General features: G+C 45.4%; 8 protein-coding genes and 2 long non-coding RNA genes across 12 annotated transcripts; 5 read left to right on the top strand and 5 right to left on the bottom strand.

Annotated features, from left to right (window-relative positions):
• The first annotated feature begins 34427 nt into the window (after positions 1–34427).
• LOC133906558 (protein GL2-INTERACTING REPRESSOR 1-like) lies at positions 34428–35655 on the top strand. The gene is made up of 2 exons (XM_062348499.1): positions 34428–34912; positions 35024–35655. The coding sequence occupies exon 2, from the start codon at positions 35044–35046 to the stop codon at positions 35401–35403; it is 360 nt and encodes a 119-aa protein (XP_062204483.1). The 5' UTR covers positions 34428–34912; positions 35024–35043; the 3' UTR covers positions 35404–35655.
• A 4790-nt stretch (positions 35656–40445) lies between these two features.
• LOC133906477 (transcription repressor OFP13-like) lies at positions 40446–41928 on the top strand. The gene has a single exon (XM_062348400.1). The coding sequence runs from the start codon at positions 40560–40562 to the stop codon at positions 41565–41567; it is 1008 nt and encodes a 335-aa protein (XP_062204384.1). The 5' UTR covers positions 40446–40559; the 3' UTR covers positions 41568–41928.
• Positions 41929–45094: 3166 nt separating this feature from the next.
• Positions 45095–46264, bottom strand: LOC133906604 (transcription repressor OFP8-like). The gene has a single exon (XM_062348556.1). The coding sequence runs from the start codon at positions 46261–46263 to the stop codon at positions 45562–45564; it is 702 nt and encodes a 233-aa protein (XP_062204540.1). The 5' UTR covers position 46264; the 3' UTR covers positions 45095–45561.
• Positions 46265–61773: 15509 nt separating this feature from the next.
• On the top strand, positions 61774–62391 carry LOC133906392 (uncharacterized). Its single transcript, XR_009907768.1, has 3 exons — positions 61774–61924; positions 62013–62229; positions 62319–62391. It is a non-coding gene; the product is annotated as an uncharacterized LOC133906392 (long non-coding RNA).
• Positions 62392–68631: 6240 nt separating this feature from the next.
• Positions 68632–74452, top strand: LOC133906141 (putative HVA22-like protein g). Of its 2 annotated transcripts, none has more exons than XM_062347935.1 (6): positions 68632–68822; positions 68941–69039; positions 72296–72340; positions 72432–72495; positions 72592–72798; positions 74076–74452. In XM_062347935.1, the coding sequence occupies exons 1-6, from the start codon at positions 68791–68793 to the stop codon at positions 74244–74246; spliced, it is 618 nt and encodes a 205-aa protein (XP_062203919.1). In that variant the 5' UTR covers positions 68632–68790; the 3' UTR covers positions 74247–74452. The 2 variants fall into 2 exon arrangements, with proteins under 2 accessions (XP_062203919.1, XP_062203920.1); XM_062347936.1 differs by having other exon boundaries at positions 68637–68822; positions 74079–74452.
• On the bottom strand, positions 73165–75386 carry LOC133906142 (uncharacterized). Its single transcript, XM_062347937.1, has one exon. The coding sequence runs from the start codon at positions 75218–75220 to the stop codon at positions 74738–74740; it is 483 nt and encodes a 160-aa protein (XP_062203921.1). The 5' UTR covers positions 75221–75386; the 3' UTR covers positions 73165–74737.
• A 4909-nt stretch (positions 75387–80295) lies between these two features.
• LOC133906746 (transcription factor E2FA-like) lies at positions 80296–84977 on the bottom strand. Of its 2 annotated transcripts, none has more exons than XM_062348732.1 (14): positions 84654–84977; positions 83290–83479; positions 83152–83208; positions 82915–83000; positions 82746–82834; positions 82617–82671; positions 82430–82482; positions 82305–82358; positions 82140–82188; positions 81986–82051; positions 81818–81894; positions 81487–81706; positions 80903–80969; positions 80296–80789 (listed from the first exon to the last, which is right to left on the bottom strand). In XM_062348732.1, exons 1-14 carry the CDS (start codon positions 84810–84812, stop codon positions 80671–80673), a joined length of 1341 nt encoding a protein of 446 aa, XP_062204716.1. In that variant the 5' UTR covers positions 84813–84977; the 3' UTR covers positions 80296–80670. The 2 variants fall into 2 exon arrangements, with proteins under 2 accessions (XP_062204716.1, XP_062204717.1); XM_062348733.1 differs by having other exon boundaries at positions 82305–82355; positions 84654–84976.
• Positions 84978–99191: 14214 nt separating this feature from the next.
• LOC133906287 (NDR1/HIN1-like protein 2) lies at positions 99192–100149 on the bottom strand. Its single transcript, XM_062348150.1, has one exon. The coding sequence runs from the start codon at positions 99989–99991 to the stop codon at positions 99389–99391; it is 603 nt and encodes a 200-aa protein (XP_062204134.1). The 5' UTR covers positions 99992–100149; the 3' UTR covers positions 99192–99388.
• Positions 100150–106492: 6343 nt separating this feature from the next.
• LOC133906764 (NDR1/HIN1-like protein 1) lies at positions 106493–107785 on the bottom strand. Its single transcript, XM_062348763.1, has one exon. It carries the CDS (start codon positions 107407–107409, stop codon positions 106783–106785), a length of 627 nt encoding a protein of 208 aa, XP_062204747.1. The 5' UTR covers positions 107410–107785; the 3' UTR covers positions 106493–106782.
• Positions 107786–128997: 21212 nt separating this feature from the next.
• Positions 128998–130678, top strand: LOC133906615 (uncharacterized). The gene is made up of 3 exons (XR_009907823.1): positions 128998–130359; positions 130434–130563; positions 130638–130678. It is a non-coding gene; the product is annotated as an uncharacterized LOC133906615 (long non-coding RNA).
• The last annotated feature ends 7995 nt before the right edge of the window (positions 130679–138673 follow it).

Raw genomic sequence — 138673 nt, 5'->3', positions numbered from 1 at the left:
GGAGTACACATGAGGAGGAGGGCCTGGTGCACTTGATCTTGAGGAGAGAGAGGGAGAGGTGTACAGTATTATTTTAACCTAGGTAGACAGGAAGAATCAAAGTGAAGGAGGAAGGGCTTGAAAGGTGCTGAGGTTAGAATATGTAGCTCCAGTGTAGCCGATGAGGAATGATCAGGTCGTGGTACTTAAAAGTTGGCGCCTGGCCATTGTGGCCTAATCACAGCCATCCAGGGGGCCGGGACAAGGGCAGGGCCCTACCATTGCTTTCCATGTGCGAGGGGTGGTTGGGGCCTATGCATGACCACTGTCCTTAAAACTCTGCATTTTATTTTATTTTACTCTTTGCTTGTACTAGTAGAGAAGAGGTCCAGGTTCCTGGTGTTGCAGGCCATTTGATTTCCATTTGGCTTTGGGAAGGTGCATGAAAGCTTGTCCTGGTTAGCAACTCAATTTCCCATAAGGCTCTGTCTGTTCTTCTCTGCATGTTGGAAGCTCAACGTTTGCGAGCTGTGGACCTGTTGTGGAGACAATGGAGTTACTGGTTCCTTAGATATGGGTTAACTTGAAGTGATAGATTGACAGATTGCTACTTCTACTACTGCTACTACCAGGCACCATCAGCTCAGTTCAGTTCATACCTGTGGTCCATTTGGAAAGAATAGCTGGTAGGAAATAACCTGTTCAGGGCAGATGTGACATCTGAGGTGTATGCATTGCATGGGCTGTGTGAGCTCTAACTATCATGTACTGGAACCAGCCATTCTTTTTCTTCTCATATTCAACACAATCAAGGGCTTTGCCAGGCCTGTCTTATTGAATGCATGGCTGACCACCTCTTGCAGGACAAGACTTCCAAGTAAGAGAAGAGCTGGTTTTGGTTGGATTCTTACACAATGAATTGAATTGGCTGTAGGATCGATACTGCATTATTCCCATTCAAACCATTGCAGCTGGACAAGCTGCCCCTGGCCAGGACGCTGGAGTGTTGAATATTGTGAGCGAGCTTGCGTGGGGGCAAAGCGATTGGCCATCACTCTGCTCCTTGAGTTAGATGAACTCTTCAGATTAGTGGTTCTTTAACATGCATCAGGCATTTGGGAGGCACCTCCTCTTGTTGGAAGATTGTCTTACAGAACATCAGATGATCTGTCCCTTGTATTTTTAATGGCAGATCTGTATCAGATTCTGCAAACTATCGAGGATAAAATCAGCAATGTCGCTTTGCTTGCTTCTTTGGAGACAGTTATTCCATCACATGGTGCTGAACTGAGTGGTACATGGTTAGATACATTGTTCTCACACTGATTCGTGTTTATGTTTGAGTATTATTCAGTTTGTCAACCTTTGGAGAAACCGGAGGGGCCAAGAGGGGTTGCTGCTATTATATCAGCAGGGACTGTACTGTCCAGAATCCAATCATAACGGTGAGTTAACGGATCTCGAAAACTAATCACTTTGTTCACCTCATGGCATTACATGTTCTCTAGAATTAGGTCACTTAATCAGATACTGGTAACTAAATCACAGTCATATTTTCTTCTGCTGATTAGCACCTGCAGGAAGATGGGAGATGTGTGATTTACTATCTCACGTGGCCTTGACATTACTTGTGTCCTGCCTTGCTGGCGCTGGGGCTCCAAGTTCCCAAGCGCCAAAGTTTTCTTTTACAATGAAATGGGAAACGGGATCAAGATTGGACCTGCGCCAGAGATCCTCCCCCATCTCCAATTTCCAACAAGTTAACGAACCAGGAGATACAGATTTTTGTCCCCAATTCATTCCACAGGTTACTGCGTGTGCAACCCCTGGTCCTCATGGTTCTTCCACCTATTCCCTATAAATTATCTTCTGGTCTTCTTTCCTGTGTGCATGCACATAGAGATACGCAATAATGAAGCTTGATGCTCCCTTGCTCAGCCACTAGCTAGATATATTGTTGCTAATTAGTATGCTTGCGTATTAATTAATTTCATACATATGCTTCGATTAAGTTATATAGCATCTCTTGCAGAATCATGCATGCACGATTAAGTTCACGTTGGCCGTTTCGTCATGGAATATTGTCAAGAAAAGTCATCAAGGTTACTCGATTACAACTCCACCTAAATGGTAGGGAGTCCTAATTTGGAAAAGTCGAATACTAGGCACTTGAGACAAAAATGGAAAAGCCTCTGTTGTAACTTAATTTCTATCGCATTATATATTCAAAATCTTCTTTTGTTGCGAGGAATTTCTTTATACAGACTTAATGGAAGAACCCTATCAAAAACATAAACACAATGTATATATGTAAGTTTAGTAGAAGAGAAACAGTAGGAGGGACTTATTTATCACTGACAGTTGCACTTGCATGCTTAAACTTTGACCAAGATTCAAGATCCACTCTAGTATACTTTAATTACCTGATTTCATTTTTGCATATATGTACTCATCTGATTGTAAACTGTGCCCAAGTGTATCATATCATATCGTATCATATTTAAGCGTGATCAGGCCACGCAGCGGCAGGCAGGTTCTTTTTTCTCCCAGCTCAATTATGCAGCTCACCTGCCCAACAATCTCTTTTGATAACACGTGGGTTGGGTTGGTTTCCTCCATGCACATGAGCAATCTGGTTTCTTCCATGAATTGAATACCGAGATGAGCTCGAGATAAGGGGACACATGCTAATGCCCCTGGTTATGATATTCCTGCGGCTCCGCTCCTTTCCATGAGAGGCCACGTATGTCTTGCCTGGTTCATGCAGATGATTATGATTCATCTTGAAAATGATCCTCTGGTTCATCAGGTTCATTTGTGAAATCGTTTGGCTAGCTGAATTGATTGACCATTGTACCATTGTCTGTATGTGCTGACTTGAATATGAGAACTTGTATCTGAGACATATTTCACTTGTATTTTTTGCACTATAAAATAAGAAATCGTATTGCAAGAAATATCCAATAATGAGCTAACATTACATATACGAAATCCATGTGTTTGAACATCCCAAATAAGAGTGCTAACAAAAATATAATCATCCAATCACCCCCTTAAATTCAAGTGTTACAAAAGTGGTGACAAAAGACATCAAATTTTTCAAAGCATGATAAGCTATCCTCTGGATTGTGATATAGCCATTACTAGATCATCACAGAATCTATCCGCACTACTAAAGAAAAAGTCATCACTGCCAGTTAAATTGATTTTTTTTTCACTCGACGAATGAACCACCCCCGGTGACTTCTGAATTTATGTGCCCGTGCAGTTTGTTAGAGTCAAAACTACAACATCACCCTCGCTCGAAGCTTTATTACCATCTCACTTCACAGTCTTACCTGATGGCTATAGAAAAATTTATTCTTTTGACCTTTCCTGCTCAAATATTTGAACGATTATTTGGGTATCTAGATTGCTTCAAATGAAAATGTTGTCAACTAAAAAGTTGTACATCTCATCGAGATCTATAATTTTTATATAAAGTTTATCTCCATTCGGTTCGGTATGAAAAAGTTTGTCTCTAATTTGTGCACCGTTCGGTAAAATAGCCATAACTTTTGCATACGGAGTCCGATTTCGACGTTCGACCTCTACTTTCGGAACTAATGAGGAGGCACATCTGAAAAAAATATATATGTGTTCACACCTGTACCTTTATTTACCTAAAAAAAGACTCAGAAGACCCTTGACAAGACCTCTAAAGTTTTTGTTCAAAAATTGACCTTCTCTAATTTTTTTGAAAATTTTTAGAGACATAGTGCTACATCCAAAAGTTATTGTTGCGTAGACATTTTATCAATTCGAGTTAGCAAACTCACAATAAAAATATTTGAATCTACAGTTCTCAACTTTATGGCCCTGTGTGTGGTTCTTTTAATCATTCCTACTAGTCTTACACCAGATCCGGCAATTTATTTAGTGGTCCAGTGCGTGGTTTTCCTTTGACAGTTTTAGATGCTTATTTAGGCATCTATACGGCTTCAAATAAAAAAGTTATCAACTACAAGGTTGTAATCTCATCGAGAGCTATAATTTTCATATAAAGTTTGTCTACATTCGACTCCATATGAAAAAGTTATGAATTTTCGAAGATAGACTGCATTTTATTGTCACTACCGGTTAATATAACGAACCGGCAGTGATAATGCCTCCATTATAACTATCGATTTATGGCTAGAACCAACAGTGATAATCAAGTATATTTTTGATTTTTGACGGATGAGATTTTACTGTCGGTTTTTTTAAGAACCGGTAGTGATATTTATCATTGTCGGTTACTTTCGTACTGGCAATGAAAAGGGGGCAAGTATGATCTTTTCTGTGGTAGTGCCATACCCTTATCATTTGCATCGTGACATTGATGCATCAGACGCATTTCGAGATGGTGCACATCTCTTACATATACGAGGTATCATTGGCATATAATTTGGATCCCGATCACACCTACGAAAATGCTTATAAAGTGCATGATTCTCACAGATGAAGTTATGGGAACACATGGTAGCCGCCACAATCATTTTTTGCTTCTCCATTGGATAGCTCGGCATCTTGTTAAGAATTCGTCACTTCATCTTCTATACAACAAAGTAGCGCTCAACGACATTATGAACACTTGAGTGCAAATAGTTGAATAGCTCTTGCTCACCGTTAGGAGCAACACTTCTCCACCAATCAGGAACATGATATCTTTGGCCCTTGTATGGAGCTAAGTAACCTGATCTATTAGGGTAACCAGCATCTATAAGATAATATTTTTCTACAACATACAAGTCAAAAGTTAATTTAGAACCTTCTATGATGGTAAGGGAAACAACAATTTGCTACCTAGCGATGGATGTGGAAAGGTTCTTACATCATAATGGTAGATCACATAAATGTCATGTATGGATCTTGACTGACTAAAAGATGCACATAGATGTAACACGTATTAAAATCAACAACCGCCATCATATTTTGGGTTGGACTTCCACATATGCCAATATATCTAACATAATCTTTAGAAGGTGATGTTGCTAAGATACAATTACTGTCAATGGCTCCGATACAATCCTTAAAATATTACCACATCCTTTTATCACCTCTTATCTTAGTCTACACAGTAGAGAAATTCCGATCCTTAAGTGGTATATATTCCCTAGCCATCTTAACTAGGCAATGCAAGAATTCATCAAATTTACTACTAATTATTCCTGAATGTATCCTCAAATATCCTATATATACACAAACGCACACACAGGGACTAAACTCCTACTAGGTGTGTGTGCTTCTTCTTGTCTTGTCTTGTTTTAGTGGAAACTTTGTTTCTAGATCCTATTGCGTTAAGTGCCATGATTAAGAATGTCTTCTAGATGTAGGCTTCTGGTTCTAGGCTTAGCAGGGGGTGGCAGTTGGGTCCATGTGTAGGGAGTAGCACAGTAGTTATCGTTTTGTGCCTAGATTTCTGTACCAGGTGCAACTAAATTTTGTGATCTTTTGGGCAGATCTTTGTGTGCTGCTACTGTGGGAATGCGTAAAGGAGAAGTGCCGACGATATGTACAGGATTGGAGCTTTTTCTCTCTTGCGCACTGGACAACACTGTGACGTGATAGAGAAGGGCAGGTCCAGGACGGAGGAGATGATGGGGAGAGAAGAATTGGCATGTTTTCTGAGGCCTTTCTACCCACGCAGGACCTGCATGCTGTCACGCCGGTAGGTCAGCTACCCGCTTTCTGTCAGCGTAAAAGGACTCTTTACTCTTTAGTGACGGGAGACAAAAGGGTCTGATTACCACGAGTGAGATATTTGACCCTCTTTTTACTCTGATCCAATTTGTCATCTGTTAAACTATCTCTAAATATATTCCTTTCGTTTCGCTTACTTTTTTTATTTACTTACGGATTTATGAAAGAAAACAAAAGATAATATTATTTTGAAGAAATAACCTTAAAAATCTTTTTATAATAGAAATTATAAAATAAAACCGTAAGAACGTAGAGATCGCGCAGACACGTTGCGTGTTCCTTTCTAGGCGCAAACAATGATCGCCACCGCCTCACTCGCAGGAACAGGGTCAGAAGGTAGCCAGCACAGTAACTGACGGCCGAGCGTAACGTGAGGCGGGCGCCATGGCAGCTCAGTGCAGGCAGGCATGCTCTGCCGGGACGCGACGCATGGTGGCCAGCTGGTCCTTGCAAACTCCGGCGGCCTCTTCTTCTTGCCCCTGCGACGCCGACGCGACGCGACGCGAACAGTTTGGCACGCAGGAGCTAGCTAGCTTTTGTCCCCCACGCGCGGTCGCGGCGTTGTTAGGCGCGTCGCGTGCCGCGGTACCTGCCGCCGCCGGGGCCCGCGCGCCGGCCGGCCGCTGCGGCGCCCACGCTTCGCAGGGTCCCAACCAGCCTCCAGAGCGAGCAAGCAGGCCCACGTACGCGCGCATTATCGATCGTCGCACGTCGGCGAGGTCCCGATCGAGCCTCTGAACAGTCTACACTGATAGCGTGGACCTGGTTGGCCGATAGCCCCGGGACAGTCAGATTCAGCTAGCTGGGGAAAACGCCAGGAAGGTTCTCGGGTGCCATCAGGTAATCAACAGTGACACACTGAGCGATCAGTATCATGGTCCATTGGACCTCGGTACGAAACTGGAAATAATGGGAGTGCCGAGATTTATACTACTCCAGATCTGCCTAACTGACATGCATGCAGATCAGGAGCCACGGTTCAGTGAGACACTAAGTGGCAAGTGTTATATTCTCAATTGCCCCGGATCTCCGTTGCTGCTTGAGCATAGGATCTTAAACTTTATTCCGCATCGAATAGCCGTGGATTGATCCATTGCTCGGTCCTCCTTGCATTTCGGGGGCGGAGTTAGGGGGTAGCTCGAGATTTTTACCACAGCTCCTTTACTGCTGGACGTGCGTCTCGCTCCGGTTCACAACCCTCACAGTGCCATCCACGCGTTCCTTAGTGATTGGAGAGGAGGAAAATATCCCACCTAACCCGAGCGCTCTCTCTCCCCACTCCGTCTTTTGCCTGGTTTCCTTCCATTGGCAGCCATCGCCTCCCATAGCCTCCATGCCATCGCATTTGCGTTGCCCCGCAACCCCTCCGCCTCTGCACTGCCCCACCACACCCTCGCCACCAGTCAACAACAAGAGTAGCTGCTGTCGCTAGGGTTCCCTCCTCATGTTGCCTCGACATCCCCTTGTCGTCGGGGTTCCCGCTCCACTACTACCATCAACAGGCCGGGGAAACCAGTGGGAGCGGTGTCGGTGTAGATGAGGGTGGCAGCGGTGTACAACAGCCGGAGCAACTATGATGGGTACAAGGACGGCCTCGCAGCAGCATTTGATGGGGATCCAAATCAGCCATAAGAAGAAAGCAATAGAACCTCAAATCAGCTGGGTGATATCCATTTGCTTCCCTAAATTAGCCATAAAAAAAGTGTCACCGTCTCCCAAGAAAGCAATCAAACCTGGAATTAGTTGGTTGATTTCCATCTACTTTCCTAAATAGGCAATCGAAGAAGAAAAAAAAAAGGCTGAGCAACCAGATTTGGTTTTTGAGGTCATGAATCCATCTGAGGTAGGTACTCTTTTGCTCGATTTGGGATTCGCCTATAGGGTGAAGATGCAAAGGGCACTAAATTAATCGGCGGAGGAGAGACTTGACTGCATCAGCGGTGTTGATGCATGCTTAGAGGTGAGGACGCATAACACAATTTTGCATTACAAGTCAATCATCGTTCTTAGCAAGGCATAGCAGACGTGGATTAACTCCTGCATAATATTTATGTGCAAATAATCTCCTTCTCTCATGCTTCCAGGCTATCGCTTGTGCCTCATGATTAGAAGCATCCACTTTCTTAATGTTGTGCTTAGTACGATAGAAGCAATACCTAGATCTCAACTGCAAAAAAATCCTCATCTATGGGCAAAGTTTGTAGCTTGTTCAACTATTGTAGAATGTCATAAGCAATGATCTTTGACTTTGATATCTTGTTTTTGAAATATGCGACTTCTATGCTACGAAATACTAATTCTATATGGTGTGTGCAAACTCTAGTTCAGCTATTGTAGAATGTCCTCCCTTCAAAATACACATACTGTTTTTCTCCATCTATGGAGAATCAATTGAAACCACTGTCATAAGCGCCTATGAAATACACGTGTTATTTTCCGCATATGTAATTATCCTATATTATTGTTTCAGTTCGCATAATTTGTCAGTGTGCTCTGTTTTGCGTTCTGGTAGCTTTCCAAAACACTTGTGTAGATTGGAAAAATATTACTTGCAATTGTCTTTCTTCTAAGTCAAAGAGTAACATGATCATTGTGTGTCCCATGTCTTCCTTTATAAATTGTTATTGCTTTTTGGAACCCTGGAGCATGATATGTATTGCTGTTTACATCCCTTGAACATGATTATGCCTATAATATGACCATGTAATTTCAATTACTGTAATATAAATATGTCATTGCTGTTTATCTTGCTCCTATCACTATGTCTGCCTAGTGTTATGAAAGTGTTGTTGTCACAACACTGATGTCTCTAGGGATGTCAATGCTGCAATTTTTGCTCATTTCTCAGTCTCTTTATATGTTTAAAGACCTAATGTTGTATGACATTCAATATTTATACAATTTTTTGTATTCTCCTTGCGTTGTCATGATGTAGTGTTTGTCGTTTCAATTTTTGCATTTAGACTAGGTCCTATACCAGTTCCTAAACCAGTTTTGACCAATCTAGACTAGTTTCGACCAATCCAGACCAATTCCAACCAGCCAAGCTCTGTTCCAAGACTAGTTCACTAGCTTCCCAAGTAGCTCATAGATTGTCCTGACACTCCGCCACGAACACTATATCACAAATCATCACTCATAACAGACTAGTTTAGACTATGTCCTAGACCAATCTAGACTAGATCAGACTAGACTGGTTTAGACCAGGTCCTAGACCAGTTAGACCAATTCCTAAACCAGTTAAACTAGTTTCTAGACCAGTTCCGACTAGCCAAAACATGTTTCAAGACCAGTTCACTAGCTTCCCAAGTAGCTCCCAGACTATCCTGACACTTTGCCCACAAACACAATATCACAAATTATCGCTGTCGGTGACATGGGAACCAGGGGTCCCCGAGTCCCGAGGCCAGGACAGCAGAATACCATGTGACGCCTTCCCTCGAGGATCGTCTCCCCGAGGCCCGAGAAGACCCAGTTCCAGGAGGGGTGCTCGGGGCCATGAACAGTGGCCCCTGAGTACCCGAGTTCCCTGAGGACCCGAAAAGCGCAAGTTCCGGGAGAGGGTGCTCAGGGCCATGAACAGTGGCCCCCGTGTACCTGAGTTCCCCGAGGACCCGAGAAGACACAGTTCCGAGAGAGGGCGCTCGGGGCCATGAACAGTGGTCTCTGAGCACCCACAATTCCCTGAGGATCTAAGAAGCCCCTTGCCGGTGGACCCCACAAGGGCTCAACGGCGAGATGTCAATCGGTGGAAGGCCTGATGCTGCATTTAAGAGGGAGTGTGTCCTGTCACTTCCAACCACTCCCCCCACACCTGTCGTACTGAGTACGCCAGCCCCTGTCATCGTCTGGCAGGGGCATGGAGTCATTTAATGCGACGGGTCCCATCGCACGTCACTCTGCGGGGCCCATGAAGGAAACGGCTAGGAGATATTGTTGCTGGGCTCGAGGCATATCGCCTGCCCCCCTGCTGTGTTAGATCAGCTCTAACCGAGCGGGCACGCGGGGTTGTTCGGCAGCTGCCCGGTGCCCCCCCCCCCACTCCACCGGTTGAAAGTAGGCGTAATGGGTGACAAGACCGGCCGAGGGCAGATTTTCAACCCCTGTAACATCAAGCTGCAGCCCCATGATGGTTACTTTCCATTTATGACTCATGGGAACTCATGCGCTCCTTTCTGGGCACGCCAAGCCTCCCCGGCAGTATAAGAGGGGAGGTGCACCCCGGAAGCAAACAAGGTCCAACAGGTTGAAGAAGCATACGGTGCACAACTCTGAGAAGCACAAAGAGATCGGCAGGTGAAGAAGAAGCTCTAGACTTAGACTAAAAACTTGTAATACAGGAGATCCATAGAGAGGCATTTCCAGAGCAATAATAGCACACACATGAGTAGAGTATTACACTCCGTGTGGCCTGAACCTATCTAAAATCCCTCGAGCATTTACTCCCATTAGCAGTCAATCATCCGTCCCGCCTACATCTCATATACTCGCATTTAGTTCACGTACGAGGTAGATTCAGAATCATCCCCCCGGCTGAATCTCAAAAGGGGCCCCCCAGGATCCCCGCTTAAGGAGTTCATCCTCCGACAATCACTCATAGCAAACTAGTTTAGATAAGGTCTTAGACCAGTCTAGATCAATGTAGACCAGGTCCTAGACTAGTTAGACCAATTTCAAGATCAGTTTCAACCAGCCAAGACCTGTTCTAAGACCAGCTCACTAGCTTTCCGAGTAGCTCTCAGACTACCATGACACCACCCACAAACACTATATCACAAATCAACACTCATAGCAGACAGATTTAGGCCATGTCCTAGACTAGTCTAGACTAGACCAGTCTAAACCAGTTTAGACCAGATCCTAGACTAGTTAGACCAATTTCTATACCAATTTCGACAGTTTTAGATTAGTTCCGACCAACTAAGATCTGTTCTAAGACCAGTTCATTAGCTTCCCGAGTAGCTCCCAGACTACCCTGACACTTCACCCACAAACACTATATCACATATCCTCACTCATAGCAACATTTAGTCAATTTTTCATCACTCACACATACTGATCGTGCACATGATCATGTATTTTATCATTAATATAAATATAGCATTACAAAGGAACTCACTTTTTTACCATATAAATTTGGACTGAAAATAATTTTAGAAATTAGTTCATCACATTATTAGTGATTTTTTTCTAGATTTTTGAGATTTTATTTGAGGCCATAACAATTATTAGAAGTTATAAAAGTAACCTTTTTGGAGAATTTTAATTTAAATTTTACATAGACTTTTTGAGTGAATCTAATTAAAATAGATTGCACATGGATTATAGAACACATATAAAAAAAATTAGGATTTTTAGAATAACAGAAGACCACTGATTTTTTTTAAGAAACAGAAAACTACTGTGCTCATGAACATCACCTAAACCTTGCTTTTTACTAGCACCATTCTCTACTTGCAGCACACGTGGGCGCACCAGTCATCACTAGTATGTATATCTATGCACATGATCATAATCATATGTACAAGCCAAAATTCCATACTTTAGCCTGTTGTGTTTTTGCACAGGCTTTCTCGTCATCTCGCTCGGGGCGACATGGGGGCTGTGATAGTCCAAAATTTTTAAACATTAAGAATTCATGAGCATTATTAGCATCAGAGTTAAGGTTTTGACCAAGAAATTGAGTGCATATAAATTTCAACAAGAATTGTTAAATTTAATTTTAAGTAGTGTATTGTGTTAATGTATTGTAAAGGAACTCACAAATATGCTATGCAACATATGGTTGGGAATAATTTTAGAAATTATTTCATGACATGGGAAGAATATTAGATATTTTTTCTAAATTTTTGAGAATTAAATTGGAGCCTTAAAAATCCGTGCAAGTTGCAAAAGGTTGCAACTTTGGAGATTTTTGGTTCAAATTTGGCTTAGGATTTTTAGGTCCAACCAGTTAAAATGGGTTGCAAAGGGATTATAGATTCCAACAAAATTTGTTCCACAATTTTTGAAACAAAGGAAGATCAGTTTTTGAAGTAGAGAAGGAGGGAGTTCTTTTCATAGCTCGGCCATTGTTCATCTGGCCCCACCCGTCATCCCCTCTCTCCTCTGGCTCGGCCGAGTGACTTCAAGAGGGTGGCCACCTCTTTTCGTTGATGTTGGAGGCTGGTTAACGCCACGTCATTGGCAATTGGGCCATGTCTCTGCGTTTCAGATGCATCGACTGCCGCCCTTGTCCCTCCCACGGCCCTCTCTCTCTCTCTCTCTCTCTCTCTCTCTCTCTCTCTCTCACGGTCAAGCATAGAGCATAGAGAAGCACCGCCACTATCCCAAATCCAGCGTGTCACCAATGAGATTCCTTGAGCCCGAGCCAAGTGAAGCCCAGAGTGGAGTCGTGCAGCCTTCCCCCGAGCTCCCCTCACCGGATTCCCTCGAGCCCTGGTCGGATTTGGTGCGTAGGTCTTGTCTTCCTTAGCTCTGGCATCCTCCCTCTGCCCCTCACCGACCCAACACTGGTCCGAGGCTCCTCTGCCCCCAACTAACTACACAGTGAGCTTCACCTCACTCACCTCTACCTTTTGTGTGTGCTCCTTTTCCTTTAACCCGACACTGGTGCGGCTCTCCACTGGAGCCAAGCCATTGCCATCCTCATGTGCTCACCGTCAGCAGAGCCGCAGCCATGCTCATTAGCCAACAGCCACACTGTAGAGTTCACTTGCATGTGTGGTAGCTCTAGGCGTCCTTGTTCGGCCTGTTTGCGCCATCGTTCGTTGTCGGCGTGTTAAGCCCAAGCTGCCGAAGTCCGGCCACCATCTTTTGCTGCCGCTGAACACCTTCCGATCACTGCCAGCATCCACATATGCCGCCCACCATGCTCGTGTGCATGCGCTGCACCTCATGCTGCCATTCACTGTCCATGGCACGCCGCCGGCGAAGCCAACCATGTCTCTGTGAAGCCCGACCTCCCAGCCATTTTTGACTGGAGTCAAGCTAGCTAGCCCCACGGTCATGAGTGTGACTAATCGACCACTGGTACAAAAAGAATTAGGCTCATTTAATAATCCAATTTTTTAGAAAATGGCGAAATCTATTTATTGTTGCATTGCAAATATGGCTGAAAACTTGAAAAATGCATAAAAAATTAAATATAGATCCAAAAATTGTGAGACCAATATTTTTTAGCTTTGTATTATCATAATATACATATTAAAAATTCTAGGAGATATGAAATATGTACTGAAATTTCTTTAATTAATGAAATGTACTTAAGTTTCATTAATTCATGATTAATTAATGGTAACTCCAAAATTGATGAAAACAACATTGTTAATCTTGGTGTATGATGCCTTGTTCATTAAAAATACTCACCCTCATGTTAAGTATAATTAACTTTCTAATTTGAATAAATCTTTGTTTAAGCTTAATTAAATCCATAAATTATTATATATTTAATAATAATTTAAATTAAGGAAATCCTTAATAATTTAAACTCACATCATGAAGCATTGCATCTACACTGTGGCCATACATTGTGGAGCCTCCATTTCATGTCATCATGATCATTGCAACGCACTGTCATATTTATTTAGAAACCAACGCTCCGGAGTGTCGCGTGGTTGAAACCATAAGCGAACAAGCAGAGTTCTATGAGTGTTGCGTAGGAAGCATCAAGGAAGTAGTAGGAAAGCATCTATCATATCTCTCCTATATTTTGATGAATAGTTGGTCAATCTGTTAGATTTTATTATATGTCGTAAATGCCTATGATAAGGAGTCGATGTCAGAAATCGGGTAGATCATATTTGTTGCATCATATCTACCTTGACAAAGTTGTTAATTCTTATCCTTCTAACCTGGGTATTTTCATGACATAGTCTAACTTAAAAGTGATACGGTAATTGCTTAGCCTTGCATAGATCCTCATCAGAAGTCAAGCGATGGATGTCACAGTCGTTCGTGAGCTACAGGAATTTCAACTACAGTTACAAAGGAATGATAAGTTGTGATGGTAGTTGGAAAAAATGAGACTAGATGTGAGCGGGTGCTACATGCAGTTTGGGAGATGAGAATCGGGTGCCATAGACCGCTTGCATCGTTTAAGCACCGATCGTTGGTATCGTTGGCTAAAGCAAGATAAGCCGATCATCGTATGCCGTGCTGACGCTTGCTTTGTGGCCCTATGATGCGTAAGAAAAAAGGATGAGGACATGCAAGGTGGCGGGGAGCTAGAGGTGTCTGGAACACGCTCGCGGTAACCCTGGTACCCTAAGAACACATGCAAGTGGGTAATTCTGGGTATGAGAAAAGTTGTCTCGGGGGCCAAGATGATAGACCCGAGTTGTATGGGTAAAGATGTACCCCCCTTCATGGTGTAAGATCAATTCGAATTGAAGTGCTCTCGGTCATGAGCATACTTAAGTTTTATTAGACATCAATCATAGAGTTTCATTCAGTTTGGGAAAAAGGAAGGGAAAATATGTGGGCTTCTGGGAGAAACATGTGATTATACTTATTTAAGTTGAGCAAGTTTACTTTATTGAAATTTATGTTTATTATCAGTCAATGCTAGCAGTTCATGTATTTATATCAGTTAAAGTACTTTCTGTGAGTCAACTTAACTTTGTGGCTATTCCTTACTATTCAACTTAATGTATTATCCTTGCAGTAGGGATATTATATACTCATATTGTGTAAGTATTGTGAGTATCTTCGTACTCATGGTGCTTCTCTTAAGTTGATGCAGGTAATGACGAACTCGTATACGGGTACTTTTATCCCGCTGATGCTGGAGATGGTCAGGTGTAGAGATCGAATGTCTGAGCTAGTTTCAATGGTGTTTTATGGGCAATGGTGCCACTGGTCTTTTGTTTTATCAATATCTTTCCTCTACTTATGAAAACTCCGATCTAAGTAGAAATTGGAACTTGGAACAAGGATTGTAATAAAAGTTAAAACTTTTGTATTCTATTTATATCTTTTGTTGAAACTATATTGTAAACGGTATATGTTGTGATCTTGGATTTTATTGAGAATATATCGGGACTGCTGGAATTACTTCCATTTTAATCGACTTAAGCCAGGTGTAATTTGGTCGAGTCTGACAAGGGCGACCAGACTTTGGCCAACCCTACCCCACCATCGAGACCTGCGTAGCTGCCGTTAGTGACGGATCCAGAGCCAAGAAGTAAGGATCTCCCTCTTATTCTTCATCTTCTTCCTCATTCCTCTCCTCTTTTTTCTCTTATTCGTCCTCCTCCTCCTATTCTCTTCTTCTTCCTTTTCCATGCCCAAAAATTATAGGGAGAGGGGAAGATGGGGTTCTCAAGTGTGCCCGTGGGAGGCGGCTCAAACTCCCTGCCCCCCCCCCCCCAGTGGATTCATCGCTAGCCACCACCATCACCACCAACTGGTGGTGGTGGCAGTGACCAGCAGTGGCACCAAGCTGCATCCGCGCGTTGTCTCCTCTCCTTCCCTCCCTCTCCTTCCCTCCCACTCCTCTTCCATCATGTGGTGGTTGTGCTATGGATGGCGGTGCCATGATGGTGATGTAGGAAACGACACGGAGTGCGGTCAAATCCACGCAACAACAATCGGATCTACTTGGTAGCAGCAGGATCCATTTGGTGGTGGCCAATTTTGCTTGGTGGCAGGCACATCCATACGACGGCGGGTGGTTTTGGTTAATGGTAGCAAATGCTGCATGTCAAAGCATCGGGCCATAAGAGGCCGCTGGGGTAAACCACCATTCATCGTGGGGGTCGTCATTGCTGCCAATGGAGAAAGCTTCTCATTGCGGCGACTATCGTTGTCTTCTTGCGCTGCCAAATGGCGGCCTCGTCATCAGGCTACAATGGGCGCTTGAGAATGTCGTGAAGGCGGTGCTCCTCACCAAGTAGGCGTGCCCCTTCATGATCACCTCCTACCGCCGTCAATCCTGGCACGGTTGGTCATGGGGTCACTGTGGAGGCTGCCATGGTGGGCCTTGCTGCGAGGGTCATCGTCATCGCTTTGATCTAGGTGGCCGGCGGGTGTACAAGGTGGCGGTGGTTGCAGGGTGCATACAACATGTGCGATGGGGTGGTGCGGGGGCTCTGGGCGAAAGTCCTACTCGACGTTCTTCTTGTGCCAACATTGATGGCATCCTTGGCTGTTGTTCCCCTCCTTGGAGACATTTCCGAGGTGCCCCTGCTTCCTCCAACTGCAACTGTCGGCACATTCTCCAGGTGAAAACTCAGATGTGGCTTGTCGGATCAGGCAACGACAATGATTTCGATGTCGCGTCCTCCTTAGAGGCGTTGCCTTGGAGTTTATTGCCGCGTGTTGGATATCTACTAGCGTTGGTCAGATTGGCAGCAACGATGCCACCATCCAGTGAATATTGGAGCTTTCGTCTAGAAGTGTTACTAGATCGATGACTTTGGGTATGTAGACCTCGCAGCGATGAGCTACATGGGGGCATGTGTTGGAACTAGTGGTGAGCTCCTTCTCTTGGTTGTTTAGGACCTGGTTACCACTTGGCATTGGTCTGAAAGGGAGGAATTGACAAGGTTTTATCTGTTGAAAGCTGTACTCTATAACGGTTCATGGTGGACAGTCGAGTTAAGGTGAAGTCAGAGCTATTATATCAGATATGTGACTAAACTTAACGATGGTACGTATCGGGTTCGTTGTATCCATCTATTGGCGTTGCAGTTCTTTTCTAATAGTGGCACAATAGTATCATGCATCACGCAACCTGCACGCCGGCCGGTGAGAGAAATCGGCGCGTGATCACGCTACAGGGGAGAGAAGTCGGCTGCGTGATGCATGATACTGCTGTGCCACTATTTGGATGTGTCAGCTGGGGCACAGGCACTGCGCTGCGCGTGTACGTGATCAGCTACCGGCCGGCACTGGCTCGCCTTTTCTTGGAGCCATGCGGTGAGCAAGTGACGTAGTGGACGGGGAACCCTAAGGGGTGGTACTAATAACTAGGCAGATGACCAAATACAACACGTCCGTTTTTATTAAAAAAATGATAAAAGAAGATTAAAAAATTAGGTCCATCAATTTTAAACATCTTAATATTTATTTATAAATTTATCAATATTTAACCATTCATTTAATTATAGAAAAATAATGGTACTTTTATATATACACATAATTTTAACATGTAGATGACAATAATAAGAACCTAGCTAAATCTTTTTCATATTTTTTTTAGTTTTAGATATTTTACTATGCATTTTAGATTATTTCAGCAGATTTATCAATATTACTATTATTCCCTGTGCTATTTTTCTAAAATTTTGCAAAAAAAAAAAATATGTGTATGTATATCTGGATGTGTATACATGGGCTAAAATTCAAAATTAGATAATATACGTGACCGTAATTTACCAAAATAGATAACATATCATCGTATTTATAATTTTAGCATCCGTATTCGGCACCTCATTTACTAAAAACTGACTTTCGGTATACCATACGTCAAAAAAATATGAGTCCGACCTTATTCGGCACATGAGGTGCTGAATATGGTACTGTAGCCCATATTCGGCACCTCATATACCAAAAATTAGGTGTATCTGGCACATGAGGTGCCAAATATTCGGCACCTACAGCCTGTAACGGCTGCCATGTGGTCACGTCCTGCTTTTGTCGCGTCATCGTCGCTTTTGTGCTTTGCTTTCTGCGCGAATGGCCGGCATGCATGCATGTTGCTTTCTTTTGCGCATCGGTGCATCGTTTTGTTGATGTTGGCTCTTTCGATGCGTCGCCTGCAACCAGCTACAAAATGAGGAGTGAGGAAGAGCAGCAGAGACGAGCAGTGGAACGCGAGGCGAGGAGCAGCATCGCAAGTAAAGGAGTAGCACCAGCGCGATGAGAGAAGGAGCAACAGCATGAGATCAGTTATAGTAAGTACTTAGATTATATAGGTAATTAATATAGATTAGTAATAATAATTAGAGTAAGTAGATTGTTTAAGTCATTCAATTAGATTTGATAAATTATATTAAGTTGATAAATTAGAGTACATAGATTATGTATGTAATTAATACTTAGATTAGTAATAGTAATTAGAGTAAGTAGATTGTTTAATCAGTTAAATTATATTGAGTTGATCAATTAGAATATTTAGATTATTTGAATAGTTTGATTATATGAATTTAATTAGTCAGCGTAATTATATTATTGACTTAGTTTAATCAGTGTAATTAGATTATTCCCTTAGTATAATTGTATGCATGTTATTAACCAGTATAATTAGAGTATTTACGTGATTTAATCAAAGTTATTAGAGTTATATAATTAATTAGAGTAATTAGTTTAACGGAACTAATTTGATTAATTAGCTTAATCACTTAGGCTGATGTATTCATTATTTATCGAGGGGCGTAATTAGTTGTGTATCGTACATATATCTAAGTAGTTATTTTATTACATGTACGTTTGTTTAGCAGATACGTTATGACTATCCATATTTATTATGGAGAACGTCCCGTTATTTTGCACGAGAGGCTCGTATCAATTCAGAGCTTCCAGCACATAGAGAGTACGGTTGAGGTAACTACTGATCTAGATGGCCTGAAATCACATGTTATGAACCTTTTACGTGTGAACCAACAGTCTTATAATGTTCTCCTAGAGGGTGTGTGGCCACGGCTTGTTCCAAACAGCTCGGTCGTTGTCTATATGTTGTTCGAGATGAGAAGGAACAACGCATGCGCTTTGTATTCACATAAAACATTGGAGGAGAACTTTGAAATAGGGGTGTATGTAAACATAGTATCATGACTGGTGCAATGTGATACAGTGACTAGTGTGGAAGGTTCAGGCCCGCATGTGATGCATGAAGAGAAGGGAGGGCAGTTTCGGTACAGAGGGAGTTAGAGTGGACCCTTCTGAGACAAATGCAGGATGCATGGATGATGAAGCCAGTGGTAGCGAGGATGAAGAAGCTGCTAACAATGATGACCCGGTGTCGATGATCCAGTACTTTCGTGGTACTGGGTTGCTGGATTGTGTCGTCGTTGAGTATAACACCCTATCTAACTAGAGATAGCAGAATAGCAACATCTAGGTCGGACAACGGCTTCGTAACACGGAGGAGGTCATCCACTTTATTAACAACTATGATGTAATCCCAAGAAGGGACCACAAGTGCGCCCGATCTAACCCTATAGAGTATGAGGTTAGGTGTATCAAGCACCCGAATTGTTCTTACTTAGTACAAGCACATAAGCCAAAATATGAGAACTATTTTGTGCTCAGTAGACATACCCTGCATATATGCAACAAAGAGGCTATTAGGACTGTGAGTCACACCATTGATGCGAGGTTCATAGCCCAACTACTCATCACCCTTGTTGACACGAACATATGTTTTTCGCCAAAATCCATTATGGAGGAGGTGCAGACTAAGACGGGTATGCTAATCAATTACCACACCGCATGGTAAGCGAAGCAGAAGGTGTTGAAGATGCTGCTTGGAAGCTTTGAAGAGTCTTATAACTACGCTCCAAGATTGTTGCAAAAGATTGCCATGATGAATCCAGGGACTCAGTGGGTCATGGCGGATGAGCCGATAAAACTAGAGGATGAGTCATATAGCACCATTGTCCAATACCTCATTAGGTTTTTTTGTCCTTTGGACAATGCATTGAAGCTTCCAGACATTGTAAGCCGATTATATGCTTGGATGCCATATTTCTACATGCGTTGGATGTGCTACATGATAGCACAAACTACTCCATTGCGTGGTCTGATATGGAGAGAAGGTGGTGCATGCGACACTTGGGCGCGGACTTATACACAAGGTACCACAACAAGGCTCTTGTAAAGGGGTTCAATGGGTTGTGTCTTTAGAACCAGCATACAAAGTTTAACGAGATATGGAGAGAGTTAAATGAGACCACTCGCAAGATGATGGTAGAACAGAAAGCACATGAGGATCATCTACGGACGTAAATGTTGGGGGGCCAAACTATCGTTAGCCATTCACGTGCTACGTTTAGCCACTAGATAGCGAGAAAGCCGGTAGAGCGTTGGGTCCTAATCCATGACACTCACGGTTCCAGGTTAGCACATAGCATTTTAATGATCATATTTTATCCTTTCTTATGCAAATATCCCTTCTAAAATTATTGTCTCCCATGTTAGGTATACCATCATGATAACGAATATAGCGAAAGCATTCAATAATATCCTAAAGGATGTACGAGACCTCTCGTTGTGTGCCATCATTGAGCTCACATTCTATGGAATGACGAACTACTTTCGAGATCGTGGTATAGCTGCTTTGGAGTGCAGCACGTAGTTCCACCTAAGGTAGTGGAAATCATATCTAGAAGGAGGAACAAGGCACACTTTCGTCAGACCAGTATCTATGACCTGGTCAACAATAAATTCGAGACCATGTGCTGTCGCAGATATGCTTCAGGGTATCGCGTGGGGGACATCGTGCAACAATGTCAAATTGGGCCTCACGTGGTGAAGTACACATGCAATAAGCCAAAACTGCATCATATCCCATACTCCCATGTCTTCGCCGGTTACAGGGACATGAGCGGCAACGACAAATCACAGTACGTATCATCATACTTCACGATCGATGCAGTAAGGAGCGCATAGCTTCCAAAGATGCGTTCCTTCAATATCGGAAGCAACTACAAAGCGATCGAGAGTCCTAAGTGGGTACCTTATCCCCAAGCATGACACACGAATCCTGGAAGGCGTAGAGCCACAAGGCTACAAGGTGACATGGTTGTAGCAGATACTGTTGACGGTCTACACAAGTGCAAAATTTGCAAACAAACTGGCCATGACAGGAGGACTTGCCTGATCCAGTAGTAAACTATCAGGCCATGATCGAATTATATTGTATTAGAGTTGTTGCAATTTAGTTTGTTTGATGAAGTTAATCGCAGACATGGTGGCAGGACACCTCTCCTGCCTAATGAGGCATCACTTCTCATATCTCTTGTGGACCGTTGGCATCTTTGGACGCGCACGTTCCACTTTCCTTTTGGCGAGATGGCTGTAACATTAAGGGATGTGGCCATGCTGACCGGACTGCCGATCAGGGGCGCCTCATTAGTAGTTTCGTGACCAACAAAGAAGCAGAGGAAGAGTTACGTTCAGGGCAGGTAATTGTTTGTTATGTAATGCACTTCATATGTTCTGGTGCTATTCATGCTTCACTAACCCTCTGCATTTTGTAGATTTGGTGTGCAATATGATATGAAGGATGTTGGCCTCTCCATGTCCTGGATTCATGGTCTGCCACAGTTCAGCTCATACCCACCGGAGGCGGACGGGGCTACAATTATGCAGTATTATGAGGTGTACTTGTACATCCTGCCGGGAAACATCATGTTCTGCAACACAGCAGGCGATTATGTCCCCCTCATATTGTATGGTTAGCACGTCGGCTCGTGTTACGTCCTTATGAGCCGATATCTTACAGTTGGTGATCAACTGTGCTAGCTGCTACGTACAAAGGATTGTGTGCCGTAACTCAGCAGTCAAAGAAGAAGGGATCTGTTTCAGACTACTTATACCTGTTACAGCTATGGAGGTAGGGGTACCTTCCAGTTCATCGACCTTGGGTGAGCAAAAGATACTATCCACCCCACACCTACAATGGAGATGCAGATGACATGAGACCTACGATGGGGTATCGGTGGATTCATGCCAGGTTGAGATGGAGTCAGCAGTAAGACCATGTTAACTACCCCAGGTGATCAGTGATCTGGACATCCTCATCGCCAATATCGTAGAGTGGGATCCATGGCATATGACACGAGTGGCTGAAATTGTGGCTAAAGGCCTCATCGCATCCTCTTGTTTGCGTGACTCACACTTATGTGTGACCAGATGCTTCTTGTTGTACATGAACAACGTGGAAGTATATTCTCCTGAGCGTGTATAAAGGCAATTTGGGTACCGACAGTTGGTTCCAGTACCTCCCTCACGAGACGCTGAACAGGCGCACGAATAAGTGTGTTATTGTACGTACCATTATTACCTTAGGTGATCTATGTTAAGAAATTATAATTGTTTATGTCACGTACAGGAGGAGCACACCAGGGACCGCAAACATGCAGGACTGGTCATCCACTAATGCCAAGCACATAAATAGGTGGACAGAGTCAGTCGCGGTGGATGTCAATATTCATGCTGGACAATACGACGACGGCATGTACTGGGGGAGTACCTTTCGTGGTACCGTTTGCGCACGGGTGCCACCTTAATCGGTGGACTTGTAGAGCCACCCCTCAGACCCTTCCCCGAGGATCGTGCCCGCCTTCTTCATGTTGTGTTAAGTGATGCGATACTTCTAACGAGTTTCATTAGTTAAACCTATATATTATTGACATGGCCCTCATCTTATACAGACCGAAGCGGCGTATAAAATGCATACGCAGACGGAACAAGCTTGTGGGAAAGCAAGCGAGTCATCAACATGAAGGGATTGGAACCCTCTCTGGGACTACATGAGGATGAGAGGGTCTCACTTGCTGTCCATGTTACGTGGTCTAGCTGGTTGTGCCCCGCGTTCGAGGGGATATGACCTACCAGCCATGGACCTGTCTTGTGCCTCCCACAGCAGGCGCTCGTCCAGTGCACGTGAGGAACCCATTCGGGCATAGTCGCGAGAGGCACATTCGGCTACGGAGCATCATGTATCACGTTCTGGTGCTAAAGTCGAGGAGTGCACGGAGGCTCCTGAGCCCGAGCAGTGTACACTGGGTTCGTAGCCCCCGCAGTGGACACAACCTCCTCAGACTACGATGACACCTCCGCCTATAGTATCAGCTCATCACGAGATATCATTGACTCCATGCAGCAGCCGCCTAACTGGAGCAGCCCACATGATTTTGACTGGGCTTCTGCAATGCAGGCTGGTATCTTTGCCGAGCTTCCAAGCAGCCAATACCCTCAATATCCCGATGCACCTGGGGTTCACAGTGGTATCAGTATGGTGAGACTTCGCAACACCGGACTCCATTGGAGCACATACTACAGGCGTCCATACTTCTGTATGAGGATCCTTCATCATGGTACATGTAGGACCGAGTTAGCGGGTCTAAATACATGTTCGTTGGGGGTCCAATAGGACACGATGATGACGATGACAAGTAAGGGCACATGTGGCAGGGGCCAGCGTAAGCAGCTAGGATGAGGGCCACATACATGCTAGACGTTTACACTCCTGGGGATTGTGAGTCATCGTTGAGTAGACAGTGCACTTGTACTTATTCATGACACATGTATTATTCATTTTATTTTCGTAGTCATCTCTATTATGTTTTATTCACTGTATTATTAATGTAATTATTTTTAATTTATTTAATATTTATCAAATAATTATGGTACATAAATTTATTTATTACTTATTTATTAAGTATTTTACATATTAATTATGATATTTAATAATTATTTAATGTTTCTTAAATAATGAGGGATTCGTGCTTTGGTGCAGAACCAGAATGTTGTAATCAAGGAGCAATAAATCTATGACAAGATCTTCTAGTACAGGCTTTTTATAGACACCTACAACGATCGATATAGCATTAAATGTCTCATTGTAGGTTGTGTATGGAGGGAAGGATGATCTTTTAAAGGAGAACAACCTAATCTAAGCTATGTCCAAATTGCATGCAAGACTCTTCTATTCCACATTAACCGCTCCGCTCCAATATGTAACCACTAACGACCTTATGGCCCTCTTGCATGAGCAACGTCAAATATATCTCAGGATGTACGAACTAGCTGACCAACCTTCTATACTAGGTTTCTCTATGAGGCAAAAAAGAATGACGATGTTGCTCGACCAGTATGCATCCCACATCGAGGTTCATCATTTTCTATTTGGCCATCCTGCTTATCTTTTTTCCATTGATTCGAAGCATTCTCGAAAGATGCTGAGTTGATCAACAAAGAAATCCTAAAATTTTTAGCGATGTATATGCTCTTCGGCAGGGGTGTGATGCCCGGTTCACGTAGAAGATCAGCGAACCTAATGGGTACAAGAGCGCCTTCTACTATTAAACCAAAAAATAATGAGGTCGATGAGGATGATGATTTCGTGCCACAAATGTCTCGATGTTCCAGCAACAATACAAGAGAAGGTTCAAAGAACACTTCAAGAGGATGTTCATACACCACCTCAACATGGCGTATGACCAACAATAAAATATGACATGTTCCTACCGTGACAGCTCAAGATGACGACGAGAACAGCGATTTCATACCACAACAACCCCTCCCTTCGAGGCCTCCATCTCCAGAGGACTAAGGACTCTAAAGATTATGGTGGATTTGCTTCTACCCATCCTCACAACTTTCAATCATCACCTCGGCGACGATAACAATCTTACCCTGATAGCATGGACTGGCACAACTAGCATTCTTTCACTAGTTTACATTACTACTTTCCACTGTCATCTTAAGATGATCTAGGTAATCAACAGCTATGCACTATACATCTTGAGATCAATAATACAAGGGGGAATATTGCCACTACTATATTTTAAATTGTGCATCTTCAAACATGGATAAGTGTTAAGGCTGCTCATAGCCTTTGAGACTACATGGTGAATTAGGAATTTTGAAATGTACATTTAAATTAGAAAATAATTTATAATTTTGTCAATAGTTGGTAATCGCTAACATTAATGTGCTTAGGTTCAAACCATGACATATGTTCATACCTATGTTTTAACTCAGCCTTTAGACAAGAAGTGACCCGAACTTTAAGCATAAAATGATAACATTTCTATCCTGACTCTATCTTTAGACACGAAGTAACCACATGACAGAACTTTAAACATGAAATGACAACACGCCTCTTTCTATCTCTATCGACGGATGTTACGTGACGCAGCCGATTCCGGTATAAAATAACAAACACGAAGTGTTATGTTACGCATCACTTCTAGATATAAAATGACAGCATCAAAGTGCTCGTAGCCGGTACAGGCCATATTCGGTACACGAGATACCGAATACGCTATATTTGGCACCTCATGTGCCGAATACACCTGATTTTCGGCATATGAGGTACCAAATATGAGCTACAGTGCCATATTCAACACCTCGTGTGTCGAATATGGTCGGACCCGTGTTTTTTCAACGTACAGTATCAGTTTTCGGTAAAATAAGATACCGAATACGGATGCTAAAATTATAAATACAATAAGGTTATCTATTTCGATAAATACGGTCGCATATATTATCTAATTTTAAATTTTGGCCGTATACATATATGTATGTATACGTACACGTATAGATAAATGTACATACTCATACGTGAGACTCACTTAAACTATAGCTACAGTAATTTGCCGTTTAGAATTGCTCCAATATTATGTAATAGATTCGCGCCAACTCGATCGCAGCAGGGGCCTCCAATCAGGTGATATGCATGCACCTGAACATCGTGTGCCAACTCAACTGCATGCAGAGTGGTAAGATGACGTTGCCAGATTGCCCGGGTGGGCCTCTCCCTCTCTCTCTCCCTCTGGCTCTGAAAGCTGCTGGTACAGATTGGTTTTGCATTGTCAGGCCCGCATGCCGTGGGCCCTGCCGCTATGGCAGCACCATGCTGTCCTTCGCCTTCTCGGACGGACACTTGTGTGGTTTTTTAATAATATTGTTTTGTACGGCAATTTCAGAAATATTACACAATTCAAAAAATATAAAAATAACCCACTGTTGCTCATCCAAAGAGCAAAATCTAACTTTCACTGTTCAGAGAAAAAATTATATTTTCACTCATCGTAACAATGAAAAATTAATTCTGGTTTTCGCTATTTGGATGAGCGAAAGCGAATATAGCTTTTTTTATGTGTGTGGGTCATAGTGAGAAAACAAATTTACGGTAGACCGTTGTGTGAAACTCCAAGTTGTCGCTCTTTGGGAGAGTGAAAATTACCCACTGCTGACTCATGCGCGCGCTCCTCGCCTTTAATTCGGCTGTCGATCGTGCCCGCCCGCCACCAATACGCATTCAACCGACTTGGAGAGCAAAAGAAGAAGAGGAAAGAAGAGGGAAGAAGAATAGAAGGAAGAAGGAGGAGGATAGGAAAGAGAAGGAGGGAGGGAGAAGGGAAAAGCAAACAAAGGAGATGGAAGGAGGAGGAAATAAAAAAAAAATTAGCATGTTTTTGTTTGTTTAGTTTTTTTAGTTATGTAATTTTAATTAGATATTCATTACTTTGGTTAGTATCTGGATCCTTTTCCTAGCTTCTTCTCGATCCATTTCGAAGTGGCTAATATGCAAAGCGCCTTTTCGTCACAATAATTTCACATGCATTACATCTTGTTTACAGATGATAAAGGAAGCCTTGATATTTTGTCTTCCTGGTCGGTGGACCCTCCCCATGCATGACAAAATTCATAGCTTTCCTTCGGTTAGATGAGGAGCTTGCATGGTTCATAGCAGGAAGCATTTCCTTTACTTTTCTCATGTTCCCGGATGAAACATACGTGATCACACAGCTAAAAAATCCCTATATATATCATCTTATCGCTGTCATTTTCTTATGAGCCGACAGTAATAGAGTATTACTGTTGGTTTGTATCAAAGACCGATACTAAAAATCTATTTAGAAAGAACCGACAGTGATAATTGATTATCACTACCGATTATTCTTATGAAACGACAGTGATACTATTATTGTCTATCTTCTTATGAACCGGCAGTAAAACTTAATTATCACTGTCGACTCTAACCACGAACTAATAATGATACTATCACTATCAACCTTTCTTATGAACCGACAGTGAAACTTGACTATCACTATCGGCTCTAGCAACAAAACGGCAGTGATAGTTCGTCAAGTATCACTGTCGATTAGTTTTACAAACCAGTAATAATAATGGATGATAGTTTATCTTAAGAAATCATAATTTTTTTTACATGAAGTTGGATGAGAACAGACTTTATATAAAAATTATAGCTATCGATGAGATCTACAACTTTGTAGTTATTTTTTTAATTTGAGATCATTTAAATGCTAATATAAGCATAACAAAGCTTCAAGAAACAAGTATCAAAAGGAAAACATATCCGATTATCATCACTGGTACCTGGTGGGATGGTAATGACGATCGCTCTCTGAGAGATCCCAGGTCTGAGTGCCACTAACTGTATGTGCACGTATTTCGCGTGAAAATCATGTGACTTACGACGACGTGTGCAGGGGTGGTCAGGTGTAAAAAATAGTTTTTTTGGAAAAAATATCGATTCGGAGACTAACTATCACTACGGGTTTAAGGTTTCATCCGATAGTGATAATCACTTTCACTGATAGCTCTCAGGTCGATAGTACTATTACTATTTATTACCTGCTGCTAGCTAGAAAACTAACAGTGAAGTTGATTTACCAACTGACAGTAAAAAGAATTTCTGTAGTAGTATATATGTGAACGGGCAAGCTTACAGAGTCCATCAATTATATATTCAGACATCAAAAAAATTGGGCTATTTTGTTGCTAGACTGATCTCGATGATAATCTTTCTTGGTAAAGAAAAAATTACTGATTTGTCACTCTTAATAAATACTAATTAGCTGCTGAGGCTGACATCTAGGCCGGTCTAAATCTATGCAACTAGGTTTAAATGGTAAATTTACTGTCACTCCATCTTTAAGAATGGCAAATCTGTAAATCTCTCCTTGGTAAAGTGGTAACATCACATGCGACACAGACACGTCTTTGTTGCTAGCTAGCTATACGGAATACAGTATGTATTTCGTCTTCTCTCGGTTGAACATATGACGAGGAGGGAGCATCTAATACTTGTGTGTTACCTGGAGACCATGACGAAGCGTGAGTGCGGATTGCGGCGGCTCCGGCGCTGTCGACGTCGGCGGCGAGCGCGAGCGCACACTGCTCAGGCTCAGCAACTGCCAATTGGCGATTGGCGATTTCTTTTTCTCGTTTTCCATATATAATAATATCCTGAACATGGGACGCGATCGCTTCGGACTGTGCTAATCTGCTCGCGCTAGGAGGGCAGCTTGCCAACCTCTTCGATAGTCTAAAACTTTAGAAACTTTTTCCCTTCATAACTTTTCACTTTTAGAACAAAGTTTCGAGAAAAAAAACCAAGAAAAAGTTTTTTAAAAAAAATATCGAGAAAAAGTTTTATGTGAGCCGCGAGCTGGAGTGTTATATGAACCATGCGTAGTGCGCTAGTTGATAGCTCGCGGACGCGCGCTAATCAGGATTTTCGGTTTTGGCTTCGCTTCATGGGCTCTTCGTGTTCGCCTTTCACCTTTCAAAAGTGGAGGCCCAGGTGTTGGGCAACCCAGCCCAAATAGTTACAAGGGCCTCTTCTTGGGCCGGAACGGCGACCACGGTGTTGGACGACCCAGGTAAACAGACTCGTGTTGTGCTTTTGCCAGTTGCGGCTATGGCATCCAGGGATGTCTGCCGGGAGGAGAGCAGAAGACGACGGCGTTGCCTGACGCCTTCGTTTGTGCACCTCTGGTCCAGCATATATCTCCAGCGGTTCCATGGTCTTCTTCCACTGTACCTTTCTGACCTCTTCGTTCATGCCGGAGTCCAGGTACAAGCAAACTCAAATCTCTCTGTAATCTTGTGCACTGCTGTTGATTGCCACTATGTTGAGCTCTTTCATGCTGCAAATAATCTATCTCTATTTGCACTACTAGATTTCTTGCATTGGGTTCGAGATATTAGTTTCTGACCATTTCTGTGGGTTTGTATGCAGTATGCCATGTGTTCATACATACTCATCTTGTCCAAGTTCAGCTACCTGTGGTACATTTATCACAAGAGTAATTTTGACAAGAAATAAAGTACTTGAATTCCCTTCCCTTTTATTATGCTGCAGTGCATATTTTAATAGGCCTCATTTCCATCTTGTATTAATTATTTCCATAGACAGTACTCCTTATTTTCTTGAGTTCTTTGTATTTGTGTTGGAGAGATGATATCGATGCGATTTGATCACCCGCGATAGTACTGGTTGCTGGGTTAATTCAAGCTTTCCTGGTCAAAGATTTACAGCTTCTTCTTCGTTTTATATACATACGGTCTTTACAGCTCTGGCCTCATAAAGGCCGTTGCCCATTTTGAGGAAAGATGCCAACTTAAGTGCTAGCGTCGGACTATCCATGACTGACGGTGGGATGGCAGAGATGCACAGAGCTTATAAATATTGAAGTGATTCGTAGTTCAGTGGAGACTTACAAATTGTTGAATTTTTAAGTGATGCAAATATACCGATTAGGGTACCACAAAATGTAAAACAAAAGGTATTCCTAAGACACAACGAACTACACAGAATCGATACACTATCATAAGTTTCCAAAATATAGGAAAAGGTTTCCATCTCCATGCCAGATATATAGGAAAAGGAAGAACTGGGTCCCCGCTCTAAGGTCAACGGCCGTGCACTGACCTCACAGCAGGATAAGGAGGCGGCCATGTCGAGTTTCTTCTCTAAGTTGTTCGGATCGCCTCATCTTCGGCAATCCACCCTGTGCCTACAAGCATTCCACCACGCTGGCTTTGACCTAGCAGAGCTTGAGGTGCTGTTTCTTGAGTCCGAGGTGTGGGAAGCTATAAAACTCTTGCCGTCGGACAAAGCACCGGGACCGGATGGGTTCACGGGTCGTTTCTATAAGGTGTGTTGGCCGGTTATTAAAGATGCCATCATGGAGGCTTTACAAGCGGTGCATGGCGGGGACGGTAGGAATCTCAACCTACTGAACTCGGCTCTACTTGTTCTCATCCCCAAAGCTCTGGATGCCAACCACCCGAGGGACTTCAGACCAATTAGCTTGGTCCACAGCTTCGTGAAGCTTGCTACTAAGATATTGGCCAACCGGCTGGCGCCCCGGTTGCTGGCCATGGTGTCGGTGAATCAGAGTGCGTTTGTCAAGGGTCGTTGTATTCATGACAACTTTCTTATGGTTCAACATATGGCGAAATACTTCCACAAGCAAAAGTTGCCTCGGATCCTCCTAAAGTTGGATATTACAAAGGCCTTCGATTTGGTTTCTTGGTCATTTCTTTTGGAGGTACTTTTGCATTTGGGATTTGGCTCTCGATGGATGAACATCTTATGTTTGCTACTTTCATCCTCCTCAACCCGTGTTCTCCTGAATGGGTGCTCGGGGATGGTCATCGTACATCGTCGAGGCCTCCATCAAGGCTACCCATTATCGCCGATGCTCTTCATCCTGGTGATGGATGTGCTAAATTCCCTCTTCCTCAAAGCTGCAGAGGAAGGTCTTCTGTCACCTTTGGCAGCGAGGGGATTCGGTCACCACCTATCCTTGTACGCGGATGACGTCGCTCTGTTCCTGCAACCAAGCGCCCGGGATCTCTCTTTGTCCAAGGCTATTCTGAGTTTCTTTGGACATGCTTCTGGGTTGCATACAAACATGCTAAAGAGCTATTTTGTTCCCATTGGTTGCAGCGAGTCGAATTTGGAGCTGGTCGCCTCAGTCCTACCATGCCCGGTTGTAACCTACCATGTAGGTACCTGGGCCTACCTCTCTCTGTTCGCAAGTTGCGAAAGACGGACCTACAGCCACTCATTGACAGATTTGATGACTTGCTGCCTGGCTGGAAGGCCGGCTTGTTGACCAGCATTGGTCGCTTGGTCCTGGTGTGCGCGGTGCTCACTGCCATACCGATATACATGCTTCTCGCTCTGGATATCCCGAAATGGGTGATCAAAGCTCTTGATAAGAGGCGGAGAGCATTTCTTTGGAAAGGGCAAAAGGAAATTCAGGGTGGTCATTGTGCAGTTGCCTGGACTCATGTCTGTCGGCCGATGAAGCTTGGAGGGCTTGGTATCCACAATCTTGATATCTTGGGATGGTCCCTCCGGATGAGATGTCTCTGTTTGCAAAAATCGCTACCAAATAGGCCCTGGTCGATGCTCAACCTGGACATACCCACCAAAGTGCAAGCGGTGTTTGCGGCGTCCATGATATCCGAGGTTGGAGACAGAAACTCGACTCTCTTTTGGTCGTATAGATGGCTGTTTGGTCACTCTCTGAAAAATTTGGCGCCGGACTTACTTCCTTTTGTTGCGAAAAGGGCGGTCGGCAAAAGGACGATTTATGCGGCCTTGCAGAACCAGGCTTGGCTTAGAGACATTGGTGCAGCTCTGAATGGGCTGGCGACCTTGCAATTCCTGTAGGTGTGGGATGTTGTTGCGGGCTTTCAGTTACATGAGGGGATTCTGGACCAGCACCGCTGGACCCCGATGGCTTCCGGCACGTTCTAGACGCGTTCGGCCTACTGTCGTTTCTTCACGGGTGCTCTTACCTTCGAACCTTACAGGAGGATTTGGAAGATGTGGGCTCCGCTGCGAGCCAAGTTCTTTGTCTGGTTGGTGACTCTGAATAAATGTTGGACAGCGGATAGGCTCGAGCGGTGCGGCTTGCAGCACCCACCGAGCTGCCCGCTTTGTGATTAGGTGGAGGAAACGGTGCAACACCTGTTGACTGATTGCATTTTTGCTAGAGAGATCTGGTTCAAAATGCTACAACGGGTGCACCTGGGGTATTTGACACCAACGCATGACATCACAAACTTTCAAGCTTGGTGGCGTCGCGCGATGGAACAAGCTCCCAAGGAGGTCCGCAAGGGTTTCAACTCGCTAGTGATTTTGGTGGCATGGTTTATTTGGAAGCTGCGGAATCGATGTGTGTTTGATGGAGCTCATCCCTCAATTGATGGTCTTCTAGTAGACATTCGTGAGGAGGCTTGGTTGTGGTGTCTAGGTGGAGCATCTCAGTTGCGTGTCTTGCTAGGTTGACCTACACTTCTTGGTCGTACTGAGTTTATGACGCGCTGTTTCACCTCTAACTAACCCGGCCGTTGGAACGGCATTGTATTTAAACTCATCATCGAGTTCTCCTTGTTCTTAATATATTGACACGTAGCTCTCCTGCGTCGTTCGCGAAAAAAAAGTTTCCAAAATATTGATACACTACACTGTTGTTTGTACCATGGCTCAAATTCTCAGTTAATATGTTGATGTCATGGTTGAAACAATCTTGCATTATTACTACTTTACCTGATGAGTCAAAAACCTCACTACTAGAAGTGGGAACAATTGTTGAACTAATCTTGTTAAATTGGGGGATAGACCTAGTACTTTGTGTCTTTGTTGAGTGAAACTGCATATCTAATTTTGAAATATGTTAGTTGTTTTGAATCTTGATCAAGTGCGATCTCTTCTACAGCCACCAAACAGATCCTAGCTGGGTTTTTTTTTTTTTGGAAAATATATCTTAGCTGAATAGCTGTAAATATTTCATCTTTCTGGTGTTTTATATGTAACAGATCTTTTCACTATATATTTTTAGAGAAAAGATCAATTTCGTGATAGTCATCAAAGAGTGTGGCAGTTCCCTAACCCTCGTCAGTTAAACTGCCAAATTCTCCTGCACAAAAAAAAGATAAAATTGTAAGCCCCTCAGAGATGTGAACTCTATGCTGTTCTGTTAGCATGTGAAGAACTGCACTTGTTTTTGCTATATGTATGCATATATATTAATTTTTGTAACTAGGATATTCATAACCATGGTTCAGACAACTCTGGTGAAATTGAAATGTAATTCAAAGCTATCAAGAGAGAACATTAAAGTGCTCTGCTTCAACTGTAGCTGATTTTACTGCATAAGAATTCAAGATCTGACTGTCCTTTACTTGGTTTACAATATTTGAACTTAAAGGCAAACAGATGAGACGTCTCGATGGCAAAATCATTCTCAGGGAATGCCACATGGCATATATCCACATATGACTATCAGGTCAGAAGTGAGTATCACCTTGTGTGGGTCCATTTGTGGGTCAGTCTTCGCTATTGCTAACTTGACTTGGTCCTGACTGAAGTACAGTAAGATTGTGAGACAACTCTTTCAGTTTCTGCTGGATCCATCCAATCCAGTGGGTAGGATCCCTTCTAGAAACTAATCAGGTGAGCGTTTTGTTCTTGCCATTGCAAACTATTCTAGGGAGAAAAAGTAAGAAACCTTGAATAGCCGTATTGCATAACGCTCTTTCGTCTCTAAAATATGTTGCATTATGATCCCTCAATCATGCAACCGTATTCCTTGATCTATTTTCCTTCAGCAAAATGTCATGGTCCAATAATTGATGATGGAAATGGAAAGGATAGATCATGTATAATAATTAATTGAAGGTTTTGACGTCCCCCCCCCCCCCCCCCTTATGTTATTAACGTAGAAAATATCCGGAGTCAGCTTGAGAGCTATTGACAATTTATGAACCGCTAATCTAACGAACTTGTTAAAGATGTATATGATGCTTCAAATAGACAAATCACAGGAAAACACACGAGATTTTTTATACAGGTTCGGACCTCTTTAAGGATAATAAACTTATATTATGTTTATCTTGTATTGATTTGACGACTCTCTTACTCGATTTCGGATGTCTTTTGGCTTTTAGAAAGGCTTGTGTGACTTATTCGATCTCTCCTCCGCAGGGTCCTCATGCTCCATATATATAGCGAGATGTCGTACGTCCTCTATAGTCTTTCTTTCCACTTTTGAAGATAAACTTCTCTGTTTATAGGATGTCCTGTGTACATACGAGTAGTTTCCTTTTTATCTAAAAATCTTCTTCCCAGAGACAGAGATATGCATCGAGAATTATAAAAAATCCTAAAATGCTGAATATAGTGGTTATCCCATAGTCATCGTCAAGAGCTACGAATAAAACGTCAGGTAAACAGGATGTTTCTGCTGGTACTTTTCCACTAGATATCTTTTAGTTTAGTTAGTTTCGAATCATCAAAAATTAATAAGAATTTTGTATTATTAATTTCTAGGTTCCCGTCTTTGTAAAAAAATTTGAGTAGAGGGAGGTCTTGACCTTCTGCAGGCCAAGTTATTCAGAATTACTCTTTGCTTCTCTAGCTCTTGGGGTCTGTTTGTTTCAGCTGGAGATTCTGAAAAGCAGTTTATAGAAGCTGGATTGTGAAAAACTGGATTGTAAAAAGCTAGATTGTGAAAAGTTTTTATTTTGTAGATTCAAAAAATTTTGATGGACAGTTTAGTAAAATAGACTTTCATAATCTATTAAAAGCTGAGAAAAACCAGTTTCTCAGATTCTCACAATCCACCCAGCAGATTTTAAAAAGCTATAACCAAACTCTCTCTCTATTTTCTTTCTTTTTGAGAACTGTAAAATCCTCTTTGATTAAACGATCTCCTCAAGAAATGGAAACAGCAGTACAGTTTTACTAATAAGCTCGTAGTGAGGATTGAAATAAATACGCAATGCGGTTCTAAATGCCTTGTTGGTTAGATGTCATTTCACAAGTTGCATCTGCGCAACATCTAAAGTATTGAAGCTCATTGAAGAGCAGACGGCATTGGAAGGATATAGGCTGCAAAGGCATATAAGTATGCACGACTTGGCCGGCCTTTTACAGGCCCTATATATATTGAACCTTGAGAAAAAAAGCTTTATATTTACCTAAAGTGGCACATCTCCTATTTAAGATCGATTGATTCACGTAAGCAATGGCTCATCGATGCACATTTACTTCTTTGCTAGATGGTAGAATCCTTCCATCAGCTGCGGCCATAAATCTTATCATAAAGGGCATTCAAGGTGCTAAAACTATATGCAGCTGCTGCCAACAGTATGGTGTAAAATTACATACAGGTACTGCCTGCCAGCGGCACGGTGTAGTCGTAGAGGGCAATCCAAAAGGAAGAGTAAATTTGAACCGGTTGGGTGTAATGCCTTCATAGCTCATGCCATGGATGTCTCTGATTTACATTTTTACTGCAGGCCAGAGCATGTTGGGACAGAGTAGTTTGGTCCCAGCAGCTGAAAAGTACCAGAACATGATCTTTGTCGATTTAAACATGATCTTGGAGGACACATGAATCTCACAGAGGCTCACTTTATGATCGTCCAGACTAGAATTATGCTGCAGGATCACACAGAGAGAAAGGAAGCGAGCAAGGCGTGGCGAGATGTGGAGGAGATAGCTAGGGAGATGAAGGAAAGAGGGAGAAGACGACGTGGGGGCCTTGTTGTCTTGTATCCATACCAAGTAAAGAGAAGCATTGACCTCTCCCCTACATGGCATCCCCCTGCCCTCTATAAATTCCTAGCCGCTCAACCAAATACATCAAAGCTCATCTCCTTCTCTCCTCTCCTCATCACAACCTTGAGGTGCAGGCTTCAGGTAACAGCACTTGTATTTGCTCTGTGTTCTTGCTCATGCGTTTTCTGCTTACGAGACACTTAAAGCTTGTACCTTTTCATTGATCTATCTAACGGTGTTTGTGATCTTTAGCTGGTTGTGCGGTGTGCACCATGAGCCGGAGCAACGGCAGGGGCAGCCGCGGCGTGAGGAGCGCGAGGCTGGAGCTGCAGCTGAACCTGTCCCCGCCGGCCCCCGTGGGGATGGAGGTGGACGGCCACGACGACAGCGACTCGTCGTCCCCCAGCTCGTGCGTGTCGTCGGACGGCCGGAGCTCGAGCAGCGGCGGCAGCCCGGGGGGCAAGTCGCCTATGGTGATCGGCGCCTGCACGCGGTGCCTGATGTACTGCATGGTGGCCAAGAAGGACTACCCCACCTGCATCAACTGCAAGCAGCCCTGCCTCGTGGACCTCCTCCACGGCGGCGGCGGCGGCAACGTCGAGGACGACAAGAAGCGCGGCAAGCGCAAGTGAAGAAGAAGATTCACCGGCGCGGTGTGCCCGTCCAGTGGATGCTCATACGGACGGTTAGCTCAGGAGCTGACGGCGGCGCAGATCTCGAAGCACGGGGTGGTGGAGTGACCGCCGTTGGATCATCCACTGACAGGCTTTCCTCATTATTAGTAGGCTAATAGCAGCTTAGGTTCCCGTAAGTTGTTAACTAGGTTGTTATGGGTTGGCATTGCTCGTGTTTTCAGCTGTAATCCCCAGCTTAGCTGAAGAAATGCAAGGGAACTTTAACTATGCAGATGCGAAAACATTGCTCGTTAGCCGTTCTTTTTTAATTTTTTGAACGTACAAACAATCTACAATGCAACGCAATGATCTTAATTATGTTTGCTCCAGCTTGGTGGACTTCAACTCTGCAGCTGAGCTGAAGCAAATGGAAACATCGTCATTACACAATGATCAATGATGTGTGGTGTGATGAAGCGCATGTAAAATCTGAGCGCATTAACTAGAAATGCAAGAGAAAACAGAGATGTCATGCCTGTTCGTGCAATGCAGCAGCTGAGGACTTGAATTGGGCGTATGCAGGCGTAGGTGCAGGGTAGTAACAAATCAGAATGAATGCGCGCGGTTGGGGGAGGAGCAGGAGCCATGGCGTGCGGCGGTGCAAACGACGCTGCGGTGCGATGATGTAGCTCGTCGTCGATCGCAGAAATCCAGCGGCGGTAGGAGTCGTACAGATCGCTCCTTGCAGCTCCAGCCACCTTTATTTATTTATTTATTTCGGCTCTGCCTGCCTGCTTGCAAGTGCACCATAAAAGCACCGAACAATAATGATACGCCTCCTGCGGCATACGTATGTATGTATATACGCCTGCCTTCTGTGGCATACATACGTATGTATGTATGTCTCTATGGTATGGGCGTCCATCGCAATTGACCGATGCCTATTTGCGGCCCACAAAACTGCATTGTCCGTCGGTGACGTGGAATCGTGGGTGTCAAACTTAACATCAGTTCGACCACAAATGATTAGTTTTGCACATATGAATATAAAGTACTAATTCTGGCGGTATTCGTTAGATATATAATTGAACCACGCACGTATGTAGCGCATGCATCCACGAGGGAAAATGCGTGTGAATTCGGGTCAAATCATACAGCTACAGATAACAATCGTTAATTATTTGAAGCCAATAATGAGTTGCAATAACAGCATGATCACCATCACAGAATCAATCCCGCAGCAGCATTCGCAAATCCGCATTGCCATTGTCATTCAGCGACTGATCCAGTTGAGTTTTCAGACCCCCTCTGACTATGATCTCAAACTCTCAACACCATCTCGATCAGTACCTGCGCTACTCGGCATATTCAGGCAACCAGAGAACTCAACACCATCTCGATCAGAACCTTTAGCATCGCAAGTTAAAACAGCAACCCCGTGGCCATGGCTATCACACCTAGTTTCAAAAGAATAAAATCAGATACATTTCACATATATATTAAAATTAAATTTAATACATACGATAACTTCATAAGTGATAACATAACAGTGTCATAAAACCTAAATTTCATATATTCAATTTTATAGCTGCGGGAGTGGTGGATGGTTGCGGAGACAGGGGAATCGTGGTGGTGGTTTTCAGCCTGGCTCAGTGTCGTGGGCGCGGCGGTTTTGACCCGCAGTTGCGGGTGCGGTGCGCCGGAGCGAGATTGAGCGCGAAGGGAGCGGGAGCAAACGGAGTGGAAGGTTGAGCCTGATAGGCAGACCCGACTTACTGGTGAGAGAGCGAGTTGAGGAGTGTGCTGGACCGACAGCAAGCAACGGGCATGACAATATCACAAGTCAGATGGATCCATCGGGCTGATGCCTGAAGGTGCCAAATACGTTAGTTGCACAGTCGTCGTCAACTGACTGCACATAGATCTCTCTCGGTCCCTTGTATCATGGGGATTGCATGTCTCGTCGCCTCTTCCGCGTGAGTCCATCACCATCTTTCGAATGCATGATCGATCGCCGTCACGTTAGGCAGCTACCAGACGGAGTTTGGTCGCGTGAATAATTCTCATGTTCCCATCTTCAATTCAAGGGCTCTGTCGTACGTAATTCTAAGGCACAGCAACAGTACTGACAAGTAATCATAATCAGGGGAAAAAGAAACGAGGATTGAAGCAATGTGCATGGTCGCAAATTCAAACATGCATTCGAATCTTCCTTTGCATCTCGTTCATAAACGTTCTAGCTTGGTACTAGTACTAGCCTTTGTCGCCGGCTATTCCGTGCCGTATCCACGGACAACGGATAATGGGGCAGAGAGAGCTTCAAGCTAGAAGCAAAGGACTCGAGTTCTGAATATGCTGCACGAACAGCGTTCAAAAATACACTGCAGGAAGTAGACCAAGGAAATGGAATCTTACTATTACTAATTATTGAGGGTTTTTTTCACAACTTCTATGTTAATCCACAAATGAGACACACTAGAAAAAGAACGAAATCTTAAAAATTCTAAAAATAATAATATCTAACCATCGATTTGATGGACTCTAAATCACCGTGGACAACAATAGCCACTGTATCTAATATATGTTTCTAAACTATCCACCCTGTCATTGTAAAAAAATTAACCCAAAGTATCTCTAATATATGTTTATAACCCCTGCCATTGTAAAAAATTAACGAAAATAATTTCTTCTAAATAATATCAGTTAGTCAGCTCCCTAAGAATTATTTCATTTTTGTGGACGGAGTTGCACTGTGGAACAGAACAATTATGTGCAACATGCAGAATACTATATATAAACCAAGCACATGGATCGATGATGACTCGCGTGGTCAGTCTGACGCGGGACCCAAAATTTAACAAGAAAATCTCGTCGGCAGAACCTGAACTGCCTTGCTACGAGTATTTTGACCCACTGCAAGGATATAGTACAGTGAAACGCAGCATTATCTCTTTTTTTTCCGTTGTTTATGGAGCACACAGATTGCCTGCCCGTGTACTGTACAGCGTGTGCCAGTCAGCTCGGAACGATGAATTGCCCCGCCCGATTCCTGCGGTGTGCGCTCTAGGTAGACCAAGTGGTTCACTGCACCCACCAACCAATCAGATGAGCTTTTAGAGTAGAGCCTAAAAACTCTCTCAAACAGACACGTCAAATGCGTGGAAAAACTCTCTCCAACAAACACGCTATGGCACGCAATATTTTGTCTCACCCTCCATACCTAGAACCTCGCACTGCCACATGTAACAAGTGTTCTCTCGCACGCTATCGACCAAGGTCGTTGTCCTCCCGCTATCTCCCTTCCCCTCTTCCTTCAACCTCAACCGGTGCCCTGAGCTTACTCGTAGCTCGTTCGACCACCCACCGCTCGCCCCACTCCAGATCTCGGAGCGACGATGCCCCTACCCTGAGGCCAGCGGAAGTGAAGGGGAGGCCGCGTGATTGATTCCACTCCTCTAAGCCGTCACTCCCTCACCGGAACCCCGCTCCCTGTGCCATCTTCCCCAACACCGGCCACCGCTCCTTCACCCTCTCGGTCGAGCCTCCTGCACCAAGCTCCTCCACGTCAACCTACTATACAGTGAGCATCACTGGGGTCCCACGAAACTTTGGTGTGCATCATTTTTGTCTCGGCCCATCGTCAGCCCACGATGCACCGACATTGATGCGCGTTTGCCCGATCTTCCGAAAGTAATATAATAAGTTGATTGGTGGAGTTTCAACGTTGATGATCCAAAGGCTCCGAACAGAACAGATCGAGAACTCTCGCAACCACTACACCATGGTTATCAACCATACCAAGACGCGGTTGACCTCGCCAAGAAGACTTTTCCTGCAAGAGAATCGAGAACACAAGCAAGAACATGTAGATGCAATCTGGATATTGCTAATTACTAATGAAGTACTCGAGTTTGGGTTCAGCAAACTGATAAACGGTGAAACTGTCTAAAACAGAATAATCTAAGCTAAACCTGAGCCTAAACTACGACGGCTACTGTGTATATATAGGGGGACGTGAGTAGGTCGACTTAGAGTTGTGCAATCATGAAAAGAGACGTGCACAACCTGGACTCCGACCCTAACACGATTTCAAGACCCGATAGGGTCTAAAACGATGATGCATCACCTTATTCCTTCGACTCTGACTAAACTATAAGAACGCCTAAAACGAACTTCGTATGAGAGAGTTATGCACGTTTTACTGATGTGCTATCTTGAGACTCGACCACGACCACGACTTCGACTAGAGCTCAGCCTTGAGTCCAGGTAGACTTTGCCTTCGAGGGGTGACGTCCGCGTAAGGTTGTAGTGCTTCTCCCATGTTCATAGTAGTTCAATTGCCGTGCACGTGCTCTTATAATTAGACCTTATATGATTTGAGGATTATTAGCGGTATGGACCGTATCCGAAGGAGCCAGTGGCTCATCAGACAGCCTAGCTCCAATATGGTCACTGCTCTCGAGACTGGCCAAGCTGCTGTCGAGCACTTCGGTCGGGAGCAACCTGAATGAGTCCCCTGAGGTGGCATGCATCTGGCAGTGCTCCTAAATGTGGTTGTCGTCCCTATTGTTAGTTATAGAATATTGTTAAAAAAAAGTGAGAAAGAATATAGAGGGTGAAATATAGATGTGTGGTTGGAGTGATGGAGTAATACAGAGGGGAAATCTTTATATATATCAATCCATATGAGATATGAATAGTATATTATAAATATTTTGTTAGAGTTGCTCTTACTCTCTCGCTGTGCAACCCTAAGATCCCCGTGGGTGCATTCATGGGAGGGAAAAATTGCACTAGTATTTTTTTATTTACGTTAAGGTTCATATTGAAAATATGTAAAAAAAATTATAAGATAGATGAGATAATTAATAGATAGATGAATATCACATAAGATAAATAAATATATGAGATAACTTGTATGTCCATATCACTTATGGAGTTGCCTTTCACTGTCTTTGTGCAAGGATCATCACCAGGGGCTCAAAACCGGGTTAGAGGGGTTAATTAAGCCCGTATATATGAATAAAACCATAGCTAGTTGGTGACCCTCCTTCCTTCCATCCCCTCAACTACTCTCTCTCTCTCTCTCTTATCAATTCAAGGCTTCAAGCTCGAGCATTCACTCCATTGGATCATACCATTGCGCTTGAGCACTACACTGACCCACCATCCCAATGGGCAAGAAAGGCCGCCTAGTCTCCATCTTCTCCAGGCTCGTCGACTCCCCCTCCTCCCCCGCTGCCGCCGGCTCGGCCTCCCCGCCGTGGCCGTGGCCATCCTGCCGGAACAACCTGCAGACCACCTCCTTCCGCGCCGACGAGGAGGGGCCCTGCTGCGCGACGGCGCGTGGTCAGGGCGCTGCCACTGCGAAGCTCCACAGGACGGCGCCGGGCGAAATGTACAAGACGGTCAACTCGGTCTACTTCGACTCCGCCGACGACGACGACGAGCAGGACGGGGAGGTCCTCGGGCTCGACGACGACAGCTTCTCGACAACGACGGCGTCGGCGGAGTGGTCGGAGGAGGTGATCCGCAGCCTCGGCCGGACGCCCACCGACCGCTTCTTCTTCGACCCTGGGCCGGCGTCCAACTCCATCCTGGCCGTGGCCGCCTCCTCGACGGTGAGGAAGACGCCGCCGGCAGAGACGAAGACGGTGACTCCCGACCCCGACGACGGCCCCGGCAAGAAGGAGGCGTGCACGTCGCTGGCGGAGGGGAGCGTGGCGGTGGCGGTGGCGGTGGACTCGGCGGACCCGTACGGGGACTTCCGCGCGTCCATGGAGGAGATGGTGGCGGCGCACGGGCTCCGCGACTGGGCGGCGCTGGAGGAGCTCCTGTCCTGGTACCTCCGGATCAACGGCAAGCACAACCACCCCCTCATCGTCGGCGCGTTTGTCGACCTCCTCCTCGGCCTCGCGTCGTCATCACCGTCCGCCGCAGAAACCACAACGGCAACGGCCACGACGACGACGAGCAGCAGCAGCAGCTGCAGCGCGAGTACCACCACCAGCATCGGTGATGCCACCACCACTACAAATGCAACAGCAAAACCGGAGCGATGTGGCGGAGGGACGACGAACGGCGACACTTCTTGCTCGTCGTCGTCGTCTTGGTGCGCCGCGGCTGACGTCCAGGACGTTGTCAAGGAGAAGGCAAGCATCCCTAGTGATGATGAGATCTAGTGGTAGCACCGTACCATTGCTCCGCTTGTTTCTTGAATTACTAACTAATCTTGATGGCTGGTTAGCGTTTTGATGATTAACCAAGCATACAAATTAACGACAATAATGGATAGATATCCCACGATGCTGGTGGCATTACAATCATCTTTGGAATTCCTTCCTCTTTTTCTTTCTCTTGAGTGTGTTCTAGTGGTAGCCAGTAGTAGTGCGTAGTAGGTCAGGTCGAGGGATCCAATGCGATGTATGATACATTAATTGTGTGCATGGGTATCAAAGCTTGTTGACAATTCAATACACACCTCACCTAGCTAGCTTAAGGAACAATTCATGGAGCGTGATGAGGTCTAACTCTTGGCTTGAATGATCGGTGAAAGTGATTGTACTCTCTATCTACTATGGATTAATAGTGTGCATCAAGACAGATCCTGATGCACACTATTTAATTTAATACACCACCGTAGAGAGAGAAGAGATGGTTAGGCAGTCCAGTGTAGCTACATGTTACGTGCACAGTAGAAAGCTAGCCAGGCCCCTTCAATTAGGCGCGAGCGAGCGAGAGGAAGAGGAGAGAGCCCCTTCAATTAAATGCGATCGAAGCAGTTCGTGTATGGCCCCTGCTCGACCTTCAATGGATTCTTGCACAACTGTACGTACAGTACGTGCATGCCAAACTTGTACAGAACTAGATTCAAGTGGTTGCGTTGTATCGATCACAAGGTTAGATCTGCTCACATGCATGTGTCTAGGATCGATCGATTAAGAATAGTATATATGCCAAACTTATGAGGTATCTCTAAGTAGTTATCTTCAGTTACTCTCTTATTTCTCTCGACATACTTTTCAAAAAAAATTATTTCCAATTTCTCATACTTTATAATACTTAGAGATATCTTTTATTTTCTCCCCTTTTAAGAGTGCTAGCTCTCCAAGATTCTTTTCTACGTGAGTAAGATTTCTCTCGATATCAATTTCATCTTCACCTCATCTATTTCTATAACCACTGAAGCTGTTCTGATAAAAATAAGATCTAGCTGCTTATCTATAATCACTGAAGTTGCTCTAAGAGCAAACAAGTAGCCGTACTACTCACAAGGTTAGACCTCCTCACATGCATGTGTCTAGGATCGATCGATTAAGAATAGTATACATATATATACATGCATGTCAGGACATCTCTACTAGTTATCTTCAACTGCTATTTTTTATTTCTCTTAACATATTTTTTTTTTTAAAAAAATCATTCTCAATTTCTCGTACCTTATAATGTTTAAGGCTATCTTTTATTTTCTCTCTTTAAAAACTAGCTCTCTAAGATTTTTATCACATGAGCAAAATTTTTCTCAACATCAATTTTATCTTCACCCTCATCTACTTCTGTTCTCTCTACATACCATAAAATAAGAGCTAACTGATATCTATAACCACCGAAGTTACTCTAAGAGCAAACAAGTAACCGTACTACTTACAGTAGTGTTTGGTCAATCTAATCTAATATTAGTAATACTACTGGAGCACATGCAGCACAGGAGAGTTGGTCGGTCGAGTCTGCCTATCCGCGGATGTCTAGCTCGGTGCTCCCCAATGCAAGAAAAATGGGAAGCATGCATGACACGCGATCTATATAGGAATCCAGTGATAGATGAGCATTACACTTGCGCAAATGCATCAGTTGTACATGTTGTGCGTGACTTAATTACTGTGTACTGTAGCCAATGCACTGTTGTGATTGATGCACTCACTGTTCTTGCTAACCTTTGCCGCCTAAGTAAGATTCTGATCTCTTTTGTTTAACCAGGTGGTCCCTCAAAAGGCCGAAACCGTTTTTTCAACTTCTTACTGGGTGTCTAGCTACTTCCTTGTACATCGTGCATTATCTACAGAACCCATGCATGCATGCATATTACTACTAAAAATGGTCAAATTAACGAACAATAAGCCGTGAGTACCTCCGATCCCCGTGCAGTGGAAAATGAAGATTCTTCCATGGAAGCCGCTCGGATCGCCTACACAGCTAGCTGGGGTCACGGACGGGGAAGCTTCTAAAGCCAGGCACCGCATGTCTTTTTGGCACGGGGAGCCATGCATGCATGCATGTTCGATCGTCCTCGATATATCTGCATCCGTTTAATTTGGACGCACTACATCGCGTAACCCAAGTCATGCATGCAGACTTTTACTTTTCTGTCATTGTAAGGCACGTACCCAAGTCATGTTGCCATCTCCAAGCTAGGCTCGCTCATAAGCCAGTGCTGCCTACTGCATGCTACTCTCTTCTTCCCCGGCCAGCCTGGCTTGGTGAATGGAGATAGACCTCGATCTCCGGATTCAGAAAGCCTCGAGCCCTCATCCCGTTCCAATTCAAACAAGACGAGGAGGGTATATTTTACTACTACACTAGTTGCACTACTACAACTCCTAGTATAGTAGTCCTTTCTGTGCGTTGGCTTTGACCATCTCTTTGTCGCCTGCCCCCATATCCAGGACTGGTGGGCTCGTCTTCTTCCCAACACCGCCATCCCGAGCTCTGTTGATGACCTTGCTCCCACGATCGTCGCTGTTTTTGGACACTGGTCGTCGAAGTTGCACAACACGCTCCTCCTACTCCTTCTATGGATAGTGTGGAAACAGCGGAACCGGAAGATCTTCGATGACATTGTCATGTCCCCAGCAGCGATAGCAACCATGCTTAGTGAACATCTGCGTCTATGGGTTGTTCGCGCACCATCCCCTGTTTTCTTTTCCATCTTCGTCTCTGAGCAACGATCTTTGTACACTCTTCTTTTCAAGCAATGAGAAAATTCAGACTGCAGTTTCCTCAAAAAAAAAAGAAGAGAAAAGAACTCCTAGTAGTATCAGCCAGTGTGAGTGTTTACCCTTTGCATCGGATTTAGGGAAATTAAACGAGTGTGTAGAGTATGCAACAACCGAGGACTGATCGACATGTCTGAGCTGCATTTCCTGGCCCTGCTTGCAGATGAGATGGAACTCATGGAACCATGCATCCATTTTGGTAAATTGGGCGGGCGAGCCCAAAGCAGATGGCCCGTGGGCTACTTATGCGCCTCTGACCCATAAGAGATCTTCACCTCGTTCTTCTCATCACACTATTCTTTTCTTTTCTTTTTTCCTCGCTCGCTGGACACCTTTGTGCTTGCCTCCTGAAAAGCTCCTCTAAGGCTCAAAGCACAAAAAGAAAAGCTCTAGCTAGGAAATGACAAGTATTAAGTAGTAGCACTAGTGCTTGATCCACGAACAAAGGTAGGTCCAGGAAACAGAAACAGTACTCCTCATTTCTTCCAAGTCCAACAAATTATATAAACCACTGCTCCAATCTCGACTTCACTTTCACGAACTACATAGTATTCAGTATTCAATGTGTGCTCGAGACCAAAGAAAGTAACGTCTATGTCTGTTTCACACTTTCACCTTCTCAAGATGTTAGGGCTCTGTTTCTGTTTCAATGATGAATGCATATCAGATGGTTTCAGTGACTAATGTTACTACTCTACAAAGACAGAAACAAATCATTTACGAGCTCGCTGGAAAAGTGCCGTGCATTTAGCAAAAACACCTCACAATACGCCACTAATTCCATGACATTGTTACATAGTCATGAACCTAAATCTACTGGTAATTAAACAACAACTGCTACTACTACTTCAGGGACCTTCATCCAAAACCAAAGGCCGGCCGAACACACTAAGACAAGCACACTGCAATGCAACACTGAGCAAGCTAGCAAGAAAATCACCAACAAAAGCTGAACTGACTGCTAGCACTAGTAAACACAAGGACCTGGTACTAATGCTGCTGCTAGTAGCTTAGTAACTTTTCTTAATTAGCTTTCTCCTTCGAGATCCTATCACCACCCGGTGGCATGCATCACCCTGCACGAGTAATGAAGCACACGGGTGGTGCAAGGATCTCTCGCCATCTCGGGACCAGAACACAGGAGCTCGCTGCCAGCCGCAGGTGGTGAACCAGCTGCCAGTACTCAGTAGTGGTTGTGGTACTCGTAGCCGTGGTACGGCGGCGCGGTGAGCTGGGCGCAGACCTCGGCGAAGGCGGCGAGGATGGCGGCGTGGTGGCGCGGCGCGTTGAGGTCGAGTAGGCGGCGGAGCATCCAGCGGAGGTCGTCCCAGCCGCAGAGCCCCATCTCCACGACCATCTGCACCATGCTCTCCCGGAAGTCGGCGCGCGGGTCCGACGACTCCTTCTCCACCGCCACGCCGACATCCTCCTCCTCCGCATCCGCCGCCGCAGCGCCCATGTTGTCGTACCTCTTCTTCTTCTTCTTGCACTTCCTCTTCCTGGCCGCCGCCGCAGCCCCCGTGTTGGACGTCATCGCCTGCGGCTCGTCCTGCTGCTTCTTGCAGGCGCTGGAGGAGTAGGTGGAGTAGTTGGAGTAGGAGGAGTGGGTGGTGGTGAAGGTGGCCGCGGAGGAGGAGGCGGTGGAGGCGGAGGACGGGAAGAAGCCGGAGGACGAGCGGGAGCTGCTCCTCATCGGCTGCGGCGGCTTGGGCGAGGGCCGGAGGAAGGAGGGCAGCTGGCTGAGCAGCCTCGTGGTCGCCCTTCGCGGGCGGCACCCGCACCCGGCGTCGACCACCGCCACGTGGCGCCACCGGCCCACCGGGAACTGCAGCTGCCTGCCGCCGCCGCTCCCGCCCCGCCGCGCTCTGGTAGACGACGACGACATGGTGTGGCCTAGCTGGCTAGGTGTTGGGCATGTGTGTTTTGTGCGTGACGGATGGACGGCGGGAAGGAAGCGTGGATTCATTCGTATATAGCCGCGGTTTGTTGGAAAAAAAAATTGTATGCAACAGTGCTGCAGTCACTCCTCAAAGACCGTTTAGATGGTCATCATTTGTTATTAATGTAGATCTTAAAACGGTACATAAGATCTACTTAATACTAATTATATATATTATGTATGATAAATTTTCATTTGAACCTTGCTTGTTTATCGCTATAATATTCATATTAGAGATAGATAACGGTCTTCAAAACAGTACGGTAGGAGGAGACATCTGCAGCACGGTTGGGGTGAGATGAGGGTGGGTTAGGAAAGGGGATTAATTTTTTAATCACTGGTGAGTGGGGGTAATTAAGTGATTAATTATCCTTCCTGCTGCAGGCTCCTAGCTTTCCCCTGCTTGGCCATCTCATCATTCCGTTCCCCTGCGGCCTGCGGCTTGTCGATGGGTGTTGACTTTGACCGTCCTCTCCCTTGCACTGACAGCGCAATGTTTACATGCAATGCATGTTCTGCTGCAGCACAGGGCAACAAAAGCATAGCACTCTAGTGGAGTTAGTACAAATCACTGGAGTGGCAGTGGAAAGTTTAGCAGGAATGTATACGGGACAAACAGTATCCTTAGATTTATAAACATATGTAAATAACGTTATCAATCCGGATATGGCATGTAGTTAGGTCATCTTTAATAGTTATTTTAAATTTTTATCTTAAAAATATTATTATAGTATCTCTTATTTTTTTTATCTCTAACTGTTACCTTCACGTTCTTAAAATCAGGCTTTCCTCCAAAAAACCAAGGACAACCCCTGTCTCAATCTTCTTTCTCTTTTCGGGAGCAACGGCAGGAGATAAGTCTTCTCTTCATTCAGCATATTTCCTACCTTCTACTACTATTTTCCTCCCTCCGGACCCACTGTCAGCCTCTGCAAACAGTACTGCTACAGCGTTGCTACAGTGTGGGCTACAGCATTGCTACAGCATGGGCTGCAATCAAGATTCAAGCATGCTAATTAGAAAACCGCAATCAAATATCGCATGCAATCAATTAGGTGCAATATGTTCCCTATTTTTCTTCATGGAAGTCACAATTAATTAACCGATGAGCACTTAATTTGGAAACTCTCGCACGATGAGTACCATCTCTGTGCAAGTCGGCTACAGACTTCGAAGTCGAAGTAGTCCTCGTGGTTTGAGTCGATGGTGGCCATCACAGAGCAGTGCGAAGCCCTACACCTCTGGCATGATGAGTACCATCTCTGTGCAAGTCGGCCGGAGACGTGCCGAGCCCTAGTTTCTGCACACGGAGGGCACCAAGCGACACGCGTAGCTAACCGACCGGACCAAAACTAGCCAAGGTTCTTTCACCTGGGCCAGGGAATATGATGTTCTCTTAGTGACGTTGGGAACCTTGAAGCATCCAGTTCAAGTGCGAGGTATATTCAGCTCCTAGGGTTACAAATATAGCTTTCCCGAAAATCTCAGAATGTACAAGAAGAGGAAGAGGTCGTGTCGGTGTATCAGGAACCGGGGGTCCCCGAATCCCGAGACCAGGCCAGCCATCCGCCACATGGCGCCATCCCGCGGGGTCTCTCCTGCAAGATGAGAAAAGATCAAGTTCCGGGAGAAGGCGCTCGGGGCCACAGTCAGTGGCCCCCGAGTACCCCAGTTCCCCGATGATCCATGAAATCTAAGTACCGAGAAGAAAGTGCTCGGGAAGGTATACGGTGACCCCCGAGCACCCTAGTCCCCCGACGACCAGGAGAGTTAAGTACCGGGAGAAACATGCCCGGGGCCGCCGGCGGTGGCCCCTGGGCACCCAAGTATCCCGAGAACTCACCGAAGGAAGTTCCGGGAGAGAGTGCTCGGGGCTGCGTGCAGCAGCCCCCGAGCACTCGGTTCCCCGAGGATCCGTACAAGTGTGCCCGGGAGAGAGTGCTCGGGGAGGTGAACAGTATCCCCGAGCACTCAGCCTCCCGAGGGCAAGAAAGAGCATTCTCGGGAGAGAGTGCTCGGGGAGGTGAACAGTACCCCCGAGCACTCGGTACCCCGACGACCCAGTAAGTCCCCTGGTGGAGGCCCCCGAGGGGCCCACCGATGAGGTGTCAGCCAGTCAAAGGCCCGAGGCCGCATTTAAAGAGCGTGCGTGGTCTGTCACCTCCAACTGCTCCCGCCGCGCTCAGTGTCAGTTCCTGCCATGTTCTGGCAGAGAGGCGTGGGGTTATTAATTGCACAAGTCCCGTCCCGTGCCATCCGGCCTGTCTCAGGATAACGTCGTAAGGACCAAGGCGTTCCGTCTGCCGCGCTGCTGTGACAGGAGAACAAGACAGGACGGGCACGCCGGGCTGCTCTGCGGCTGCCCGGTGGGCCCTCTCCATAGCGCCCGTTGCCAGGGCATTTATTGTGATGGATGACCGGGTGTGCGACGCATTTTCCACCCCCGGTCACTTCGCCCAGAGGAAATGATGACGCCCTTTCTATTTATGGTGTCTCGGAACTCGTGCCCCCCTTCCGTTCGGGGCATGTTGCGGCCGGCGGGTACTTAAAGCAGCCGGCGGCACAAAAGGAAAGGACACGAAAGAGGACGGTTGAGAGGCAACGAATAGACAAGAACACAGCGCAAGAGAAACAACGACAGAGAAGTGAGCAGCACGAGATAGGCTGAAGAACAAGGAGCCTCATGCTCTTAGATAGATCAAGATTCTTGTAACCAGCAACATCCTTGAGGGACATCCTCAGGACAGCTATAGTATCCATACAGGAGTAGGGTATTACGCCCCCGTGCGGTCCGAACCTGTCTAAATTCCGGTGCATTTACTTCTTCTTGCACTAGGTCAACACCCCCATCACCGGCCGTTGCATTCATTCCCATTTATTTCTCCGACGAACGTATTCAGGATCCCCCCGGCCGAATCTCTAAAAAGGGGTCTCTCGGGATCCCTGCGACTGGAGTTAATCCTCCGACAGGTCGGGTGCACTGGACATGGATGCATTGACACAGGACATCACCCAAAAAGTTTATGCAAACATCATGCAAGCACTTACAGCATGGGGAATAGAGATTTCCATCCTAGAGGTAGCTAGCATCAAAATTGCACGGAAGAGTAGCCGCTCCTCCAAGGAGATCGATCAACTAGTAGCCGACGTGACTGAGCCACATATGATGGACCTACTAGAAAGGCTCACACTCTGTAACCTTGTAATCAGGCCTGGTGGGTATCAAATGGAGGTTGCAAGGGGACATATGCTTCTATACATCTATATCTTGCATACGGTCCCAATACATGCTAGCTATGTTGTGGTTAGGGTGTCATGGTATATAGCAATATCACCCATCATGTGTTGGAGCTCTCCCCCCCTATTATGAAGTCACAATTATAGGTGAAGCTCTTAATCAAAGGATCCAATGAAAGAAGGGTGACATCATGGTCCTCATTGCATCTTAGTCTGGACAAGCTTCAAGTGCATCGTCGTCACGCCCCTCACTTCCAGAGAACATAGATTCACTTCCTTCTCCTCCTCTAGAGAAGGCATCTTCACGGCCTTCTCCTCCTCTAAAGAAGCCGACTTCACTGTCTCCTCTGCATCTGGTAGCCTTGCTTCTAGTCTAATTCCGTCTCCGCCAAAGAGCCTAAAGAAGAAGGAAAAGAGAGCCAGAAAGAAAGGCTATAAGAATCACCTACCGAAGAAGTCAAAGTACATTGTATCGACGAAGAAGTTCACAGACATTGGAGAAGCGTGGACTAGTACCCATATGAAATTCCAATATGGTAAGACCTTGATGACGATAGATGACCTAACAAGGGCAGACAAGCTTGTGTCAACCTGCATAATTACTATATGCAGACTTGTAGAGACAACAAGACTCAATCTATAATCATACAGTACAAATGACGTCACTTCTTAACTAATGATAGATATTTCCTTGTGAATTTCAATGACTTATATGACCTCTTCAACCTTTATGCTATGGGCATATCGTTATTATGGATCTTTACATTGTAAGTCCCTTAAAACTGGATATTCATTAATTAATACCACTAAGTCTTAAATCTAACTATTTTCTTATTTGTAGACACTTGATCAAAGAAATGAAGAAGAAGGAGCCCATCAGATTTCTTAACACTGAGACCATTTCAGTCCCAGTCATCAAAGTGCATGGTGATTACGCTGTGGACTATGTGGCAAGGACAATGCAATACTATTTCAAAATGGACTACTTGTTAGGAGCCTACAACACCGATAGTCATTGGATCTTACTAGTGATTTGCCTCAAGTGAAACTTGATGTGGTACCTTGACTCATCAAGACCAGTAGGACCAAAAGGTAAACCTGGAGAGCATGGTTACAACGCTGTAAAAGGACTTCTTGACACGTAAGTTCTACCTAGCTGAGTTTACATATTTAACTTTTCTAACATTCAAATGTTCCCTAATCGATCCCTATTTATGCATGGCTTTTGATAAGTACATTCGAGGTGATCCTAACTATAACATGAAAGACAGCTACAGACTAACACATAAGACTGAGTTCACAGTAAATGTTACCAAACAGATTATCAAATGATCTTTGTTACTATTTTTTTCTTTTAATCTAACAGTAAAATTTATTTCCTGCAGTGCTATCAACAACCACCGGGCAATGTCTACTGATTCTGTGTTGCTTACAACATGCTCCTACCCATGATCCGAGCAAAGGATATCAAATCCCCCGATATAAGTTCAATACAAGATTATTCATAATTAATTTCAGTAATTAGTTTAATTTCATGATAACATGACATTGGTTACATGTCAAATTATGCAGAATTATGATGCTTGCTTTTTCGACGATGGAGCACTCACGGGGATTCAACAACGGATCGTCGAGTTCATAATGTCTGAAGTCATCGATCCACCCGACGAGTTCCACTATAGAAAATCATAAGTCGTGAGGTCTTATGTAATATGAAGTTATTATAACTTTATAAATTGTGATTCTATTATGAATTGATTGAAACTTTGTAGCATTTACGATTCTGTGATAAAGTAAGTTCTTATATAAATGTGTTTGTCGAGATGGATATGAATACATTGATATTGTTTGCAGGGAGAAGATGACCGCTAAATTCTGATCATGCTCCAGGATGCAGCTAGAAAACAGGAGAAATGGAGGTGGGTGAGGTCAATAGTAACGGGTGAAGACCATTACCGTCACTTATGACCTACACTTAAGTGACAGGTAACCTCGTCATCTGTCACTGATGTGTTTCTTCTTAGCACATGAGAGACGCACATCAGTGACAGGTGAAGACCATTAATCGTCATTTATGACCTAAATATAAGTGATAGGTAACTTCATCACTGTCACTAATATGTTCACATAAGTGACGGATAACTTTATAACTCGTCACTGATGTGTTTCTCCTAGCACATGGGAGACGTACGTCAGTGACGGATCGCTATTATAACTCATCACTAATATGATCATTATTGATGGCTTATGACTTATCATTAATAATGACTCATCACTAATGACCTCTCATTATTAGTGACACATTCAGTATGACGGGTGCGCGACCTGTCACTAATGAGCCTTTTTTTCACAGTGTCGGTACATTTCCTTGTCCATAAATCCAACTTTACAAGCAAGTTTCAAATGAAAAAAAAGGAAAGGATGAATAAAATTAGTTAGTTTCCTATTCCATTGGTCCATTGGATAGGCATGTATTGCCAATAATGCATCGCCCTCTCGATCAATCCTCTGTACGTCCGTTCATTTTTCCCGATTGGAGTCGCTGCCCGCCAGGCCTTTTAGACTGGCTTCAGCGTCGTGTTCCCACGCAGCCACTGGATGCGACTGTCTCCAAGGGAGCCGTGAAGCACGAATTGACCAGGGTTAAGATACGCCTCCAGTTTGCGATGCTTCTGTCCACAAACACACCTGATACATAGCATCGATATCGTTCTGGCGTCCATAATGCATTTCCGGACGTAGTTCGTACGTGACAATATAGCGCTCTCTAGTCGATCCGACTCCGGAGGAAACAGCGACGGTTAAGTATCGTTAACGCATACACGGTACGTTTCTAGGCACCGGTCGCAAAGTGTTGGTTCACGAACAGACAACAAAGTGAAGTCGTGAATGCATTGCATGCAGTTCTAACTTGATAGCGAGCGTCAGCAGACAAATTAAGTCGATGCGATCGATGTGTTGCTCTAGACGGAGCAGGATGGAGTCGAAGCGAAGCGCCCAGCTGCAGGCTTGCAGTCACCAACTACTATGACTCTCCTCTGCATCGATCCCTTCAGACACGAAAAGTGCAAATGCTGTTGCAGGGCTCCTCGGCACGAATTAAACCTCATCATCAGGTACAGGCTCACGAGCTCTTCCCAAGATGTTGTTCAGTTGCTATCTTCGCATCTGCAGTCATCTCATCCATATCCAAGCCGGCTACCCTGCCTGCAGTGCAGGATCCATCATCTGCACACAAAGGTCACGGATGGTCGGTGCTCAGCATTATGCTGGCCCTGGCCCATCCATGAATCATGATCGAGCGTTCCGCCTGCCTAAGACGCACTCACGGCTATCAGGCTATGTCCAGTTCAGGGCTAAGTTACTGTAATCATCAACGCAGTTAACAGTTCAGAGCTTTCGCTACAACCGAGTCCGTGTGCCGGCCGGTCTTGACGATCGAGCACGCTGTCTGCTGCTGCTGCAATCCTGCTGAGCATTTTTATCTTCCTACTGGCAGCGGCCAGAATGCTCCGTCAAGCTGTTCGTTCTGGTGATGGAAGCGCTTAATGCCTTGATTGCCAAGGCGGACAGTCAGGGATTACTTGGCACGCTCGGCCACGCTGCAATCAAGAGCAGAGCCCCCGGCCGGCACACCAACTCGATCATAAGAAGATCTTGCCGGACGGGTTGTCTTCCTCACCCCGTCCGGTAAGATCTTCTCGTGATCCAGGCGATCTTGGAGGTGTTCGCCGGTTGCTTCTACTGCTTTATCCCTCTTAATGAAACATGTGCTCAGGCACGATTCGCGAAAAAATGCTCCTTCAAGCTCCATGACTGACGTGTGAATATTTCTCAGTGGTTATTTGAAAATACTACTGTGGACCAACTGCTTTTTTTTGTCACGAATTTCCATGGGCCGCCGAAAAAAGAACACTCCAATACAGTAAGTACGGTCCATATGAGATATGACTGACGCTGTGAGGGCACTCCATGGTGATACATCACTTGTCAGCAGGCATGCTAATCCTGGTTTTATGCCGGCACATGTACATGCAGCAATCATCCAGTTCATGGACCAGGCTACTAGCTAGTACTAACATATCTGCAGACCGAACCAAGCTTTCGTTCCTGACGGGAAGCATGTCCCTCCTCGCCTGATCATGTTGTCGATCAGGGGCAAACACAGCGATCATCGCCTTCAAGCTGGACCTTTTCAGAGCGGCAACCCAGTCGATCGATCTTCTCCGGATGATGCATGCATGCATGCATGCTTGCGTAGCGTAGGAGAAGCAGTACTTAGACAACCTTTTTAGCCGTTGGGCCTGCGTGGAACAGTGTTCATTACTGCAAGGTGCGCAGGGTCCTATTCCTTTGTGAGCATGCGAGCACTCAACATCCCGACAACGCGAGCAGAAGCTCCCTTCAACGACGATCTCAACTCAAAGGGTCCGTTCCAACTCTTTGCATCTTCTCACTTTCCACTGATCAAACACTGAACCTGCGAACGTCGATCGACAGGTGGTCCAAGAAAAAATCACAGAATTATTGGAGCAGCCTTGATGTGCTTGCGTTGGGCAAGGAACAAGTAAATTTGATACAGATCGATGAGAAAAAAAAATTACTCCCTAAAAGACAGATCCACTTCAAACTGAATTCTAAGCTCGACTTTGCGGCTGTACATGCTTTGTTCGTGGTTTAGCAGTGCTTACTGACCAGGTGGTCTTTGAGTGAAAATCTGTGAAACTAAACGGCATACTATCATGCCCGCTCCTGCACACTGAATACACAAGCCACTCGCACCGTAAAATCGGCCGAGTCACTGGCAATAACTCGAGCTCCGCAGGGTTCGTCCTCTTTTACCATTATTGAGTGTGAATTGAATTTTCTCTACTGCCCAGCTGCTCCCTCTCTGGACAAACGTCTTGACTCTCGCAGTACTGGATATTTACACGAGTGACCGTGAGAGACCAAGAAGATATGTAACTCAGTTCATATGTGATAAATCATTAATAATGTCTAAATTGAGTTAAGTTTGGTTTGTATGAGTTTATTTATACATGATTTTGACCGTGACTAATCAAAGTTAAAGAGAGAAATGGAATTGACGATTTTGTCTCTGAGTCAGAAAAAATAATACTCACAGGATAGTCCTCTGTTCAGTGAAGTGAACACACTGTATGATCCAGTGTCCAGAAGGTTTTCACCCGAAGTATTTCAAGTCAGAGGCAAAAGTAGAAGTGTACACCGAATAATTTGGTATTCAAGTGAGGAGTATACCGGACCATTTTCAGGAATATGTGTTTTTGGTGTCAGAATGAAGTTGAATACTGGATGGTCTGGTGATAAGTAGTTGTGCACATCGGATGCTTCACTGGGGCATTTTTTAGAAATTTTCCATCAGTTCAGTGGAGAAAAGAGCTTTTGTACACGCCGGATGGTCCGATGAGTATACCGGAGGCTTCACTGGGGTGTTTTTCAGAGTTTTTGCATTCGTGCAACGGAAGATGAGGATTACACACACCGGATGGTCCGGTGCTCAGAAGGAGTGTACACTACCGGAGACGGCTTCTTTGCCGAGTGTCCCAGACTTTGCCGCATGCTTTCTATCGGGCACTCGGCAAATAGCCTCTTTGCCGAGTGCCAGATGTATTTGCCGAGTGCCAGAGAGAAAGAACTCGGCAAAGAGGCTATTTGCCGAGTGCCAGAGAGGAAGAACTCGGTAAACATCTGGCACTCGGCAAAGAGGCTCCTTTCCCGAGTGTCATTTTTTGACACTCGGCAAACCCTATTTTTTTTCACTTTTGCCCAAGTTCGTGGAGGCTATTTGCCGAGTGCCAGAGAGAAAGAACTCGGCAAACATGTGGCACTCGGCAAAGAGGCTCCTTTCCCGAGTGTCATTTTTTGACACTCGGCAAACCCTAATTTTTTTTCACTTTTGATCTCCAAACTTTTTCTGCAGTCCTCATACAATACCTGGTACTCCATGTTCCAATGTGGCACATTTCTCGGACTTTTTCTATATTTCTTTAATTTATTTCAATTAATTGAATTTTCTTGGATAATTCAAATTATAACTGCTAGTCATTCGAATAATGAAAAAAAAATGAATGGAAAAATGATATTCATGTTATTTAGTATAATGTGAGGCCGTATCCAGGAACAAACCACCAATTTCGAACATCTTGTTCACGAAACATGACCACGAACTTGCGGTCGAGTTGTTTTTAAATTGTATAAAAAGCAAACGAAGTCCGAAAATCATGAAACTTGTCAAGATGTCATGATATCATATGTGGAGGCTGTGATAAAAATTTGAGAAGGTTTTGCGCAAGTTGTCACGTACGATGCTTGCAAACCGAAGAATCTCTGAAGAAGTTTACCGCAAGTTCGTGGTTTGCAAGCATCGTACGTGACAACTTGCGCAAAACCTTCTCAAATTTTTATCACAGCCTCCACATATGATATCATGACATCTTGACAAGTTTCATGATTTTCGGACTTCGTTTGCTTTTTATACAATTTAAAAACAACTCGACCGCAAGTTCGTGGTCATGTTTCGTGAACAAGATGTTCGAAATTGGTGGTCTGTTCCTGGATACGGCCTCACATTATACTAAATAACATGAATATCATTTTTCCATTCATTTTTTTTTCATTATTCGAATGGCTAGCAGTTATAATTTGAATTATCCAAGAAAATTCAATTAATTGAAATAAATTAAAGAAATATAGAAAAAGTTCGAGAAATGTGCCATATTGGAACATGGAGTACCAGGTATTGTATGAGGACTGCAGAAAAAGTTTGAAGGTCAAAAGTGAAAAAAAAAATAGGGTTTGCCGAGTGTCAAAAAATGACACTCGGGAAAGGAGCCTCTTTGCCGAGTGCCAGGACGTCTGGCACTCGGCAAAGAATTTTAATTTTTTTTAAAAAACCCCTCTTTGCCGAGGGCCAGATCGGGGGCACTCGGCAAAGAATTTTAATTTTTTTAAAAAAAACCCCTCTTTGCCGAGTGCCAGATCGGGGGCACTCGGCAAAGGGGGGATTTAACCCCCGGCCCAGGCGGCCCACACACACCGCACACACGCACCCGCTGCCGCCGCCGCCCGCGCCCGCGGCGCCCGCGCCCGCGCCAGCCGCCCCCGCGCCAGCGCCGCCCGCTCCCGCGCCGCCCCCAGCGCCGCGCCGCCGGAGGAGGAGGAGAAAGAGAGGAGGAGGAGGAGAGGAGGAAGAAGGAGGAAGAGAAGGAGGAGGAGGAAGAAGGAGGAAGGAGGAAGAAAGAGGAAGAGAAGGAGGAGGAGGAAGAAGGAGGAAGGAGGAAGAAGAAGGAGGAGGAGGAGGAGGCGCCCCGGCCGCCGTTGCCACGTCCCCGACGCTTTTCGAGCCGTCGTCTTGTCCACCGGCGCCCTGGCCCCTTCACCACCGCCGCCCTACGACGCCCACTAGGTATGCCATACCGTCGTCGTCGTCGTAGTATTACTAGTAGTTGCGGTAGTAGTAGTGGTAGAGTAGCAGTGGTGGTAGTCTAAGTAGTCGTAGGAGTGGTTGTGACATTGTTATATATATGTGGTTGGATATAATCTTGTGCATGTCGGCCATCGTGCCGTTCATATATATGTGCATGTCGGCCATCGTGCCGTTGGTTTTCTTGCAGGTTTTGGAAACCTCACCGTGCAGGGGAGGTGCTGCCGAAATTTTGTATTAACAGTTTTATGTTTCTTTTTTTGCAGAGAAGAGCCAGTCGGAGCGGCGCCGGAGTACCTCGGCGACCCCGATCGCCTTCCTTGCCGCTGCGGGTCTGTCTGCACCGCGTCGCCGCGCCACTGCACCGACCCGCCACGGCCCCGCTAGCCTGACTCCACCGCCACCCTAGGTATAACCCCTCTTTCCGTATCATGGTCGTAGATCACGTAACCCAGTTAGGCGTCTCCCGTTCGAAAGAGATACGGTTGGAAATATGCAGATATTTCCATATCTAAAACCGTATCTGTTTCGAATTGTCCACGTTTTTTGGACAGCCCGCGGATGCGTAGGTGGGGTTAGTTTCCATGGTCTGCTCCGATCCGAGACAGAGTTTCGGCATCATCTCCCTGTTGTTCTCCGGATACACACTCTCCCTAGCAGGACGTGTATTTGGAGAACAGCGGGGAGGTGCTGCCGAAATTCTGTCTCGAATAGGAGTAGAGCATGGAAACTAACCTCATCTACGGATCCTCGCGTGGGATTAGGACCTATCCTCACCTATTAGATAGTAGGAACGTCATGTAGATGCAATTGATGTTTATATTACTCGCCGCTATATATGTTAGAGGATGGAGGACCGTGAGTGGATGTACACGGGCCGCGCAAGTCAGGGTCAGGTCACCAATGAATGGATCGACAAGACCGATGCTTTCTTGGAACGGGCATTTGGCGTGGCTGCTAAAGGAGCGAGTAAAATTTGCTGTCCCTGCAGCAAATGTGCAAACAGGAAAAGACAAACGAAGAAGGTCATGGGGGAACATCTTTGGAAGAATGGATTTACGGCAGACTATACCCGGTGGGTCTACCATGGTGAAGCCGATCGTATGAGAGAGGAGGTGGTGAGACCACGCGTCGAGGATTATGATGCTGATGCCGGGGTAGCAAACATGTTAAATGACTATCACGAGGCACAGTTCGCTGAAGGACGTATGGAGGAGGAGCCAGAGGCAACCGCAAAGGCGTTCTACGACATGTTTGCCGCGGCACAGAAACCCCTTCACGGCCAGACAAAGGTTTCTCAACTGGATGCCATTGGACGCATAATGGCGTTAAAGTCCCAGTATAGCCTGAGTCGAGACGCCTTCGATGGTATGTTGGCAGTTATTGGCAGCCTGCTTCCGGAGGGTCACCTTCTGCCAAAGAGCATGCACGAGTCACAGAAACTCCTTCGTGCACTTAAGATGCCGTATGAGCAGATACATGCTTGCCCGAAGGGGTGCGTCCTATTTAGGAAAGAATACGTGGAAGCAAAGTACTGTCCAAAGTGTAAATCATCTAGGTTCCTGGAGGTAGATTCTGGTGATGGCCAGAAGAGGCAGCTTGACATTCCCGTGACAATCCTACGGCACCTTCCGTTCATACCGAGGATCCAACGGCTATACATGACCGAGGAATCCGCGAAACAGATGACATGGCACAAAAATGGCAAACGATACAATCCTGACAGGATGGTACATGCATCCGATGGTGAAGCATGGACCCACTTTGATGGCATTCATCATGAGAAAGCTAAAGAGGCTCGTAATGTACGTGTTGCGCTGGCAACAGATGGGTTCAATCCTTATGGAATGATGGCTGCCCCATACACATGTTGGCCCGTGTTCGTTATCCCCCTCAATCTCCCCCCCCCGGCATATGCTTTCAACGACAGAACGTATTCTTGTCGTTGATAATTCCTGGACACCCGGGGAATAATATGGGTGTGTTCATGGAGCCTGTGATTGATGAATTGGTCCGTGCTTGGGAGGAAGGGGTATGGACATATGACCGAGCTACAAAGAAAAACTTCAAAATGCATGTTTGGTACCACTACTCCCTGCATGACTTCCTGGCGTATGGGATATTCTGCGCCTGGTGTGTTCACGGGAAGTTCCCATGCCCAGTATGCAAGGAAGGTCTGAGGTTCATTTGGTTGCAGAAGGGTGGCAAGTATTCATCGTTCGACAAACATCGGCAATTCCTCCCTCTTGACCATGCATTCAGACGAGACATCAAGAACTTTACGAAAGGTGTCGTAGTGACAGACCCTGCACCACCGATAATGACTGGTGCCACGGTTCGTGAATAGATAGATGGTCTCGTGGTCAATCCAGAAGGTGGTTTTGTGGGATATGGTGAGCAACATATGTGGACTCATAAGTCGGGCTTGACTCGGCTCCCCTATTTTGATGACCTTCTCCTTCCACACAACATTGATGTAATGCACACTGAAAAGAATGTTGCCGAGGCACTTTGGGCAACAATCATGGACATTCCTGACAAGTCAAAGGACAACGTTAAGGCTAGAGTGGATCTGGCAACGATATGCGATAGACCAAACCAACATATGAAGCCTCCTAGTCGCGGCAAGACATGGAGAAGGCCTAAGGCCGATTTTGTCTTGAGCAAGCCCCAAAGGAGGGAAGTACTAGAATGGATCCAGACGTTAATGTTCCCTGATGGGTATGCAGCTAATCTGAGGAGGGGAGTGAACTTATCTACTATGCGAGTCTTAGGGATGAAGAGTCATGACTACCACATATGGATTGAGCGGCTTCTTCCGGCGATGGTTCGAGGCTATGTCCCTGAGCATGTCTGGCTAGTGCTGGCAGAGTTGAGCTATTTCTTTCGCCAGCTTTGTGCCAAGGAGTTATCTCGGACCGTGATTGCTGACTTGGAAAGAATGACACCTGTGTTGCTCTGTAAGTTGGAGAAGATCTTTCCACCCGGCTTCTTCAATCCGATGCAGCATTTGATTTTGCACCTCCCGTACGAGGCACGAATGGGGGGGCCCGTGCAGGGCCGTTGGTGCTATCCAATCGAGAGATGTCTAAAGGTTCTTCGAAAGAAATGTAGAAATAAATGCAAAATCGAGGCTTCCATTGCAGAGGCATACATTCTGGAGGAGGTGGCGAACTTCACAACAACATACTATGGTGACAACCTCCCTAGCATGCATAATCCACCCCCTCGTTACAATGCTGGCGAAAATGAATCGAACCTCAGCCTTTTCCGAGGCCAACTCGGAAGCGCAAGTGCATCGACCCCCAAGACCTTGAATCATGAAGAGTGGCACCATATCATGCTATACGTGTTGACCAACCTTGATGAAGTGGCGCCGTACATGCAGTAAGTTCTCAACGAACTTATTAAATACGCCGTCACTATTCTGCATCTAACCCCCTTGTTTCTCGTTGGTACAGGGAATTTCTTCATGAATTCTGGCGTCAATCAAGGGATCCTACCCCGCAGCAGGTAGATACCCTTCTTAGACAGGGTGCGGGAAATGGAATGCCCGATTTCATTTCTTGGTTCAAACGGAAGGTACCGTCCAATTTAGCTCGTACTTAGTTTGACAATCCAAGTTACTCGTACGTGCGAATAATATAACGATGTATCCTGCTTGAGCTTGCAGGGCCAGAGGGATGCGTCTATGTGTGCCGAGTTGAGACAGGTTGCCGATGGCTTTGCCTATAGGGTCAGGTCATTTTCTGGTTATGACGTGAATGGATATCGCTTTCGCACAACAAGCTACGAGCAGAGTCGGCCCAATCGAAGAACCACAAGTTCCGGAGTTTTTACGCCCGGCGTTGATGAGGTCGAGTATTATGGAAGAATTGAAGAAATATACGAACTCAAGTTTCATGGTTCCAAACCTTTTAATCCCGTCATATTTAAATGCCATTGGTTTGATCCTGAAGTAACGAGACGGACATATTGTAATCTTGGGCTAGTCGAAATTCGACAGGATTCCGTCTTACCAGGAGACGATGTCTATATTGTGGCCCAACAGGCCACGCAAGTTTATTATCTCCCATATGCGTGTCAAACCATAAGGCATCTTAAGGGTTGGGATATTGTGCACAGGGTATCGCCACACGGTAAAGTGCCTGTCCCAAACGATGAAGATTACAACTTAGACCCAAACACATATGACGGAGAGTTCTTTCAAGAAGAGGGACTAGAAGGGAGGTTTGAGATAGACTTAACCGAAGCGATCGGAATGGAAGTAGACAATGAAACGGTTATTGAAGAGGACGTTGGAGATGAGGTGGAAATGTGAAGGACTTACAAATGCTTGAGCGATTACATTTAAACAATGACAATGGCAACATTGCTCATTCGGATAGTGTTGATTATTTCGACATGATTGATAGTGATGATGAGACTTATGATCCAGCTAATCCCGATCATGAAGATTATTTCTAATACATGTAATACTATGTTATTTTGTAATTACGTTTTGTTTATTTTGCATCTCTTTCTAAGTACTTCTTGTTTATCTGTGCTTATTGGTTTACTCTTTTTAATTGCAGGTGATTGAACAAAGATGGTGGGCGGTGGGATGAGGAAGCTAACGTCCTTGTACCGAAGGACAATGACCGCTGCACCGGGGCAGAGTAGGAGGAGGAGCAGCCGCAGGAGGGAGTCGTCGCTTGCCGCCCCGTCGCGTGAGGAGGAGGAGGAGGAGCAGGTGCCCCAGGAGGACGCCGAGGAGGCACAGGAGGACGCGCAGGAGGACGTGCAGGAGGACGACGAGGAGGAGGCGACAGCAGGGGGTTCCGCTTCCTCTAGTTCGTCGAGCGTCTACTTGCGAGGTCCCGCGAGCCTCCCTCAGCGACCGATACCTCGTGAGAGACGCCCGCTGATTCGACCCGAGGGGGAAAAGTAAGTAACTTTAGATGTTATCACTACTTTATATGATATGTTGAAAATCAAAATAGAAATTAATAATTTTTCTTAATCACTTGGGCAGGAACTGGACGATTGTGGCGAGTGGAGGTGCTCACACACGCCAAGTCAATGGCATCCTCGGTCTTCTGTGCAAGGAGCACTTCCCTGGCCTGGTTGAGTACGCCGGAGTGACGGGGCCGGCCTACTCGTTTGACCACTACGCCGCCGCCCCCGATGCTGCAGATCGGGCCCGCAGGGTATTCAACAACAAGGCGGAGCGGGTGAAGCAAGAGCTGTGGGTAAGTCTTCCTCGCACTACATTGCTCAATACATCGTATTTGTTGGACATTCTTGAAATAATGAATGGATACATCGTGTTTGTATGCAGGATTTCTTTAGATGCCAGGACGGACATGAGGCCAGGGCGGATGCGGTGGCTACCAAATGCTGCAAAAAACTCGCCGTGGACATGCATTACGAGGCGCGCATCCAGGCCGTCGTAACTTACCACGGGACCGTCGTTGGAACGAAGGTCACCAAAAGGGACGCAAGGACCATGACGCTGACCCGGGACCAGTACCTGCAGGTAAATATAGAACATTAATACTGATTCCTTTTGAGATTAAGTAGGCTTAATTTCATCTTCTGATATGTCATGTACTGGATGGCCTGTAGATGATTCCTTATTGGTGCGCCGCGCATCCCCAGTGCTGGGAACAGATGGTGGACAAGTGGTGCTCACGCGAGTGGGAGGAGACGCACAACTTGTGCCGGGAGTGGCGTTTGATGATGCCAGGTGTAGCACACCATCAAGGCAGCCGCAACCTCAGCGGATACGCACAAACATGGGTACGCGAATTCATTTATTTATTCTAACGCTCAATTCTGCATGATTTCTAATCATCTTGCTATTTTTCTCGCAGTCGGCGTCACATGGTGGCCAGCCTTGCTCCATCTTCAAGGCATTTGCTATGGCCCACAAGGGCAAGGCGACGTCCGACGTCGACTACAACCCGGAGGACGGGCCCGAGGCGTACAGCAATGCGACCGTCCACAACCGCCTTAGTGAGTACACATCGATGGCAAGGGAGGTCCATGGGCCAGAGTACGATCCGAGCACCGAGGACCTTGATGGAGAAGTCGTCATGAGGGTGGGAGGAGGCAAGAAGCATGGGCGATACTGGATTGGCGACGGCGCAATCGACTCGGCCGCTACTCCCAGTCTCTCCCAGATTCGAGCAAGCAGCACGAGCACGAGCCCGGCCATACGACCTCGGAAGGACACTTCACACCACCGGGTGGAGGCACTCGAGGTTATTCCTGGTTTATTCGTCGTTCATTGGTTTTTTTCATACCTTTCCTTTGCATTATTGTAACATTAGGGTGAATATATTGTAGGCCCAGCTGGAACAAAAGAGGAGGATACGGGAGCAAATGCAGGCGACGATGGAGAGGGTGGAGGCCGAGCGGGAGGCCGAGCAGCGGAGGATGGTGGAGATTCTTCAGTACATGCAAAGTATTGGCGCCGCTACGGGTGTAGCTCCGCCACCTTCGCTATTCGCTCCACCTCTACCTCCTCACTATTCTACTCCTGTGAGTATAAATGTTTTAGTTTGTATGTTCATGCTTACGGTCAAACCTAGTGGAGTATGAAAGTTTTATTCATGTATGGTATATATTTATCTTGTCTCACACATGCAATCTCTTCTCCTTTGTGCAGAATCAATCGGCGGCATCGAACGATCCTCATGCTTCAGCGAATCCTTCACCAAATCAGTTTCATTGACCATCTTGGTGATGATACTTATGGTTGTTAATGGTACTTCTATTTGCAATTATGGTTGTAGATGATGGAGCACTTGGATTACTTGTGAACTTATTTGTGATATATTGTGAGACATGTGACGTTTGTGATATATATGTGGTGTTGGTGATATATATGTGCTGTTGATGATATATATGTGATGTTGGTGATGTTTGTTATATATATATATCTTCTGTTTGTTTGGATGGGATGTAAAAAACAAATAAAAAATGCTGTTTTCAGTCACTTTGCCGAGTGCAAACGCCATTACAGTTGGCAAACATCACAGATTTGCGGAGAGCCACGGTCCAGGCACTCGGCAAAGATGGCCTGTTTGCCGAGTGTCCTCCCGGTGGCACTCGGCACAGATGCCACCTTTGCCGAGTGTTTGATTCACTGGCGCTCGGCAAAGCGGAGACCTTTGCCGAGTGTCAGATTAGCACTCGGCAAAGCCTTTGCCGAGTGCCCGATAAAGTGCACTCGGCAAAGAGGTCTTTGCCGACAAACTGTTTACCGAGCGCCCTTTGCCGAGTGTAGCACTCGGCAAAACCTTTGCCGAGTGTATATCGTCCTTTGCCGAGTGTCTGAGGCACTCGGCAATGAAGCTGTCTCCGGTAGTGGTACATCGAATCATCCGATGTTCATAATTTTTCTGAGAGAACCATTTCTACAAGAATTTTTGTTTATGACTAATTAGAGATAGAATTAGAGAAACGTGTGTGCTTGTCTTGTCATGTGTAGGTGATGAATGTAACTTGACGGTCGACGACGGGATGATCAGGGCTAAGCGGGGTGCTTGGTGCCGGATAATCAAGGAGGTCGAGCAGAGTCAAGGGTGATCCTAGCTGTACACGTGGAGGGCAAGCAAGGTATGAGACGATGGATGGAGACGACGTGTTGACAATGTCAAGCGAAAGGGATGTTGTTGCAAGTGATAAGGCGGATCGAGGGATCAGGAGCGGGAGGGACTTACCGACGGTCGAGATCGCAAGATGGGGTACACACGTCGACATCGGGTGGCTTGCTTAAGGTGTAAGCAAGTGACGGTAGGTCACGCTTTGAAAAGCGTGCGAGACGGTTATGTGGTTTGGCCTTAAAACCGTGGGAAAATGTGAAGTGCACGTGACATCATCGTAAAACATGCGTCGAAACGAAGCTAAGTCATGAAGGTGCCATGGCCGTTCAATGGACGAAGAAAAAGATGGACGGAAATATACTCGATAGTAGATGGAGTGTATTGGAAGAGAGAGGTATTTTGTGAACCATCTAGTAAACTTAGGGGTTAATGAACCTAGGCTATAAATAGAGAGGGTGGACTAGTTGAGCTATTTTGAAGCTAATCATTTGGGAGTTGTAAGCTAGGATTTTAAAAGGGTGAGAACCTTTTATACGCATATTACTTTATAATTCGTCAAAAATAGGACTATCCTTTGAAAATAAAGAAGTTTATGGTTTCTACTATGCTTGTATTAATCTACTTCTACTTTTTTTTCTATTGGCTCACTTGATTGGTTGTAAGTTTCTCGGTTTTCGTTGCATTTTTGGTTTTTATTTGAAAGCCAAAAAATTTCACCTTGTTGAAATGGTTCTTCTTGTTGCTAGAGGGATAACAATCTCATATAAGTTGTTCTTGAAATCTCTATCTTCTAAATCATGTTTCTCATTTCTTAGATCTAAATATTTTTCAATTAAGTTGGAAGAGTTTGTGAGTGATGACATTTAGATTGGTTTATCATGGAATCTAGTGTTTGGATCTATCTAGTAGAGTCATTGTCTTTTCATGATCATTGTGATTTTATCTTGCTTCTTTAGATTTTTTTTTCTTCCGCTCTTTATTTTAAAGTATGTTAAGTAATAAAATAGTAAAAAAACCGTCTAAAAATTTAGTGATACACCTATTCATCTCCTCTAATCCGTTCTTAGCCCTATGTACTCAGGTGAGTCTACTCTAGTGTCGCGGCAGCTCAGCTGAAAAGGAGGGCATGAGGTTTATCTGTGCAAGAGGGGGGAAGGAGAGGTCAGAGTCTTCAAGTTTGGGTTGTGGATTTTGTCCAGAGATTCTGCTCCTCTCCGGCCTGGAGCTTGGCTAGGGTGCAGCTGCAGGCCGCAGCCCAATTATGAACTTGGCAGGAGGGGTGCTGCTTCAGCTTTTGCTGACTGGAGTGATAGTACCCCTGCTAGTGCTAGCATTTACCAAGTGCCGATTCAGTGCAGTGCAATCTCACCGCCTCAACTACCCGTCTCTGCAAATATTTGATGCATCCATCCAGCTGGAGACACAAACTCAACACTTGTCTGTTCTTCCCTAGAATAACAAAAAGGAAACACTTGTCTGTGCTTTGCTGCAGATGCTAAACCAGGCTTAGTGATCTTGCATTGAAACTGAAGAAGCATGAACTGGTCACATCGATTTCATTGTCAAGTCACTGTATCCACAACGACATAACAGCAGCAGCATGAACTGATCGCATTGAAACTGAAGAAGTTACTGTGTGTCACGCTGGAGCCATGACACAGTGCTTAGCAGCAGCAGGAGCAGCAGCGGCGGTAGCCAATGCTTGGCAGGGTGAGCTTTAACACCAGGAGTAACACCGGGGCTCAAGGCGTTGCCGGACGGTGTGGATGTGACCTGACGAGTTTACAAGCTTGCTTGGCTACTTGAATTGGATGCAGGAGACTCTCATCCTTGGGCCGCAGCGATGACATCAATGTGCTCTGACTCCTGCAGACTATTCAGTATTCATTCCACCTCTGAGATTTCATTTCTTGGCTCTGTAGTATACTAGAATATACTAGCTGATATCTCATTTCATCTCGATGCAGCTATATATAGATTTTTAGTATCACATCTTATCGATCCTGACCCCCCCCCCCCCCCTTCTTTTTTTTGAAGACATCGGTCAGTACCTTTTTTGGGAAACAATTTATCTAGTCCTTAATCGGAAGAAAATAAAAAAAAGGGTCCTGGCAAGTTCTGAGACCATATGGGCCTAGAATAATCTTGATGGGCTGGACCACATAGACTCCAATGAGTGACCATTTAGGCCCATGTCACGGCACCATGACGAACGCAGCCGCGAAGAAAAGCCCGTGCCAAGTTGCATCACCAACCCGAATCTTATAGCCTGAGCCTGTTTGATTGATTGATTGTTGAGCTGATAAGCACCAACCCTAAACCCAACTAACCTATAACCAACTTTTCGATCGAGCTTCCATAGTGGTTGGTAAAGCAATTCCTAACTAACCAATCAGCCATTGATTCTGAAAATGCAAGCATTGGTGGTGTGGTTCACGTCAAATCAGAAGCAAAGCACGTCGCCAATTGCCATGCCTGAATTTCCGTAAATATTGTTGACTCTGCCAAATACAAAGAGAGCATGGAATGGAATGGAATGTGCATGGGACTAAACATTGCAAATCGATACTACCAGGAGAAGTAGAGGCTTTGACAAGGAAGGAGTTGATGCCAATTGTCCAGTCCATCAAGGAAGGAGATGATGCATATGTTGGACCTGGCGGTGGATTGGTTGGACCGGAATATGGTACGGGAACTACCAAGGTACGACGAGTCCATGCCTGATTGTTGCAAGGTTGGGTTTGGGTCATGGCACGCGTAGGAATCTTCTCCGGTTTGGCCTCCTCCAAGAATGATCAGTCGTTCTTGTCACGTTTCCTACCAAAAGGCAGCATTGATCTTTTGCGGTGATAAAAGTGGAGTAGCAGCTTGTGAGCTCAGAGGTCCATTTCCGTGAGCAGCGTCTGATTGTCTTGAAGGGAGGGCACACTAGCAGACGTTGGAGCTCAGCACGGATACCACAATGGTAAAGGGGGTTCTTTCAATGTCTAGCACTAGCTTCTTTCTTCTTCTTCTCCTCTGTTATTTTTAGTGAGTTCGGTGAAGGATACACCTAATGTTTGAGCATATGGTACGGACCACTACGATAATCTCAATACAGGAATATACAAACCCTTATATCATACTTCTTCGGGCCATCAATCCACTAGAAGAATAAACATTTTATGTCCTTCTATCAAATTATAGAAAATAAATCAATAACTATATAGTAGCATGATTACTATTAATCAGCTAATATGCACTTACACGAGAATCCACACAAGTGTAGTAAGCTTGAGTAGCCGTAAAATAATGCTTTGATTGTTTCACCTCGGTAGACACCCATATTCACACTTAGGAATATGAAGAGTGGGAGTCACCGAGGCATCACACTCTTTTATGCTGGGATAATTTTTATTCTTTCTCCTCAAACGAACTCTTGAGTTCAATGATATCTTAACGCCGCAAATGGAACCTAAATCTTTTAAGATATAATTGATAGGCATACATCAAATTAAATAAAAAAAACTACAAATATCACTTAAAAATGCATTGAAAGAACAATTGATATGCACATATCAAACTAAATGAAAAACTACATATACTTGCGTCTGTTCTTGACTTGGGTGGGAAAAATAAGAGAGAAGACTGATAAAGAAGTGGGTCCATTTTAATGCTTCATAGCATAGCGTCAAAGATTGTGATGTCATATTATTGACCTACGATGTCATGTTTGTTGGCACTGTAAAATTCATTTCTAGGCAAAGTTTTTGAAAGGTTCATTTGCAAAATATGTTTTTGAAAAGGGCTAAAAAATGCAGGTATGTGCGTTCGTCACGACGGATGGATGAACTAGTGAAAACCGATGCGTGTGATGCGTATGCAATCGGTACCGGTAGTGTCTTGTGAAGCTTCGTTGGAGTTTTGTTTTACGGCCACACGCGGGGCCACACAAGGATCGGAGACACGGGAACCACGGTCCAAGGCTGAGAAAAGCGTACAGCCACCCATCCGCGCACCCACACCAGACTCTACCCCTCCTCCCCTGGCCCCACCAAATCATGGTTCGGGCCGGCCCCGCCGCGCAAGTCTAACTCCCACCGTCGTCTCCCCAAAGCCAAAGCAACCGCTTCCTTCTCCGCGTCCTCTTCCATTCCACCACCCCATCCCCCAAGCAGCACAAGGCCCGCGGAGGGAGCAGGGGAGATCGAGCCCGGCGAGATGTTGGGCGACCTCCTGTCCAAGATCCTGCTGTAAGTCCCCAGGCAACTCCGGCCGAATGCTGCCTTCTTCGCTGGATGAATGAATAATGGGCTGTGTTTTGATTTTTCGGTATCGTGTATTGATTTCGAGCTTGGTTTGCCGACGCAGGCTGCTGTTCGGGTACGCGATGCCGGCGTTCGAGTGCTTCAAGACGGTGGAGGCGCGCCCCAACGACGCGCACATGCTCCGCTTCTGGTGCCAGTACTGGTGAGTCCGTCGATCAACTACCACCTCGGGGTTAGGATTTTGTTTCAACTCATCATGCGCTTGCTATTGATTTTCATCTCGTATCAGTTATCCGCCTGCTTGTGTGATTGCTGTCTTTCTTCTACTTTCTGCTGTGGTGTGAGATTCAGAACTTGGATAACGTGGTTTTATGTGGTATCATGATGCCGACTTTAGTCCGCCACCCTTTATAAACCTTTTGCTCCATAACATGGAGTGTTTTTTTAATGTGTATCTAGGCAAAAGTTCATGCGAAATGGTTGTGCCAACTTTATTTCTTTCTCCCTTTAATTTTTCCATTACAAACTAATCATTCTTTGTGGTATATTAATAGTGGATGTTAGGTAGATGACTGGATGATGACACCTCAATCCTGCACCCCACCCAAAAATATAGTGTCAATCAGAGGGTTCTCTTTCATTCCTTGTGTTTTAATTACGATTGGCAGCTCCATGCCTTTTTTAAGCTTGTTGATAAAATGGGATAAGTTCTGTTCCAGTTTCAGATTCGTGCCCCGCCACCTAAAAATAGGCGCGAAACTGCTAAATGCTAGTAAATGTTTTAAGACTAAAGATTGTAAAACATTGATGTTATAGAGGCCTCAACTAAAAGCAGGATTGGGGTGCATTGATGATTGAGGTAAGCGCGGGAAAAATATCCTGACATTATTGCTACTAACTCTCAGGGTTTCACATCATATATGATCCACTAGTTACTCTCTCCTGTCTAAAATAAGTGTTGTTTTGGGTTGCGTTCAGTCAACTATTTCAAACTTTTGCTACATATTACTTTTTATGTATCGAGTTTGGATGCTTGAAAATGACATAGATAGATTTGTCATAAAAAATACTCATAATTGTATACTTTTGCTATGTTTTATCAATATATTATAACAAAAATTTGTAGTCAAAGTTGTATTTTGGGGATCATGTCCAAAACGACACTTATTTTGGACTGGATGGAGTAGTAATTATTATTATGGTTATCTTACCTATGTCCATTTTTCGAGTTCTGACAAACTATTTCTGCCAGAAATGGCATGCTTATTGACATTTAATTGAAAACAGAGGTTTCAAGTCCCATTCTGTTTCATATCTCTTGCGAGGAATCCCAGACATTCCACTTGAACTGCAAACAATTTTGTCTGCAAGATTGGAAATATGTTCATTCTCTTGTATGTACCTTGGGCTCGGAAACATGTTTAGTTTATTTTAAATTAATCCTACCAGCCTGCCTTTTATTTTATTACTGAAAAAGGCACTGGAATTGATTCTTCCTCAATCTATTTGATCTGATTCTCAGTAGAATCAGTAGCCATTACTTTCCTGTATAAATGCAGCATAAGACATGGTAATCAGAAAGGCACTGGAAAGTATTGATGTCCCTTCTTCAATCTTACATACCCAGGGGACTTCGGATAGTAAAATTTCCATTATATTAACCACGTATAAATTTGAGAATTGAATCAATAATATGCCCTTTGCTAGTTTGGTCCAAAAGAAATGCATCAAGTAGACATGAAAAAATTGAATTGCTACTTTTTTTGGCTACCCCCCCCCCCCCACCCCAACCCAACTTGGTTGTCAAATGCATCGGAAATTTATGTATAGCTGGTTAACCATGCATTTTACAATTTTTCTTTTCGCTCATCAGGCATTTCAAATTTCCCATGCACGTACTTATTAAATATATACTGAGGAAATAGTTCAGGAACATGTGCATTAAATTCAAAAGCACCTCGTTCATTAGTTAGACATGTATATATTACCAGACAAAAAACAGTTCATTTTGCATGCACATTTTTACGGCGATTTTGCGTCCATTTTGCCTGAAACACAGATCTAAGAAAGTGGTTGATCTCAAAAAAAGATCTGTGATAGTGGTTTAGTAACTTAACGAGAGGCCAGCATATCTTTCCAACAAATAGATTATAGATTCGTCATACCTCTTGCCTTGTTAACAATGTCAGTTTGATTCATTAGTCATTTGTTTTAATATCTCTGACATAAGAAAATTGTTTGTGAGAGGAATGTTTCCTAAATTATTTTACCTTTGTAATGAGACTTGAGCATGACTAGACTTGCTCATTGACCAACTAAAATATGAAAGGTTCAAAGACTACCATATTCATTTAATCTACTTCATTGACGAATGGGAGACCAATTCAAAGTCTTCCCAGAAAATGTTGCAATATTAGGTTTCACCTAAGCGACCTTTGACTATAGCATGGAGCCATTCAAAGAAAGAGATAAGAGATAAGAAGCTTCCTATTGATTGCAGACTGGTTCAAAAGAGAGACAAAAAAATTATTGTTATGCACATGAAATGCTTGGCTGTTGCCATATGAGTCTTTCCCTAGTGTCTGTCTGATACATGGAAAGGTTGATTGAGCTGAAAAATGTTTATAATCTAGTATGCAAACACGTTCAGTTCCTTCACGTTTGGTTGGGGGTGGTAAAATCACCATCCACACGTGCTGTTAACATAGTATTTGAGGTCCAATGTTGACTTGCTAGTTAAATATGAAAAGAACATGCTCCATATACTTGCAGGGGCGAATCTGTTTCATGACAGTTCTTTGTGGTACTAACGTGTATAGTCAATAATCATGTTGTACGTTCTAAACAATCAAAATCAAGGAGATTTATACTTGAACGTAAAAACATTTTCCAGTGATGAAAGATTTGGTAGAACATGGGTTGCTCATTTACTTCAATGGATTTTCAGTTAATACCCTAGCAGAGCAAATGATGAGACTTTTGGCAATATTTACAAGTGGTTTGAGCATTCAACTAAGTTGGATAGTTGTATTTAAGGCTCTGTTACTCATGTGAGATTGTGAGCAGCAATGATTATGTTAAAATATTTTTTCTGACAACCTATGTTAAAAAACAATAGAGTGACTGTAAGGTTTTATCATATGCTTTATTTCCTTAGTAAATAGACCAGACATTAATATTCAAGAAATCTATAGATGCACACAACAAAAACAAAACGAATGCTGTAGTAGAGTAAACAAAGAAATAGCTTTCTGATTGGTAAGATCCATGACTGCAAATGTTTATATCATGTTTCTTATTACATGGACTACTAGTGCTGCACCTGCATACAAGATTAATGTTGTTTATGTTCTTTCCTAGGACAAAAATTAATGCCTTCTTCAGATTGTGTTCAAGTATCACTGTATCAGATAGGCTACCATATCCTTATAAACTGTCCTGTTTGTGAATGTTCCCAGGATTATTGTGGCCATGGTGATAGCGTTTGAGAGCCTGATCTCTTGGTCAGTTCAATTCTCGTTCCCTACTTCTTTCATTTATATTTTAAAATATATCGCTTATCTATACATGTCTATGGTACTGTATCAATGCCAGGATGCCAATGTATTCAGAAATGAAGCTAGCTTTCTTTGTCTACCTGTGGTACCCAAAAACAAAGGTAAGAAAATATTTTAGTTCGTTCAGCTTTTATCTTCTCCAGACAAGCATAGCTTTGTTTAGGTAAAAATCTGCTTTAACTTGATTGCCTCTGCAGGGAAGTGATGTTGTATATGACACCTTTGTTCGGCCCGTAGTGATGCAATATGAACCAAACATCGAGCAGAGGTTACTGCATCTGAGGGCGAAATCTGGGCAACTACTTTCTTTCTACGTCAAGAATTTCGCGGACAAAGGAACGGCATTCTTCATGGATGTCCTGCGTTATGTAGTATCTGACAAACCTGAAGGATCCAATGCAGAGGTAATGGCATTTTTCTCCATCAGTACTGCTCAGTCTAGTATGCACTATATTAGACGTTGCCTCCCACATGACATGCTCCATTCATGACTAACTTTCTGCATGTGGGTTAAGTTTGGAGACTAAATTTGTCCTCCTGATCTGTGAGTAAATTGATGTGTTTTTACTGAAATAATTTGACCATGCATTTCTAATATAAATTTGTTTCTTCTTGGTAAAGATCATATCCTACCCATTAGACAGTCTGAAGAAGTTGCAATATGGTTACTATCAATTCAGTAGAGCTACTTGCTACGTATATTCATCAGGGCAAATTTTAATATCAGTGAGTAGCAATTATACAATAACGAAGTGCTCAGTTTCATGTTAACATTAAATGTCACCATCAGGTTTTTAAGCCCCTACCATCAGATAGCTGTTTTCATTGACCATATGGAAATAAATTGCACAAAGTTCTTTACCTATTCTACTGGAGTTTGCCTCTTTTTTTTTTAATACAAAATTCTACTAAAATTTCACCAACAAACTCCCACAATTTTTGGCCAACCTTTTGTTTTCGACGAACCATGACACCACCTGTTTCTCTGATCTGAAGAAATTCAAACTGGCATCAAACAAAGTACTAGTCATTAGTAGAAAGAAAGCGCAGTCCCCCAACCCTGCCAACTCACTCCTCCCACGGTCAGCCCCACTTTGACAGGAGACACGAGGATTATCCAATCCATCCATGCATGCCAGGGACTTGCCCCATCTCCCCAACCTCAAAACTCACAAGTCATGGCTTGCCCCTGCCGTTGTCAGTCAGCTACCATTCAATACTGGCCCACCGGACAGTGACGCGCAACCGGTTCTGATCTAACAGGGAAAGCAGCAGCCGCGCGCACAACGTGGGCGTATGTCTTCACAAGAGCCAAAGAGCCACAACCTGACCGTTCATCCCCTTCCACAAACCAATTCTGTACAGCTCTGGAAATGTCTGGTTCCTGTCTTATTTAGAAGAAAAAAGAAAGAAAGAAAGTTTCTGGGGCTGTCATGAGGACCTGATGAGCCTGGTCCCTGGTAGTGTCATCGCGTGAAATCAGCATGCACCGTGCCGTCTGGTTGTTGCGTGGTCGGTAGACGCGGTCCTGTATACGGTGCAGCGTCGTGATTCGCTTCCATCCACCGAATTGGCATGTGCTTCCATGTGCACGAATCACGACGCACTGATTGCAATGCACCGGAGACGGTTCTGCACACAGGCATTGACAACGTCTGGCCCTTTTTGTTTTCTTGTGCAGCAGAGGAACAAGAAGTCCGGCTGGAGGCCCTTAGCGACCAAGCGCCGGCCACCGTCGCCGCCACCGCAGGAGTCCATCTTCGACAACCCCGACGCCGCCGTGGTAGCCGAGGCGCTGCGCGCCACTATCGGCGCCAAGCCCCGGCGAGCGCCGAATGGCAAGCATTCCTAGAGGAAACAGACTCGTACAGTAACTTCAGGATATGATTGTGTGTACATAGAACGCATGAATGAATCAAAGAAAGTCAGAGAAAAAGAGAGTACATAGAAAAATCCAGAAATCCACTGACCATTGTGAAGAACAGATGTGTGTGAAGTATGGTTGAGGTGATAGAAATGGCTTCTTTTTCTTTCATCAATATATTTCAGTCTGGCTCATTTCTGGTTTTCTCATTTTATTGCCATTCATTAGTTCATGTCCACTAAAAAATCAATACAGCTTCAAGCTAACTAATATGCTGCTGTTAGTGTGCAATTAAGTAATTCTTCCTCTTCCTGCTATAATGTCATCTTCATTTGTGCCTAATCCTAGCAAATTACTGTATTTACACAAATTACATCTTAACCAAAGCCCGAAAAATTCTAATCACACAAGACTTGGAAGAGACGAAAAAAAGATGAACTCAATTGCAACAAAGAACCGCAAGGCTGTCGCCGGAGGAGTCACGGCCGGAAGAGCGCCCCGATGAAGCTGAGGCAGCCGAGCAGGAGGCGGCAGAGTGGCCCCCGCCAGCGCCGATCGCGGCGGCCGGGGTCCTCCCGCGCCGACGGCGTCATCTGCAGGTACGCGTAAGCCGCGTGCTTCACCAGCGGGTGCCGGATCATGTGTATGTCCCCGCAGCTGCCGCCGCCGCCGCCGACGCCGCAGGCCGTGGGCGAGCCCGCCGCGGCGTACTCCGGCGAGGACAGGATGTCCCGGAGGCTGGTGTACCCGTGACCGCCGCCACCTTTGCTGCTGCCGCTGTCGTCGTCGCTGCCGGCGCCGTGGGGGATCTCGATCACCGGCGGCGCCCGCTTCTTGGGCGTGAGCCAGTGCCGCAGCTCGAACTCGCCGGCCGCGGAGCCGTTGGCGAGCGGCGAGAGCGGCCAGCGGCAGTGACGCGACGGCGACGGCGACTCCGGCACGACAGCTGGCGCCGACGGCATAGCAGAAGCGATCGAAGATAGGAAGCTCGAGAGGAGACGACGACGGCGACGACTTCCTCGGGCCAGAGAGAGTGAGCGGAGGAGGAGGAGGAGAATTCTCTTGCTTCTTTTTGCACGGGCGTGATATATAGCGCGGTTTTAAAAAACTGCGCAAGTGTGGGTCGGACGCTAAGCTGGCCCACATGTCATCGAAATAAAAGACGTGGCGTGGAAAATCATCACGGTGGCGGAGTGGGCCCGCAACAATTATTGGATCCACGTCAGCACGCGGCTAACTGCGTTCCTCCTCCATGGTTTTCTATTGTTTTCTCTCTTTTTTGAGGGGAAAGGGAGAGCTATATTAAAAACTTAGCACATTGCATCCCCATTTACAAGACACACCCTTCAAAAAAACCAAAAGTTACAATAAAGTCCAAGCAGGGTTTCCTCATTTTCTTCTTCAACTTGTAGCCGCCGCATGTGAAAGATGTCGATTCCGGAGCTAAAACCTCGCATCAACTCGATGAGGGACTCCAAAGTTGGTCATGCCGCATGAGCCAATGCCTTGGACTAGCTATCAGGATGTATCTAGGTCTTTTCATGAGCATTGACCGCTGTCCCATCGGAGTAGATGGAGGAGAAAATCTGAAGCTAACAACTTCGAATCTTGACATTGTCGGACCAGAGAGGTCATCCGCCATCGCTAGATTCGGAGCAATCACCCATCAAAGGGATAAAAGGATCTCACTTGTTAGGTTGTAGTCTAATTCTTGCAACGTTGAGGGTGTGGAATATGCAAGTTACATGAGTTTACCCTATGCTTCGCTGTAGGTAGTTTGATAGAGATGCATTTTGGAGGCAACCTGGCAAAACATAAATGCTGCATTGTAATCAATTTTAGAGTAAAGAATAATTAATTAACATAACTAAGTAGTACCCCTATGAAATACCTCATTTCCTTTAAAGTTGTTGGTGTTTTATACTTCCTCCTATCTCAAATATAAGTCCATTAGGATATTCACATAGTCTTTAATATGTCACTTTGACTAATAATAGCTATAAACTATATTATTTTAATTAAAAAGAGTTGTATATTATAAATGTATTTTTCATGATGAATATAGTAACATTAACTTTATGTTGTCAATCTATATGATGATTAAAGATAAAAGTGTTTTACTTAGAATAAACCTAAATAAACTTATATACGAGAACAGAGGGGTAGGGCAGATAACATTGCACGCCTTTCATTCTCTTTTTACTTTTGTGATCATTAATATTTTAAAAACTATTAAGATTAGCTATGTGAACATTATTTTACTATGTCTGTTTTTAGAAACAATTTCATGAAAGTATAGTTTAACCGATATAAATTATAAATAATAAAATGTTGAAAAGTCAACACTGTCAATTCACGACCGAGAAATCCTAATTTCACAGCAAGACGAATAACTGGTGGATAACACCAAAACATCTCTATCACAAGTTTGGGGCCACTGCAAAGAACATTTCAAAACAAATTAAATAACTACTACCCTCATTCTCTTTTACCTGCCATTTAGAACATCGATACGGTTTTTAATATATATATTTTAACATTATTTTCTATAATTATTTGTTAATAAAATTTATTAAACATATAATCATATCAAAGTATTTTCTATAGCTAATCCACTTGTATCATTTACATGTGTCGAATCCTAATAATTTTTTGTATATTAATGATTAAAGTTTTTAAAAATATCAGAGTATTTTCTATAGTTGATCCACTCGTATCATTTACATATATCGAATCCTAATAATTTTGTGTATATTAATGATTAAAATTTTTAAAATTTTACTACACGTAATTAAAATAACATCTATTTTAGGACGAAGGAGTAGCATTTACCAACTGCTGTCGATAAATCGAATGGACAAGATCAAGGCTAGTAGCCCCCATCATTGTAGTGGCGCCAAGGCAACGAGAAATTGTGGTGAATTTGTGGGTGTGGCCCTAATTTTGCCGCATTTTTCTCATGGCCTCGGCACGTCACTGCACACCGTCTACTTTTCTCGTCCGAGTTTGCTCAGGTGGGCCCGGAGAGTGGGGCCCAATCAGCATCAATCCGACTCAGCAATCCGTGTTGGAATATTGGTCCACGTTGCAGAGTTTTTTTGCTCGACAGTCAGCGTCCCGCATTGGGATTCTTTGGGAATTGAGGAACATAGCAACAACGCATGTTCTGCACATATAAAATCAATAATATTATAACATATGTTAAAAGAATTTATAAAAAATAATAACTGAAAAATAAAAAGCTAACGATACACCCTTATAGATGAAGAAAATTTTGATGTATTAATATTTTTTTTAATACTGATTGTGTCTAATATGGAAGAAGATGAATTACCATATAAAAAGATACGTCTAATATGAAAGGTAAATAATTTACGATTGATAGTGTTTTTAAAGGAAAATATAGTCTAATTTTATACTATGATTGTTTGGTCAATATAGGTGGATGGTGAAAATCATCTAAATTTATCATAACTGGTAAATTATATAGAAATATAAATATATTAGAATGAGTTATTAGGGCAAGTGGTTCACGATGCATAAATTCTCCTTTTCTTTCTGGACAGGTAATATTATTTCAGTTAAAGCACACACTACGTACTTGCAGAGTTTATGATATATTTAGAGGTTGATGTGACATTTCTATGGTCAAAGTGATAACCCTCCGGTAGCGGACCAAGGATCGAAAGAATGGGTATGTGAAGTTATTATAAAGTATTTCACTCTAATGTAAACACTAATCGATACTTGCCTCATGGTGTGGAAGAAGTTTTTTTAACCATAGCTTTTGGCAAGAAGCTATTTAATTAAATCTAGTATAATATATTTATGCGATGGGTGCTTGTTAACGTGAAGGAAAATTTTTATTGTTCAATACTAAATGAAAGACGACGCTACACTTCCATTCCAGTATGGACGTGGAGACTATAGCACCAGCGTTGATAGTGGACGCGCATGTGCATGACCGTTGGGGTGGCCATCTTTGCCTCCTCTCACAAGATGTTATGTGGGCTACATGTTGAGTGGTTAAGGTTTGGCGTAGCGGTAGCTTACCTGGTCTCCACTTTGATATCTCAAATTTTAAGTTGGAGTGCTCGCTTAAGCTAATGGGTTGGCAAAGTGAGAAGATAGAAAATAGGGCTAGGAGTGATGGAGTGACTTGAATGGAGCATGGGGTGGGCGCTTCCCGTATGGAAGGATTTTTCTCGTATGTTGTCGCCCGAAACTAATAGTAAACATATGAAAACATTTGCTAACTATCATCTATATATTATATGTATCAATTTTTTTAGTAAAAATAATAAATATTCAGTTGAATACCCTTAATCATAGTAGGGTCGCTCCTTAAACCCTCGGGCTCTACACTCGCCGGCCTCAAATCCTACTTTTTTAAAAAAATAAAAAAAATCCAGTCATAATTGACGTTTATTATATTGCCTTAACTCTCGCCATTTTTATGGGATAGTACCCCAGCTGGTAAGCTCAGAACGACAAAGAAGGTGTTAATATATAAGTTTTGCTAAATCGAAATGTATTAGTGGTCAATTTTCTCAATCGGGAAGTGCTGGTATGGTACCTGAAGGGCGGGAAGTCCACTGGATGAATGAAAGTGATCACAGCGAAGTGCAGACGTGCAGTCAAGACGGTTTGCATTTCCTTTGGGCGATGATCAGATCAGATCGTAGGCTCAAAACAAGTCTGGCCGAGTCACATGTCAGCATCAGTCCAAATCAGCATGGCCTCCAGATTGGAAAGTTTTTCAGAATCGAACAGCATCGAATCAGCATCTCTCTCTCTCTCTCTCTCTCTCTCTCTCTCTCTCTCTCTCTCTCTCTCTCTCTCTCTCTCTCTCTCTCTCTCTCTCTCTCTCTCTCTCTCTCTCTGTGTTTCTGTTTTGGACAAGGTTAAAGTGCGTATTATTATACCTACTGAATTTAGGATAAAATATCTACGAGTCAAAGTGGGGGAATGAAATAGCCTTATCAAATACTAGTAGATCAAACTTAGCAATTCGATGGTGTAAATATTAACATGCTTCTTATATTTTAGTTCCCTAAAATCTCGCAAATTTTCATGCGACAGTGTGAATGCGAAATTCCGATGAGGTTTCAAGGCGTGGGTTTAGGGTTTCATGGTTTTTGAGGGATTCTCCATGGCTGTCGAACTTAGAAGAGCTCCGGAGGAAATAGGCCGGTCAGGTGGAGGTGGTGGCGGTGAGGCTACCGGTTTGCGGGAGACCGATGGTGGGCTAGCATCAGCACGGGGCGTCACAGCGCACTAAGTTAGCGCAACAGGACAATAGATGCAGATCTATTGGCAGGGACGCCATCAGAAACGATGAAGATAGGCGATAGGCAAAGGCATCAAAGTAAAGCTATCAGGAGGTTGAAGACGCATTGATTTGGATCTTACTTGTCTCCCCCGTCTACGTCGACTGAGAGAAGGCCAAAAATCAGGCACCTGATTTTTTAGCACCTCCCAAATATTAATGCTCTACTGCCACTGTTAATCAAGACATTCATTTCCATCAGAAAATAGCCCGTGTTAATCAAGGACTCTGGATTTGACCAGTAGTAGGTGCCAAGCTGAGACTATACATAACCACGTCATGCATGCCCCAGGACAAAGATGAAACAGATAAGCCTTTGACGCGGCACTGATCGATCTGGTGTGCCATTTACCACCGCTCACATAGGATATTCGACAACGACCGTGACTCGATTATATAATAGCAAGGCAACATTAAACAATCTGCACAAATGGCGACCAGGGAAAGAAAATACTAGTCATCCAGAATGCCTAATGTGACAAGCAAGAAAACGAAACGGACTAATGGAGTCGCTTCTGATGTGAAGTTGCAGAGCACGAGACTACTCAGATACCCAAGATCACGATAGACATGCATCACAAGAGATCGCCCGGTGATGGAGAGAGCTGGTCTACAAAGACACTCAAAGGTCGCCAGGTCACTTGCAGAGCATGGCTTGTTTATAGCATCCGTCCATCTCGGGATGGCACCGGTGAACACCAACGGATATCACACGAATAGTTAATAGCTGTTATTATCCACTAAGGAAATTAACGACTAACGGCTATTTTACAACTGATCTCAGCGAGCATCATCGGCAGATTCCTAGTTTGCACACCTCTGATGTTGTGAGACAACACTGCTTCAGCTTGTCAAGTCCAGCCAGGGGCCACCGGGCCAGGGCCATCTCTGATTAGGTTCTGATGATCAGCGTGTTCGAATGCCTGCTTGGTCCAGAAATATTACTAACATGGTACTGAATCCATCTGTACATCACAGTCATCCCCTGCACTGAATTGATCGATCGGCCACTGATAGCCCACACCAAGAACCAGACAATTCCTAGGTATAGGAGTGGTACACTTCCTGCCATGATTCAGCAGATCAGCTTATGCAGGAAGGGCCATCCACGATGTCGGATGGTTTGTCCTGATGTCGAGGTGTGCTAACTTCCAGGAAATCCTCCGCGTTGAATTTTTCGATCCCGTCCCACTCCACCTCTGCTGTTTTCTCGAGTTAAGGGTTTAGTGATTTCACATCAAAATGGCGTATGCTATACTACATAAGAATTTGTGCATATATGAAATACATGGGAGACAGACTGTTAGAAGGATACGTGCTGTCTTCCACATGTCCGTAATGCTAACTCCTGTGTCCGATAAGAGCCAGTAGTCTGCATCAGTCTGCCAAAAAAAGGGGTTAATGCCTTATAAAGTGCTTGAGCTACATAAACATAACTGCACAAATTGCTATTGAATTCAGATGTGCTATATAACATATATCAAAAACAGAATTTGGGTCGGGCGTTTTCCAATATTAGGAAAACGGGTTCGTAATCCATCAGTTCGATGATAGATCAATAGCCAACTCAAATAGGTCGTCTTAACAGGTCAATCTTTGAATCATCAAAAGAATAGTAGGAGAAAATGACATGGGGCACAGCAAGAAGATCAGATGGCATTAGTACATCACAAGAGTGATGTAGTGAAGTTGATATTCCCTAAAAAGGGTATGGTGAAGTTAGTAAAGCGGTTTCTATTTGCTTAATTAGATGAAGCATAGACCAACTACAGTTGAAGCAGAAAGTGAAATCGGCATAGGTGCGGAAAGCCATACTACAAACAGTAAGAACAGGATCCTAGACAAATAGATTTCATTTCGCACATCTCTTTGAATAATTATGCATGGAAATGAACTTACATCAAGCTCCGAAGGGACAATCTTCATCATCCCTCCAATGTCCTGAGAACTACTAGGAGCATCAGGAGGTATTGCGAACCCTTCTTGAATATTTGGTTCCATCCCTGAAGCTTTGTTGGATTCTGCAGCCAACGGTGTCCTAGGATTCTCTAGAGAATCCATGTTTATTGTCTGTGCGGGCCTTGGAGGAGTCTCCATGCCACTCATCTCCTCAAATTGACTAAGATCGATGAATACAGCAACGTTAGGCTTCATATTAAGTTGTAGATGAACATTCTGAAGTTATGATTTTTAGCATCGTGCCAGACATGTGGAAATAACGAGCTTATACCTAACAAGGTACACGTCTATGGGACCCATAGTACTTCTTAGGACAATCCTATATCTCCTTTGAGGATAATCATTGACCTGCATAAAGACGGAAGCTGCCTTCATTAACGAAATGTAACATCCTTCTAAGATCCTGAGTGTGCAAAACAAGCGTGCTTTTACTACCAACCTCATCAGGATCTGGGACTTCCAAAGTTGTACCATGTGGCGCTTTTATAGCGATTAGTGTTTGATTCTGCAAATTGTAGTGTATTGATAGTTACTTGGTTCATATATATAGTATCGATCATTTAACAATTACTAGACTTCAAAAAGAAAAAGACCTGAAAGCAGGGCAAATATTTGATGTCATCTTCTGTAACATAAAGCCACCTGTAGGTAGAGAGATTCATTAATCAGATCTAAAACTTGCACTGCCTGAATATCCAAGGCAATTATGATGAACATATAGTTACTCTTTCAAATCTTGAGGAAAAGTAATTAGTTACTTTTGGTTATTTTCATCTTCAGTGAGCTCCCTTAACCTGTCTCTCATTTCACTGCTACAAACATTGAGGAGCATGCTTAGTGAAAGAATAACAACAACAAGAGCTTTACATAACTGGTGACTAACCTTATTCGTTCATCCAAACTGTGCTCTTGCAGTGTGAGAGCTTCAATATCTGCCTGTGGATGACATATATAATGAACAGTTACTTTCTAGAGATAAAGTTCCAATACTTAAGCATCTGCATTCCCAGTCCCATAACTTATGAGAATAACTATTTTAATCACAATTAGAGAGAAATGAAGCATGGCACCTGTAGAATGGACATATTGTCGCTAACTTCTCCTGGTCGAGAGTCATCAATTCCTCTGGAACAAGGCCGTGTGAAGTAAGTAATGACCATAAAGCACCAATCACAAATATGGATAGAGAGGATAATTACTTCCAACGGATATTGTTCTTAAGCTTCTTTTCTATCAGCCCTATCCCTTCGAGAACATTAGTAATGTCGTATATACGCCTTTTCTGTACCTGCATAACAAGTTCCACATGTAAATGTTTAACAAAAGAAAGCTGTGCTTGGAACTATATACCAAAAAGGAAGCACCGACCTCTAGTGTTTCTGCAGCATTATTCAAATCAACTATGCCACCAGGTGCTCCTTTTAGCAAGTTCAGGAACTTCTTTGTCAAGAGCCCTAAAAGAATAGTACCAGGAAAAAGAAAAAAATCAGTTCAAACTACTATGGAAATGTTGATGGAAACATCAACCTGTTTAACAACATTTAATAAAAAACTTGCTGAATTCTAAGATGCAAAACAGGAATATTGATGACTGATTCTTCTCACCTAGGGAGCTATCATAGCGGCAGCCACCAACAGGAGTAGCTGGATTGCCTGGAGAACCTGGGAAACATATGCAGTTAAATTGAATAACTTGGTCCAAGACAAGGAAGATTCATGGCCGATTGAATGTGCATCACTCACCAAAACACAAAGGGGTCTGAGGGCAAGATTTTTGGCCCTTGGTAACCTTAGACTTGGCAGAAGTTTTTAAACCTTTTCCTGAAGGCGGTGTAGGAACTGGACTGCCGGCTGCATTAGCATATCCAGGGCTCATCATCCAGTCATTTGATTCAGCAGCTTCATTTTCTTCTCTGTTATGTTTCCGTTTTAACTACAAACAGAACATTCTTGTTAGAATTAGTACTAGATAAGGAATTGCATGCATATATACTATTATGCCTTCAAAAGGCATTGAGATCTAATATTCATGAGCAAAAGTTGCTCAAACATGTTATATACCACTACAACGAAAATGCAATGTCTTCCTAATAGTCTCCATAGGCAGACAAGTGTAAAACCTACTGGGAACAATGTTAGGATGCGAAATTATACAAGAAATCAAGCCAGACTCTCAATTAGATAATAGTATTGTAAAGACAATTAGACATAGGTTTCTAATCTTTGTAACTTTTTCAGTGAATTCAAAACCCGTGCCTCTTTTCACAATGCAATGCATGAGGTGGTCCGCTTATGATTGATGTTCATAACATAGTTCGCACTCAATTTTCAGACTTGTGTAGCATGAACTGGGTTTTCAAGCTGCCGCCAACATCTTACTAGCGCCTTTAAAACACTGCATCTTACAGGATGCACAGGCTGAACAAGTATTTGTCAAATTTAGGTAACAGTTGGTTATGCCGTCCACCAGTAAAAAAAAGGAGGCAAAGCCATACAAATCAGCACACTCTATATCAATTCACCGGCGCAAGAATCACCAAGCACCTCCACAGCGAACAATATCGCACTCTAGCTAGCTAGTGCATCTCGAATACCAGGAGCAACCGAAAAATATCATTTTTTTAGGAATTAAAGCGCTCATCAGGTGGTTCCTCACCTGATCTATTTGCTGTGTACGAGTACACACCAAGTGAAAGCATAACCATTTCCTCGTGTAAAAAATAGCAAATTTCAACGAATTAGTACATTCTCTTACTCCATCCTAGCAACATTCACCTAAACCACAGCAAACTTTCCGTCCGGTCACCTCTTCCAGGAATGTCAGAATGAAGATAATGCAAAATCTCTGCGGAATTTGCAGCAGAATCCGCCACAGATAGCAAAATTTCAGTTCATCTCCACTACATTAAAACCCACCCATCCCCATCGACCCCAGGTTGCTCGTTATCATATCCAAGGCGACGCGCTTCAGCATTGCTAAAAACGATCAAGTCCGCCGGTGCACACGAACTCCCCTTCGGGAGGCACCAAAAACTGCCGCCCTCTAACGTCCAACCCAACAACCAGGAATTTCGGCACAACAACTCCACCAGCAGCCCCGAACTCACTGGCGTCCTGAAGATGACCGCCTCCACCATCTCCTCGCCTGCGGCGCCGGCCGTGCCGAAGTGGTGGTAGTCGCCCGGCGGCGGCGCGAACGGCTGGTGCCGCTGCAGCATCGCCCGCGCCCTGGCCTCGCCGGCCCCACCGCCGGCCGCTGCCGCCATGGGGATCGGGGGACGTGCGAATCGGAGGGCCGGCGCGCGGGCGGAAGGTAGTGACTGGAAGGTCGGATCTGAGGTGGGGCGGCGGCGGAGGGGAGGGAAGAAAACGAGGGAAAAGAGGGGGGTGGGAGAAAGGAGGGAAATTGGAGTTTTCAGTGGGAGTTGCAAGTTTATGGTGTGGAGGGAAACATGGGGCTGCTGTCCTATCACGATCAGGGACAGATAAATGAAAACTTTTTTCTGCTCATTATAATTTAAAGTAATTCCAAGAGTAATGGAATTTTGAATCTATCTTTGATGAGTAGGATGCGTAACAATATCAACCAAGTATTCAAAAGGTTCACAATAGTGACTGTGTCTTGGTGATTTCATCAACTTTTATGCTTCGTAACTTCAGTCCTCTATAGTCACAGTTTTAAGTAAACATTGTGTAAATTTATGTGTCTACGAGTTATCTTGTGTTTTTAAAATAACTGTTTATTTCGTTTTTCAAGTTATTGTCGTGGCGGTTTTAGATTCGGTAACAATTCAACTCATGTCTAAGATGTGTACTGCGTCTGAACAATTCTGCTAACTACGGGTGATGTGACGTGCTGATGATTTGATCACGGAAATCAATCCATGGGCGCGAGAAAGCTGTTGGTGGGGTCGGTCGGAGCCCAAATCCGTGGTGAAGTGCGCGCGCTTTTATTTTCCCGCCGCCCGCCTCGTCACGCTGACAGGCGGACCTCCGCTTGGGTTTTGGCGGGGAGCATCCTCATTGGCCAATGCCAGCGCACGACGACGGTTAATTGCATCTGGTACGCGCAGGTAGCTATACGGGATTATTACACAACCATGACATGGGGGTCCTACGCGTCCCTGACTCACTTGTCAGTGGGTGATGGCTGAAAGTGATTTGCACCAAGCAAGCAACGAAATATCTCGGCCCATCTCACACGGGCCGAAATGAATCCTCAGCCCAAATTCTTGCTAGTCTTTTTAAAGCCCAATACCATATCAAATTCAGTAAAGCCTAATCCATCGTGAAGAATAAAAGAATTAAAAGAGAATAAATTTCCTCATTTTTCTTTTCACTTAAGACAACTCGATTGAGAGTAATGAAAGTTTTTCCCTAGTTGATTGGCGCAAATATCTTTTGTTAAGTTTTAGGGACACGGACTTGTTATTAGCTATTCGATGTTTCTCTTAAAACGGTTTTAGCTATTCATAAATTTGTTAATTGGGAGTGCTGTGACAACATTTTATTTTTCTTATTCGTGTGTTCCTCTTGATTCAACTAAACAAGGTCTTAAATGGATCCAAATATGTAAAACCAACATGCAAGAGGGGGTTGAATTGGTTCTAAAACTTTTCTACCTCTAAAAAATATTACAAGGAAAGCTCAATCATAAACCAAGTGATCTCTAGTGGTAATCCTCTATTCTGTATCAGTAGATTCTAAACCGGTACATGATCATCTTAGGGCTTCAACAATTAATCGACCATAAATCTCCTCAAGACCAAATGCCACCAAACCATCTAGGTGACATCAATCACCAAGAGTAACAATCTAAGAATCTCATTTGACTCATCTAAATCAAAAAGATGATTGAATGCACACTAGTTACTCCCCTAGCACTAATAATATCCTTAATCCTGCAGTTAAGGAGCTAAGAAATCACCCAAGTGCATCTTCTTCCTCTTGACTCTCCAAGTATGTCACTGAACTTGTATCATCCTGAGTTTTAGCATTTAGATTTTAGCAAAATTCACTTCTTTTTAAAAAAGATTCTAATTATTTAAACCAACATAAAATCGAGGAAGTATATATTTGAATATATATACACACACTATATATCTATTTTATAGGTACGCGCACTGGCCGTGTGAGCTGCACACTTGCACATGTTGTCAACCAATGGAAAAGGGGGAATCGCCCTTTCACAGCCGCCCCTCCACAAAATTTATACCTATCCTTTCGCCTAAGATGATCACGAACGAAGACAGAGAATTGCGTAGGAGGGGTTGGGAATTTTTCGTTGAAATCATCCCACCAGAGCATATGAACTTGAGGTGGGGGCTCAATCTCGTCAGTTCTCCAAAATGGAATTGAAAAGCTCCAATTTAAATAATGGTACCGGGGAAATACCCAGGGAAGAATCATTCTTTGAATCATATATCGGCCAAATAAGCCTCTGACGGCTCTATATTTCTTTTTCCCCAGTTTTCTTTCAGAAGAAGCGGGAGCCATTTTGCATTGAAACTCGGGCGCTCAACCAGGTAACCTAACCATCAAGAACAAGTATCCACTTTGATTGTAAGAGGATCAAGTATAGCTTTCAGGATCTGCCGAATACGTGGACAATCACAAAGGGTTCGTCCTCCTCGTCAAAAGAAGAGGGATAAAAGGATCTTCTTTCTCGTCTAAGTAAGTAAGGACTCTTAACGAGGGTGATTTAAGTGCAACGAAATGTACCGGTGGTTCGCGAAGCATCTGGCTTACCGGTCATCTCCCATTCCCGTCGTCGAGAGACTAAAGAGCTGCGTTGCTGCTTGATCGGCGGGGAGGAAGATCTAAAAGTATGGGGCAAAGGATCAAGCGCTTTAACTTTGCTTTGTCCCCCGGGATCCACCACAGGTTAGGTTTGAGAGCCGTGTGATGGGTGACTATCTAGCACGGTTCAGAGAGCACGTGTATGTAGTCTGCGCTGGTGAATGGACCACCCATGCATGGTCAAAGGCTAGTCAAAAGAGACACACCACCCATTACCCCACGGGTCCACAAATAATCGAGTGCGTTCTCACCTCATGAGCAGCGATTGTAACCAGTTGCAATTACGTGAATAGAGATATTACAACTATAAGTATAGAGTGATTGTAACTATAGGTATAGAATGTTTACAACTATACACATAGTGAGATTGCAACTTACCTGTCAAAGCTGATTGATTGTAACTAATTACGACCATATTGCAATCGGCAATGTTGTAACTATATTGTTCAGCATGTTGTAACTAGAGTGTCTAACATATTGTAATTAGTTCATCCTCAACAATGCATGTTTTAATTAGATTGTCTACTATATTGTAACTAGAGTGTCTAACATGTTGTAATTAGTACTCGCTCGATAATACATTGTTATAACTAGAGTGTTTACTATGTTGTCATAATTAGAGTGTCTACCATGTTGTAACTATATTGTTCAATATGTTGTAACTTGACTGTTTCTGAATTACAACTAATAACCCAAGTTGTAACTGTAGTGTAGCACAAAGCGCAATTGGGTGACTTACATGGATGTACCTATGTTACAAACCTAAAACTTCATAAAAAATAAAGCATTAATGGATTTCATTTTGTTAAGTATATTTTTTTTAATAATATGCTTCAAACGGATCAAAAATTGGATCTCTAGTTCTAAAGATATTGCATTTTAATAATTAGAATCAACAAAATATTCCCTACATATATGCATGCTTTCTCACAGTGCGTAGGCTGATCTGGGGTTGCAATTATGTACTTCTGAACATGTGGTTGTAACCGGTCTATCTAAAGAGTTATAACTCACATGTGCGTAGTGTGAATAGTAACTGCGCATATACGCAAAATAGGCTTGTTGTGTGTGTGTGTGTAATTTTTGGCTAAATATTTCAAAGAGCACCAAATTAATTTCTAAATTAATCCCTATAGAAAGATAATCATATGCATCTTGTTTGATTTGTTTTTATGGTTCTTTAAGTGAAGATTTGAATTTGAATGTCTCTCATATTTAAATCTATTTCTTAGATTCAATTCAGCTAGAAACCAAATAAATTCAAATCCTTTGAGTTTGAATCCCTCTAAAAAATCAGAGCTTCAAATTCAAATCCTAATTCGAATAAACTTATTTGAATTAACACCATATCCAAATCATTTTCCAAATTCAAATAAATTCTATTTGAATTTATTCCAAATCAATTCCTTTTCTTTTTTCCTCTCCCTGGACCGCCCTCTTTTCCTTTTCTTCTCAGCTCTGGCCCAACCTTCAATGCCATTAAATCCTATAAATTGTATTATTTCAACTGTTTGCATTAGTTAAATCCTATCAAACAATTGTCATATCTTAAATGTAATTATCCTGAATTCATGTCACCTTAGGATTATCTATCGCTATCTATATTAATGCCGGACGATGCCTTGATATCTAGCATTTTTAGATTGAATACATCTTTCTAGGGATATCGCTTATGAAATACATCTCTTCGGAGATATCGCTTCATTGAATGTCAATTCAACTCATATGCCATGAACCTTTGGTGATTGTGGAATTCTTGATATCGTGTGAGATATAGCGGGTGGTGTATAAAATGGGTGAAAACTAATCTGGTGGGGGCAAGTAGGGTACGTAGTCCTCCGTACAAATGTTCTTAGGGGTTTGATTTACCTGCATGGTATTCAATACCAGCTTGAAGATGCCTGCCCCAGCCGTTTAAGTATTGAATCATTGTGATGTTATGCTAAGCCACCCTAGTATAATCATACGTCTTGTTATGGGCATAACTTGATTTTTCTATCTCCCAACCAAAAACTAGACATTTTACTAGGAGGCTAAGGGAGCAATGAGAACACAAACGTCTGTCAGGTGCTTCATGGGATGTTCATTGAACTAGACTCTTTACGGAGATCCAGGTAGTACTATAGCATCCCTTAGTAGGCCTAGATCACTTGGGGTGTATCGTAGTATAGTCCGGTAAGGGACGACGATTGAAGCATCGCAACATGATTCGCTCCTCTGCTTGTAATGTTTGGAGGATGATTATATCACGTGGGTATAGTGTATAACATCTGCAGAGTATAAATCTATTCGAATAGATGTGTCTATAGTCATGGACATGCAAGGAAATGATCTCAATTGGTTAGACTTGGGGCATGTGTATCGTTGATGAGTGAGTGTATTGACTAGATATTCGTATGATGAGATTGATAGCTCGATCTGCCAGGAATTGAGTGGTACTAAAGGTACACTAGACACATTGATAGAGACTATGAAGTGAGGTATATCCTCTTCTAGGACCGAAAACTCTCAGATATATCTTGTCACCTTGTTTAATCTATTTCAAACTTAACAGTAGAGAATATATCTAGATATCTGTATAAATTGTTTTACACTTAAAACTAAGTTGTAAAGCTTTATCCTTAAGTCATCATTTATACATCTATCAAATCTTTTATAATAGTATAGGACTTGCTAAACATATTCCGTACTTATTCTTGCTTTCATTCAAATGAGGAAATAGATGTCAACTTCGTGAGAAAAGAAGGTGTAGATGAGGAGTAAAATTAGCGGTCACATTCACACCCTAATTGACTATCACTTTGGGTTCTTTTTCCGTTGTGTTTTTGTTGGTTGGTTGACCAGGTTTGTAATGTACCATGTGGTTTAAGATATTTTGTACTCATATAACCTTAATCTTTTTTATATACGATATATGACAGTAATACGATAAATAGTATACTCTGCGTATCAGCTATTTGATACAGACACCACTAGATTTTTGATGTTCCATGATAGAAAATTGTCATGTAAGACCATAAATTTGTCACGCTATTCTTTTTATGACGTATATTGAGCGTCACGCCGAGCGTCATAGATTGTACTCTATGACGAAATATTCCAAATCGTCATAAACAGTCAACTTTTCTATGACGCGTATTTTTTTTCATCACAATATGAGTTGATTTTGTGACAAAATATTTCGTCATAAACTGAATATATTATCATCATGCAATGTCTGCAAATCGTCACAAATTAGTAGGCAGCCCGATTGGGCAGGGTGAAACAATGACGAAACATTATCGTCATCAAGTCGAATATGCTATGAAAATACTACTCCTCACCACGGTTAAAAAACCGACGATAACCGCTCAAAAACCGCGATAACCGACCTTCTCGGTCCGGTCCGATTTCAGAAACCGAACGGTAACCGAATTTGAATTCAAAAAATTTGAAAAACTAAAAAACCAAAAAAATCTTAAAAAAACTAGGCACAATTCTAAGACCTTCTGTGAATTTTTTTCAAAAATAATATCATTTGCATCATATTCTATAGGGAGGAAGTTTGAAAAAAATAAAAAAAATTGAAGCGTGCGGCTCAGTTATTAACTCATGTTAAGGCAAAGTTTAACATGCGAACACATATTTTTCTTGCATAAAAATTATTTTAAGAGAATCTTTAAAATTGATTTCACTTTATTTAGAGTTTTATTAATTTCTCTATGATTTTTACAAAGTTCACAAGCATAAAGTGAATATGTTAAGAAACAACACTGTAATTAACTTTTTCATGTCTACTATTATTTTTCCTGTGTAAATCATAGTATAAATAAGCTAATGAAAGTGGTTTCACTAATTTTTGAGGTCTGATGTGTCAGTTATGAATTAATCTAGTCGCAATATATTTACACAATCATGCATGTTACAATAACTAATTCATAAGTTCATGTATTTTTGAAAGACATAGGATCATGTAAGAAGACTAACAAAATTAGTTTCATGATTTTTGGATTAGCAAAGAGTAAACTATGCATTTAACTTGGTTTAAAAAATATAATTTCTCACAGAAAATTTTGAACTTTTTTATGAGTATAAATACTTTTATCATGTAGATCATGTTACAAGAAAACCAACAAAATTTGTTTCACTTGATTTGAAGCTCAGATAAATTAGTTATTGATTTTACAAGATTGAGATAATTTTTGAGTATTTTGTTAAACTTCTTTGAAAATCGAGAAAACCGCTTGATAAATCGAGAAAACCGAGCGGTTACCGAAAAAACCGAGCGGTAACTGACAATGTGGAAAATTCGAGAAAACCGCTCGATAAATCGTAAAAACCGCTCGGTAACCGGTCCAAACCGACTGATTACTGAATGGCTCAAATCGCGATTTTTTTTTCCAAATTTCAAATATTTGCCAAATGAATGTTCTCCGATTTTTTTTAAATTTTTGACCGGTAACCGTGTGTCGAAGGATTAATTCCTGTCGCAAGGATCCCGAGAGACCCCTTTTTAGAGATTCGGCCGGGGGGATGATCCTGAATAAGTTCGTCGGAGAAATGAATGAGAGTAAATACAACGGCCGGTGGTGGGGGAAGATGACCTAGTGCAAAAAGAAGTAAATGCACCGGAGTTTAGACAGGTTCGGGCCACACGGGGGCGTAATACCCTACTCCTGTATGGATGCAATAACTATCCTGAGAAAGTCCCTCAAGGATGTTGCTGGTTACAAGAATATTGGCTTAACTAAGAACTTGAGGCTCCTTGTTCTTCGGCAGGGACTGTGCCTTGTGCTTTGTGTTCTTCTATGGTTCGGTTCTTGCTATGTTCGTTGATCCTTCGACCTGTTGGATTGGGTTGGACCTATCTTCTCTTCTGTGTTGACGGCTCTTTTAAGCACCTGCCGGCCGAGACATGCCCCGAATGGGAAGGAGGGGGGCACAAGTTCCAAGACGCCATGACTGGGAAAGACGTCATCATTTCTTCTGGGTAAAGTGACCGGGGGTGGAAAAAACGCCGCACGCCAGGTCACCTGTCACCATAAACGCCCTGGCAACGGGCGCCGTGGAGAGGGCCCACCGGGCAGCCGCAGAGCAACCCGGCGTGCCCGCCCTGTCTTGTTCCTCTGCCACAGCAGGGCGGCAGACGGAACGCCTTGATCCTTGAGATGTTATCCCGAGGCAAGCCGGGTGATACGGGACGGGACCCGTGCAATTAATGGCCCCACGCCTCTCTGCCAAAATATGGCAGGAACTGACACTGTGGCGGGAGCAGTTGGAGATGTCAGGCCACGCACGCTCATTAAATGCGGCCTCGGACCTCCGACTGATTGACACCTCATCAGCGGGCCCCTCGGAGGCCTTTTTGGGTCGTCGGGGCACCGAGTGCTCGGGGGTACTGTTCACCTCCCCGAGCACTCTCTCCCGAGAATGCCTATCCTTGTCCTCGGGGACCGGGTGCTCGGGGGTACTGTTCACCTCCCTAAGCACTCTCGCACGATCCTTCGGGGAACCGAGTGCTCGGGGGCTGCCACGTGCAGCCCCGAGCACTCTCTCCCGAGCACTCTTACGCGGATCCTCGGAGAACCGAGCGCTCAGGAGCTGCTACACGCAGTCCCGAGCACTCTCTCCCGAAACTTAGCTCTTCTGATCATCGGGGGACTGGGGTGCTCGTGGGTGACCGGGCACCTCCCCGAGCACTTTCTTCCCGGTACTTAGACTTTGTGGATCATCGGGGAACTGGGGTGCTCGGGGACCAGCGACTGTGGCCCCAAGCACCTTCTCCCGGGACTTGAGCTTTACCCACCCCACAGGAGGGACCTCGCGCGATGGCGCCATGTGGCGGATGGCTGGCATGGCCTCGGGACTCAGGGACCCCCGGTTCTTGATACACCGACACCGTGGTTATCGCGAATTTTCGGTTACCACCGAAGCTCGCTAAGCTCCGTTCGGTAACCTTAACCTTGCTCCTCACATCGAAAGACCTTTTTTTTGTTACAGTTGGATTGAACATCAATACAACAAATCTGACAAATACTAGAATTGTTATTGTCCAATAAAATTATTTGAATAGGTGGCTAGGATATTTGGGTTAAAAAATACCAATGCTACTTATCAAAGGGCTATGAATTTGATTTTTTTTATGATTTTCTTGATGTTCTACTAAAGGTATATATTGATGACATAGTCGTAAATCGGATTGCGATGATTCTCATTTAGCCGATTTGAAGTTAGCCTTTGAAAGAATGCGTCGATATGATTTGAAAATGAATCCACTTAAATGTGATTTTGGTGTGTCGGCTGTAAAATTTTTAGGCTTTATAATACATGAGAGATGCATAGAGATATATCTTGCTAAAATAGAGCCTATACAAAAGGTTCAAGCACATACATGTAAAAGAGGTATACAAAAGTTCTTGGGTAAGGTAAATTATTTGAGGAGATTTATATCAAACATATCTGGAAAAGTTAGTACTTTCACATCCATACTTCAGTTGAAGAATGAGACCGAATTTGCTTGGAGGGAGAACAACAACTTGCATTTTATAAGATCAAGAAATATTTATCTACTCATCTGATGCTTCGAGCACCGAAAGCCGAATTAGCTTTTTGGCTATACATTGCTGTGAAAGAGAACATGGTCGGTGTTGTTTTAACACAAGAGATTGATGGCCAGGAATACACAGTCACCTACTTGAGCCGACGTCTCTTGGAAGTGCAGACAAGGTATGTCTTATTGAAAAATTATGTTTATCGTTATATTATGCTTCCATGAAACTAAGATATTATTTGCTATATAGTACTTGTGTAGTAACATGTCAAGCCGATGTGGTTAAATATATGTTGCAAAGGCTAATTTTAAGTGGTAGAATTGGTAAATGGGCTAATTTTAAGTGGTAGAATTGGTAAATGGGCTTATAGAGTATGATTTGGTTTATAAATATTTGAAATCTATGAAAGATCAAGTTGTAGCTAGTTTTATTGTTGACCACTAGATTGATAATAAACATGATTTAGAAGTTGATTATATATTTATTAAATCATGGAAGCTTTATTTTGATGGTTCAGCTTGTGGGGTAGGACAAGGTGTTTGTCTTATTTTTGTTTCACCTAGAGGTGCTATTTCTGAAATATCTTGTCGTTTGGAGTATTTTTACTAATAATCAAACCGAATATGAAGCTCTCTTGTTATGATTAGAAATTTTGAGTTATATGAGTGTAAAGAATATAAATGCTTTTGGTGATTTGTTGTTAGTTGTGCAGTAAGTTTCTGTTAATTATTGATATTTTGACGAATCACTAAATAGCTATCTTTATAAATATCTAGACATCATTGCCATCTTAGATGATTTTACTATCAGTCATGTGTGTAGAGATGATAATTTTAAAGCTAATAACTTAGCACAACAAGCATCTAGTTATCAAGTTGATAGAGGCAAATTTTTTGTGATTGAAAGACGATGCTTGAAAATATTGATCATTGTATAGCTGGATATTAGTTCTTGGGTTCGGTTATGTCTTCTCCAGTGAGAGAAAATGTTGAAATGGCTGACTATAAGGATTGGAGAAGACCTTTGATTGATTATTTGAAGGATCCAAGCAAAAATGTTGATCGAAAGATTCGGCGACAAGCCTTCAAATGTGTATTGTTGAATGATGGTATATATCGTCGAGTTCTAGATGGTTTGCTTATCAAGTGATTGGATTCATATCAAGCAAGAATTGCTATGGGAGAAGTACATGAAGGCATATGTTGCACACATCAATCATCACGCAAGATGAAGTGGTTATTAAAAATAGCTGGATTCTATTGGTCTATTATGCTTAATGATTACTTTAGGTATGGATGCAAGGCATGCCAAAAGTTTGGTGATATTCAATTAGTTTCTGCTGCCACGATATATCCTATTATTAAACTATAGTCGTTCTGGCGATGGGGCCTGAATTTTATTGGTCAAATACATCCTCCATCATCTAAAGATCATCACTTTATTTTCATGGCTACCGATTATTTCACCAAGTGGGCTGAAATTATTCCTCTTAAGAATATGACACACAATGAGGTGATTGATTTTATTTTGGAGCATATTATTTATAGATTCAGCATTCCACAAACTTTAACTACAGATCAATGTACTTCGTTATGTCACATCAGGTACGTGAATTTATCGAGTCATTGAAAATTAAGCTTCTTAATTCATCTCCATATTATGCTCAGGTCAATAGTCAGGCTGAGTCTAGTAATAAGATTTGATTAAGCTTATCAAAAAGAAAATAGAGGAACACCCCAAAAGACCCCAAAAGTTCTATCGTGTGCTTTATAGGCATATCGTATTTCTAGACATGGTGCCACTAAAGTAACACGGTATGAATTTATTTATGGACAATAGGTTGTACTACTTGTTGAAGTGAACCTTGGTGCTTTGAGGTTGGCTGAGTATAACAACCTGTCGGCTGTGGATTACTATGATCAAATGATAGATAGGATTGGTGAAGTGACGATGAAAGATTACATGCTTTGAGGGAAATTGATAAGGACAAATTAAGAGTAGCCAAAGCCTATAACAAGAAGGTAAGGGCAAAGTCATTTCAAATTAGAGATATTGTATGGAAGACTATCCCGCCGATTAGGTCAAAGGACAATAAGTTTGGCAAGTGGTCTTTGAGTGGGAAGGTCCATACAGAGTTGTAAGTATCGTCCCTAAAAATTTCTATTTGTTAGAAACCTTGCAAGGGGAGAAATTGCATAAAGCTATTAACGGACAATATTTGAAGTATTATCCTAGTGTGTGGCAAAGTACATAGAAAAAACATAGTTGGTGTGTTGATTACCATCGTTCTAAGGTACAACTGATGATATTATTTTGTGTCAAACATGTATGTTTACCAAAAATAGGGGCATATGTTGATGACAAGATTTGACATCTATAGTAGTCATGGAAGTGATGATCGACTTAATGGGAAATTGTTGGCCTGGTTGAATGCGTGAATATGGTCTCTGGCTAGGGTGGTCTCTGGCTAAGTTGATCTTCGACTATGGTGATCTCCGACCACGGTGGCCTCTGACCAGGTGATCTTCAGCCAGGATGCTCTCCGACCATGGTGATCTTAGGCCATGGTGATCTTCGACCGAGTGGTCGAACCGAGCAGCTAGTCAAGTCCAAGGGGCTGGTCAAGACTGAAGGCCTGGTCAAGTACAAAGAGTTGGTTGAGTTCGAGAAGTTCTTCAGACCGAGCAATGACTGATCGAATGTGAGCACGTGATTGAACCAAGTAGTCGTTCTTCAAGTAGATGTTCGGATCAAGAATGTAGTCGAATCCAGGAAAGTTGAACTGCAATAAATGATACTCGGGTAGATATATTGGAGTTTAAGTGGTAGACTAGGAAAGATATGTTATAGAAAATTTGGAGATCAGAAGGCATAGACGAATCATATTTGCAAGTCTTGTTTGGTTTGAATTAGGAGTCCTGATCTTATACAGCTAAGACCTGCCTCCCTTCAACTATGGGAGGGTCTTGACCGATTGAGAGACATCAACTAATCGATCAAACACAATTTACATTACCTTTCATTTTTATCTCTTTTTTCTAGTTCCTATAGTTCGGTTCTCTTTCCCAATCTATATTGCTACTTGTTCTTGATTTTGACGACCAAGGACAAGTCGACGGCCATCTGCACTCTGATAGGGTCCCTCCCAAGCATGTCTAAGAACGAAGATCCGATGATGTAGTGCCACGACTAGGTTATCCTAGGTGTTGCTCGTCGGATATTGCACACGAGGTGCTCAGTATTTGGCGCAACATCTTTTTGTGTCAACACTTAAATTTTTCCATAACTTTTTTTATTATATTTTTCAAGAACACGTAGGAGAACTATGCATCTTCACATTTCCTATACGTCTAGCAACTGAAAACACATGATGTACAGTCGACACTGTCGACAAAGAAACACGGTGTGGGTTTTTGATTTGGGTAGCATTTCTTGGTTGATGGTTTAGATATGTGGTTTTAGGAGGCAGCCAGCCCGATGGTGGCAACAGATGGCCGATGGTGCAACGAGGCAGGCTGTCGCTGACCACGGGTGGTGGAGGACATCCTATGGGTGGCGTATGCGGCGGGGGAAGCAAGGAAACCGTCCGACGAAGCCAGATTAGCACAATGGAGGCGAGGGATGTGGATCTGAGATTAGAATTTAGTGGTGAGAAGAGGCACAAATCACAAATGGTGGAGTCACGATATCTTACTGTGACAAGTGACACCAATGAAGTTGTGGATCAGCAAGGCAACACATAGGAGTGGATCTATAGGAGAGGACACAGGTAGTGCTTCGCAAGGCTTGGAGCACATAGCCTAAGGTCACCACATGAAGTAGATCGAGTGTAAGAAACAACTCACAAACCACAAATGGTGTAGTCGTGAAGTTTGGTAGCGACAAGTGCCACTAACAAAGTGGAGAATTAGCAGGGAAAGACATGACAGAGACTCAGTGGTGGAGGATACAGGCACCACCGCATCAAGCTTTGATCATGCTCGAGGTGGCCACGTCAGGCAGGGGGCGAGGCAAGGCAAAGACTGCAGATGGTGGAGCCGCTACCTTCGCCAATGATTAAAGTCACTAGCGAAGCTGTGGATCGACATGCAGGACACGAGTGCCAGGCTTGGGCCACTAACCTTGTGGTCACAACAGTATGATGGCGAGGAGCTATGTTTGATAGAGTTTGCTAGGAAAATTTTAAAAATTAGAAAACAAATTTGTTGTTGTGCAGCACAAGGTTGTGGTATCAGGTAGTGCGATGGGGTAAGGCATAATGCATAGGTCATAGATGATGGAGCCACAACCTGCGGCAATGACAAGGGACAATGATGAAGATGTGGATAGGTAAAACGACATAAGGGAATTGGGCTTCGTCCGCTTACTGCAACAACAATTAGAGGAGGACCAACATTTGACTGAATTGGTTAGTGGAAAGAAATTCAAAATATAGAACTATTGCGCATCAGAAAGGAGTTGCACGAGACCATAGTGTCAAGTAGGCGGTGCAGCAAGGTACAACATGGTAGAGGTGGACCCACAACTTACGGTAGTGAAAGGGGACACTAACAAAACCGTATATTGGCATGCGTCATATAAAGTTTGTGGAAATAGTTTTTAGTTACACCAAAAATATATCAACTCTAGTCCGTGCAATTGCTAGTTAATAATATAATAGATCCCTACATTCCTCTCAAAAAGAAAAAAAAACTATGGTGCTATTCCTCTAAAAACAATACAGTCCTGTTTGTAGTTGTAGGATTGCTCTGGGAGTTTTAATAATTTAGTAGAAATAAATACTTCCCTTGCTACGTATCTGGTTCTAAAATTCCTGTGTCAAACAGGCCCACAGGTTGTCACAGCAAACGTGTCCACAACAACATCAGCAAAGCATTTGTACGCATGCATGGTCCTCGAGCTTGTGGTGGATCACCTATGGCCTTTGCCAGCCAAGCGATGTCGATGTCTCTCGTGCTCGTGCTTATAGTTCGACGAAAGAGCAGTCTCATTTGCACAGAAAGCCGGTCCGTTGACCTGAGAGATGTCAAGTCAACGACCTATATAGGAGAGAGAGCAGGTCTTTGGAAAAATCAAATTTTATAAAATTTCCTTCCATCAATAAAGAGCGGAATCAGCAAGGTCAATTAAGGTGGATCAACCCGCTATAATGTCTCATGACATGGCTGCTCGCTCAAACCTAACCTCCAATCAAGTGCAAGAGCGCGTGGTGTTTAACAAGTTCAGCAAGCTGCAGAAACATTGGCATATTTCTTAGCGATCTAAATCGCTGGATAAACCAGACTGTACGTAACCCATGCATGCATGTTGATGTGATTTATAGCCAATCACCAAATGAATAATAATCCAATATACAGCAGAATCAAGAATGGTAGCACCAGCGCATTGTACAGCAACAGCAATAATAATAATAATCCAAACAACAACAAGCTTCAATTGCATGAATAATCAAATAACGGTGTGTCGCTAATCCTCCCCAATCGAAAGAAAGCGTCAACGCAAGCACTCAATCATCAGTACTTGACCCTACACCGGTCGCCGGAGGCAAGAGCTCCGCCGGCGCCGGCGCCGGGGCCCTCTGCTTTGACCGGAATGCTCAACGAGCATCGAATCCTCGGCTTCTGCCGTATCTTGATGCTCCAGAACACGTACCTCACCCGCACGTCGACGTCCAGCTCCAGGCTCACCGGCGCCTCGCCCTTCTCCTCCTTCTCCAGCTCCCCGGCGACGTCGCCGCTGACGCCGACGCCCCTCCCGTCGAACTCCAGCTTCACGACGTCGCCGGTCTTCCTTCTCTGGTAGAACTCGGTCGGGGAGGCGGAGCTAGCGGCCGGACCGAGGACGGCGTCGCGGTAGCGGAGCTCGGCGTCGAGGGTGTCGTAGTAGATGTTGACGCGCTTGCTGGGGTTGTAGAGGCTGACGTTGACGGCGAGGTGGTACGAGACGGCGGAGGAGGCGTTGGAGACGAGGGTGAGGTTGGAGAGCGCGGCGGAGGCGACGGTGGCGCGTATCTGGTGGGGCTGGAAGATGGCCCAGTAGATGAGCACGGTGATGCCGACGGAGATGAGCAGGGTGCAGCAGCTGCCGCAGCACGTCTTCTCGCGGCTGCCGGACATGGTGGGGAGGAGGAGGGGGAGGTTGCTGCTACCTGCCGAGCTGGTTGGTGCTGTTGCTCAACGGCGGGAGGCCGGGAGGAGAGAGAGGTAGCGCGTGCGTGTTGTGATATGGTGCTGGGATGCTGCCATGCTGCTGGAGGAATTACTAATTAATACCGGTCGAGCTATATAATGACCAGGGCTTGGCATCCCATCCATTTCTTCCCGACCCAATTTCCAAGTGAAATGTAACAGGTCACCCTACTTTGATACAGAAATCGTTGACGTTGTTTCCTCTGAATTCCCTACAGAATTTCCTGTGAGAATTGAGCTGTTAATTGTACAAAAATGCAAAGATGGTGCGCGTGCTACTTAACTGACCTTTGCATCTTAATTGCAAAACAAAGGAAAAAAGAAAAAGGAAATTGTCTTAGCATGCCTTTGGAATGTTTGTTTAGCCTTTAATTTCGAGCTTAGCTGCATGCCCGCATCTCATGAATTGTTGGGTCAGTGGCAATTATCAATTGACCTTGACCAAACCTTGGGTACCATACACGTTTTATTGGCAGAGACGTGTTTGTTGGCTAGTTCTGAACACGGAAAGAACAAGACCTCTTTCCCTTGGACATTTCGTGAGGAGACGACCTGGGCTCCTCTCACGTCTTTGTGTAATCCTAGAGTGTTGCTGTCATGTAATGATACATTATATATATTGCTATGTAAAAAACGGGTATAAGACATAATTTAGTGACAGATCGACTCATCACTTATGTGATATCAGGTTCGAAACAGGTATGGATCTGTCATAGATAATAGGTAATAGGTGAGGGGTAATGACTAAACCCGTCACCTATAACCTAGTCAAAAGTGGCGGGTCTCCCTGCACTAATAATAACTGATGGACCGTGTTATGACCCGTCATTTTTAATAAGTAATAAATGACAGGCAATCTTATAACCCGTCACTTATTACTCAAATCTGTTATAAAAGCTGACCAGCTACTGTGCACGTTGAACAGTTATTGAACAGTACTGCGCGCACAATAGCTGATGATTTTCTCCGGTTTCACTAGAGACTCTCTAATATCTTGTTGATTGAAGTTTGAATTGGTACTAGATCTTTGAAGGTTTGCATCCCCGCTTCTCTCCTCCTCTAAACTCTAATTGGTAGATTTCTTGTGCTTTGAGTTGTAATCGATTGTTTTGCATCTTTATCCAAAATCTTAGAACAAGTGAGTTGTATTTATGTTAGATTTGATACTAGGTTTGCTCGATCTACCGCGAGATGCCACAAATTTAGTATAATTGTATGGAATTTTTAATCGTGTGCTTAATCACATAATTAAGGTAATTGTTAATGAAGAATTGATGTTTTTATATTAATAGTAGATGGCAGACATAAGGTGGATGTATCGTGAGACTCGAACTTGTACGGAGTACCTGAGAGAGGTGAAACATTTCATGAGTGCTGCTTTGGTGACTATGAAAGAACATGGTAAAACGACAATGAATTATCCATATCGCGATTGCAAGAATGATAAGAAATTTCCGAAACTAGACAATATCCATGTACACTTGATTCTGATCTTAGGGACGAGGACATATTAGGTTTCAATGATAATGATTTCAAGGATTTTGTGAAGAATGTGTACCAGATGGTGCGTGATGTCGAGTGATATGATGAATAAAACAATGGTGAGTTTGCTCAATTTTAGGAATTTGTGCGGTATTCCAAGATGTCATTTTTCCTAACTGTAAGGAGAAGTACACGTGGGTATTTGGGAATCTAAAGCTTCTACAGTTGAAGTCAATTCATGGTTGGACTGATAAAAGTTTTGAAGTATTACTGGATCTATTAAGGAACATACTGCCGGATGAGAACTTGGTGTGCGAGGGCGTCTACGATGCAAAGAAGATAATATGTACTTTAGAACTGGAAATAGAAAAAAAAACATGCATATAAGCATGATTGTATCTTGTTTCGTGGAGAGTATGCAGAGCTGGATCAATGCTCCATTTGTGTAACCCATCAATATAAGCGCAGAAATGACGGTGGTGATGGGGATGTAGGCAAGAAAAGTAAAGGGCCTCCTAGGAAGGTAGTGTGGTGTTTTCCTGTAATACCCCGTCTGAAGCTTCCGTTTGCCAACAGAAATGAGGCCCAATTGGTGCGCTGGTATAATGATACGACACTCGACGGATTCGGCTCAGTGACGAATCATTGATTTCACATTTGGTTGGTTCGCTGAAGAATTAAGAAATATTAGGTTTGTTATGAGCACAGATGACATGAATCCATTCGATAATATGAGTACCTCACATAGCACCTGACCTGCTGTATTATCGATTTACAACCTTCCACCCTAGCTTTGTAACAAGCGGAAATACATTATGTTATCGATCTTGATATTAGGACTGAAACAACTTGAGAATGATATCGATGTGTACCTTAGACCTTTAGTCAATAATCTTAAGAAACTCTAGTCAGAAGGCATTGAGGTTTAGGATTAGTACAAGCAAGAGTATTTTACTTTGCACGCCATGTTGTTCGTCACCATCAATGATCTGCTAGCACTTTGTAACTTGTCAGGTCAGAGAAAAAGAAAAGGTGAAGCTTTCCCCCATTGCTTAGATGACACATGCAGTTTGAGGTTGAACAACTCAAAGAAAATAGTGTACATGCGGCATCGATGTTTCCTTCCCAGGAAGCACCCGTACTAAAACATGGACAAGTAGTTTGATGGTACAAGGGAGAAAGCGTTACCTCCGAGGCATTTCAGCAGTGAAGATGTCCGCAATCAGGTTAAGAATATCAATGTTGTCTTTGGCAAGCGAAAACAATCCTCCAAGAATGATGAACAGTTAGGAATGTGGAACAAGAAATCAATACTATTTGAGTTAGAGTATTGAGAAAAATTATATGTTCGCCACTCTATCGACAACATGCATGTAAAGAAGAATATTTGTGAGAGTCTGATCGGTACATTGCTTCAAATCAAGGGAAAAGAAAAGGATCATGAGAACGCATGAGCTGACATTGAAGAAATAGGCTTAAGGCTAGAGCTCCATGCACATGATACGGATAAATGAAAACACCTACCCCAGCAGCTATCACTCTCTCTAAAACGGAGAAAAAAGAATTCTGTAAGCTCTTGCACAGTGTGAAAGTTCCCTCCAGTTACTTGTCCAATATCGTAAGGCTTGTTTCAGTGAAAGAACTAAAGATGAATTTCGCCTTAATGAAGTACCATGATTACCATGTGATGATAATGTTACTGCTTGAGGTAGCTATTAGGAACATCCTCCCAATAAAAGTTCATGAGGCTATCGTGAGCCTATGCTTTTCTTTAATGCAATTGAACAAAAGTTGCTCGATCCAGACTCGCTGGAGGAGCTAGAAAAAAAACACTTTGAGACTATGTATTCTTGAGGTGTATTTTCCACCATCCTTTTTTGATATCATGGTACATCTCACTGCTCATCTTATGAAGGAGATACACTACTTTGGCCCTGTGTTCCTGCATCACATGTTTCCATATGAGAGATATACCGCTAGGATCATCCTTGACTCCATCCAACCTCATTGATCATTCGGCATCAAGCACCCCGCTTAGCCTCGATCACCTGCCATCGACCGCCAAGTTGCATCCATCACTTGTACACCATAAGTCCATCAACTCCAGAACTATATAACATCATCACATATTAGTCCAAATTGAAATCAAGTTGAAAAAGATCAGACGTAACAAAAATGTGAACACCGGATGTCCGGCGTTCACACTAGTGCAACATCGGACTATCCGGTGAGTACAACTCCACTGGAACCTGTTTTGCATTCCTCTCTGGAAAACTTACTCTGGTGATCATAAAATCCTAACATCGGACAATCCGGTGAACACCTAAAGATTTGCCTCAGAACTGAAAGGCTCTGGTGATACTCTCCACTATTCGCATGCCCATCAACAGACCATCTAGTGAGTACATCATCACTAAAACTTAGTTTTTCAACATTTCTGGAAATTTTTGTCCGGTGAAGCCTCTGGTGATCACCCGTGCACACATCGGTTCATCTAGTGAGGCTACCACACTAGACTTTCACATGTGCACCATTCTCTAAAAAATTAGTTTGGTGCTCACTCTTACCCACACTCAACCTTGCGGTGAATGAATTTTTTTCTGCCTCTGCGCTGAAAAGCTCCGATTCTCACATCTACTATACACCAGACTATCCGGTGAGGTAAAAAACCCTCACAGACTATCTGGTGAGTGTAAGCTTCCTGCACCGAGACAACGATACAAACTCCAATTCTTTTCAACTTTGGTTAGACAAAATCAACATTACAGCATATAACCATGAAGGTGATATACCCTAGAGGTAATCATAGAGATGATTGTATCACATGTCTATGTTCATGAACTTCTGAATAATATGTTATTCTAAGAATGACTATTGTTTACTTTAATTGGAAAGTATGTCACTTGTTCATAAAACTCTTTGTTTATATTATGATGTTATTCTTAGTCGATCTCTGGTTGCATATCATTGTGATGATATATAAGATCAGCACATGTATTGATTGATGATCATATTTCATGGATCATAGGTATAGAGGTACCAGATCAATAATGTGAATATTTATGTTAGAGAACCAAATATTGGATAGACCCACCTTGAGATACTGCTGGGATTTTTATTATGATGTGCCATCACTTGTTATCTCAAATGGTGTACCTACAAGATCCTTAGACCTGAGATCGTCATTGATTCTCATAATGTGTAGTGACATACTTTAGGGCTGCCAAATACTATTTATAACTGGGTAGTCATAAAGTTAGTTTTTGGATTTGTCATTAAACATGTCGCAAGGTGTGAGCGATCAAGATGGAATTTGCCCCTCCTTGATAACAGGAGAGATATCTCTGGACCCCTCGAGGTAGTTGGATTGAGAAAGTGTATGATCATGCTAATATGATTATAAAGTTAATCATGATGATCCACTACTTGATCGAGTGAATGATCGAGCTATCATAAGGATGGCACGTATCTCACCTTATAGTTGATTGGTATTATGAGGTGAAGGGATCGGTGCATATGTATATCAATGTTCAGTCGATATGATCTTTTGTGTATACTCAGGAGTCAACATGTCCTGCTAGGGACCGCTATTGATTTTAGTTTGGAAAGGGTTTCCAAGTCGTAGCCGTTTGTATATAAACCTAACGGGTCACACACTTAATGGGTTGAAACAAAACATGCGAATTGGATTCATATATGGGTTTGATTGGATTGTGATCCATGAGGTGTTGGAGTCCTAAATGGCTTCAAACGTATGAGCCCATTAGCGAGCTCAATATAAAGATAGACGTGAGGTGGAGCGTGGAGAGGTGGAGCAACTCGAAAACCCTAACAGCAGCTTTCCACACGATCCCTCAAAACCCTAGCTACGCGCAAGGTGCTAGCACATCGACGCTCGGTGTTTCTGCCTTGTACGTATGGATATTGTAGAGGCGCTACTACTGTTATGGCGTTGATCTTACTCGACGAGTTAATCGTTCGTTTGGTCACAGAGCACAACGCGATCACTCAGATCTGGTCGGATAGCACAACACGACCACTCAGAACTGGTCAAGGCCGTGATAGACCTGATCGAAAGTTGGTCGAGGAGCACGACGACCTGCTCGGAGTTGGTCGAGCGTGACTGGTCGCGAATTATCGAGAAGCTGTTCAAAGAGTTTGATGCGCACAACGTTAGATCGGCCTACTTTAACTCTTCTTTCGCTACACTACGCGTCGAGTGATAACGATCTATGATCTCCTACTAGCATGATTTTCTGAGTGATTACAATAAAAAAAAATTATTTGACACTAACGTAGACTACCTGTTCCCGAACCATACATATGCTAACTAAAAAAATCACATAACACCAAGCATTCATCACATAAGATAAATCAAAACACATCTAAACTTATTTGGTCACTGTCCATAGTCACTATGCCCGACTCTACATACTCATACTACTGATTTAACTATCCGTTGTAACTGATTCCAAAGTCAAAATGCCAAACATTTTTTTATGTCGAGAATAGATGCTTCCACATGCGAAAGCCACCGGCAATTGGCGTGCTAGGCTAGGAGAAAAAGGGGCCGCTACATACCCATGTGTCTTCTTCCAAGGCGTCTGAGTGAAGTTCAAGCCCCATCCATGTGTTTAGTCGAGAGAGAGAGAGACTGATCAGATCAACCGAACCGCTGCTTTGACACTTTGGATCACAGAGTCGTCCCCATGTGTACCTATGTACTTGGATGCATGATCTTCTCGAGCTGGTTGTGGTTGTTGCCACCAAACCCTCTCTCTCTCTCTCTCTCTTTGCCCCAACAAAATTCCAAAATCCAGATCAAGCACCTGCATTTCAGTACATCATATCTCCAACGCATGCTCCATGATCAAATGAAACTACTACTACAATCACCAAGATGATTTGGCTCCACCGCCAAGAGAGAAAGACATGTAAAAACGAGAGTTGAAAAAAGAAAAACAAATGCAAATTACCATGGGATAATACAGTAACTTGTAACCCAATCTCACCAAAACGGTCCTCAAAAAAGGTTTCCTTTTGACAGTGGAACAGCTATATAGTGAAGGCAGAATATGCATATATGACCATGGTATTAGCAACTCTAAATGAAAATTACCCCATGCATCCTTTACATTTATAACCCATTACTCGCTATTGATTGGTTGATTGATTGATTATTAGCAGCCGATCTGATCAAGATCTCTGCCTCGCCGGCGCCGGCAGCCCAGTTAGTCTTAGACCTCGACGTGGCAGTAGGTGGTGGTCTGGAACCTGAACCCGCCTGCCCCCGGCGCGCCGTTGCCGCCGTTGGTGACGAGGAAGGCCGGGCAGGTGACGAAGAGGTGGTAGTGGCCGGAGATCCAGCTGCCGACCTTCCACCTGACGCGGCCGTCGATCTTGACCTGCAGGATAAGGTAGCCGGCCTGGCAGTCCTGCGAGAGCGCGTGGGCGAGGTAGGGCGCGAAGGGCACGCTGGGGCCCGACAGGACGGGGGACCAGACGTCGACGTCGCCGTGGCCCTGGTAGACGGGCGGGAGCGAGGCGGCGACGGTGATCTGCTGGTACTTGTAGGAGGTGTAGACATCGAGGCGGTCGTAGTAGACGCCGACGCGGTCGTTGGGGTTGCGGGAGGCGATGGTCACCTGGATGGAGGTGGAGAGGACGCCGGAGGAGTTGGAGAGGTCGAGCTGGCGGAGCGAGGCGTCCTGCAGGAAGAAGCGCGGGTGGGTGGGGCGGAGGACCAGGTAGACGATGAGCGCGATGATGCCGACGATGAGGGCCAAGCCGAGGAGGATGGCGAAGAGGCCCCGGCACGACCGGCGGAGGTCGTCGCCGCCGTGGTTGCCGCAGTCCTTGCTCATGGCTGCTGCAAGAGGTATAGATAGCTGCCTGCCTTCGGCTGCTGGTTCTTGGGAGTGTGGGTTTCTTCTTCCTTGTGGCTGTGGATGTAAGAGCGGGAGAGATTCTTGGTTCGTCGGCCTTTGGTGGAAGAATGAAACGAACAGAGAGAGAGAGAGAGTGATGTTTCAGAGGAAGAAGAATGAAATGAGCAGAGGAGGTGGGGTGTTTGGGAAGCTGAGTAAAGTGGACGTTATTAATAGGCTCAGGGAGTATAGAGAGAGAAAGAGAGTGTATGAGAGAGTGAGAGAGAGAGATTAGAGAGTGTATGAGAGAGAGAGAGAGAGAGAGAGTATTAGAGTGGTGATGGTGTGTTGGTCATGTTCAGAGAGATCATGTATGGAGAAATGAGAAGGTTCCAAGTTGGGAGCTGTTGCAACGTGCCTCTTCTCTTTTTTCGTCTTGTCGTTAGTGTCATGGCAACAGCAAAGGCGGAGGGCCAACCAGTACTAGAATACTTGGGCTCGACTTCCTTCTTCTTCCCCAGTCCAATCCCTCACCCCAAATTGCTCTTCGCTACTGCTTGCTCGAATTGCTTCGCTCCATCGAGATCTCCCTCTCCCCGAGATCGCTGACAGTTGGATGAGCATCCATCCATCCTCGTGACACTTGGTTCGTACGCAGGCGACCAGTTTCTCAGCCTCCAGTGGGTGGGAGCAGCGTCGCGCAGTGCAGGCAGGCTGCTGGTAGCAGCAGCAGAGCAGGTTGGCTCACTCCTTCGTTGGACCTGCCGGCCGACCACCTTTGCCAGATGAGTGTATGTATGCACACCGACACAACAGTAGGAGAGGTCCAGGTGTCTAACACGCTGTTGCTACTGCTGCACGTTTGAGGCGGCAAATGCGTGTGTGCACAAAGGAGGAGACGTCAATTGAAGCTCACTGCAACATTGTTGGGTGATAACTAATCTTACTATTACTAATCCTAAGACGAGATGTGCTAGAAAAAGTTTGAGTCTTAGAAATTCTTATAAAAAAGCAAAATATCTGACTATCGATTTGATGAACTCTAATTAATTATTATTGACAACAATAATCATCGGATCTAAAGTGTTTCTAAATTACCTATCTTGCCATTAGGAAAAAATTAACGCAAACGACCCCTAATATATGGTTCTAAATTACCCATATATGTTATTATGAAAAAAATTAACACAAAATATCTACTTCTAAATTATCCACATATGTCATTATAAAAAAAACTAACCAAAATAATCCAAATATTTACTTCTAAATTACTCACATATACCATTATAACATAATTAACCCAAAATGTTCCATATACTTTTCACTTAAACACAAATTTAGATCTCTCTCGATTATATCATGGAGTTTGGAGACAAACTAAAAAAAATAAAATATTGTATCATGGATAGCCATACACGTGTTAACGAATATCATGAACGTGAGAGAGAAAAAAGAATAATAACTTTGCATAAAGCCCTGATTTAGTAGAGGAGTGCGGGAAAGAAGCATAATCAATCACATCAGTCACTTCTAAATTCTGTATTTCACGAAGTTCCATTATCTATATATTTCTGAAAATATTTCTAGCCTGTGTTGGATTGATAAGCTACTAATCAGGTTCGCCATCCTTGACCCACGTGAACTGAACTGCAGAGCGATCCGTCACGAGAACTCTGATGCAAGTCTTGAATGTAATATCTTAATATTTAAAGAAAAAATATCACATTCATTCTGAAAACCATAAAATTATTATGTTAACCTAAAAAAATCTAAACACTTATTATTATAAACATTTAACACTCTAAATTTAACCAAATAGTCAATAACAAATACGATTAATAAATGGTTAAATTCGAAATTAAAAATTATGAAAATTAGTAGTTTGATTTTCATACAATTTGAGAAGCAAAATATGTAAATAAAGAGTCCAAATAAAATAAATTAAATAACAATTGAAATTATAGTTAGAATAGAAAAAAAGAAAGATCCATATCAAATATAGTCTTTAAAAAAAACAAATTATCATAAAAACCAAATACCTAAATAAAGAATATGTAAAATGTAATTAATTAAATGTTGTAGTGATAAAATATTATAATAAGACTTATTATGCTATTAGGAAGAGCCACTTGCTGATTCATATATACTGCAACTTTATAGCATGGACGTGGCTGCAAGGACATAGAAGAAAAGAGAAGGGATGGATGTCGACGTGGCGAGACAGGGTTCCGTGTTGGATTGAATCGTTCGTGCATGTGCATGCGAGTCAGGATTGGGGTTTGCTTAGAAGCAAGAAGCATCCTCATCGAGGGAACTGATCTGGACCAATTGGCTGGTGGTCCATTGTCCATACGCGATGTGGCGACCCCATGCAGGCGACGCTGAGGTCACTCGTCATCCTTCCGGTAAGGTGTCTTTACTTACACGTCGTGCGAGGGATTAGTGATGTTAAAATGAATCGTGCTTATTGGATCGGTCCAATACACGCTATTGTAAGCACGGTCCAAATACGACATGACTTAAACTGAGACAGACTAGATCGACATGGCATGAGGCGACAAGTTGTGCCTGAGCCGACGTGTGCGGCACAGGCGCAGCCCATCCCATCTCGCCCCGACCACCCGCATCGCTGGCGCTGCCACCCAACCACCCCGCTCGACCACGCCGCCACCTCCCAGCCACCTCGCCCCAGTAGCTCCCCGCCCCGCACATCATAGCTTACTGTGCCGTAATCGTATCTAGGTTGACTTGATCCGATACTGTACTTCACATGTCGTGCCGTAGATCGAGAGAGCGCGACACGCGGGCCGTTAAACTCACTGGGTCTGTTGGGCCGGGCCCGTGGCGGTAGGCCCATTTGAATGGCACTGCGAGGGATCGTGCACAAACATGTACTCCACGGTCAGTCGGAGAGTGAATCACACGGCACCACCATGCGTAGCAGCAGCCTCGTCGCGTGCTCCTGCTCTCCATCCCCTGCTGCCCTCTACGATGCCGGATAGGATCCGTGTACCTGCACCGTGCTCGTACTAGTCTCTGTCGCGAGCACGAGCAGGCGGCTAAATCCCTGGGCGTAGCCGATCGAGGCGGCCGGCGACGAGTCCACGACGCTGCATCGGCAGCACGCAGTGAATCATCGTCCACAGCCATTTGCACGCAGGGGCCGGCGGCTACCTTCCATAGCTCCGGTGCACCATCTTTGTTGAGTAGTGTGGCGAAAAGCGGCTTTGCGGTTGGGCGAAAGTGGAACCAGGAATCCTGCTCCAAGGACGGTGCTCGGAATGGAATTCCGGGGGACCTTTCTTTTCCTTTCCTTTCCTGTGCCTCGATAGAATCCGATTCTGCTTTCAGCAGCTTCTCCTTTATCAGTGCAGTGCGGTTGTGTGCGATGAACACGGCATGCAAACGTCATGGCTCATGATAATGATGATGGAATGGAACTCACCCCATTTCTACCTCTACCATTTCGTAGCATCGGTGCAGGACTGCAGATACAGCACGTCCATTCCATGGGCATGGAACGCGATTTCTGTTCGCATGCCCTAAATTACGCAGTTAACTCCCACTAATTTCATATTTCACGTAAAATCCCACATATTCAAGACGAGAGAAAATCTGTAGAACATTCTCAGACGGCTCCCTGCCAACCGTTACAATCCTGTTTCCAACTCCCACACCTCAGATCAGGTGAACCAAATAGCATGAACATCAGTGCCAAGAGACCATCATCCCCCAACCAAATGGCCGCAGGTTTCCAATTTTCAAAGCAACAGGCGGATTCTACTAAGCCTTCTACCTGAGCCCCACACAGAAGACCGTATCTTCTTCCAACTCCGAATTGACCACCTACCAGCCATGATCTTAGTACCCCAACACTGTCATGTTTATCATCACCAGAGCCTGATGCTCACATATGTGGCCATGCCCCCATTTTTGCGCCTAACAAAGCATGTTCTAGCCTATAACTACACATCAGGATGCAACATAGGTATTGGGAAGGGCATGGTGAAGTAGCGACAATCATCTTGAATTCTTTCACTTCATATGTTGTACTCCTACTTACAAAGAAATCACAATTCTTTTTGGAAAAGCAAATAAATTGCAATCCTGGGCCTATGGTACAGGGAGAGAAATAAAGAAAGACCACTCACTGTTTGAGCGTGCCTACCAAACCCAGCAAAACGAACGATAGTCCAATTTATTCAGATAGTATATCCCAGGGGCAGAATTAGGCCTGACCTAAGACCCAGATGGCCGGGTGGCTTATAGGAGCTACAGAAAAACAAGGAGCAAAATACGGGCCGCGATCTGAGCCACGGCTCTAGGTGTCTCAGTCAGAGCTCCACCCCTGGTATACCCTATGCAATGCTGGTTTGCGTTCGTCCTAATTATTGATGGCTCTTATGTAGTGCTAACAAAACTTTCAGGTGACAACACCAACAAGCAAGTAACAATGAACAACAAGCACAATGAAGACGCGCCAAGCCAAACAATATCATAACACTGGCTTTTTAACGGCCTGGCAAATGGCAATGGTTAACAAACCAAACTTACCATTACCCACTAAGTCTGCATAGACTTGCCAGAGATGAAGGAAACCACAGAGTAACAACAATACTTACAGCTCAACAAAGACAAGCTACAGCTGTCTAAAACCATACACTGGAATGCTTGTTGGGTGATCGGTTCGGTGAATTTATCAAATAACCTCATCGCAGCATGTTGCCATGAACAGAAACCAAGTATGAACATCAGCAGCATAACAATTGACAGGCAAATTATTAGCTGCAGATGTACAGCAAAGACAAATCGGGGAAATGATCCCGAGGTTGCACATGTGAATAAGTTTCGTGTCAACCGTTAACATGGAAGGCTACCCAGAGTCAAGTAACGAGAGAACGTGAGAAATCCAGAGTGGTGTTATAGAGAAGTCCCGGTTACCCTATATCAGTACTTCATGTTAGCAAATCGCCCAACTTGTGAGCTGCGTGAGCTGTGGCAATGGCGAGAGGCCGAAGGTAGAAGACAGAGAGTTTTTGGTGCTGCAGCCTTTTCTGTATATTGCCTTAACTTAAATACTGACCTTAGTGGCCGACTAAAGCGCGCAACATGGCAATGAGCGCCTCGTGATCACCACGGCTTCAGCCATGCTGCGCATGAAGCGCTACAGACACGCGCACGTACAGATGTGCGCTGACTCTCCTAACTGAATGCTGGAATACAGAGGAAAATAAGCTAACGCTAACTAACAGCAGGGACTTATTCAACATTTCACCCCCCCTAACACCTGCTGCCTACTTGGTCTTGTTGACACCGATCTTGGTGCGGAGCTCTTCTATCTTGATGCGCCCGAGCGGCTTGGTGAGAATATCAGCCAGCTGCTCCTCTGTTCTGACGAACTCCACAACAATTTCACCCGACTCTGCACAATCACGGACGAAGTGGTACTTGATGCGAATGTGTTTGCTTCCGCCTTGGTACACCGGGTTCTTGATCAGCGCGATGGCGGACTTGTTGTCCACCAAAAGCAGTGGCGGTTCAGGCTCCAGGTTTAACATGTCACCAAGGAGCCGAGCCAGCCATATGCCCTGACACGCCGCTATGGTAGCAGCGATGTATTCCGCCTCACAGGATGAGAGTGCGACCACCTTTTGCTTCTGAGATTGCCAGGTGATCGGACTTCCACCCAGGAAGAAGAGTGCACCCGTGGTGCTTCTGCTGTTGTCGATGTCGCCACCCAAGTCATTGTCGCTGTAGCCGATCAGACGGGTGGTGACGGTGTTGGCCTTCTTGTAGGTGAGGCCATGGTCCTGCGTTCCAGCCAGGTACCTAAGGATGTGCTTGACGGCTTGCAGATGATCCTCCTTGGGGGCCTCCATGAACCGGCTGACATAGCCGACTGCGAAGGATAGATCAGGGCGCGTGTGAACGATATACCTCAAGCTTCCCACTAGACGGTGGTACATTGTGGCGTCCACCGGCGCAGCATTGCTGTCTCTGCTCAGCTTCAGCTGGGTCTCCATCGGCGCGAGACACGGATTGCAGTCCACGAGACCCGCCTTCTCCAGCACCTTCCTCGCATAAGCCGACTGGCAAATGGTGATGCCGCCGGCTGTCTGCTTGACCTCCAGTCCCAGGTAGTAGCTCAGCAACCCGAGATCACTCATGCGGAAGAGAATGAGCATCTCCTCCTTGAACTTGCTGACATGTAGAGGATCGCTGCCGGTGATGATGAGATCGTCCACGTAGACGCCCATGATCAGCCGCCCGTGGCCGTTCCCGCGCGTGTACACAGCATGGTCGGAGGCGCTCCTGGCGAACCCAAGTGAAAGCAGGCTGGTGTCGAGCTTGGTGTTCCAGGCGCGCGGTGCTTGGCGTAGTCCGTACAAAGCCTTCTTAAGCCGCAGAACTCGCGTAGGCTGCTTGTCGTCGATGAAGCCCGGTGGTTGTGCAACGTACACCTCCCCCTGCAGGTCGCCGTTGAGGAACACCGACTTGACGTCCATATGGTGCACCTCCAAGCCTTGGTGCGCAGCCACGGCGAGGAGCACCCGCACGGACTCGAGTGTGGCGACCGGCGCGAACACCTCTTCAAAGTCAATGCCCTGGCGCTGGACATAACCCTTGGCGACGAGGCGCGCTTTATACTTGACGATGGCGCCAGCCTCGTCGCGCTTCACCTTGAAGACCCACTTCAGGCCAATGGCCTTGTGGCCTGCAGTGAGGTCGACGAGGCTCCAAGTCCTGTTCTGCTCGATCGAGGCCATCTCCTCCAACATCGCTCGGCGCCAGCACTCGAGGCGTTCAGCCTCTGCAAATGACGATGGCTCCTCGGCGCTTACCATGAACAGCTCACCGGAGTCGAGAGCGCGCGGCGCAGGACCGCGTGGCGTGGCGGGGCCAATGATGTCGTCGACGGTGCGGAACCTCGGCGGGTGTTCAGGATCCTGCTCGGCGTTGACGTGGTCGCTGAAGTCAGGTGGCGGTGTCACGAACCGCACCCCCCCAGGCGTGACGTCGCCTGTGTTGTCCACCGACGCCTCCTCATGGAGTGGCTCGGCGTCGGCGGCGGGTGAGCTCGGGAGCGCGCCGTGCAGAGCTCCGGTCCAGGTGATGTATTCGACGTCGAATGGATCACCTCCAGGCTCCTGTACGTATCCGTCCTTGCTCCAGTCCCACGCGCGGTCCTCATCGAACACAATGTCCCGGGTGACCACCACGCGGCGAGTGGCGGGGTTGTAGGCTCGGTACGCCTTGCTTCCTTCTTCATAGCCGATGAACACCATCGGAACACTCCTGTCATCAAGCTTCTTCTGGTGCGGCACGACCGGCTTGACGTGCGCAAGGCATCCGAAGGTCCGGAGGAAGTGGACCGCCGGACGCCTGCCATGCCATGCCTCGTACGGAGTCATCCCTTTCACGCTCCGGGTCGGCGACCGGTTAAGGACGAACACGGCGATGTGCACAGCCTCTCCCCAGAATTCACCGGGCATGCCCTTTGCCTTCATCATGCACCGCGCCGTGGCAACGACCGTCTGGTTGCGCCGCTCTACCACCCCGTTTTGCTATGGTGAGTACGGGGAAGTGAGCTGGCGCTTGACCCCAGTGTCGGCGCAGTGGTCGGAGAAGTCGACGGAGATAAATTCCCCACCGCGATCGGTGCGCAGCGCTTTCAGCTTCCTCCCGGTCTCGGCTTCAACTCCAGCTTGGAACCGCTTGAGGGCCGCTGCTGCCTGGTCCTTGCTCTCAAGCAGAACGAGCCACATATAGCGGCTGTAGTCGTCCACGAGAAGCAAGAACAGGCGCTTGCCACCAGCAGTCGGCGGCGAGATGGGGCCGCACAAATCACCATGTACCAGCTCCAGGACAGCCTCGGACCTCCCCTTTGCCTTGCTAGGGAAGGAGGCACGCCTCTGCTTGCTGACGAGACAATCGTCACATATCTGCTCCACTTGGGTGATCAGCGGTAGGCCGCGTACCCATCCTCCAGCGGCGAGCTGCTTCAGGCCCTGAAAGCTCAAGTGACCAAACCTTGCATGCCAGCGCCAAGCCACCTCGGAACACCGGGCGTTAAGACTGACAGGACTCGCGATCTCGATGTGAAGAATGTACAGACGACTCGGACCTCGACGCACCTTGGCCAGCAGGCGACTGTTTTGGCCCCAAATCCGGAGTAGGCCACCCTCGATCAGGATGCGGCAGCCATTCTCGTCGAGTTGCCCAAGACTCACGATGTTGGCGGTGAGGGCCGGGATGAAGTAGACCGCCGTGAGTGCCTTATGCTCGCCCGTCTTGCCGGTGAAGAGTACGGTACCGCGCCCCTCAATGGAGACCACAGAACTGTCCCCAAACTTGACTGTCCCGTGCACGCCAGTGTCGAGCTCGGAGAAGATGGTGCGCGCGCCGGACATGTGGTTCGTTGCGCCCGTGTCCAGGACCCAGCGCTTCTGGTCCCGGTCACCCTCATCGCTGAGGTGGGCGAACACCTTCTCCTCCAGCAGGTTGACGATGGTACCCCGCGGTGGATCTGCACGTGACGCCGGCGGACGCGTCGGTGGCAGCGGCGAGGGAGAACGAGAGGGCTCGGCTCCTGTCTTGGCCTCGGCCAAGGTAGCCTGGGCCATGAACAGAGCGGGCTCATCGTCCTCCGCTTCAGCGATGTGTGCCGCCTGCCTCTTTGGCTGACTGCGGCAATCTTTGGCCCAATGGCTGTGCTTGCCGCAGTTGAGGCAGGTGTCCTTGGGCCGCTCCTGGCTAGCCCCGTTGGAACCTTCCTCCTTCCCGTCACGCTGGCCACGGCCGTGCGCGCGACCGCGGTTCTTGCCACGTTTCTTGCCGTTGTTGCCGCTCCTTGATCCGCCAGAACCGCTGCCTGCGTCGCGGAGCCTGAGCTTGGCGGTCCATTCCTCCTCGGTGAGGAGAAGCCTCCCTTGCTTGTCGACCGTGGGCGACGTCTTCTTCCGCTGCTCCACCGCGCGCAGTCTCCCTGTCACCTCCTCGACGGAAAGTTCATTCACGTCGAGAAGAGTTTCGATGGAAATTGCAACCTGCTCCAGATGCTCTGGCACAACATGCAGAATCTTCTTGACAATCTCGGCTTCAGTGATCTTACCACCGAGTGTAGTGATGTTGTTGGCGAGGCCGATGATGCGCATGGAGAACTCGTCAACGGTTTCGCCGTCCTTGAATGCGATCTCCGCGAACTCCTTCCGCAGCTGCTCGGCATTGGCTTCCTGCACGCGCTCCACGCCGACACGCCGTGTCTTGATCGCCTCCCAGGCCGATCGGGCGGTGCGCTTCCTCGAGAGCGTCGCCAGCATCTCGGGCGGCACCGAACGGAGGATCGCGGCGAATGCCAAGCGATCTTCGCGGTACTCCACTTCTTCATCCTCCTCCGGCTCGACCGCGTGCCATATGCCTTGCGCCTGCATATTCACGCGCATCAACAAGGACCACTCGCTGTAGTTGGTCCTCGTGAGCATCGGGTACTGCACGGACGCCGTGCTCTCCTTCACCACGCGCTCGACCACGACGCGGCGGCCGTCGTCACGACGCCGCCCTCGGGGAGGCGGTGATGAAGAACGTGGGGTGCGGCGGCGGCGAGGCGGCGAACGGGATGCGAACTGGCTAGGGCCCCAGGATGCCGACATGGTCCCCAGAATCGACTACAGGCTCTGATACCAAATGTTAGCAAATCGCCCAACTTGTGAGCTGCGCGAGCTGTGGCAATGGCGAGAGGCCAAAGGTAGAAGACAGAGAGTTTTTGGTGCTGCAGCCTTTTCTGTATATTGCCTTAACTTAAATAGGTACAAAGCAACTGATACTGACCTTAGTGGCCGACTAAAGCGCACAACATGGCAATGAGCGCCTCGTGATCACCACGGCTTCAGCCATGCCGCGCATGAAGCGCTACAGACGCGCGCACGTACAGATGTGCGCTGACTCTCCTAACTGAATGCTAGAATACAGAGGAAAATAAGCTAACGCTAACTAACAGCAGGGACTTATTCAACACTTCAGTACCATACACGTGAAGGTGCAAAGAACAATTAGTTGCTTCTGTAGAAACATTCGCCATAAACTGTGCTACAAAACTTTTCTAGCAATGATTTTCCTTTTTACCTCTTTTCAGTTCTCACCGCTTTTGTTCACCTAATTTGGACCAGTTCTGGTGAGTATCTGATGTACTTACGTGGGTTCTTTCCTCGTTCAATAAGATACCTGAAAGTTAAAACAGTAGTACAATCATATAATAAAAACCAGGAGCAGCGTGAAGCATTGCGATGGCCAGCAAAGCAGCCGCTATTGTGTTTACCACCATGGTCACCGCACCAGTTGATTACTCAGAAAATAAGGCCAGGAATGAGAGGAGAAGGGGAGACAGGGGGCAATCAGCAATTGATTATTGGTCCCATATTCAAACATTTGTCAGGGGCAATCAACAATTGATTATTGCCCCCATATTCAAACATTTGTCAGTCGTTCAATCACTTAATCGAGTAGACTGAAATTGGATGAGATTAAGATTTGGGGGCAAAACATAAATATTCCTAACAGTCTCTGTAACTTGCCGTTTAAGACATTAACATAGTGTCTCAAACGCACTTCCTATCATTACTAATACCATTTTTCATGTGATCACTTCTAAGTACTTGTATATCTGTGGTCAAAATGCTTAAAGCTTGGTGGCATGTATTTCAGAGCAACATATCTTTTTACTGCCGGATGTATAATAGAACATATCAATATTAATTGTAACCAATCAATTGAACGGAAAAATCAGGTGCTGGTCCTTGTTAGCAGTTCAGTAAACTTGTGTCCAGCTCATTTGCATTCTCGTAGAGTTGAGCTCAGCAGTTGGACTAAGCTGAGCGCGTCTTGTTTGTTTGCCAGAGACGTGCGAGTTCACGTCGTGGCGGTAGTGTCCGCGTCGCGCGGCACGATCTGGCGTGCGGGATGGCGCACGTAGAAGGGGTCGTGGCGCGCGCATGCAGGAGCTCTTTGACGAGCTCTGCCTTTCGTTTTGAGTCTGTAAGTTCTCTATAAACAAGAGAAGAAAATAGAAAAGCTGTAAGCCAGTTCGCAGTGCAAAACTCTCTCGCGTTAGTTGCTCTTTCAGTTCACCATTGTCCTGGCCGAAGACGATCCGGCTGACATTTGGCCTCAGAGCTGTTTGATCAAGGGACCTGATGTTCGTGCGATCGAAGCCGCGGGGCGGCAGATCGTCCACGCCGCCGCGTCGTCGTCTTCCCTCGCTCTCGCCTCCGTCGCGCCGTGGTCGCCGCACCGGAGAGGTCATCATCCGGCGCACAGTCAAGGAGACTGGCGCATCGGTGCCGTACCCGACGCTAACCCGCTCAAATTATCAGGAGTGGGCCATGTTGATGCAGGTCAACATGGAAGCGCAAGGGATTTGGCATGCGGTCGAGCCTGAGGAGGACGACGTGATCGAGTACTGCGACGACCGCCTGGCCATGGCGGCCATCCTGCGCTCCGTCCCGCCGGAGATGCTGGTCAACCTCCGCGGCAAGCGCACGGTGCAAGCTGCGTGGGAGGCAGTGAAGACGATCCGCGTCGGCGTATAGCGCGTTCGCGAGTCCAACGCGCAGCAACTCCGCCGCGAGTTCGCCGCGCTGACCTGGAAGGAAGGTGAGACCGCGGAGGACTTCTCCATCCGCATAAACGGCCTCGCCTACAACCTGCGCATCCTCGGGGACAACATCGAGGAGGTGGAGGTTGTGCGCAAGATGTTGCAGGTCGTCCCCGAGTACCTCTCGCAGGTGGCGATCTCCATTGAAACACTGCTCGACGTCAACACGATCTCCGTGGAGGAGGTCACCGGCCGCCTCCGCTCGATCGAACAGCGCCGAAAGCCGCCGTCCATCACCGACAGCCAGGGACGTCTACTCCTCTGTGAGGAGGACTAGCTTGCCAAGCTGAAGATCCGTGAGGCAGAGAAGAGCGGCTCGGGCGACTTCGGCACCTCCGACAAGAAGCGCGGGGCGCGCCCGCGTGGCCGCGACCGTGGGAAGGGGTCGAAGCCGTAAGCGTCCGGGAGTATAGGCCTAGATCCCGCGGCCTGTAAGAACTGCGGACGCAAGGGCCACTGGGCCAAGGATTGCCGCAGCAAACCACGCCGAGCCGAGGCCTACGTGACGCAAGGAGAAGAGGAGACGGAGCCCGCTCTCCTGCTGGCGTCCGCGTCGCTCGTCCCCGACCCTTCTCCAAGTCGTGCCAGCGCTGACACTGCGACTCCGCCGCCGGAGCACTGCCCTCTGCGCGTCGTCGAGGCCAAGGTGTTCGCGCAACTTGACGGCAAGCGGGAGCGGGACGAAGGCCTGTGGTACCTCGACAGCGGCGCCACGAACCACATGTCCGGTTGCCGCGGCGCGTTCTTCATCATCGACCATCGAATCCGTAGGTCCGTCAAGTTCGGCGACGGTTCTGAGGTCGCCATCGAGGGCTGCGGCATGGTCGTGTTCCAGGCCAAGAACGGCGAGCACACACAGCTCACGGGGGTGTACTACATCCCTAGGCTAACGACAAACATCGTGAGCCTCGGCCAACTCGACGTGCACATCAATGACGGTGTGCTGCGCATCCGCGACGAAAGGCGCCGCCTCCTTGCAAGGGTGCAGCGCTCCGCGAATCGACTGTACCTCCTACGGGTCACCCTCGCGCACCCCTTTGCCTGGCAGCGCGCCGCGACGACAACGCTTGGCTGTGGCATGAGCGGTTCGGCCATCTGCACTTCGACGCCCTGCGCAAGCTCGCCCAGCAGGAGATGGTCCGTGGACTGCCCGTCGTCGAGCATGTACATCAGCTATGCGGAGACTGCGTCGCCACCAAGCAGAAGCGGCGGCCGTTCCCAGCACAGGCGAAGCACCGTGCACAGGGGCTCCTGGATTTAGTCCATGGGGACCTCTGCGGACCCATCTCGCCGTCGACTCCTAGTGGTAAGCAGTACTTCCTGCTGCTTGTTGATGACCGAAGCAGGTATATGTGGTTGATGCTCCTCTCCGCCAAGAGCGACACGCTGGCTGTCGTACGCAAGTTCCAAGCCATGGTGGAGGTGGAGACCGGCCGCCGACTGCGAGTTCTCCGCACAGATCACGGGGGTGAGTTCACCTCGGTGGCGTTCGAGGAGTACTGTGCGGCAAACGGCGTCCAGCGCCAACACTCCGCGCCCTACACCCCTCAGCAGAATGGGGTAGTGGAGCGGAGGAACCAGTCCGTTGTCACCATGGCGAGAAGCTTGCTGAAGGGGCGACATCTCCCGGCACGGTTCTGGGGCGAGGCCGTCTCCACGGCGGTCTACCTCCTGAACCGAGCGCCCACGAAGAGCGTCGATGGCATGACGCTGTTCGAGGCGTGGCATGGCCGCAAGCCCGATGTACACTTCCTCCGCACGTTCGGGTGTGTGGCCTACGTCAAGAACAACAAGCCGCACTTGAAAAAACTGGAGGACAGGAGCTCGCCGGCGATCTTCATCGGCTACGAGTCTGGTGCCAAGGCGTGGCGATTCTACGATCCAGTGGAGCGACGCGCGATCGTGTCGCGGGACGCTGTGTTTGATGAGCACGCGTCCTGGGACTGGAGCAAGGAGAACGGCGACGTGATGGTTGACTCCGACTTCGTCATCGAGTACCTCACCGAGGAATACGTGGCTGGCGCCGACACTCCGCAGCAGAGCGCTACGTCGGCTGCGGCAACTCCGTCACCAAGCCCGACTCCTCCTCAGGTTGAGTTCGTGTCGCCACCACCGAACGCCGCCGACTACCTCGACTCCGACAACGACGACGTCGTGCCTCAGTACCGCGCCCTCGACAACATTCTCGGCCCCGCCTCGCCACCTGGCCTCGCGTCACGCCCGCGGCCATGGCACCGCACGACTCCTAGTCGGCGTCTACATCGACGACCTCGTCATCACCGGGAACAACGCCAGCGAGATCGACTCCTTCAAGCAACAGATGCAAGCCAGGTTCAAAATGAGCGACCTCGGGTTGCTTTGCTTCTACCTGGGCATCAAGGTTGACCAGGGGAGCGATGGCATCCGTCTCTCCCAGGCGGCGTATGCGCACAAGATACTCGACCGGGCAGGTATGGCTGGCTGCAACCCAAGCCACACGCCCATGGAGCCAAGACTCAAGCTGAGCAAGGTGAGCTCGTCTCCACCGGTCGACGCGACAGAATACCGGGGCATCGTGGGGTGCCTGCGGTACTTGGTGCATACTCGGCCCGACATCTCCTACGCCGTCGGCCACGTCAGTCGATTCATGGAGAGTCCAACCGCCGAGCATCTCGTTGTGGTGAAGCGCATTCTGCGCTACATCGCAGGCACCATTGACTACGGCTGCCACTACAAGAAGACAGGGGCAGAACTCAAGCTACTCGGGTACAGCGACGCCGACATGGCCGGCGACCTGGACACTCGCAAGAGTACCACGGGGGTGCTGTTCTTCCTCGGTTCCTGCCTTGTGAGCTGGCAGTCACAGAAACAAAAGGTCGTCGCTTTGTCATCCTGCGAAGCTGAATACATCGCGGCAACGACGGCGACCTGTCAAGGCGTATGGCTGGTGCAGCTCCTCTCCGAGCTGAGAAGTGAGCAGCGCAAGCCCTTCACACTGAAGATGGACAGCCAATCGGCCATTGCACTCAGTAAGAATCCTGTTTTCCATGAGAGAAGCAAGCACATAGACACACGATTCCATTTTATTCGTGAGTGCATTGGAGATGGGAGGATGGATGTTGAGCACGTCCGCACTGAGGAGCAGCTTGCTGACATTCTGACAAAGCCGCTGGCACGCAACAAGTTCTGTGAGCAGCGTATCCAGCTGGGAGTTGCCAAGGTCGGTAAGGGACAGCAAGTTTAGGGGGTGAAATGTTAGCAGTTCAGTAAACTTGTGTCCAGCTCATTTGCATTCTCGTAGAGTTGAGCTCAGCAGTTGGACTAAGCTGAGCGCGTCTTGTTTGTTTGCCAGAGACGTGCGAGTTCACGTCGTGGCGGTAGTGTCCGCGTCGCGCGGCACGATCTGGCGTGCGGGATGGCGCACGTAGAAGGGGTCGTGGCGCGCGCATGCAGGAGCTCTTTGACGAGCTCTGCCTTTCGTTTTGAGTCTGTAAGTTCTCTATAAACAAGAGAAGAAAACAGAAAAGTTGTAAGCCAGTTCGCAGCGCAAAACTCTCTCGCGTTAGTTGCTCTTTCAGTTCACCATTGTTCTGGCAGGAGACGATCCGGCTGACAGTCCTGAGAAGACCAAGAAAAAGGCTACTTAACATACCCAAAATGTTTTTACGAAAGACCGATATGCTGGCAAGAGAACCTCAGCTACGGCAAGCCTCAGATATTCTTGCAATTCCTGATCCGGTATAGTCCATTGAGATTGTTTTGAGTGAAGCTCTTCAAATTGCATATTGAAGGACTTAAACCTGCCAAGGGGAAGTGCATACAGTTTTCTCGCCTCTGTTATAGTCATTTTTTAAAACAGTGAATAAAACATGCTACCATGGTACAGAGAATAAAACATTCTGGAATGATACAAACCGTTCTTTGATCATAGCTCTTGAAACTACACTGCTGCTCGGAGTTTCCATGCGTGGTGTCGAGCTTCCCTTATAAGTACCTGGGCGTTCCCTTTCCATTTGGAAGCTGTCAAAGGCTGATCTTCAGCCGATTCTAGACAGGATTGCAGATATGCTACCTGGATGGAAGACAAGGTTATTGAATCTCGCGGGAAGAGCAGTCATTGTTACCGAGGTCCTCACGGCAATCCCCATTTACACACTCCTCGCTATGGAGGTGCCGAAGGGGATGATCAAGGCAATTGACAAACATGGTGAGCTTTTTGAGGTTCTTGGCTGGTCGCTCCGATTGAGGTGACTTTGGCAACAAAAAGTGCATCCGGATTGGCCATGGGTGCCTCTTGGCCTCTCCATTCAGAAGAATGCATACGCACTCTTTGCTGTTTCTGTTACATCGGTTGTTGCTGACGGGAAATCCACTCTCTTTTGGTTGAACCGATGGCTGCAAGGCTGCTCCTTGAGGGATTTTGCACCGCACCTGATGCCGTTCGTGGCGAAGAAGGCCTTTGCTGACCACAGTATCTTTGGAGCTCTTCATAATCGCCGTTGGATTCACGACATCCGGCCCAGTCTTCCGCTTCTGGCGACGGTGGACTACCTCCGTGTCTAGGACGCTTTGGAAGGGGTGGTCTTAATGGGGGGGGGCTCCCTGACCAACATCTGTGGTTGCCTTCGGCCTCGGGCACTTTCTCCTCTCGATCGGCTTATCGCCAGTTCTTTATAGGTTCCATCGTCTTCGAGCCATATGAAAGGATTTGGAAGACTTGGACGTCGTTAAAGGTCAAATTCTTTATCTGGCTAGCTACGCTTAACAGATGCTGGACGCTGGACCATCTGGCACGCCGAGGCCTTCAACACCCGACATGTTGTTCGCTCTGCGATCAGGTGGAGGAAACGATGCAACACTTGCTCGTTGGGTGTAAGGATGGCAACGGGTCTGCCCCCGCCGGGTTTTGCTGGAACGGACCCGAACCCGAAACCCGACTCGTCAAACCCGACCCAAACCTGAAATCAATATCGGACGCAAAACCACCCTCGCCCCCGGCCCCGACGGGGACCCGAAACCTGACGGGGCAACCCGAAACCCAGCAGTGTGACGGCGACGGGTCGGAGCAGGGCAGGTGCGGCGGGGTGGGCGAGCAGGGTGGGGCGGAGCGGGGCGGGGCAGGGCGGGGCGGGCGGGCGAGGCAGGGCGGGGCGGGCGCGGGCGCTTGGTGGGCGGGGTTTTGGGTTTCGGGTGACACTCACGGGTGAAAAAATAGACCCAAACCCGAACCCAACCCTAGTTAAAGCCCCGACTCGACCCGACCCGATAGCTTCATGGGGTTTTTTTACACTCGAACCCGCCCCCGTCGGGTCTAAAACCCGCGGGGACCCGACCCGACGGGGGAAATTGCCACCCTTAGTTGGGTGTGTGTTCACCAGGGAGGTGTGGTTCAAGGTGCTCCAGCGCGTCGGCTTACATGCTTTGGTGCCACAGGGCCCCGATGATGGTTTTCAAGACTGGTGGCGGAATGCACTGCGCCAAACTCCCAAAGGAGCTTGGAAGGGACTCAATTCCTTGGTCATCCTGGTGGCATGATCCATATGAAAACATCGCAACCGCTGCATCTTTGACGGTGATCGGCCGGGTGTATCACCGCTTCTCAATGAGATCTTTGATGTGGCCAGCCTTTGGAGAACGGCGGGAGCAAAGGGTTTACGTTTGTTGCTTGTTTGAGTTTTCTATTTCAGGTCGTTTTTCTTTTAATGGCGCACATGTAATCATCTGCTAACCCGTTCGTTGGTAGGGCACTATATTCGGACGGCCCTTTTCCTTAATATAATGACATGCAGCTCTCATGCGTGTTCGAGAAAAGAAAACTCTACTACTGCTAGGATCAGATGGTGCAGACAAACCAGTGCCACCCACAGCTTGAACAAAGAGTGTCTGAAGAATCTAAAATAATAGAAGTATAGTAGTTATAAAATGAAGCAACTTTGTTCCGTATTTCCAATCATGTAAATACAAGTGGATCTAATCTACAGGACTTGAAAGTAAACCTCGTTAAGCAAGGGGTAAAACATACTAAAAGAATGCACAATGAAAACCATGTCTTTTGCAGTTCACAAGTTTCACTCTAGAAATTGAGTTAAATCGATGATCTGATATGTAGATCACAAGTTCCTTTAAAATTGGGAATACAAATAGAAACCTGAATTCAAAATTTAAGTAATAACCTCTGTGATTGGACTCTAAAGGTTGGCTCCAAGTACATTCTAGTAGCACTATAACCAACTGAAATTTACATCAGCTACAACTTGAGTGAAGCATGTAAATCATCACTATACTCCTGACAAATGCCAACAGTACCTCGACCAGGTGAAGTTCCATGCTGAGGAACAAAATTACAACAGTGTAAGAGTGCAAAAAAGATCAATAATCTTAACACAAATCATAATATGTCCAATTACTGATAATACGCCAGCCTTTGGCCATGCTACCATCTTGTATTGATTGGCATTTTGCTGTACAATCCTACGGTGCCTCTGAATCCAGTCATCATCGAGTATATCCTTGGCTTTTGATCTAAGATAAGAGAAACCAAATTATAGAACAGGCACATTGCTAGGAGGCCGAGGACATGCGAAAATGTGGACCTGAAGCACAAAAGAGACATACCTACGAACAAACATAACTATATAGTGAAGGCTGTTCATAAGAAATATTTAAGTCAACGCAGAATCCTTGTATTGCTTAGATTTCTGATCCAAATTATTCTGAAGGGCTTGCATAATCTTCATCGTAAAAACTGAAAGTGGGGGTTCAGTCTCACTACCAGTTTCAAATTGCTGAAATATTATTTTCTGTGTTCACTGGTAACTGTTCAAGTCAGCCACAAATATATGTTAGCATGCTAATTGCAAAATGGATGGCAGAAAGATAATTGACAAATTAAACCTCACATAAAAAACAAAATAAATAAATCATTATTTATATCAGAACTGAATGACACCTCAAGTTTACTAAGTAAAGCAACACATGCACAAACAAGGTGCAAAATGACTGGTAACACAGTCTTAGTAAGAAGGTCGAGGCTCAAAGCAATGGTTCAGGCACGTGAAAAAACATGAGTACAATAAACTAGTTTGAATTTTCCAGTGGAAGAAGAAGGAAAATTCAGGATAACACCTGACTAACTTCAAGTTGGTTCACGCCACCGCAAAGTTGCTAAAGAAAATCAAGTGGTCGAAGATATTGCTTAAGCTTGATATCTCCAAAGCTTTTGATTCAGTCAACTGTGCCTTCCTCTTACAGGTACTGAGGGCATGGGGGTTTAGACCTCGTTGGTGTGGTTGGATCGAAGCAATCTTGTGCTCTTTGACAACACAAATTCTCCTCAACTCTAAGCCCGGGCCTACAATTGTTCATGCCAGAGGCTCGAGGCAAGGTGATTCAATCTCTCCATTCTTGTTCATGTTAGTCATGGACATCCTTGCCTGTCTGCTAACATTGTCCGGTGATGCACCCGTCATTGATCCTACGGGACATGACTCAATCCTTCATCATTGACTCAATCCTTCATCATTGTTTCCTTTATGCGGATGATGCAGTCGTTTTCTTGTCGCCAACTTGGTAGGACATTCATGCACATTGGGCCATTCTCAACTCTCTGGGGAGGCTTCGGGCTTAAGAACTAATTTGGACAAGTGCGTTGCTGTCCCCATATGTTGTTCCAAGGAGGACATCAACTCTATCAATGAAGCTATCCGCTATGGATCATCATCCTTTCCCATCCAATACATAGGCATCCCTCTTTCAACCGGTCGTCTACGCAAATGTCAATTGCAGCCGCTGGTGGATAAAGTTGCCGCTAAACTGCCTACTTGGCAGGGCAAATTGATCTCCAAACTGGCGTGCTACTTTGGTGCAGTCCGTCCTCTCGTCAACTCCTTTGCACACGCAATTGTCCATCGTAGTGCCCTCGTGGGTGATCAAGGAGATTGACAAGATCCGAAAGGCTTTCTTATGGGCGGGGAACAAAACAATGACAGGAGGTTGCTGCTCCCTCTCCTGGTCTCGTGTCTGTCGGCCGTTGGGATTCGAAGGACTTAGCATTCAAGACCTCCGACTAGCTGGGTTTGCTCTTCGCCTCAAATGGCTTTGGTGCCAATGGAGTGACCCTTTGAAACCATGGGCCTTGCTCCCATTACATCACGAAAGAGAGGTTGTCGCACCATTTGAAGCATCAACCAGGTTTGAGGTAGGCGATGGCACCTCCATTTTCTTTTGGACTGACTCCTGGATCAATGGCCAATCTATCAAAGCTGTTGTGCCTGAGCTGTTCGATTGTGTTGCTCCCTCTACCGCCAGGAAAAGGACAGTGAAGGAGGCATTGAACAATCGACGTTGGGTTAGAGATGTGTCGTGAATTCAAATTATGTGATGTATCTATGTATGGTATGAATTATTTTTATTGGTGTGAAATAATTATATGTCACGTTGATGCTTGAAGTCAGGGTTCTACGGTCGGTGTTCCCGGTTTGAATTATTGGTTCCTGACCGATACCGGCTTATTTTCATTCGTATTGGTTCTTTTTTGATATCTCGATATTCCAAGTTTGTATCCATTTCTATATTTTCCGTTTTAAAGAGAAAGTACGAACGTAAAAACAGTTAGGTGATTTTTCTGACCATTCTTGTTCATTTTCATCCCAATTTCGAACCGCAGAGTAGCAGAGCCTCGGTGAAGTCGTAGTTGATCCCTTGCCTACTTGTACTCATGGAAGCAACAAAAAGATTCATGCTACCACAGCACCAAGTCATAACCATGCAAAAACTACCTCAGGCTCCAATAGTTTACCCCGTCGAGCCCACCAAATTTTTCTAGACATAACCAATCAATTGGCACAAGCATCTGCAATCCTTTGCTGCTAAGAATGGAAGCAACTCCCTTTATAGCCACCTCTTGCGTTGAGCTCATATTCGCTTGGCTCTGCATCGGTAGGTTTAGCTGGCCTGCTGCTTTATATACCAAGCCTGGTCAAGTGTTGCAGGAATCTCATTCTCACTCTCGCAAGTAAATAACCGGTCGCACGCACTATTGCATTGTGAGGTATCCGTTCCGTGCGGCGATGGAGGGAGGAGGAGCGCTGTGTCTGGCGCTGCTGATGTCGGCGATCGTGCTGGTATCCTTCAATGGCGAGGCTGTTACGGCCACCGACACCCAACTGATGATGACAGGAGCCAGGTCGAACACGAACGTGTTATGCGTCAGCAAGTGCGGGACGTGCCCCACGGTGTGCTCGTCGCCCCCGCCACCGTTGTCGCCGCCGTCGCCGAAGACCAGGGGATCCTCGTCGCCGCCAGGGTAGAGCAAGGGAGGGCAGGCCAGCAACTACTATTACTTCTTCACCGCTGGGGGCAGCCAGAGCAGCTGCGCCGGGGTGAGCATCAACGTGTTGGTGTTCTTGGTGGTGGTGTCTCTTGTTGCTAGTTTTCAGTGATGTGTTTTTTTTTCTTCGATCTGTTAAGAGTTATGTATAATAAATCCACCTGTTTATTCCATCACCAAGAAGTGCTTACAACGAGCAGATGTTAGCCTTGTCAATTGCTTTGCTGTTGATTCTGTTCCTTGGTGCCTGTTGAGATTTGTGCACCGCGAGGGCACCGAACGCATGCAGATGACGGAGGTACCTGGCCTGGTGACCAGAGTAGATGGAGAGATTTCAGTTTTAACCCCTCCATACGCACGCCTTGCAACATTTGCCCCTCAATCCGCACGCCTTGCAGCATTTGCCCCTCGGAGTGCGAATTGTTTCAATTCATGCCCTTTTCTCTAATTTCTTTTCCTTTATATTATTTCCTTTTGATTTGTCACCCAAACTGACTCTTTTGCTCCTCCTCTGTTCAGTTGGATCAATGGACTCGATTAGATCGAGTTGAGCGTCTCCTAGAGCGAGTCGAGGGCGACCGACGTCCTGCTGTCTGCTACAGTGCATCGCTGGAGGGGGTGACGGTGGGATCTCCCCCAAATCTTGCAGTTTGGGCCCCAGATCTTGCAACATGGACTGCTTCCATGGTTCTGAGCGAGGTCCCTCCCAGGTAAGGAGATAATCCCCCTCCTCTCATTGCTAGTTTTAGGTCAGGTTTGGGAAGAATCAGCTGCGAACGAAAAGGAACAATTAGGCTACGAACTAAATGATATGTGCCCTTCTTTTTTTTCCATATTCGATAGGATTGATCCCGATGTCGCGTTTAGCATGTGTGTTCAGATTCGTTCGTTCATATCCAAGTTGGATGACGGCACTTGTGTTGTTGTGTCGTGCAAATATGATGAATGTATTTTAGACTATCGCTGTTGTAGCTTGGAGACTATGGGAAATGACTTGGCAGCAAGGGTGAAGTGGGGAAGCTGCCAACAGCCTGTGGTGTGGGGATATGACAAGAGCACCAGTGAGGTTCAGGGGTTATTGCACAACTGAGTGTTGTCCATGGGCTATTGTGGCAAGGTTGATGCATGATGAAAAATCTGTCAGAATACTAACTGCTAACTTTGCATATTTATGTAACTTGTCAACTTTATGTTACTAACCAATATCTCTCACCATGCAAATTCAAAAGCTAAACCTTGATTGGAAAAAGCATCATAATCTGCTTTGGATGAGATGCAAATTCTCAGAAGAAATAAAGTGCGACTATATTACTAACAATCTTGCAAAGTGTTGGAACAAATAGGTAAAAGATATTAAGGATCTTCCAATTGCTGAGTTTGCAGACACCCTGGGGTAAAAAACAATGGAACTCTATGCAAAGAGGAGAAAAATAGGTGAGAGACTTGAAGGTGATATGCTCCCTATTGTAACTCGTCAACTCAATGCAATGATTAGGTGCTTGGGACACTAGAAGGTCAAAGAATGTGGTAGGGATCAAGCAGAGGTAACTGAAATCACTGCTGACCATGATATTATTAGGCATGTAGTGTATCTTAAGAACCATACATGCACCTGCAGAGAATGGCAAGTTTCTGAGAAACCATACCCACATGTACTGGCACTGATAATAACATGTAGAAACCCTAAGAGGGATGAATATCTGCATCCTTATTATTCAGTGTACAAATATAGGTTAGCATATGCAGGTGTTATTCAACCATTAACAAACAAGTCTCAATGGGCCAATGTAGAACTCGGTTTTAAGTTGTTGCCACCTCTGGTAAAGAGATCAGTAGGGAGCAAAAGGAAAAACATGATACCTGGGTGTCTGGAGAAAGGAAAGGGCAAGCCTATGACCAAAGGGAAGTGGCAGGTGTAGTGTAAGAGATGTTTAGCTCTTGGGCATGGACAAACATCCTCGAAGTGCCCTTTCAATGGAGCAAAGAAAAGGTTCTTTCTATATCCTGTTCTTATATGTTGTTCATTTCCACTTGAACTAAAACTTGCTTGTTTTCCATTTGCAGAAAGAGTCTTGCCAAGCAAGGAAGACCACTTGGTTCAACCATGGATGCTGCTGGTACTAGCACACCCAAAAGACAGAAGGTGGCCAATCAAAATGATTCAAGCACCTAGTCTTGTGCGTATCACAAGAAGGTAAGCAAATCCTTCTTCATTGCTTGCTTTTGTTGATCTCACATGCAAATTAACAGGTCATCTTTTTATTCAAGGTAATTGGCATTGAGCATGGCTGAAGGACAAGGCACAAGTTCCCCACTAAGAGAGCTGCTAGGAAGACCTGTCCAAATGAATGCTCTTATGTAATCTCCAGATAACAATGAATCTGGACGCTTTTTTGTAATTTTAATGTACCAGGAAACTGTATCCACTTGGTTGGTATCGTCATCTTTTGTAAACCTATGTGTTCATTTAGCTTTGAGAACATATAGTTAGTAATGTACTAAATGCTTACTTTTGGTCATTTACTGGATGCTATCTTTGAGAACATATATGGTTAGCTTGATCATTCCTCAAACTAACTAAGCCAAGGTACATGCTGCTGATTTTTTTTTTTTTACAGATTTCAGAAACAAGACATATCTCTTGGCACAAAACAATAATATAGACGGGAATTCTCATTTTTCATTGCATAATTGTTGCAAATTGAGAGCCACATTACATTCTACCACAATACTACAATCATTCTTAGATCTACTTCACAATAAGCACAACTATGGATAGCAATACAAGAAAAACAATGATGCAAGCCAAAATCAACAAAGCTTTCCCCATCCATACATCTGACCAACCATGGCTTCAACACCTTTCACATGATGTGGTATGTTCCTCATGACAAGCAAATCCTTCTTCACTTCTTCCAATTCCATCTTCAAGCTATTGTTTGTTTCCAGGATCTCAGGCACGACATCTCCAACTGAGGTCAAGTCCATGGCCAACTCTCTAATCAAGCCAAGATACTTCTCGTACTCTGGTTGAAATAAGAAAATTTGCAGCAATTTGATACATTTATATGCAATTGAAAGGAAATTTTAGAAATTGAACAAAAAGAACACTTGATTGCACATGAATAGCACTCACTCCTTGCTGGTTACCAGGGCATTTGAAAATTTTCTTCCCATAATTGGTCGGGATAGTAGCGGTCAGCTCGATCACCTTCTCCACCTTGCAAGGAATTAGATCAACGGCAACTCGATCAGCGCTAGTTGCGACACAGACAATGACCTATGGTTGGACCCCCCTACTATGCGCTACGGACGACTGGGACATCTCGGCTTCATGGACTCCTGCACAACTTGCCTCGTGACGTGAGCCTGGTGGCGGAGGCGATTTGGCGGCCACAGGGAGCTGCGGGTCGGCACTCACCTTGGACCGACGACAGGGAACCTTAGGCAGGGATGAGCTTTGGGGGAGATCCTGGCAGCGCAGACCCGCCGTAGACGCCCGTTGCCCCTCCCACAGCGAACCCTAACTTCTCGCTCAACTTGTTCTGGTCAGGTGAAAGAAGACTCACTAGACCGAATCGAGTCCATCGATCCAACCAAATAGAGGAGGGGCGAGAGAGAGTCCGTTTAGGTGATAAATAAAAAGGAAATAACATAGAAGAAAATAAATTGAAGAGAATGGCATGAATTAGAACAATTCGCGCTCCGAATGGCAAATTTTGTGAGGCATGCGGATTGAAGGGCACATGATGTGAGGCGTGTGTATTGAGGGGCTAAAATTGAAATCTCTCGATAGACGAAACTATAACTGGAAATAAAGCTCGAGCTTGAATCGGCTCGGCTCAACTCAGAGGCTAAATGAGCTGAGTCCTAGCCCCCTCCCCAGCTCGGTGGCCTACCGACCCGAGCCCGAGCTAGCTTGTGAGCCGCTCATTGGCTCAGCCACCGGCCCCGCCCAGGAGGCCAGGCCACATCCCACATAGCAAAGCCTAGCGCCCAACAAGTGGCTCAGTCCCAGGCCTCTCCGCCTGTAGCCAACGAACGCGAGACAATCCTAGTCTCCCAGAGAGGCAGAGATAGATGCCGCCTCTCCCGCTGACCTGCCATGCCGCCGCATCTCCCGCTGACCTGCCATGCTGTCGCATCTCCCGCTGACCCATCGTGCTGCCGCCGACTCTCCGCTCGCCCGCTGTCATCGTGCTGCTGTTGACCTGCCACATCTCCCGCTATGGCGCTGATCGTTGTGCCGCCACCTCCTCTCTGCCCGCCCATCGCCACCGACCCGCTATGCCGCCGCATCTTTGGCCAAGGCGCCAATCCGTCGTGCCACCGCCTCCTCTCCGCCCGCTCACTATTGCCGCCTCTCCGCCTGCCCGGTGCCACCGCATGTCTCGTCGACCCATCGTGGTACCGCATTTCCTGCTGACCTGTCGTGCTGCCGATGCCTGCTCGCCGCCTCTCCGAGACTCCGACTGCGTCGACGCTTTCATCGACAGCCAAGTATCAGCCTCCAACTCAAATAGTGACTTGGCTCACGAGCCAAACCGAACCAGCTACGAGCCTAAACCAAACCCCTTTTCCAGTTCAATTAAGTAGTTGAGCCAAGCCGCTCGGCCTGTTTCCAGCCCTAGACGAAACCGCCATCGACACATGCGGCACCCCGGCTGTACTCGCTCATCCAGGCCCGTCCGCCGTTCCGTTCCTCCCGGCCGTCACCCCTAACCAATTGGCTTTCGGTCCCCACGGCGTCCTCTCCTTCCTCCCTGGCCCCGGCGGCCGTGGGGACAAGTTGGTCGGCCTTTCTCCGGCCTTGGCTGTGCGCCTGTACCATCCGCTCTTCTTTCCCACTTAAAGAAACAAGCAGATGTTGATCCACGTATAAATGAATGCAATGCCCTGCATGGTGTTATGCTGCAGGGTTGGCAGTCCGTCTCGTCTCGTCCAAGGACAGACCCGCCACCCCCTTGAAACAGGCTCCCTTAAAGAAATCGCTTTGCTTCTGACCGGTTCGCTTCCTGTTCCAGGGCAGCTTCCGCTGAAGAAGACCCTTACTTGTCTGCAGGCAGCCGACTGAAAAGTTGCTGCTTTGCAGAGAGACCAGAGAGGAGGGGCAGGATTGCATGCTGCTCTAGGCCCTCTACCACGCAACGCCTCACCGCCTGCGACTGCACTACTAGCGCGGTGAAAGTAAAAAACAATTTACTAACTACTGCAATAGCTGTTGCAATCATTTTTCACTACTGTGGTATTGTAGCCTGTCACAGTACTGCTTCTCGAGTATTACAACAAGTTTGTGCGAAATGGCAGTTGCATTTACCAGGCCGGGGTTTAACAGAGCAGCGATGGCATGACTTCTCCTAAACAACCACTTTATTAGTCAGTCTTCCTCATACATAGTGCTTAGCGACAACAGAAGAAGGCTAGCTACAAGAAGAACAATGGCTGTTACCACCACGACCAGTATTTCGCCATTATCCCCGTCGTTTCGACTATGCATCATCTCGTTCTGCCATTGCTGCTCCCTTCCCTTTGCTGCTGCAGCCCCAGCCTCCCAGGCCACGTCCTTGGGCTTGGCGCTTTCCCATCTGCAAAAAAAAAAACGTCATCAAACTTTATTACTATTGCAATTATTTCGTTTCACTTTTTTGGCGATGCTAATGTAGACATGCAAATAGTAATAAAGTTTTGATGCCACAGTAACAATTTACTCCACCACTATCCAACAAACTTGTTTCTTTCCCTTGTAGATATTTACTGCCTATTTTCCACATCATCATCATCATCCAGGGTATCCAATGAAACAGTTGCATGCATCCTACTGGCATCAGAAGCTGCTGTGTGGACTTTTAACTGGGATTAAAATTTCGATCAAATTTTATGAATTTTATAGGGGAAGGAATATCTAAACTTAAAATTTTCTTTCAACATGTGACACCAACAGACTTGGGCGAAAAATGAACGCCGAAATTCCATGAATTTCAATCTTTTTAGCGGTGCGTGTTTCCTCGAAAAATGTAGGCCAAATCTACTCGAGATGCGAGTGCGGCTGCGTCGTTACCTTTGGCCGTGGGATTGCCAGCGCGCCGGTACGCCTCGGCGCGCGGCAGAAACACGCCGGTGCCGCCGCGCAGCTTCGGACCCGCCGGGCAGGGCAGCAGAGGAGGAATCCTTGAGTCGCCCCCGATGTTGCTCGCGACCTGCACGCTCATGGGAACAAGAATCGCCATCACCGCTACGCTCAAGAAGAAAATAGTACTCCTACAACACGGTTGGTTCATGATTAACCAATGGCACGGATCATTTCTTTCCAAAGAAGAACATGGCCTGCTTAACTGCGAGAAACATTTGGCAGCTGTCGATGGCGACGAACCCGATCGAAGAAACAGCAGCGGGAATCGCAGGTTTCACAACCAAACAGAAACGGAAAAATGGAGGGAAATAAAAGAGCGATGGCTTTAACAAATCGCTTCACAAACAAGGAAAACTAAGAAAGGGGAGGAAAAGGGAAGAGGAAGCAGCACCGGCGACATCGTTCCGCTCACCTGCCACTGCACCGGCGAGAAGGGCACGAACGGCCACGCCGCCGCCGCGCCGCCGCCGCCAACTCCATTGCTCCCTTCCGGACCGCAGACCTGCGAGCACGCGGGCCGACTAGGTCAATACACCAAGCACCAAGAAGCGAAACCGAAGCAAACCCCACGAGCAAGCAAAGCCTCCGAGCGAGCACTCCTCACCTGCGCGCGTTGGCACGGGGCGGCCTGCGGTGGAGGCGGCGCACGTGGGGCCACCTCGCTCTTCCCGCCGCCGAGGATGCCGGCGAGTTGCACCGCGAGTTCCTCGACGACGCCGGCCCCGGGCGGTGGGTCCTCGGCGTCGGCGTCGGGTTCGACGATGCCAATGTCGGCGAAGATCTCCGGCGGCAGCCACCGCCGGTGGAGTTCGTCCGCCTCCGGCGCGTGGCAGTCTGCCATGAGAGCAGTCTTGTAGTGGGGAAGTGGCGGAGGCGGTGTCCTCGTGGAGGGGCAGGACGGGGATTTTATAGTGGGAACCAGAGACGATTGTACTTTTTTATTCTTTTTTCTTTTCACCTTGTTTTTTTTTTCCCCTTCCTTTCCCCTGGTAGGTTCTTTCTTTTTTAGGGTGGCATGGACTACGTGGTAAATTTACAGAAATAGCTATATTTAGAGCTTTTTGCAAAACACTTTTGTTGGTGGGATTTTTGTTAGATAAAGTTTGTTGGTGGGAAAATAAGATGTGTGCTTTTCCACCCATGTAAATCTCGTTCAGAAATAGGAGTGTAAGTGCGCAAAGTGTGAATTCGATGGTCGGGACCTCTATGCTAATGAAGAGAATAACGTCCCCTGAATATATGGAAAAAGGCAAGAACTGAAGTGAGGATTCAAGGAGTTTATCAGCGAGAGGACTTCAATTCACAAAGCTTTGAAAGATCTCAACGGGTGCGCCGAGCCTGAGCGGCATGTTAGCCTGATGGGACCAATATTGGCCCGACTCAATATATTTGTCATTTTAGAGGAAAACATGTGTCCGTTAGAGCGAGAAAACGGCCGGGCGTTATTGTCATATTGTGTAGGAACACTCCAATACTTCTGCTTTATCATGTTTTCATGGGAGGGCAGGACGGGGCTTTTGTAGTGGGAACAGGAGGTCTAGGCATGATTTTTATTTTATTTTTGCTCTTGTTTTATTTTTCTTTTTTCCCTAAAGGTTTTGGATTTTTTTTCTTTGAACCCTTGCCTTTCTCCTTCTATTTGGGAGCTTTTGTGTGGGCGCATGCTCGTATATTTCTAGCAATGGCAACTTGTAACGTGTGGTGGATAAATTGGTTGAGGGTGGCATGGAAGTCGTGGTAAATTTGGGGAGGGGATAAACATGCTTTTGTTGGCGGGAAAACAAACTGCTTCTCATCCCGTGAAAAGATCTTGTTAAAAAAATGAGCACAAGTACACGAAATATGAATTCAATGATTGATCGTATAAGAACACTCCAACACATATGTTTTAGCATGTTTTTCATTTGAAAGTGCCTTCATTACTCTTTCATGATTATGGTGGCGCTTATTGGCCATCAATGTGGCCACTCAAACACTAAAATACTTCGGCACAGTAAGTGTGCAACAATGAAGCCTATAGAGGCCAACCTTGTCATTCCTTTGATTTAGTTTGAACCCTAATCAATAATTTATGCTAACAAAAAGAGTAATGTATCCTGCAGAGATAAAAAAAAAGTGAGAACCAAAATAAAAATGAAACGAGTTCGACAAGAAAACTTCGGTTCACAAGCGGTTTGAAAGATGCCAGTGGCTACGCAGAACCAGAGCCAGATCTGGCATGTTCACCTACTGCTACTGGGCCGAGTGTTTGTCCACTTCAAAGTATTCACCATTCAGAGGAAAATATGTGTCCATCCTAGTAGGGAAACAAACACATGTTACTTGTACTATTCTGTAGGGCACTCCAATACTTCCATTTTACCATGTTTTCATGAAAGGGGCAAAATGGAGATTTATAGTGAGAACGGGATAGGCATGACTTTTTTTTTTTTGCTCTTATTTTCTTTTTCTTTTTCCTGAAAGGTTTTGGGTTTTTTTTTTGGAACCCTTACTCTTCTCCATCTATTTTGGGAGCTTTCATGTGGACGCATGCTCGTGTGTTTTTGGTAATGACAGTGTGGAATGTGCGGAGCATAAATTGGTTGAGGGTGGCATGGATTACATGGAAATTTTGGAGGATTAGCTATATTTAAGCTTGGGGAGGGGCAAAACATGCTTTGTTGGTGGGAATATGAGGTGTGTGTTTTTTCACCGAGAAAAATCGTGTTCATAAATACAAGTGTAAGTAAGCATAGTGTGAATTCGATGATCCCTACATCTGCTTTAATGAAAAGCGTAACGTCCCCTCCAAAGATGAAAAAGGTGAGAACCGAAATGAAAATGAAACGAGTGCAACGTGAAAACTTCAGTTCACAAGCGGTTTGAAAGATGTCAGTGGGTGCGTGAAGTTGGAGTCGGATCTAGCATGTTCACCTACTAGGCTGAGTGTTTGCCCACGTCAAAGCCTTTGCCTTTTTAGAGGAAAACATGTGTCCATCTAGCACGGAAACGGCCACACGTTACTATTGTGTAGAAACACTCCAACACTTTAGTTTTATCATATTTTTGTGGAGGGTAGAATAGGGATTTATAGTGGGAATGGGAGATAGGTATGACTTCTACTTTCCTTTTGCTTTCATTTTATTTTTCTTTTTTTCCTCAAAAGGTTTTGAGGTTTTTAGGGAACCCTTGCTCTTCTCCTTCTGTTTTGGGAGCTTGGCCAAAATCCTAGTATGCTACTGTACATACTGTAATACCCAAGTTTTGGGAGATGTAGTGTGCAAAGTGTAATATGAAAATTATGAAAGAAACGGTGTTTACTAAATGGGCAAAAAGTGGTTTTTCGATCCATATCTCGGATGAACGATCGGAGACTGCGGATGCGAAGATCTCGTCAAAACAAATCCATTTTGCTATTCAAACATCTATTTCGGACATCCTAGGATCTGTAGCGAGCCCAATAAATTTAGACCGTTGATTAAAAAAATAGAGAGAAATGGCAACCGACCAACTTAGTCGGTCAACCGTCGTATTTAAGGGCCTCGGGCCTGACCCGTCTCCGCGGGAGCCCAGACCAGCCTCACCCCAAACCCTAACCCTAGCCCGTCCTCCGCCAACCACCACCAGTCATCCTCCGCGCTAGTCGGTCGCCACCATCACCCTTTACGCTGTCCACCGCCGCCCTGCGCTGACGACCCCATCGGCGAGCACCGCCGTTCCCGCCGCGGTACGGATCTATCCACGTCGCGCCATTTTTCGGTCACCGCACTGCAGGCCGTTGTCGATGCCATCCTCTGCCCTTTGCGCCAGCCGCCTTCCCTATGCTGCCGCTGTTGTCGGCGAGCGTCGTCGTCCCGTCACTGCTCGGCTCTACCTACAACATGCTACCTTCCATCGCACCGCCTCAAGCTTGCATTGCCCAGCCGTGACGCAGTTCGGCCGTCCGGCCGCACCGTTATTCGCCGTTGCTGGCCACCGGGGTAGTTAGAGCCACCGGCCTCTGGCCCTTACTGCTTGCCGGTGCGCCAAGCTGTTGCTGCAAGAGAGGGAGGCACGCAACAGAGAAGGAAAAGAAGAAGAGAAAGGAAAGAAAGAAAAAGAAAAAAAGAAAGGAGAAAAGGAAAGGAGGAAGACGGAGATTTTCTGGGATTTCGTCGGATCTGTCGTCAGTTCGTGATTCACGCAGTGAGGGTAA

This window comes from Phragmites australis, chromosome 23 (assembly GCF_958298935.1).
Source record: "Phragmites australis chromosome 23, lpPhrAust1.1, whole genome shotgun sequence".
NCBI lineage: Eukaryota > Viridiplantae > Streptophyta > Magnoliopsida > Poales > Poaceae > Phragmites > Phragmites australis.
This window is presented reverse-complemented; position numbering and strand designations above follow the sequence as displayed.

Coding starts and splice junctions, on each gene's coding strand:
- LOC133906141 (XM_062347935.1), top strand. CDS start 68,791: ATGTTGGGCGACCTCCTGTCCAAGATCCTGCT. Junction 69,040..72,295: donor CGCTTCTGGTGCCAGTACTG/GTGAGTCCGTCG, acceptor GAATGTTCCCAG/GATTATTGTGGCCATGGTGA. Junction 72,799..74,075: donor CTGAAGGATCCAATGCAGAG/GTAATGGCATTT, acceptor TTTCTTGTGCAG/CAGAGGAACAAGAAGTCCGG.
- LOC133906746 (XM_062348732.1), bottom strand. CDS start 84,812: ATGGCGGCAGCGGCCGGCGGTGGGGCCGGCGAGGCCAGGGCGCGGGCG. Junction 83,209..83,289: donor TCAGACCCCTTTGTGTTTTG/GTGAGTGATGCA, acceptor TATGTTTCCCAG/GTTCTCCAGGCAATCCAGCT. Junction 81,707..81,817: donor ATAGACGTGTACCTTGTTAG/GTATAAGCTCGT, acceptor CATCGATCTTAG/TCAATTTGAGGAGATGAGTG.
- LOC133906142 (XM_062347937.1), bottom strand. CDS start 75,220: ATGCCGTCGGCGCCAGCTGTCGTGCCGGAGTCGCCGTCGCCGTCGCGT.
- LOC133906477 (XM_062348400.1), top strand. CDS start 40,560: ATGGGCAAGAAAGGCCGCCTAGTCTCCATCTTCTCCAGGCTCGTCGAC.
- LOC133906287 (XM_062348150.1), bottom strand. CDS start 99,991: ATGTCCGGCAGCCGCGAGAAGACGTGCTGCGGCAGCTGCTGCACCCTG.
- LOC133906764 (XM_062348763.1), bottom strand. CDS start 107,409: ATGAGCAAGGACTGCGGCAACCACGGCGGCGACGACCTCCGCCGGTCG.
- LOC133906558 (XM_062348499.1), top strand. CDS start 35,044: ATGAGCCGGAGCAACGGCAGGGGCAGCCGCGGCGTGAGGAGCGCGAGG.
- LOC133906604 (XM_062348556.1), bottom strand. CDS start 46,263: ATGTCGTCGTCGTCTACCAGAGCGCGGCGGGGCGGGAGCGGCGGCGGC.